We start from the raw sequence: 144,179 nt of genomic DNA, 5'->3' as shown, positions 1-144,179 counted from the left end.
ATATTTAATAACATTTAGTGAATATTAATACGTACATACAACGTGAATGATAAATAAAAATCAAACTAAAAATAATCTCTTACAATAACAATGGTAAACAAAATAACGTCATTTAGGATATTTGGATGTTGAAATGCACGTTTTTGTACTTAGTTTTTATCTGATCAATAATATTCTTCATGTCGCACATACGCACATACGCACATACGAGTAAGAAGCATTCTGCAATCGTCTAGTAAGTTAAGCACGCTCCTGTTACTTAGTTGTTAATTTATTTACACAGAGAAAACAAGGCTAACCTATAATGTATTTATTTACATATTAAGTTATGTGAGAAAATTCTTCTTTACCTATATTAACACTGGCTTAAGCTTTTTCCTGCATATCTACATAAATATAATAACGCACGCTAGGTAAAGTACTTACGTTTTACTTGGAGTGATATGCATTTGAAGTGTAAATAATGAATTAAATAGAACATTCAACGTTTTTTAGCCCATATATAGAATAAAGCATATTTTTTACGAAGAAGTTCAGTGTTTTTTATTATATTTTTTGATTTGTAAATACACTATCACAATAACCCGATTTTTTTTTTAATGTTTATTTATTCGAAGAAATAATAATAAATAATACAAATAATGTGCCAAGGACACTTAACGATATACTTTTTATAATATTGATGTTTTTTGTTGATATTTCTTGATAAAATTCCATAGTTAATGATTATGATAAAATTATAAATAAACTTATCAATGAAACTTCTAGGTTTAGTTTTACTTTTTATTATTTTGACCAATGAGCGCTTTCGTCTAAGTAGGCATCTTCAAGACTGGTGAATTGTTTTGTTTGGTGAGCCAATGACAGGTCATAAGCCCTGTAAATGCCTAGAATCTATATTCCCTTCTTTAAGGTATTCTCCATCCCTGTTGTAATTTGTCAATCTTAATGACTCCCGAGGGGGTGAAATCTAGTCTTTTGTCTACAAACATTTGGACAAACTCAAAAATTGTAAGAAAACCTCATATGTGGATTTTTCTCTAGATTCATATATTTCATGTAATAAATTTTCAGTCGGTGTAAAATATTGATATTTTTACGTACAATTACAGAAAAATAAACAAATATATCCATTTTACATTTTAAAACAAAACTCCTTTTTTGGATATACAAAAACTCCTTTCTTGGATATACAAAAACTCCTTTCTTGGATATACAAAAACTTCTTTCTTGGATATCCAAAAACTCCTTTCTTGGATATACAAAAACTCCTTTCTTGGATATACAAAAACTTCTTTCTTGGATATACAAAAACTCCTTTCTTGGATATCCAAAAACTCCTTTCTTGGATATACAAAAACTCCTTTCTTGGATATACAAAAACTTCTTTCTTGGATATCCAAAAACTCCTTTCTTGGATATACAAAAACTCCTTTCTTGGATATACAAAAACTCCTTTCTTGGATATACAAAAACTCCTTTCTTGGATATCCAAAAACTCCTTTCTTGGATATACAAAAACGATCTCGTTACAGCAATCGTAGCGTTTCGACTTTGTTTTTCCCAGCCGTGACCCCTCATTTTAGGTGCAGAAAGGGAATGATGATGAAATAAATAATGGATTTTTTTGTGTTGATTAATCGAAAGTTTCGCACGTCATTTATTACCACTCATTGAAGACAATTTGGAATACTGATTGCTACTATCGTAATTAATGTCACGATCGAATTTTGTCGCCCATAAAATATTCAAAACGCATATCGACGAGTAACATGTTTTGATTCTGGCCGTGAACAATCGAAAGTTCTAGCATTTTATGGAACTTTTTTTGTGAATGGGTTACGTAGGTCCATTGCAAAACTGCGTAGTTCTCCTTAGAATAAATTTTCTAGTAAGCAGGACTCTTAAATAAATTTTGTAAAAAAAATATTTTATATGGTACGAAAAAAAAATGTTAACAAAGAATAGTAATGTATGTTTTCAAATCGTGTACATAGGAATAACGTTAATTTCATATGAGTGGATTTTAAAATAAATCTGTCAAAAATATTAGTACACCTCACACCCGAGATTCTTTTCAATTTCAATTTCAATTTTCAATTTCAATTTCAATTTCAATTTTATTTATTTATACATATATACATTAAAAAATGGAACACCCTTATTCATACATATAGAAATAATCAAAATAATCAAAATAATCAGGAAAAATTAGGTATTTATAAAAAAACACATAAGTATACATAATATCCAGATAATAATATGTTTAAAAAAGTAAGAGAATCTTGTAACGAAAAACTCCCTCAGAGGCATGAAAAATGTCAATGTCCAAAGTTATATTGTTCAACATAGAGATAGCCCTTCCAACAGGCATAACCATTGGCAGGTTGGTCCTGTATATTGGAATGAGAAAAAGTCTAAGCTGACGCTGTCTAAGGTAGTTATCTGGAACATAAAAGCTAATGCTCCGCATAATTTCCGGGTTGTCAATAATACCATGCAACAATCGAAAGAAGTGCGTAGTTAAATACACATTCCTTCTGGTCTTCAAACTGCTGTAACCAAGCATACCCTGGAGGAACTCAGTGGGATAAAGCCATGGATAATATCCGAAGACACCTATTCTCAAAACTCAGTATTTTACTATTTTGGACCCTAAAGAGGTGCCACGATTTGCCTCCTTAGAGGAGAATGGGTAATATGGAGTTTTTTTAGTATCCTATCTCCAGACAGTCTTTATTCGGTTGAATGTGGTGCTTGCTACTCCTAGCCGCACTCCTAGTTATTTTTAAAAGCTGCCGTTTTCTGTAACATATACTCATTTTATGTAGGAGATATTAAGCCGAAGATAATTTTATATTGCAGATATTTTTATATTGTAGATATTTTTCTATTTTATTTATTCATCTGTAGATAATTAAATATTATGGATACTCTTTTCTTTTTGTGTATAAGATAATTTTATTACAGAATAAACAAACAAAGCCACTCTTGTGGTTGGATGCTTAATAAATGCAGTATGGAGAAACATTTCGTAATCATTTCGGCGAATTGATCATGTCCAATCAATTTAATCCCAGTAAATGAAGAATTCACTTCCCTCTCTTCTCAATCCAATGAAGTACATATCATGTACTTCTGGATTGCTTTCTTTCAGCACAAAGATGCTAAGGCTACCAGATTTTAGAGAGCTCCTTCGGGCAGCTTTTCTCGTTTGACAACGAGCAAATTTTCCGTGTATGTGGGCACCGCCAGGGAGACTTATGTCCTCAGATGCGGTGTGCGGTATGTGGCGGGCAAGCTGTATGGAGAAACAAACATATGCCGAAGGAGAGCGAAGTACGAGTTTATAAAACCTGCATTAGACGTATAATGACATACAAGGGCCGCACCACTAGAACAAAAAGATTCCTAGGAACGAGTGAAATGAAAACTCTCGAAATGCTCTTTCTGAAGAGAGCCGATTCAGAAAGAGTGCTGACGATAGCGGCAGGTACACAGTGGCGGTATTTCCATAGAAGCCCATAAGCCGGGCTTGCCTATTAATTTTATTTCAAAATTACCAAATCTGGACCAAACGCTTAAAAATAATTCATTTCGTTGTTTAAATTTCGCGCCAAATGAGAATTAGAGATCTGTTCGACGCGTCGTTGGTACTGTACGCATCCCGAGATCCGAACCGTATGAAATCCGTGTGCGCGAACGACACTATGTCTTCTTATCTCGCTCTCGCACGTGGGGTTCTTATGGGGCTTATTTCACGGTGCAATTCGCATGTAAACAAACAGTAAACTCATAAAATGTTTGTCTGTATATGTTGAGTTTTATATGGGAATCTGAAGCCAGCTTCTTTAAGGTAAAGTTGGCAGAGAGCGTATTTTGTATTTCGTATCGAACAAACTTTACGATTGTTTATTATGCTCTTTTTTGCGGAATTTGATAATTTTAAACGGTTGTGTTTATCTTTATTGATTAAAGACCCGTACTGGTTAAGATTTATGATAATTTACTTCATTTTGTGCAAACGTCATATATGAAAAAAATTCGGAGATGGCCGACGTTTCTTTTTTATTTGCCTATCCACTATCCTTTTCCTTTTCCAATATTTTATATCAATTATAATTTATCTTTATTATATTTATGCATCTATGGGTTCCGATGACTATTATTCAACTCTACGCATGCTATATTTTATTAATGTTACTTATTGGTAATGGTTGATATCTGAGGAATTACTTTATATAAAATAATATTGTGTTTTCTTTATTTCGTTTATTTAAACGAACACAGAAAGAATATCCTATCCCACATGTGGATTTAAAAATATATATATGGGCTTGCCTTACTCGTAAACCCTAGGCACGCTACTGCAGGTACAATACCAGTTGGCAGCAAACCCCCGGAAGACCACCAAAAAGATGGCGGGACAGTTGGACGTCCGCATCCCGGGAACAGGCTCCGAGCAATAATAGGACGCAGTCCTATAGAAAACAGAAGAAAAAGATAATTTTATACATCACTGTTTACGGACGCCGCAGACAATGCAGTCGGAGCTTCTCTTCAGCAACGCGCCAAAGGTCAGTGGGAACCACTCGCTTTCTTTTCAAAAAAGTTGAGCACAGCAGAGAGCAAATACGGTGCGTACGATCGTCCTTCCTCGTGTCGCCACACATTTGATATTCGTTCATCTGTAAGTAATTTTATATTTTAGGTATTCGTCTGGCAGTCTAATTCTCACGTGTTTTTCGAATGATAATTTTTCGAATGAATTTAGATTAATAAGCGATGCTGAATAAGGAGTTTTACATACACACATACACAGCAAGTAGGTTTGTCTAATAACCGCATGTTGACGTCTTCTCTAACGTAATACGATCAGGTTCCGTGGCTCGATAGAACTTCCTATCAGAAAATGATTATAAGCAAGAACTAGGTAACCTCAATACCATGTAAATATAACGCGATCTTCAAAACAGTAGCTGATTAAGTATCACATAATATACAATACCGAATGGCTTTATTAAAATGTAAGTTTTGTGAAATTTAAAATCGCTGCACCTCAAATATTCATTATTGTATGTTAGATATCTAAAGGCTGACGAATAAATATGGGGAATTTTTTTAGAAATCATTTTTTAACAAGGCAGTAAAAATATGAGACGGGAGAAAGCATATATTATGAAGAAATAATAAATTAAAACATAAAGTTGGAGTATAATGTTTAATAAATTATAAAAAATAATATTACTATTATTATTTTACACTTTATATAAGAGCGGGCATATTGCCTTAAGGCAATTTCTTCGTACCTACCCAAACCGTTCAGTTTGAGAAAATTACAAGTACATGGACACATGTTAACAATTTGTATCCCGGAGCCGTGTAAACACTTGATTATATAACCATGCGTTCCGCCCCGGTCCCGTGTTTTCACCATGAGTCATCCATGTACAAATATATGTATGAGCGCATACATATACACACATGCATATGCACATCTACATGCATATATAAAACATATACTAACATGCGGTACAAATACACATTTTAAACCACTCAAGAAGCACATTCAGTGAATATCCCAAATAATCAACTCCATGAAGAAGTTTTCTGTATAAATGCAACGTGCGGTTAAAAATGTCTACATTAATACCGAGTCCATTCGAACCATTATTTAAGGATTCCGGGTTTGATATTTTGTCCCAATACAACTCTTTAAACATTTTGTAATTTGTTGTATTAGTGTACTAGTGTAGTGTATTAATGTACTTATAAAAAAAAAATTGAAAAAAAAAATTCAAAGTAGTTTGTTTTTATTAAAATCATTTTCACGATTTTTTTACTCCATTTTCAAAACTTCGGCGCACAATAAAATGCTTTAGTTTTTGCAGCGTGTAAGAATACATTGATTTCATCCAATTTCCCGTAGCGTTGAACTTCCTCATTCTCAATGAGCCCGTCTTTGCCGTGTAAGCCTAATTATTTCCATTACATTTTTATCAATTGGAATTCTCCATAATCAAGAAAAACACCCACATTCTACTTTGAATCTACTCTTTCGCAATCTAATTTAGGAACTTTGATCGTTGTCCCAAATAATTTCGCTTTTATGTTTGGAATGTCTGACTCATATAACACGGATGTCGGAGTGAGTGAACAAACTATTACGAGATGTTTTCGAAGTCCGGATTACCCCGTATTTCGCAACTAAACTTCTTTGCGTCAGTTTTGTTTTATATTTTTCCACACTTTACTCAATATTACCTACCATACTTGTGATAATTTGAACAGCGACATAGTCAATCAAAATTGTGCACATAAGTAATAAACTTTGAATCAATTAACAAATGTTAATAAAAACATACACAAGATGTAAGTAAAAAAGGGAATAAACTTTACCCTATAAAAAAAAGAAAAATGTACTAATTTACGACTTTATAACATAAAAACATCTTTCCCTTTTCAGCATCCATTGGTGCAAAGAGCACTGCTTTTGTAAACCAGATTTCGTATATTATTTCACTAGATTATTTTATTTTTCTATCAGTTTATAATGATGCAATAACTGATATTTACACATAAGTTACTAATTAAAAATACTTGGTACACTTCACTTACCAATTACCGCTTTCACCCTCTAATGGGCATCTTCTGCATATTTTTCATAGTTTTTTGGGAGTATTTTTAATTACTAACTAATAATAATAATCATGGTTTATTTACAAAAATAACAATTACGTTATCTACTACATACGCACTTACGTAATAGATTTCTTTAGATCATGTCTAGTCTGCCTAACTAGGTAAAACCTGTTTTAAGGTAGACATTTTCATGCAAAATAAACAATAACATTACTACCTACTAGTTAATTTACTTTACAGTTATACAATATTAATTTATACCGTTTATTATTTTTAAATGTATTAAAATTATATCTAAATATAAATTATTACACAATAACAATAGAATTCGATCAAGAATTGTCAATAAATAATTTAAATCCAATATCAGTTTATACTTTTTTTGAGTTTTTTTCTCTCCTTTTATTGTTTTTTTTTTTTTTCAGTTTCATACACATTACCAATTTTGATATTCAGAGTTGCATCGTTTTTGTATGATTTTCATATTTTTAAATATTACTGAATTTTTTAAAAGATTTCTTTATTTTATTTATTTATTTTATTTTATTTATTTGGATAACCAACAGCTATAATTATCTCATATTTATATAACAAAACAAATAACAAATAAGCCAATTACAGGTTTTCACAAGTAGCATCACAGTAAGTTAAAATAGATTCTCGAACATAAAATGAATAGTAATTAAATGTAAATTTAAAAGAAAAGAAAAAATACTACGAGTTATTTCGAAAGCAAACGCCGTACGTCATAAAGATTATTTGCAAATAAATATATGTTAATTGATTTATTTATTACAATATTAAAAGTTCGCCATAAATATGACTTTTGCCTATAATTAGATGAAACAAGAGGTATGTGAAGAAGAGGGTTATTTCTTAAAACTTTGGAAGGAACATTGATAGAAAGTTTGTAAAGTAGTTCAGGACAGTCAATTGAACCAGAGGCAATTTTAAGTAAATAAATTATATCCGCTATTTCACGACGTTTTTGCAGAGGCAATAGGTGATGTTATTTCAATCATCTCTAGATGTTGCCAAGACTAAATATGATGTATCATATAAAAATAAATAAATGCTGCCTAACCTAGAATAGAATCCCTACTGAGGATAGACAGCGTCTTATGTGTATGTTTGTTTATGGTTTAATTTTACTTAATTGTATTAGATACCTCTTTCACTGTTTTATAAACAGAACATTTTGTATAATTTACTAATATATTTTATAATAAACACCGATTTTGAGTACTGATCTGAGTTGAACTGAGCGTATTTTGATCCTCTATTAGACCGACGGCATCTAAGCTCTCCGGTGCTCATATATATTTATGTGTTAACCGTAGAAAAATAATGAGTGGCGAAATGTTTACAAGGAAGAAAGGTGATCAGTTGTCAGTCCAGGGACAATGTTGCACGTCCACCTTGCCAGGAATCAAACCCAGGAATTCTAGGTGAATGAGACAACCACTGCATTACGAGGCAGACTTATCTCTACTCAATTACCTTATTCAGGACTTTTACCTGAGAGCAGCATCGAATCGAAAATACTCATCCAAGGTTCTGGTTTCATTTTACGTGCAGAGTACTCTTCAACCATCTGGACAAACAGAGAAAAATATTGTACACGAAATTTATTTAAAAGTCACTGTTTCAATAATGTTTTGAGTATGTCCAAATTTTTAATTTTTTTTGAAAAAAGAAATATTTTCGTTCTTATGATTTACCCGAGTATTTAATTTTGAGGGCCATTTTCAACGCTGTAAATAACTCACTATTAGAAAATGGAATCAAGTTGGGGTAGAGTGGGATTCGAACCACAGACCCTCGGTCCCTGAGTCCGAGACACTAGCCACAGGACCACAACCCGATTAAATTTAAAAAATGAATAAAATTATTAAATTAAATGTTTGTAGACCGGCTGGATTTCATCCCTACGGAGTTATTTAGATCGATTTTTTGTAACAGAGATAGAAAGCATTTCACACGACAGGTCATAAGTCCTGTAAATTCCTAGACTTCCACACTCTTTTCTCAAAAATGTTTTTCACCTCGGATGCCACAAATTTAGATCATTGTTTCACCCGTTTTAAAGACTTTTTACTATCTATCGATTATGTTTACAACAAAAGGACTGCGGAATTAAAATGATTTCTAATCGATTTATTAAATTTCCATTGAGTATTATAAGAAAATTGATTTAAAGTTCATGAACTTGAATCGTGAATAAAACGTGAAACACGAGGTTATTGTGAGAATCTGAATGGCGATTTTCTTTGGCTTCTCGTCGATTTATCAAATTGTCTTATTTTAGTGTATTTATGAATCATAAACCTAAATTAAAAATTTTCATTTTCTTTTATTTCTCACCATAAAACATTTATGTAAAAAGAAATGAAAAAAATCACGATAAGCCTTAAGTACCAACATAAAAAATAACAGAAAAGGTAGATCTCACGTATAACTCACCGAAGACGACTTTCCATAGATTCAATTAAAAGTATTTTAACTTCCAATAACTAAATATGCCTAAAAAATACGCTATCACTATAATTACAAACATTTGAATGAATGTTCTTGTAAACAGTATTTTTGTATAATACTAAATGTGCTTCTCCTCACTGATTCATAAAACAAATTACGTATTTGTCTGAATTGCAACTGCGCCGAGCAATAAATTAAGAGCCATGCAACGCAGACCTTTTGTCCTTCTCGAATGCAGGACCAATTTACTGTGTGACGTCTCGAGTTCTCTTCCGCTTTTTTTCACTCAGTTCTGCCCATTGGTCCGTTGACATACCGTAAACTGTAAATCTTTCTTGTGAGACTTGTGTCTCTTATTTATTTATTTTATTTATTTATTAACGGACATTGTCCATGTATACAATTTATAAGGTTTAAATATTACAATAAAAGAATAGTTTAAAACATAAAAAAAAGAAAAGAAGCACTGACAAACATAAGGGACTTCGAGACAAGATCTGGACTATTTATTTAGTGCTCGTTTAAATCGTTGTAAACTTAAACCAAAAAAGTCCAGATCTTGTCTTGAGTTAACTCTTATCATTTGTTGATTCATGTGAACTAGTGACGTCGGTCAAAGTAGTTCGTTTTTTTATTTATGTATTTTTTATATCTACGTTTCTAAGAAACTTTACCGAATAATTTAAGACTCTTATATTTTTTCATTTCGAATTTACCGTAGGGCTGAACTTCGTCATTCGTAAAAAAAGAATTAAAAAATAGGAAGGCTAACAAATATGATAGATATAATCTCGAGTATTCTTATCTACAAAACAATAATATACCTACGAATTATTGGTCTTCGTTTTATGCAACAAAAGAGAAATCAAAAACATTTAAATTCCACGGAACAAGGCAAAGAAGACAATTCTTAAAAAAATACAAATTAAAAAAAATACATAAGGGCTCCCTGTTTGTTCCCCGAATTACAAATTACTTCGGAGAGCGAACATTAAATTGCGTTGTTCCAAGATTGTTCGATGATCTCCCACAAACCACCATTAACATGAAAGATCTTCAAATGAAAAAAAAAGAACTGAAGAAATATCTTCTAGATATTTTACAGTGCCTGTTTATGAATAAATTTGTAAAATATAAATAAAATAAATGTAATATAAACCTGTCATAAAAAAATGTGTCCCACCGAAAAGTCTTTGTACTTAGTGGGTAACAAATTCTGGTATGTATTTTTTAATTATGAAATAAACGCTGCTCTGCAGCACTGAAACTGAAACGTAGAAATAATTCATTAACAATTTTTCTTTTAATAAAGCTGCAATTTTAATTCGAAAAACAATTGAGGAGTTAAATCAAATAATAAAAAATAAAAAATGACAATGACTTTCCTATAAAACCAGATAAAAAGGGTAAGGTTGCCAATAAGGAGAAAAGTGGAGTCTCAAAATTCATTGTACAGGAGTTTAAATCCGCACAATGCGTTTCCTGAAGAAATCAAAAAAATGAGAAGCCTTGTAATATTTAAAATCAATTTGAAAAAACATGTTCTTTGGATACGAAATATACTGTTGTCGAAATATATTGTTGTACTGTTCTTGATTGTTACAAACTAACTTAATACAGCATAAATAAATTAAAAAAACTAAGGTTTTTGTAACAATAAAAACCAAAATATGAATTACACATAACACTAACAATACGTAAAAATATTAAAATAATCTTACTTTTTAACCTGTGACGTAATTATCAAGATTACCAACAAGCTTTAATTAAGGATATTGTCCAAATGTGCGTGTAGTAAAAACATGATGACACAACATAGTGTAACGATACTTGAGACGGATGTCAGGTGTTCTACACCATTTTTATTTTATACATATCACGTAAAAATAAATATTTTTTACTTTAGGAATATCATAAGAGATAGAGTGGCCAACTTATTTGTAACTAATTATTTAGTGGCTTGGATCTAAATAGGTTTATGTAGGCATCTAGGATCCCCAAGGAAGCATATTTTTTGATAATTTTTTTCTTAATAAAATATTAATTTTATTTTATTCGTAATCCATCCCTACTACAAGAATGTATCAAAATTATTAAATGATTTTCCGTGAAATTATATCAATAATAAAACATATTAACCTTTGCTTTCCCTTCGAGGACACAGCAAACATTACAATTCATCGCTTTACTGTTTAATACTGTTTGATATATAAGTCGGTTTGCATGCGTGCTTTTTGTTTTTTTCGTTAATCTAGCCATAACTTCAACAAAGCGGATTTTGTGTTTCACATTTTACATGCATTTTTCCTCCCAACTCCCCGCTGTAGAGCCTCGTTAATACGTAGGGGGAATTTAAATCAGTGCTGTTCAACATGTTGCAATGACATGCTATCATGCGTCCGTCCATAGATAGAATGGAACCAATGCTTCCCTAAAAATTTGACTAAACAATCAGTACCTATTTTTTATGTGATAAAATCAGCTGTTTGTTAAAATATCTTTTTATTAACTTCATCAAGTGTTTTTTATTAATTTGTTGTTAATCGTAGCGATCCGAGCTAAATTCGATGCTCATGCATTAATAACTTCTAAAAAATTGCGGCAAACGCACACACAACCTTTCGCCTACGCATTAATGCACTAACTGAAGTAAAATTTATAGCTCACTGTCAAATTCTGGAATAAGGAACTGAGTAAGTCGGTTGGTTTATATGAAGCGGTTGTTCAGTACTGAATTCACAAGTCCGCGCACGCACAAATTGAGATTTTACAAGCTCTGTGGAAGCATTTCTAACAAACCAATCCCTGTTCATTTTTCAAATATACTGACTTTTAATAGTAAATTTAGCACATAAATCGGTTAATACGATTAAAATATAGCTGTTTTATGCTAAAATTATGACACATAATTGCTTTTTAGTTTATTTCTCATTACTTAGCTTGAATGATTGTTTTGGTTGTAGGTACATAATTATAATCACTGCACGCCCCTGCATGCTTTGTTATATATGTGGCATCATAAAATATATTAATTTAGCAGAAAAAAAAACTGAAATATTATGAAACAGTTTTATAAACACTGCTGTGAAAATCTTTTTGACTTAAGTTTCGGTAAAATATTTTGGTAAATTATAAAAACCCGCATATAAAAAAAAAAATCTTTATCTCTGCTGCGTGGATCATCATAATTAGCTCTGCTTTATGTAGAGTCAAAAACAGGCATTTGATTTATTTGAAGAAATTGAAAGAATAACAAATTGTTTATTTCCCAATAATAAAATTAAACAGTTTGATAATAAAAAAACATAACTGTTTTTTCTATAGAATATTAATTAACTTTATTTCATAAGTTTATTAATATTGTTGTTTGTAATATTTTACTTAATTTAACTTTTTATACACACATATTTGTGATTATTTCTTTCAACCATCCAACAAAATAAAAGATTTAATTTATTTATTTTAAAAAAAGCGAGAAAAAAAATTACACAAAAAATACAAAAATCGAAGTTGTAATATTAAATGAATTAATATCAATACGAGTCTGATGGAAAAATGCGAGTAAAGAAAGAAAAAAAGAGGAGATTTAGGAAGAGAAAGGAGATATGTCTTCGAGCGTATTATATTTTATAAAGTAATTAAATTAGGTTTAATATAGGCATGGAAAAAAAAATAACCGAAGTTCAATAAGCTATAGCCCTTAAAATATAGCTTGATTAAAATTACAGCTGCCAAACTAATGTGGCTAGTGATGGGAAAGTACTGATCACTGATCATGTACCGATCAAATTGATGGCGTAAGTATAGCCTGTAAGCTCGCCAATACATGACAGATGACAGTAAACATAACCATAGAAAAACATAGCAGTTGAGCTCTCAGAAGTAAAGCAACGTGAATGCAGCAATGCTTGAACTACATGTCAATAATATTCTAATAATAAATAATATTATTTGGCCATACGGAACTTTAAAGCACACCTTGGTTTAATTACTAATAGTATTTTATCGGTTAGGTAGGTGTATTTAAAAAAAAATGTTGCGTACCTGAAAAAAGCACAAATAATTATGTTTTTGTAAATGATGTCAGTAGCGACACTCAGAGAGTGGCTTTGTGACGTTTTGACATTTTTTATAAAAAATTCATGGCGTAGCCAAAATACTGTTATAAAAACGAGGATGTTTTTGTTGATTGACGTTAGCAGGCGCTACCCAGGGGCGACTTTGTGACGTAAGAAATTATTTAAAAAAAGAGATTCATTGCGTAGCCAAAATATTGTAACTAAAACGAGGATGTTTTTGTTGATTGACGTTAGCAGGCGCTACCCAGGGGCGACTTTGTGACGTGAGAAATTATTTAAAAAAAGAGATTCATGGCGTAGCCGAAATATTGTAACTAAAACGAGGATGTTTTCGTTGATTGACGTTAGCAGGCGCTACCCAGGGGCGACTTTGTGACGTGAGAAATTATTTTAAAAAAGAGATTCATGGCGTAGCCGAAATATTGTAATTAAAACGAAGATGTTTTTGTTGATTGACGTTAGCAGGCGCTACCCAGGGGCGACTTTGTGACGTAAGAAATTATTTAAAAAAAGAGATTCATTGCGTAGCCAAAATATTGTAACTAAAACGAGGATGTTTTTGTTGATTGACGTTAGGAGGCGCTACCCAGGGGCGACTTTGTGACGTGAGAAATTATTTAAAAAAAGAGATTCATGGCGTAGCCGAAATATTGTAACTAAAACGAGGATGTTTTCGTTGATTGACGTTAGCAGGCGCTACCCAGGGGCGACTTTGTGACGTGAGAAATTATTTAAAAAAAGAGATTCATGGCGTAGCCGAAATATTGTAATTAAAACGAAGATGTTTTTGTTGATTGACGTTAGCAGGCGCTACCCAGGGGCGACTTCATGACGTGATGAAATTATTAATTTAAATATTTTTTTTCATTTTAGTAGCCGAGATAAGAAATTGCGTGGTGTTTCGAAATTTAACCGTGTAGGTAGCCGCCTAGTTACAATATTATTTTTGTATTTGTATAACTCCTGTTTTACAATGTTTATGTATTTATCGCTATAAGAATTAAACTAAAGATAGTTTTTACTTTTAATCGCTATCCGTTTTTAAATTATGTTTGTAACACTCAATAATATTTATTTTTCAAGTATTCAATGTTATTTTTGCATTTTAATTAATATTGTTAATATAAAGCGTATTTTTATTTATTCGAATTTACTAGACTGTTTTTATTACAAAAAATAAAAATGCATATTTTTCTATGTATTTTTCTGTTATAAACAATTTATTAAAATAATACACATCAAATTTCCATTGTCTTTTGATTTGATTTGCAATCTTCTTTTTTTTTCGATGGTTAAAACTCTAGGAAATTCAAAGACAATAAAATTTTTACTGTCATATATTGGCGAGCTCACACGCTATACATAGCCCAAATTGATTCTATCAGTTTTTTTTTGCAAACATGAAACTTTGTTTCCAAAAATTGATATTAAAACGCAAAAACAAGCCTATTATAGTGTGTTTAAGACAATTATTCATTAAAAAATAAGACATTGTTTACTTTTTTTCATAAACAGAAACAAATGAATATTTTTTTTATTCGATTGATTTACATTGATCAATTTGTCCCATTTTTAACATTTTTTCAAAATGATGTAACCTTGTAAGAACGTCGTTAATCAATAGGTTTATTTTAGATGATTGTATATAATTATGTTGATTTATACGTCAAGCATTGTATTAAAAAAATAAAATAACATGCCAAATACGTTTTTTTTATTTTACTTTAAATTTCATTGATAAACCCTTACGGTTACATAAGTTTGACAAAATATGTTAACTTTTAAAATTGACTGATTTCAGTCCATGTTTTTTTAGTCTCGAATGTCCTTGTCTCGTTTTAGAAGGTTATTTTTCTGATATTCTCGTATTGTGTCCATGTTTACTACAATATTTTAAATTGATTAATTAAGTAATTTTGTTAATAATTTTTCGTGTAAATCACTCCTTAGACGTTACTACAAAGTTATGTCTTCACTTTTGCTGACAACTGTCATTCTAATCAAGTTATATTTTAAGGACTATAGTATCGCCGGGGCACCTTCATGTGTGATGGTTCCAAGTTCGATTCCCGGTGAAAGTTGAAAAATTGATGTTAAAACCAAACCAGCCTGATGATGCCGCGAGAGCCATGAGACCAGTTACTGGTGAATATAAACTAAAGCAATTGACGTATCAATTTGGAATTTATAAAAAATATTGTTTTATAAAATGTTGTCTATTGCTGAGACACGGGATCACTTATAACAAATAATTCACATCCTATTGAACGTGGAAAAAGAAAGTTGCGCCACGCTCGAAGTTCGAATCTACCAGGAAGCCATGGCAGGTCTGGGGGACAGTATTTTGTGTAGTAATAAAATGATACAAAGAGAAGATGTAGGCGCCTATTAACGCCCAATCCATTGGTAAACTATAGCAAAAAGTAACAAAAAATATCCAATGCTACACGAAATTGGATATAAAAAATGTTTTCTTATCCGCCGTAAAAATTCGAGAATTAAATTTGACGGCGAAGTTTCTCTAAAATGCATTAAAAAAAATTTGGGAATCAACAAATTACAGCGTTGTTACGTGTTGTGATAGATATCTGGTTTCCGGGTGGCCATTTTTTTCAACGTTTAGTGTATTTTGACAGCCACGGGTTTTCACATGTCAGCACAACTCACTGACGACAACTCATGTAAATGAAGTGATTTAAAAATTATAAAACTTTAAAAACCGTAGTCATAATGATGCGATACATAAAAATATGTTTTAAAAATTGCGCTTAGTTTGACAGTCATTTAATTAAATAATAAAAAAAATTGTGGTAGTTAACATTTTTGAGAAACTTTACCGAACAAATAAATGCACCTATTTTTATAGCAGGTAAGAAATATTTTTTCATATCCTATTTTCCGTAGCATTGAACTTCCTTATTTAAAAGCCAAACAAAACAAAATACGGTATTAGGCTTTGCTACCTTATTGTACAATGGTTGGGGACGGTAGCCGGATCTGCTTGGTACGTGGGAGGAGGGGTGGGGGATATGAATGAACCCCCCCCCCCAGACGTATTTTCTTTAGTCTTAAACATTTTAGTCGAGTTATGAACTCTCGATGCTCAGAAAATACCAGGGGTTACCAATAAAGGATGAATATTTTATCACCAGTATTAGATTAAACAATTTGTAAAACTAAGTCAAATGAAAAATTGTCACACTTATCTATCAATATATTTATCGCACCTCCAGAAGTAACATACACCAGCTAAATCAGACATTTTTCAGTAGAGCAAAATAATAATAAAAAAAAAACTAAATCATAATGTATATTGGTATTATAATGCCCGGTATTTTTTGAGGTATTTGTTTACTTTTTTTATTATTTGAAATGTATTTTTAAACGCTTGCGGAGTATTAAATTCATTTTACAAAAAAAAAACATTTTTTACTTAATGTTATTGAATATTTGTATATAACCATTTACAGACTTTTCTATGTCTACCGGTTTCGAGACGTACCCGTCTATTCGTTAGGACACCAATTAAACCAACCTGCAAACCAACATGCAGTTTGGTACTAGATCTCTACAATACATAGGTTTCAAGGAATTTAATAAATTGCCACAAAAATTTAAAGTACCTATTTCAAAATATAGAAACAGGACGTGCGAATTGAAGAATTATTTTTTCCAGAAGTACTTTGAATAAATAATGTTAGTTTATAGAGAATGCGCATCTTGAACATATACCTTTTAATATTTCACCGTTTTTGCTTGTATATGTAATTTTTAATACTATTTAAATGTTATTAGTGTTTTTTTCTTTTTATATACTTTTTTTGGCTTGTATACATAATTTCAATTTTTTCAACGTTTTTGATAAAAAAAATTAACCTGTATTGGGTGTGCGCATATTTTGTTAATTAAAAAAATGATTTTATTTTGTACTAGTTCAGTATGTATATATACATCCATGTAATTTTTAAACTTTTTAAATTTTCTTTCCCAGATTGCATAATGTAAACATTATTTTGAATTTATTTCCATGCCTAGTATTCTGTTTATTCTGTTATTTTCAAGTATTTTTCATACCCTTTTTAATTTGTAGTATATCATAATTTTAATTTTTCTGCTTTTGTTAAATAATATTATAGTTTAAAATTTAAAAACGTCTCTAAAAAAATTATTATCTGTATGTCCCTAAATGAGTTTTTTTTAAAAAACTCCTTGGGAATATTGTATATAATTATGTATAATATGTTTTCAATATAATAAAAAAATAAATAAAAAAAAACATGCAAAACCCTCTATACACTTTCACCATAGTTGTTGCACAAAACTATAAAACCAACACGACATGCATTTTAATAAGCGCATGCACTGATTAGGACAAACATGCACTGATTAAATTATGAAAATATTATTTTGTTTGAGAATTAATGAAAAAAGTAGAGGGGATGGAGGGAGGGGATAAGCTAAGTAAGTAACTAACTAACTAACTAACTAACCATCACGCCATTTCTCCGGAGGGGTAGGCAGAGAGGATAGAACGCCACAGCACTCTGTCCTGGCACACTTCCTTTGCTTCCTTCACATTCATACATCTTCTCATGCACGCACGTCGATTATTCCGACTTTTCACATGACCACTTTCAAGAATTTGTTGTACTTGATCATGCCATGTCTTTCTCGGCCTTCCTCGACTTCTACAACCAGACACATTCGCATCATAAATCTTTTTAGCCGTTCTTTCATCATTCATTCGCTCCACATGACCGAACCATCGCAAAAGACCTTTCTTAATTTTGTCGATAATGCTTAACTCAGCCTTGCATTCTGCTCTAATTTCGACATTAGGGCACCTATCATACATTGTTTTTCCGCACATTCGCCTGAGGGATCGCATTTCAACAGCATTCAGTCTACTTTCGTCCCTTTTTTTCCAACTCCATGCTTCGCTTCCATACATTAGGGTTGGTACCAGAACTCCATTATGAACTGCAGTAATGTAAGGTAAGTGGTTAAATACAAATATTTTATAACATTTAGTAAAATTATTGACCACAAAGTTAATGCTTTAAATATTAATAAAATATTAATTTTTTTTTTTCATATTCTTTTGTTGATAATTATATTTTTAACGTCTTTTGAAAAGTTTGTTAGAATATTGTGTTGAGTTTTGTCTGGTAGTTTATTGTATAATTTCAGTCCCTGATTTATTAGTCTCGATTGTCCTTGTCCTGTTTTGGAATGTTGCATGTGGTATTGTTCTGATATTCTTTTATTGTGTCCAATTATATTTTTCCAGTTTTAGTTTTTGCCTCCAATAATATCAGTGGATAACTTATAAATAAATTTTAAAGATCTAGTAGAAAAATTTCATTCACATTTAATTGTTTAGTTTAAAAAAAAAGTTATTTAGTTGGTGTTAGATAAGGGAGGTCATATACTAGTTTAAATATTTTATTTTGCTGTCGTTGTAGTCTGTTTATGTCATTTTGGTTTCCTGTTCCCCATAGTTGTTGCATATAACATATTTAGATTTGACATAGGCTGCATACATAAGAATTTTTTTCCGCTTTCCGAACAAAATTTTCGATTTAAAAAAAAAAACGCGATTATGTTGCTATTTTGCTAATCAAATTATTGATGTGAGCTGTCCATGGCAATTGTCTGTCCTAAATATTTAACAAATTCAATTTCAATTAGTCTTTTTTTGTTTATGCAAGCATCTTTTTTATGCCATTGTTTTCTAGATTCAACATTTGTAATATTACTTTTTTTTTCATGAAGTGTAGGATTGTATTTTATTTATTTATTTACATGTTTTTCAAATACAATTTTACGTTCACTTTGCCCAGCTAACAAGGGTACATATCCTGTTCCAAGCTAGGCAATTACATTCTAATAAATGATAATAGTTAACAAATTAATAGAGAGCACAGATAAATAAAATATAAACTTATTCGTATACACATTTTGATACATATACATACGCACATACACATATATACACATATATATACACACACATATATACACACACACCTACCCACGCGCATACACATACATACATTCATAAAAACATAGACTATTTATTTATGCGAAACTTCATAGTTGCCATCTATAAATATATTTTTTAAATTATTCCTAATTTTTAATTTTATTTTCAACATCTAGTAAGAATCTCCAATCCGTGGCATGCATCAACTTTTCTGACTCCCTACGACCATTGTCATGAAAGAGCGAGGTCCCGTCTTTCCACGATGCTGGCAAAAGGTTATGGACCTTTTTGCCTACGTAATAGTGTTGTCTCGATGCCAGAACAGTGTTGACCCCTTCACTTAGTATCAGATCCCTATTTGAGTATCTCGTATTATGGTTGTGGTTGACGCTTGGGTAAATGTCTCAATTTATGTGTGTAACCACTACCGTTCTCAATATATACTGTTGAATAATATTCAGTACTCTGAATTCTTTGAAGAGTAAGTCACTTGGATAAGGAAATGTTTTTTTTAAAATTACTCGATTTAAAAATTTCTGTGCAATTGCTACAGGTTCAAGGACTTAACTAACTGACAAGGATTTGACTGTTTAAATAAGAGAAAAACACCGTGGCATCATTATTACTGCGGTGTACTACTGTGGTTTATGGTAAGCGTCGCTCAAAAAAGGAAAGATACGTAAGTGTGCAGTTACCTCTTGTGTGGCTATGATGTAACACGAGTCTATATAGGATCATCATCATGACTCCCTTTCAACATCTAATGGTGCACAGGGAACTGCATTGGTACACCAATTGCAGGTACCAGTCCACGGACTATTAATTATTCAAGTGTAAAAACACCCTTATAAATAATTATTTCAAATCAACCATGTCGAAAATCGAGCCCGAGATCTTTTACATGGTAGGCAAATGCGCCGACCATTACACCACGAGGCCGAGTGATACAAGACATGTATTTAAATGAAGAAATCGTATTTTTTGTAATTTTCAAATAGACATTTATGCATCGGATTTGGAAAGTAGAATTTGTATAAATATGCTGAATTTAAATTAAAATTAATTTATCCTTACCATGGGAAGAATAATTATACGAATGAAAGTGATGCAAATACCAGAATAAATCAATTTTACTGTACAATAAAATGCACGAGAATAGAACTTATAACAAGGAGGACAGAGACGTTGTTCTGTGGCCGGTGTTTGTGTGAAAGAGACAAAAACAAATGAAGAAATTCGTTCAATCAGTCGGTTATTGGCAGTAAGAGGGAGTGAACGCTAGTTATATGACTGGCGTATTTATGATTGTTTATTTATTTTGCTATAATAAGCCTAACTTCAGAATATTGTACATTTTGCAATAGGTAACACGGTGTTACAAAACACCCACATTTACGGACTGACGAAAATGTGAGATATATTAAATATTGTCAAATTAAAAAAAAAAAAACATTAATATCTTTGTGAAAATTCTAACGAATTGATTAATATTTACAATTTATTTATTTTATTAAAGTAATAACGCTTAAGTTAATATATAATCTGTCCGCCTCGTAATAAAATGGCCAGCGCGTTTGCCGACCATGCTAGAGGTCATGGGTTCAATTACCGACATTGCTAACGTTAGATATTTATTTGAAAAAAAACGTTTTTTCACACTAGAATATTTCATATTCCTAGTCTTAGTTGTCTGATTTTTTGTTTTTATTTTTAGCATATAGGACCATTAATTCAGTGTTGTTTTAAAAAGCATAATTGTTTTCTATCAGGTGGCTTGCAAATACAGATAACTAATTATTATTTAGGCACCTTAAGTGTTCTTTTACTCTAATATTAAAGTTTATTTGAGTTTTTCCAATGTATATTAAATCGCAATCATTACAACTTATTTGGTATATGCCAGATTTATTATTATTAGATATTATCTGGCGTAGCTTTGAAACCGGTCGGTAGAAAACATACAAAATGAGTGATAAAAACAAAGCTGTTTTTATCAACGATGTTTTGAGTTTGTCCAAATTTTTTTAGACACGGACTGGATTCAACCCCCTAGAGAGCTGTTAGTATTATTAACATATTACAATAGAGATGAAGAACATTTTTGAGAAGATAATATAGAAGTCTAGGTATTTACAGGGCTTATGACTTGTCATTTGCTGGTTTAAGTGGCCACTTCACACACTGTGTAACATTCACCATTATGCCCATACTGCCCGCATAAATAAAGTTTTCAGCTCTTTAACTGCACAAACATCAACAGATGAAAGCATTGAAGTAATATATCAAATATTGGCAGAGTGGTGAATGTTACACAGTGTGTAAAGTGACTTTAAAATCATCCAATGATAGATCATAAGCCCTGTAGATGCCTAGACTTCTATATCACCTTCTCTCAAATGTTTTTCATCTGTGTTGCAATATGTTAAAGTTCTTTTAAATTTATTATATTATTTAATATGGTTTTTAGCAACAAAAACAAAATATTAAACATATTTCTTTAATATATATTTAAAATATTAGAAAAAAATTACCAAAGTTACTTTTGCTTCATTCACTTATTTGCCTTGTAGCCTAAAAGTTGGCGTATTTGAAACCCGGGAGAGAGGTTTTGGGTTCGATTCTGACGTGGTTGACAGAAAATATTGATTTAAAAGACTGTTTTAACACAAAAATATTGCATAGGCTCTGGACTAGCACCTGGGTCGCGATACAAAACGCTATCTTAATCGATACATATTTATATACGAAAATGTATATACTTATTAAAAAAAAATTATCTTCTTCGGTAATTTGTAAAAAATGTATACATATTAAATTTTTCAAACAGAAAATTCAATTTTCCTTTGTAGATAAAATTTAAGACACATGTTAACTTCCCATTGTAATTCGGGCCTTGGAATATGAATCTTTTCGCAGGGCTAGAGAAGAAAGATATTATTATTTTTTTATTTTTTACATACGACTACACTTTCCTTCATACGTGGCTAACCGGATAATTAAACGTCAAATGAATACGAACCGTGAAACCAATATGATGATTTTTAATCATTATTGCGACCTTAAGCATTATCCAAAACACAAGATTTTTTACCATTTTTGAAATAGTTTTGTAATTTAGAACTATAAAATGTTGATTTATAATGCCATTAAATTATCAATGTGGCACCTTATAAAGCAAAGTGTAGTCGTTTGCAAAAAATAAATAGATATAATAGCACCCCTAAAGACTGATCATCATACCTTCAGGTAACAAAAAAATAGCCGAAGTACGCTGGATGCACAAATGCAGTGCCCTTTGCACAATTATGCGCAAGATGTGGAATTTTGACGATGGTGATGATTTATTAATTATTATTTTTTCACATTTGCTTCGAATGGATGAACCTACTTTTGCTTAAATTTTTTATGATTTCAAATCCAAAAATCATCATCAGGTCCTTTTTACTGACCGTAAACGCTCAGTTCGATCATCGGTTTCATGAAGGTAACGTAATTAGCCTTAAACTTTGAGTCCCAGTTCAAAAACGCTGAAATATTGCTGTTAAAAAACCTTTTAAATATATATTTACCAGGAATAGAACCCAAGACTTCAAACAAAGTGGTTGAAGTTGTCGCCTACCATTTTCTTATCCAGGAATTTTATCTGTGAGTAGCCATTGAGTTGAAAGCACTCGCTCTAGGTTCTGGACTTATATCTGCCACATAACAGTATTCATTGTCCGCTTATATATGAAAGACAGCAAAATGATAGGATTGGGAACTGTTTATCTGCCAGTATCGATGTTACATCAGGTGTACCCTAGGGTGCCCTTCTGGCACCCCTTCTTTTTAATTAGTTTATTAACGATGTAGCAAATGTATTTTTATTTACTCGTTTTTGGCTCTTTGCGGACGACAGAAAAGTTCTTAAAATGATTAAAAATACAAATGAATGTTAGCTGCTTCAGTCAGATATTGATTATTTTTATATGTGGTGCAAAGTCAGCTACCTAGAATTAAATATTAAAAAATGTAAAATAATCTCTTTTTATAGAATAAAAAAACCCATCTCCTTTAATTACAAAATAGAAAATATTATTTAAAATGTAGTCAATTCTATGAAGGACCTCGGAGTTATCATGGACTGTAAATTTACCTTTAATTAACATATTGATACTATGATTAACAATTCACTAAAACTCTTGGGTTTTGTTAGTAGGACATCTAGTGACTTTACTAATATGTTCACGGCTAAAACACTATATGGCTCACCTATTCGTCCTCTTTTAGAATATGCATCCGTGATCTGGTCTTCCTTCTATGTAGGCCGGATAAATCATATCGAATCGGTGCAACATCGTTTGCCAAGAAAAGTAGCATGGATGATTGGCCTCGAGAGGGGAAACTACACTTACGGAGAAATGGAATCAATGTTGAAAATCTCAAGTCTACAAAAACGTAGAAATAAAATTGACTCCATATTTATGTTTAATTTTCTGAATGGCTAAATTGACGTACCATCGTTTCTGGAACAAGTGGCATTCAATGTTCCGATCCGCCGGTTGCGAAATAATAATGTGCTGTTCCAAGATCAACACAGCACAAACTATGGCTTGCATGCACCAATGTCCTGATTGTGTCGTATTGTAAGCTCGAGATAAGATCTGGACTTTTTTGGTGTGAGTCTTTATAGATTTAAAAATTTACTAAGATAGACCGGATCTTGTCTTCAGGTAGTAATTTTTTTTTTGTCCTGGCTTTAATTTTATTAATCGCATTTTATTTTATTAGTGATTGTATTTATCATAAGAAATTGTATCAACCATTGTTAGAATAGACTGCATAAGTCCGTCAAATAAATAAATAAATATACATAGAGTCAAAAATACATCTTGAAGACGATAACAAATGGTTCACGCTTAAAAGAACAGCTTCCGATTTTGAGTTTCTTCTTAGTTTTGCCAAAAGAAAAATTGGAACCAGGACTCAGAAACTCTGGAAGGAACGTTTTTTGAAAAAAAAACAAAATACACAGGACATTTAACTTAAATGTTCTTTTTTTCTATTTTCGATGCCTCTGATTTCAGGAAAAAGCAAGGTATGAGCTTTGAACTCACAAAAATTATCACCGTCCATGGTGGGTTTATAAGCTTATTTATTAGCTTATAAGCTACCTGTAAGGTTTAAATCTTTCCAAAATCAACAGCTGTCAATGTGATGAAATCCCTCAAGATGTTCCCAGATACATTGCTCCCTTTTCAGCGTCAAAAGATATAACCTGAAGTCGCGATGCAGATGTTGGTACGGATCTAGGGCACATCCATCAAATAAAAAAAGAAAAAAATCCATTCCATAATAAGTCACAATGACTTGTCACAAGAAGTGGTATCTTTTAAAGTTAGAACAGTACATGTAATAAGTACAATAAATGATTACAGGACACAAAATACCGGGATTTCTTCAAATGAAACGAAAAGCCTTCTGATGTCTATCAATAGCCTAATTTTCTGTGTTTTTTTTTAAATTAAGCAAATGCAGAGTAGTTTCTATAACGGTCCACAATTGAAATTGCTTCCCTTTCCCAACATTTCTTTTATATAGAAATTCAGGAAACAAAATTCACTTCTAAAATATAAACCTTGTACATTATAAACAAGGTCAAATATACTGCAACTCTCATTTAAAAAAAGATTACAAATAGTTGTCCTGCTGATAGCAGTTGCAAATATTATTGTAAATATTCCCCGAGATGTTTGACTTCTGCATTTCATCAGAAGACGCGGGCGGGAGAAAGGGGCGAGTGACTAACTTTCACATCTATATAAGCCACCGGCTATTGTGCCTCTCAACCCAGTAACATAGAGCAAGAGCTGCGCCGCCGCCATTAGACTGTCACTTTTACCGCGTATCCCTGTGCGCAGACCGCGTGCGCAGACAGCGAACGAAGAAATCAGAAAACTCCATTTGTTACACTTTTTTAATTGGCTCGTATTGTGCGCGTGTGGTTTGTGTATTGCCTGAAACAGAAAGAACAGTGTTGAGTAGCCGACCGTGTTACTTCTGCTAGTTCCGTTGGATTACTGCCGAGCGATTTTATCAAGAAACAGGTGAATATCTTACCATTCTTATTCATGTATGAATGATCATTGTTTTTAGAACGCACCCATATAAAATGGCCCTTGATTACTATGAGAAGACGAGAGATATAATTCGATTACCTCTTGATGTTTGTGGAAATTTCAACGAAAATTGAAGTAGAGTTGTGTTTTTTTTACTTTTCTCCCTTGATTATATTGTATCACTCATGTTACGGAAAATTTAATGAAAAAAATATTTTACAGCTGGAAAATTCGATTCTATTATGGAAAAATTTCGGGATTTTTTTGCCTTCTCTTGTTATACAAATTCTATTGTTGTTCGCAAAGGTTTACTTTCGATCTAATGAAACTTAAACGAAATCAAATGAGGGTTATCACTAAAGCCCTTACAGGGTACTGTAGATTTAATAAATACCTTGCTAGAATGAACCTTTTTGAATTTTTTTGAGATCAGTTTACTTACTTACCGCGATATGTACGTCTTTAGAAAAAACAATAAGTAATGTATATATTTAGTAAATTTACACAGCAACGCGTCATATTTACGATATAAAGAGTAAAATTAAAATTTGCATTCTAATTACAAAATATTTCAATTAGATATTTTAACTATAGAAACGCGACAGATAGCTTTTAATTTTCAGTTGTTTTTGTACAAACTCAAAAATATAATGCTTTTATTAACTTAATGTCTGAAAATATAACGGCAACCCTGTTTTGTCGGAAGTATTTATTAGACGGGGTCTACATTCAAGGTGCACGGAAGAGATGCGGTTGTGTGTTGTGACGCTGTCCGGTTGAGGTTAGATAAAAATTTGCCGGTCGATATTCACGAATATATTGTGTTCTTGAATATAGAGGTGCCAATCTTAATCGAAAACCAACCAGACAGCGTCACAACCTAACCTAACCTAACCAACCAGACAGCGTCACAACACACTACCGCATTCCTTCAGTGCGCCTTGAATGTAGATCCCGGCTTTACCTACATGTATAGGTATTAGATCAAGTATGTAGAAACTAGTAGGTTGCGAGCGCGCACATGATCTGATCATAAGAGGCAGACGGTCATATGTACAATTTTGACTATTTTACAAAAAATATAAAACTCTGATTATATCAGGCTTTTTATTCCTACATACCTGTAAAACATACTCCTAGATACGTACATATGTATAATGCTAATATTACTTTTAGGTGTTTATAAACATAATTTAAATAAATATAAATTATCACCATCGTTTCCTTTTCGTATCTTATCATTTTTCTTACATGAAGGTTAGATAATCTGTCTTACGCTTCAGGTACCAGTCCAGAGGCTATTAAATACTCGAGTGTAAAAACACCTTTTTAAATAAAGAACGAGACTTTATGCATAGTACGCAAACGCACTGACAATTAGACAATGAAATAAATTATAATAAATGTAAAAATAAGACGGACGTTTAGAAATTACCAAGTTCAACATTCAAGATAAAAATAAGGACATGAGTACATACATACATGCTATCGCATGTTAGCTCCCTAATTAGAGCATATGGCGTTTACCAATAATAGCCTGGAGGCTTCTTTGTCAAAATTAAAATAAATGCATTAAACACTAATAAGTATTACATGATCAAATTAAAATTTTATAAATACCAAACTATAATTCAACAACAAACGAAACTCAAAAAATCTTCATGTATCCAAATTTTGCTTTACAAAGTTCGGCAAAAAATCTCTTGAACATTTTGGCCGTTCCCAACTTAATAAAACCCGCGTTGAACTAAAAAACAAAAAGTAGAATAGTAAATCTAAAAATGTAGCAATTAAAAATATTTGTTGAATCTTTTTGACAGGATAGTTATCAATATAATTCATAAAAACAGTGTATAATACTGTGTTTTATATTTCTAATTTTATGTTTTCTAACTATTCTGGAATGTATTAACTGATATTATGTATTGTCACAAAAATGATCTATTTTTATAAACTGTCTCAAATGAGTTTTTTTTATAACACTTAAGAGTACCAAATCTTGTTAAGTGTTTTATTTATAATAAAATAAAGTTAAAACAAAATAAAAAACATAAATACATAACAAAATAATTCTCGTTTTACAAAATACGTTCGTAAAATTACTAACCCAAATAAAACGCATATGATATGAAATTTATGTAGCTAGTAAATTAGTAATATTTTTCAAAATATGTAGTTATCAACTTGTAAAGTAATGTTTTGTAATCATTTCGGCGAACTGATCTTGTCCAATCAATTCAATCTCAATCAGTGAAGAATTCACTTCCCTCTTTTCTCGATCCAATGATGTACATATTATGTACTTCTGGATTACTTTCTTTCAGCACAAAGATGCTAAGGCTACCAGATTACAGAGAGCTCCTTAGGGCAGCTTTTCTCGTTTGACATCGAGCAAATTTTCCGTGTACGTGGGCACCGCCAAGGTGACTTATGTCCTCAGATGCGGTGTGCGGTATGTGGTGGGTGAGCTGTATTATTAGTTAGTGCCAGAAACCCGACAAAATGTGAATAAAATATTTTTTATGATCCTAGTCAATTTTATGTTTGTTTATTCAGAAAAAAATGTAAGTACATAATATTAAAACAAAATTCAATTTTTTTGTAGATTCAATATAAACATTTATTTTTCCCATTAAGAAAAAATAATTCTCGTATTCAAAGTTAACATTTAAATGTTTCTTGCGTGAGGAAATAAAAGGCGTAAAAACTCTCTTCCAAAGTTTCTTTAATAATAATAATAAATTAACATTACATTACAATAGAGATGAAGAACATTTAAGAAAAGGTAATATAGAAGTCTAGGCATCTACAGGGCTTATGACCTGTCATTGGCTGGTTTAAGTGGCCACTTTACACACTGTGTAACATTCACCATTCTGCCTATATCTGAACATCTATATTCCTTCAATTCTTTCATCTGTTGATGTTTGTGAAGTTAAAGAGCTGAAACCTTTATTTATGCAGGTAGATTCATCTAATTGAATTATTTCAGCTACATACTAGGCAACGCCTGAAAATGTTATTTTTTCAATTTCTATACTTCTTCATGGACCAGGTAATTTATCAACAATATTTTGAGTTTGTCCAAATTTTTCAAGAACATTTATAAATGTTCTTCTTCTCTGTTGTAATATGTTAATATAAACAGCTCCCCAGGGAGTTGAATCCAGTTCTTGTCTACAAAAATTTGGACAAACTCAAAAAAATGATAATAATAAATTTCGACAATTTTATGAGTAATCACTCTAAGGGCTTTATGAAAGGTATCAAAATAAACATATTACTGTATACCTTTGAGGTAAGGGTATACAGACAACAAAAAAAAACAGTTGTGGGAAAGTTCAATCAATAACCGTTTACCGCATTCTGCGGACTATTGTTTAAAAATAAAGAAAAAATTCAAGACATCAAACAAGTTTACATAAACATTTCTTCTTGATTGATATATATATATATTTATATTGTCGGGGTCTTCGTTCAAGGCGCACAGATGGAATGCAGCTGTGTTTTGTGACGCTGTCTAGTTGAGCTTAGATAAATATCAGCTGGTCGATATTCACGAATATATTATATTCTTCCGTACCGAGGCCCCAACTTTTGTCGAAAATCAACCGGGCAGCGTCAAAATCTCAGAATAATAATTTTCTAGAGAAGCCCATAAGCTCTATTGCATAGAACAAAAGCGTTCCAAACGTTTAGTTTGGTTTTAGTTTGATTTTTAGTTTGACAACTAACTTTGTATTGCTGTAATCTGTAGCTAATTTCGTGGTTAATAATCAAAGAATGGTTATTCTTCATATGAGCGACTTTTTTAGGTTATTACTCTTAGGTCAAAACACATTACCGTATTCCTTCCATGCGCCTTGAACGTATGCCCCGATTATATGTCAGAAGAGATTGAAAACTTAAAAATGAAAATAAGGAACATTTAGCATTTATAGGGCTTTTCCCTGTCATTGGCTGCTGATTTTAAAATAAGTTTCCACACTCAAACATTTAATATTCTGCTCATGTTTAAACATCTATCGTCATAATAATTAAATCTTTATCTGTAAAGAGCTGAATTGTCAAATCATATGCAGCGTACATCGATCATCTGTTCCAGAAAGGTACGGTGATCAGTTTTACGCTTCATAGCCAGTCGACCTTACCGTCGACAGTATAGGGACCTCGGCGAATAAACCAAAAACTACACGAGGCCGACCAATCCCCACTCGATATCCTTTATTAGGATTTTTACCTGAGAGTAGCCATCGAGTCCAAAACACTCGTCCAGGGTTTTGGTTCTATTTCACACACATAAGTGTATACTTCGCTCGCCTGGTCATAGACTGAGCGTCCGTATTTATTGACTTCTTTATTTTTTTACATGGTTGATGATAAAGTCGAAGACCCACCAACATTGAACCTGATTAATTACAACATCGTTTTTTTTTAAGGTGATAAAGTTTCCAATTTCCCTAATATCAAATAGGTATATTTTAATTTGCTTAAATAATTGTGGGATTTCCAGATTTAATTGATTGTGTGAAAGTAGGTTTAAAATAATTGGTGGCTTAATAATCTAGATGTTAGAATATTAAACTATGACACTGTCAGAGTCAAATTGGATTTTTTAAAAACTTAATGCAATCTTGTTTACAACTATATAGATAGATATTTCTGACCCATTTTCGTTTGTTTATTTCACATTGAGTTGCAAAAAAAAGTATTTATACAATACGAGCTGAACCCGGAAATGCTTTGCTTATGCTAGATTTGAGTATTATTTCTGCATAGAAAGTTAAGTTTTTCGGTTAAACTAACGTTAAACTTTACTTTTATGTAAACTGATTAATATGTTTCGTTCGGATAAACGCAAAAAAGATGGTAAGTAGGTGCTTAGATACTTTTTTAATTTTTTTTTTATACACCTCCACTGTTTATGGTTAAATTCTAAAACTTGAAATAATTAATTTTCAAATGTGGGATTCATTTTGCAAATGTCAAACTCTGCTCATCTTACTAACAGGGGTTCATTTTATGTAGGAATGCGATTTTTGAAAATGTATTAAATGACAAATAATTATTTGGGCATTACCAAAAATCCAATAAAATGAAATAATTGGGTAGACTTTATAATAAATTTGAGGAAATTATCTGATCAATGGCCATTAAAAACGAATCTTGTTTGTAAACATTTTTTTTTTAAATACAAAAAAACAACATCCCTCAATTTTTTCGTACGTGCATTCGGGCCGAATGGTGATCGACGAATAAAATATTTATGCTCCTAACTTTTTTCTTCTTAACAAATTGAAGATTTTAAGAGCTATAAACATGCCCAGGCCAAAACTTGTCATTTCCCAAAAACAGCGATAAAATTGGTCTATCCAGGACACACATACAATCATTGCCTTAAACATATATATATTTATATAGATAAAGCTACGTTAGTCTGTGTTTTTGTTTATTTTATTTAAGACAAATAAATATTATTTTTATTATGTCTGTTCGGGCGAGGAATCAGTTCGCTCTGTAAAATGGAACCAGAATCCTGGACGAGTGTCTTTGACTCGATGGCTGTTTTTAGGTTAAAATCCTGAAAAACGAAATCAGTGGAAAAACGTCCACCTCATCGTGTAGTGGTTGGGGCGTTCGCCTACTGCTTGACGTCCCGGATTCGATTCCCGGAAAACTGACATGAAATACTTGTTTTCAATGGCGGTTTTCTAACTAATCACCATGCCTTCCTGTAACTGATGATCAAGATACGTTGCATTTTATTAATCAATGCAGTGCTCATTGCAACCCCGGGTGCAGAAAATGGTTTGACGATGAAAATTTTAGAGATTAATCTATGAGCCTAGTTCCCGTAAAATTTTACCGGTTTTGACCTAATTATGTTTCAACTGCGCATCCATTTTAGCCGGCCAATTATTCTAAGCTAGGGTGAGTCGCTTTATAGTTATTGGTTGAACAGCAATACCCTTTTATTCCCTTTCTAGCTGAACCTTTTATTGTCAAATGGATCATAAAATTACGCTAAATAAGAAAAAAAAAAAACGAGGGCAGGTAATATTATACAGCGCTGTTCTGGACGATTGAGACGATTAAGTAACATTTTACCTACTTTTGTACGATCGATGTTATAAAATATAGCTACCTATAACTGTGACTTGTTTTCATTAAATATAGTCGATAAAAAATAACGTTTAATTTTAATGAACATATTTAGGAAGGTAAGAACACAAGATCTAAATATTTCGAAAACCATGGCAATTTCAGAATTTATTGTCCCTTCAAAGTGGTATCGGATTTCAGTCAAAATAATAAAAAAAAATGAACACGAAGAATCGTATAGCATAACTCCTATTAATAATAATTATTCGAGAGCAATCTGTTAATCTATCTTCATTGGTGAAACGTATATCTGAGATTGGACCTAACATGCATTTTCAAAATACTCAATTCTATATGTAACATCTCTGTTGCAAAAACAATATTTTCATGTTCCCAACCGTGCCAGCAGAAGTAAACATCTGCTATGTATCAAATCTTCGAAGAGCAACTTTTGATTTTACGCCCCAGTGCCCAAAATGTTTGGATTGGTCAATTCGTCACACAACTAAGAATTCTTTGGGATAGATCTTCCGGCTTTTTGTAGATCTCTTTGCCACTCAAACAATACGGGATGAAGACGGATTGGCATGGTTGGATGATTCCGACTTTGAATTTAGATTGGTCAATTCGTCATATAACTAAAAATTCTTTGGGATAGATCTTCCGGCTTTTTGTAGATCTCTTCGCCACTCAAACAATACTGGATGAAGACGGATTGGCATGGTTGGATGATTCCGACTTTTAACAGGTCGATCTTCAAGTTTTTGTTGGATTTGGTCATGCCATGTCTTTCTCGGTCTTCCTCTGTTTCTGCATTCGACAACATTCGCATTGTGAATATTTTTAGCCGCTATTTCGCTGCCGCCCGCTCTACATGTCCAAACCAATGCAGAGCTCCTGTGTTGATTTTGTCTATAGTGCTTATCTCAGCCTTACATAATGTACGGATCTCAACATTTGTTCTTTTATCGTACATAGTTACCCGGTATAGGTGTGGCTAATGTGTTTTTGGTTACCAGGCAGACCCCTCGGACATCGGTAGTTGCTTTTATCTTGCGAAAAATAATATTATAATATGTGAAAACAGTGCTTTATTAATTTAGTTCTTTTTTGTTTACTTTTTATTATGAACACTAGACTAACTCATAATGTATGTTTTTTTTTTAATCATTGTCATAAACTATTAAATCATTTCCAACTTAAAATTCATAAATAGGGTTTAAAATTTCAACCCCCATGAAGTGCAAATGTCTTGGATAGTGCAATTTGTTAATTTCAATATACTTGACAGTCTCAACAAAATAGTGAAAATAAACCAAAAAATGATACATTAGTAAAAATCTTTATCTGTAGAGTTTTATCAAAAAATTCGCACATCATATAAAATTAAATCATGACTTAAAAAAAAAAACAAAATTTACAGGAGAGTCTGTATACCGCCTTGCCTTCAGCTTCAATGCTGCAGAACAGCATTTATTTAGTATATTTAAACACATGTTACAATAGTTACCCACTTAGTTTCTACTTTTCGGTGGGACGCATTTTTTTAAAAGACGGGTTTATTTAGCATGTATTATACATATTTAATGTGTTTTCTTTATTAAGGTCGTTGCTTTTATATTCCCCTTTTAAAATTAAAATTAAAAAATATATTTTTAGAAATGTCGAATAAATATCCAAAAAATGCATATTTTACATTAAAAGCAAACCTCGATTGTCGTGCAGAAAATAGTTAAATATGTCACTATTTGAGAATATGTAATGTCATGAAAATATTATGTAGTCAAATCGTAACGATAGGATTATGCCTATTTTTTTAGCACTGACGGAGTTTTTATCGTTATTTATTCTGTATATTAAACTCAAATCTGATTTTATTGAATTATGACTCCAAAAACCGACGATATTAATTAGGTATTAAAAAATTACACAAAATCAGTACCTGTTGCGATTTAGATGTAATTACAGTAATCGCTTCATCGGATTAAAATTCGCAAAATCATTGGCCATTAAATATGTGTCAGTTTGGATTGGTACTTGAAAGTTTTGAAGGTCAACTTTCGTTCGAATAAATATATTGAGAGAAAAAGTAAACCTCTTAAGTCACGAGTCCAATAACCCAATATGAATTCAAGTTTGTACCATTCTCGTCTACACGATATGGTGTTAAGCTGGTTATAAATTTAATAAATATCTTCTTCGTCGTTTTACTCAGTGTTGAGCGCGAGGTCTGTTAGGATGTCAGGCACTGGGTATATGATAAGCCTCCATTCCTCCCGGTTGAGGGTAGCGCTTAATTTTATCTTATAGCAAACAGCTACTAATGTTTAATAAATAAAGAAAAGGACTATTTGCGTTTTTATGATTTACCCAAACATTTTGATATAGGGTTATTTTCAGTACGCCTATTTTTGTTATTTTTCTTGCAAATTGGGGTCAGTGTCAAATAAACTTCCGATGTTACTGCGACCTGTGTAGATCTATCGCGATGGGTCCACGTGAGTCAATTCTCGTCCTATAAGCCCAAAGGGCCGTTTACATGTAAATGATGCAAAAGATATAACAATATTGTCTTGTCCCAGCTCCAAGAACAGCCTCGACCGCGCAGGACGATACGAAAATTCGACCGCAGTTCATACGCGAGCGCTGCAAAAATGAATACACGACGTTAGTTACGAACTAAATGATAAAAAAAAAATTTCGACATCAATATTTTTTTTGGGGGCGACACGTTCACGCCAAGCAAATCGCTATTGTCACAAGGTCCTGTTCGTACGTGTTTACACGAGGGCAATGCGGCCGCGCGCGGTGGTGAGGGTAATCCTTTTCCGCCGAGATAGCCTTTCTTTCTCGGTGGCTATGTCTCGGACAATATTTTGTCCTACAAATCGCTGTTTACATGTGGATTATGGTCGGGTCCTGGCACAAAACAATATTGTATTGTCTACGCATAAACGGCCTTTGAGTATTTAAAAAGCGGGACCACTAAATAGTGGGTGAGTGGTCTCATATATATTTCTAAATCTTCTCTCAATACCTAAGTCGTAAATACCCGTGTTAGAAAATGATACATATGTTCAGGTTGTGGTACAGTGGGACTCGAATCTCGGACCTTTGATCCGGAATCCGCGACACAACAACCCATTCACAACTCACATCATATTGTGGGGTAATTACTATACATAGGTAGCTTTAAAATCAACATTTTTGAGTTAACCATTAAAATCAATTTTCTGTATCCTCCTTTATGAATGCTTTAGTCAAAAAGTTGTGCATTCATCATAAAATCATCACAAAATTATCATAAAATTATTTGAATGTATCACTTTTCTATTTGTAGCATTTATGGAGGAAGACACAATGATATAGTGTTTTAGTGGTTTAATAATAGATTTTCAAGTTCCTAAGTTGTAGTAATAATCCCACAATATAAAAAACTTTTTTTTTTAATTGATTTATTTCTAATACGCAATTCATTGTATTGCTATAAATATGCAAAAAAAATGCTTTTGAAATTATAAACTCTAAGTTATTTTGATAAGATCTATTAATGTATGTACTTAACATTGCTTAATTGGTCTCTTTTCGACCGCGAAGCCTCTTAAATAAAAATACACGATTTTTGTATTAGAAAAGTATTTCATATTTTTTTTTATTTGATAATATACTATTAAACTAAGCCAGATTTTTATTTTCAATTTTTAAATATCGTATTATCAGATTTATGATTATTTAAAGTTTTATATTTCCGAAACGACTTCGCGTGTGACGTCAGAAGTTCTCTTTCGCTTATTCTCGATCAGTCTATTGACGGCAAGCAGACCGGAAATCATCCATAAATCTGTTATCATCTATTGATTCATATGAACTTGTGACGTTGTTCAAAGTAGCTCGTTTTTATTAAAATATATTTTATTATTTTTTTGGTACATTTTGAGAAAATTTTGCTTAACAATTTAATGCTCCAATTTTAGGGCCGACGTTCCTCATTAGGCATGTTTAAAAACATACGGTTTTCCATAAATTTCTAAATATAATTTGTACTGATTTAACATTTTTTTCGTACACACATTGAATATATTATATTGTGCAAATATACTTGAATTGTATAAAAAATATAATTGAATCATGATCGTGTTTTTGAGGCAATTAGAAATTTGAAATAATTTTCAATAAAATCCATGAGATTTGCATTTAACTCAGCGTATCTGTTGTTACTAGCGATACTCTTACTTTGAAGACGTCATTGAAGAGTACATAAAAAACGTAGAAACCGCATTGGAATCAACATATGAACAAATAAAGATCACTCTGATTTCTTTAAAAAAATCCACTTTCTCCGGTGGTGAATAGTCGCTAATTTGTTATCATTAAACAACAGACATTTATACAAATTTAAAGCAGTTAAATCAGAAATGCATGACAGTAAGCGAAAGTAAAATGGCAGGATATAATCATATTGTTCTTTAACTACATCATAATGGAGGCTCTTTGGGAAGCGAAATAAATGGGAAATTGCACTTTCTTAGACTGATTTTATCATCCATTGAAAGTTATTATTAAAAACTTGGTTTCCATTAATTTTTTTTCGTAACTTCGGTTAGAAACAGATGTGCCAATTTTAATCAATTGGGATATTACCTGCATAAAATTTTTTTATTTGATATTAACAACAAATTGTATACAACTTTTTAAAAATATTAAATTTGTTTTTAACCTTGGTTAACCTGTCCCTTATTTTAATAAATTTTATAGCAGAATTATTGCAAAAGTATTTTCTGTAGTAGTTTGAAAATTGTGTATTTAACCGTTATTATATATTTTTTCCACTCTCAATGGTGAATAGGGCATGCATTGGAGGGCACACCAAATGCAGGGTATTAGATCATTTGTTACGCAAAGCTAAGGTGATCTGTCTTACGCTTTAACTCACACAGAAAAAAAGACGTTTTGAAAATTCTTAATATTTATATGTGAAATAAGTAACATTATGTTATGTTTTATTTGAGAAATAAATTTAAAAAATCACCAAACTCAGGACGTAATTATGAATATTATGTATGCAGAAAATATTTGGTAAGGTAAAACATTTGATCTGATGTTAGCAAATATTAGTGTATAGCTACGTTTTAATGTCTACCAGTTTCAACACGTACCCGTCTCTTCACCAGGACCTCACTATTTTAATTTCCTGAAATATAAAAACCACCATCATCATTCACCATCATCATACTATTCACAATAAATTTAAGGAATGAGACAACCACCCCTCCTAATAATTGCATTTATTTATTACTCAGTGGTCGTTGATTTTTTAATTTTTAATTTTATTTATCAAATATACGGCCTTAGCCAATAACAACACTTATAATGAAGAAACATACGCACAAGAAACTGAAACAAAGAGAACATAAAACTATGTAGCAAAGACAAACAAAGGCAAAAAATAATGTTGGGCGCCATTAATTTATTGGGATAGTATATGGTTGTTACGTTACATATATTTATTTATCTTATTTTATTAATTAATTTTATTTTTGTTTATTTATTTCGGCGGCTTACGATTTTGAAAAAGTGTAATATAATATTGAAAAACAATTATAATAAATCAAAACACCTGAATACAGTATAAAAAATATAGATACATGAAATAAAATCAGCAGAAAATAATAAAAAAAAAATATATAAGAAATTGTAACATAGGTATGCAGCAAATCAACAATAAACCAAGGGTTTAAATATAAAAAAGTATTAAAGTAACAGAGGCGATGTATCATCACAATCAGTAAAACACTTAGTACATTTTTATAATTTAGAAAATAAGTGATTAAAAAGTAATGATTTTAATTAGCATAAAGATAAATGAAATAATTCTAAGTTTCCGTGTTTGTTTGCTAACATGTGGAATGGGTGAGTATTTGGCATATTTTGAACTATGCAAATCAACTGCAAAATACGTATTTTGTCTCGTTCCAAGCTGTCTCACATAAAAATTCACAAAATTCAAAAGTTCGGGACTGTCAAGAACATTATTTAATAACTTGAAAAACAGCACTAGATCTGAAATGTCCCTTCTATCACTAATACATAATAATTTAAACTGCTTCATTAAACATTTACAGTTAAGCTCTTCAATTGGAATGTTTCATTTGAAATTCACAAATCTTAAAAACTTGTGTTGGACCTTCTCCATACTGTTTTTATGGGTGACATAATGAGGAGACCAAACTGAGGACCCACATTCTAACTGGCTTCTGACTAGGGTCATGTATAATATTTTTAATGCATCAACAGACTTAAACTCTCTTGTTGTTCTGATAACAAAGCCTAAAGTTTTTGTGGCTCGATTTACTATCTTATTCATATGGGGAACAAAAGTTCATTTATCGTCAAAGATGATACCTAGTTTCATTTATTTTCTTTACAAGAGTTAAAGTCGTATTACTGATGCTATATTAAAAAACCAATGGATTTTTGATTTGAAAACCGCATTACATGACACTTATCCACGTTAAGAAAACGAGAATTTCTGGTGCACCAGGCCTCAAGATTATTCAAATTTCTTTGAACAATCGAACAGTCGAGAGAAAATTGAATAAGTCTGAAGATCTTGAGATCATCAGCAAATAGGAGTATTTTGACATCGTAAAATATATAAACAATATTGTTAATGAATAAAATGAATGAAATAGGGCCCAAATGAGATCCCTGTGGAACACCGCTCTTGGGAATAAATAAAGAAAAAACTTAACCTTTAATTTTAACACAAAAAACTCGATCAGATAGGTAGCTGTCTATCCAATTTAAAAAAATACCAGCAATCCCCATAGCCTTTAGCTTCTCAAAAAGAATTTGATGAGAAACTCTGTCAAAAGCCTTACTGAAGTCAGTGTAGATGGAATCGATCTAGAATCCACTTGCCATACCTTCGACAATAAAGTTTTGGCAAATAAATAAATTGGATATTGTAGACCTACCTTGAACAAACCCATGTTGGTTAGCTGATAACTCTTTAGGATAATTCAAGATGGATAACTTTCAACACAAGTGACTCAAAAAGTTTTGGTAATGCCGATGAAATAGATATTGTAAATATATTCAAAAACACGATCAACATATAAGACTTCGAGCTAATCCATGCCAATCCATATTTATCCCATACCGTGTTAATAATATCTATATAATGTAGTTAGAAAAATTGTTTAAAGGAATATCGTTTAGGTAGGGATAGGTCATTTATGAGCCACGTAACTATCCCATTATTAAAGTGCAATAAATTAATTTTGTAAATGAAATATTTTTAATTAAAAATAATGTTTTATACTCTTCAGAAAATAATGCGAGTCTCCTGGGTAGTTCGAAAACGAAAGCCAGATTAGAAAAGTGTAATAGAGAATATGCATAAATTTAATAATGTGGATAAAAATGATTTGGATTTTTCAATCACGACTTTGAATCGAAATAATAGATGTTCAGTATCAACTGAGATGACCTAGATGAAGTCAAGTGTGGCAACGTGTGTAGTGGGTACCCAAATCTATCTATACAAACATCAATATTGAATTAGTTGCTCATTCTTTTAATTTCATTTTTTCCCTTGGTAAAAAAAATATGGAATACTCAAAATAGCAAGAATATAAAATTTATATTTGAAGCACTAACTTTTTGGTTCTTCATTTAATCAATATAACATTTTTTATAGCTCGATTGGGCGGGTAATAGAATACCCTACGTGTCAAGTAATGTTTACAGTTATATAAAGAAAATATGAAAACAATGTTTGTGTAAAAATAAAAGATAAATTAATACATTTAAACGGAAATGAACGCGTTTTAAATACACTTCAGCGTCCTATTCCAATGTTGCCACTAATTAGATTTATGACTATCGTGGTCGGTACATATCGAGACGGTATAAAGTAACATCGATATTTATGTACGAAAATGTCCATAATTGTATCAAAATTCAAAGTATCCTCATCGGTTACCTGTAATTGATTATTTGTTTATTTTTCCGTATATTTATTTACATAGAAATATAATTACAAAAACACACTTTAGAAAAATACCACTTTAAATTAAGCTGTAGCATAAATTGGAAAAAATGCTCACAAAGACTTCAGCGTCTGAGCGTGGGCATGTTTAGAAAAAAAAGTAAACATATTATATTTTTCATACTGAAAACCTTATTTTACTTTGTAGATAAATTTGAAGATAAATTTTAACTTCCCATTAGGATACGGGCCGAGAGGGTTGATTATAAGGATTGGGCTTCAAATTTCCAGGCCTTAAGTGAGATCTGTACTTGACAATTATAAATGCTCACCAAACATTCGCCATTTGTGTTACAATTTTTTTTTATCTGTCGATTTTCATTAGGTCTGTAGTCTGGTAAAACGAACGCAAAATGAGGAAATCATACGATTTAACCATTTTAAAACGATTTTTTTTAAATCGCGCAATAACAAAAAAACATAAATTAGAAATAAACAATATGCTTAAAAGATATTTCTGTTAAAAATATACTTAAAAGTTTTATGTAACTAAAATATAATTACTTTTAGACCGGCAGATTACCCCATTTCAAATTTAGACTAAACTTAGGTATCTAAGATCTCAATGAAGACTAAGCATTGAACTATTTTTTTTTGTTATAATTTAAAGATAATAAATTAAACATGAAAGTGGATAAAGTCAAATTAATTTTTCTCATTTTGAAAAGAAATACAAGCATTTTAAATCACAAACATTTTTGTGACATTTTCCTTTATTTCTACTTAAAATTATGCCTTCGGTAATTCTTAAGAAAAAAAAAATTGAACTACTTAAGTTAAAACCTTTTATTATAGAATCGTTTTCTTTTTCTTTTAAAAGAAGATAGTTCTCGTTGTAATATTTAATTTAAAACAACATCTCATTTATGTTTTTATGACATTCATACTTGCCCTTACTGAAAACGATAGTTACATAAAACTTTTAAGTATATTTTTCAACAGAAATACATATAAAAAATATTGTTTTTATCTAATTAATGTTTTTTTATTTAAAAAAAAAAATATTCGTTTTAAAATGGCAAAATTGTATGATTTCCTAATTTTGCTTTCGTTTTACCAGACTACAGCCTTAAGTTAAATAAATTAAATTTACATTGGGTAGTTAATTTGACAAATTATTTCAACTACTAAGAAACTGTAGGCGGTAAAACGAAGGATGTATAGTTTTAAATACAAATTATCATAATGTTCCGATACTCCACTTTAAAGTTTGTTTTTCATATGTTTTCGTATTTTCTACCACGGATTGAGTGCTATTTTGAGAACTCCGTTCGCATAAAATAATACAGAAGACAACTTTTCTTCTTCATCGTGACCCGAATATTTTTTAGTTTTTATTCGTTTGGCATATTTTTTATTCATAATTTCTGTCATATACGAATACCAATCACATGTAAGTCTATTCATTCGGCTTTTGACATACATAAACAGCATCATGTGCTATAAATGATTGTTTATTTAACACGGATTGCCTTAAAATTTAGTTGAAAAAATAATGATTATTATTTCCTTGTTCTGATGTGGTTTTAATGCTACACGACAAAACAGTTTTCAAACACGCATGTGTACAAACGTTAATTAAATTATCAGAACGCATTATAATCCTTCATATTATTCAATAAAAGTAGATTACTAGCATGAGAATTTTATTTTACTGAGAGTATATTATATTATTCTAGAATAAATAAAATGTTTTGACAATATACGTTTTGTACGGCGCACGATTATTTGAATGGCTTCAAAAAGAATCAGATTTGTAAGTTTATTTTTCTTCTAATATTTTCTTATTTTCATATGCTATTTAGTAAGTAAATTAATGATTGTTTTAGAAAAATTATTCCCCTGGATCGTAGGGTTTATTTTATCGTAAGTACATTGTTTAGTATCAATATTAAAGTACGATAGGTAAAAAATATTCTAGGTTAGTAGAAAATACGATTTTGTGAGAAAAATATTCATGATATTCATGGTAAATATATGTTTTAGTCAAATTGTTAATAAGTACCATGTGACAGTAAGCTTGGTAGGTTGTATGGTGGTCAAAAGACGGCGTAATCAAATTAACGGTGGTAATAGAAAAAAAAATCAAAGGATTTCTCAATAAAATTAAGCCAATATGTGTGTAGAGAGAATTGCGTATTTTTTGGAAGGTCCAGTGCCTCGGAAAATGATTTGATTGTCTTTAATCCCAAGTAGCCACTTTCACGTGTGTACTTTCTCTGTTCCGCCAATTAAATATAGCCACTGGCAATTAAAAATACGTTGGTTAACGGTTATCTTTAAAATAATTTCGCGAGCCGCACAAAATTAATTAGAATTAAATATAGAAATTGGGACGAAAGTTTACTCTTTATGCGGAACAGAATCAGAATGATTTGCCGATTCCACCTTAGCAAATAATAACAAGTCATACTAATCTCGCTTGCCTTATGGTATATGTAATGTTACTCAGGTATTCAGGTAGTAAATGAATCGATAACTGCATAGGGAAGTATTTACGGGATTCATTTATTAATTATATTTAATAAAGAACCAACGTTAGGAAAGAAAATTCTGTAATTTAGATTCGATTCCATAGAATTAAGAATAGTCCAGAAACCACATACGCGCATCAAATAGAAGGCGACTAAACTACTCTTAAAAGAGTAGTTTTATGTTTTGACCCATTAGTTTCTTTGTAGACGTTGCTCAGTACGCAACTCCCGATTTGAATTAAACTATCCCTAGTTGTGTCGTTTTAAATTGTATAAATACTGCTGGGATTTAAAGAAACAGAATGGTATCACATTTCATATGTAAGTTTCAAATGAATGTGTGAGTAGTAAATGCATAACTTAAAAATTGAATTAATTTTTCATCTATCAGATTGTCAAAAAAAACTAAATGGACCTTTCGTTAGTGTTGCCAGGGTAGTCAATTTTTTTACGTTACTTTGTTCATCATATATTATTTTTAAAAACAATACTTACTTGTTTATTTTTATTACCTTATACTTGTTTTTTTATTTTTTACTATTATATCAAATTGCACTAATTGTGATAATATATGCTTGCTTGTTTATTAATTTAACTTAAAAATGTCTTTCTTGCTTACCGTAACACTTTATTTATTGTTTGCCTTACAGAATTTATTTCATAAGTTTATATCTTTGCGTTTTTTTGTTTATATGCTTACTGTTTTTTCTTGTATACCTTTGTTATTATTGCTTTTTTTTTTTTACTTTGTAAAACTTTTTATCATATCCTTTTTAACTAATTTCACAAATTTTTTCTGTGTATTCTGTTTATTATTTAGTATGTTAGCGTGTATTTCATTTTTATTTTTTGTAAATGCCTTTTGGGCGTTAATGAACAAAATAAATAAATAAAAGGACATAAAAATATCCGTTTTATGTAAAAAAAAAATTGTTCAAAGTTCATAATCCAATTACTCTTATTAAATTACCCTTTCCTTATCTACTCTGTTGTGTTTTGTGTCAATCAATTTTGCCGCGTGTACAATAAAATTTTAGAGAACTTTAAGGAAAATTGTTTTAAAAATTCTTTATTAATATTCCAGTCCTTCCTTACACTCGGTGGACCTTTTTTTCGTTTGTCTAGGCGATATTTTCCGTGATCGATATTACCAATTTTTCTAGTTCTTTTTCCAGACATTTTTGCATTAATGGCGTCAGATTTCAACAGAATGCGATTAAATCTGAAGAAAGTATACATCGTATGGTTTACATACGTTTCGAATGCTTGCACGCATTTTGAATAGCAGATGTTAGAAAATGTTTCACTACGACGCGAACTTTTTTTTCATCTTGTTCTCTCCACATCGCTGATGATGGAAGAGAGAGTAGGATGGATGATGCACCTTAGCAATATTTCCGGAGAAATGTTATAGAAACAACTGTAAGAGGATTATGGCTTACGATTGCTTTTTATGGAAGTAAGTCAAACAGGAAACATGTTGACTATCTCTTCGGCAGATTAATCAGGTTTCTCAAATATATGATATTTTATCGGAAACAGTACACGCTTTATTTATTTTCATGTCAAATAAGCTTTAATTTTTTTCAAATAACCCTTTTATTTTGTCCGAAGGAACGGAACTTTGTGTCTTTTACATGTAGGGAGAAAAATATATGATGAATTACGCATTCAAGTAAATAGAGATTTAAACACAAATAAATACTAGCCGAAATTCGACTACATAACTGAATCTCGCACGCAAATACACTGACATAGAAGAAACATTCACATTTTATCACTTCTTCACAATATTTTAAATAATTCCACTTCGCTGTATATCTGAGAAAGCTCTTCCAACCTCTGATAGAGGCATGGGCTATTTCTTCGTTCTAGTAAAGAGAACCCTTTCAATACCCACTCGGCGATCTAATTTGTTTCTCTCCTCTTTCGCAGTAGTGGCTGCTTGATTATGGAATAATCTACCCACTAATGTCAGAGACCCTTTCTTTATTCAAATGTTACTTCCTGAATATTCGAGTTTTTCAATTTTTCTCCCTCTTTCCTTTCCTTTAAATCCCCTTCATACTTCATAGTTTAGTGTAGGTATTTAAGCATTTTAAAAAAAAAAAAGCATTTATATCAACGTTTTGTTTTATAGTTAAATTATTATAATATACAATATGTTCATGTACCACTTATTTTCTCGAATTTAACGGTTTGGGGGTAGAAAGAAAAAAATTTCCTTAGGGAAACATGCCCACCCTTATGCATATGTATGTAAGCCGTATATGTATATAAAGTGTTTAAATAAATAAATAACAGTTTATTATTTACAAATATTCATAAAGTTTAAAAATTTGTTAATGAAATGCAAAGAGTAACAGTTGAATAAATAATTTAGAAACAACTAATTAAAAAGTGTAAAAAAAACACACAAAAATTAAATTTTATGAAGTATATTATAAAAATATTGTATAGTATGCGACATATCGTCGATGAAACTGCAACACCGCGTAACCTGTTTTTTTATACGTTTTTTCTTTACTGCGGTAAATACATTAGACTAAGAACAGTTAGTTTTAAAATATTGCCATTTTATTTTTGGCTGACTAAAATTTTAAGTAATATATTAACATACCATTTTATATGTTATGCTGCCGAAAGTTAAAAAAAAGAAAATTTAATCGGAAAAAACATGTCAATAAAGGACGTTAACAATTCAAATATTTTTTTAAAAATATGTACCTTCATTAAAAAAGTATTATTATTTGGGAACTATTTAACAATGGAGTGAATATTAGAATATTTGTTTTATTTGAGTGGAAAACTCTTTGATGATTTTCCAAATGTTTGAGTTTACTGTTTGCCATATTGATGTGCCGTATATTTTGTTTTCTTTTAATTATTGTTATGTTTCTGACCCTTTATAATATTTGTGATGCTCGTCCCAACTTAACACAAGACTTTTAGTCCCATGGAGTTTGGACTTATGCCTCAAGTAATGTGTAATGAACATCCTATGTGTAAGTAAATAAACAAATAAAATTAAGTTAATACAATTTTGAATATTCTAAATTTCTCAGCCCCCTAAAATGCAAATAACACTTTTAACAATGATATGTAAGTACAATACGTGCAAACAAATAAACAAAATTTTCTTTTACAATTTTTATAGAAAAACTTTGCTAAAACAGGGCTGAATTAATTTTTAATCAAAACGTAAACGTAAAATTTAACAGTTTATCCGTATGTTTTTTTTCAATGTCTTAACTTCAGAATATTTCGTCTTTTGCTTAAGGTAACACGATGTTATATCACCACGCGTAAAGGAACTTTTTGCCACAGCCTTTTAAGAGTTCAATGCATGATATTAGAGTGCAGGCTTGCATATGCGTTGATACCATATCTGATGCGTTTGCAGATATTACTTCCTACTTTGGGAATGAGCAACTGCGACGATCACGCGTTTGTTGTTAGGGATTTTCACAACATTAGACTGCCATAGTATTCAACTTTGACAGAACAAGTGAAGCTATTTTGATGATTGAAGGATTGCTTTGATAAATGCTCCACTGTTGGGAGCTTTCGACGTGTTGCATGTACATACAAATCTCAATGAACTGAGTAATACGTTGTATGGAATGATAAAATCAATTACGTGTTTTTTTTCTCTTCTGGTTGCACCCGATGCGATGTACCGAGCTACCGTTCGATATATACCAAAGACATGCAACTTTTCTCTTGCAAAATATGAGGCGAAGAACAGGTAGTTGATGTATAGGAAGATATCTAGTGCACTCCACTCGTTAGCCGATTGCATTATACATTATACGCTATATGTGTATATGACACACACTCACAGCTGACGTGCGTGTATGTGTCTGGCCTCATTCACGTTCATACATACATTTTTACAGCCGAGATAATGTTAATTGATTGTCGAAAATGTATGCATCGTTATAATTACTATCTTCTACTCTCTTTCCGCAATGGCAGTTATGACTTAAGCCATTGTATATTATATATGTACAACCAGTGGAAAAGTAGGTAAGACAAGATCTGTATTAAACTCACGGCAAGGCATTTTTATAAGCAGTTAAGTCCGTAAGTAACTCACTGAAGATGTTCCAAACGTAAAACTATTGTTGATTTTGTATGACGAAGGAATAAGAATTTTTTATTGATTTAAAAAAATTGTAGTAACAACACAGTAATAGGATGCGTAGTAAATAAATTACAGAATAACACGATATGGATTTCAGATTATTATTATTATTTCATTTTTTTTATGTTTATTTTCCATACGCATAGAAATACTTGCTGACCCGACAGACGTTGTCCTGCCCGAACGTTGGCTTGCCTTGGAAAAAGACTCTTTATTGATGAGTAGGTACCTAGGTACTTGTATGTGATTTAATTCCAAAACGAAAAATTTTTAATATTCAAATTCTATATTTAAGTAGGTACTTGTTTATGGTTGAATTACAAAACATTAAATAAATATTTTTTTTAAAATTGGCATTCTTTTTGCAAACGTCAAACTCCGGTCTTTTCACCAACAAAGGAGTGTACTTATGCGAGAATACGATTTTTAAAAATGTATTGAATTTAATATTATTTTAGTATTACCAAAAAACCAGTAAAGAGAAATAAATGGATAGATATTATAAGGAATTTAAAAAAAGAATCAGATTGAGACCCAGAAAAACAAATACTGTTTGTAAACATTCAAAAACAAACTTTTTTATACCCAAAAAAACAAAATCTTTCCATGTTTTGTCAAAACATTCTCCTCAAATGCAACCCTGGTAGATCGATGAATAAAACATTTATGCTCTTTACTTATTTTTTACACATCCGATCGAAGATTTTAATATCTACAAACACGCACAGCGCAAAGATCTATACTTCTTTGAAAACCGCATGTAAATCGGTTAAGCCGTTTAGAAGGGGTTCAGTGATATCACACGTACAGGGGAATTATATATAAAAAGATAATTACAAAAATACACTTAAAAAAAATACATCTTAAAATTAAGCTAAAGCTCATGTTAAAACATGAATTTAAAAAAATGCCCACAAACACTACAGCGTCTGAGCGTGGGCCATTACTTTTTTAATTATTAAAAAGTTTATAGCACATAATATATGTATGGTATGACATGACCATGAAAAGAAAAGAAAAGAAAAATAAAAGAAAAGAAAAGTGAATAAAAATAATAGAATAACCAAACTTACATATGCTGAAATTACAAAAATATGATTAACAGCTTATAATGACGAATGCGATACGGCACAAGTTCTAAGTACACGTTACACGAATATCTAAACAAATTACACCAAACCTGGGCCCCGATTACAGTGGGAAGTTAACAGAGTTATCTTTGATTTTCTGTAAAGAAAAGCCGAAAATTGTGTACGAAATTGAGTATATTTCAAATAAACAAACCATCACGCCGTTTCTCCGTAGGGGTAGGCAGAGCTAATAGAACGCCATATCACTCTATCTTTGCATACAAACCTCGCTTCCTCTATATTCATACATCTTCTTATGCACGCACGCGGATTATTCCTACTTTTGACATGTCCATCTTCAAGTATTTGATGGACTGATCGTGCCATGTTTTTCTCGGTCTTCCTCGTTTTCTGCATCAATTAACATTCGCATCATAGATGCTTTTAGCCGTTCTTCCGTTGTCCATTCGATGTACATGTCCAAACCAAAGCAGCACCTCTTTCTTGATTCTGTCGATAATGCATGTCTCAGTCATACACAGTTCACGGATCTCGATATTTGTGCTATCTATCATGCATTGGTTTATCGCACATTTGGGTGAAGGATCGCATTTCGACAGCATTTAACCTAATTTCATAATTATTTTTCCAATTCCATACTTCGCTCCCATACATTAGAGTTGGCACTAGAACTCCATTGTGAACTGCTAGTTTAGCCTCCTGCGATAAACATTTGTTTGCCAAAGTAGATTTTAGTGCACCGTTCACCCTGTTCCCGGTACTCTCCTTTCAATATCTTTCTCAGTATTTCCATCCCTAGTAAACATACTTCCCAGATACACAAATTCTTCTACCTGATTTAGAATATCTCCGTTCACACTGATCTCACATTTAGTTATATTTTCATCCCTTTCAAAAACCATCACTTTCGATTTATCAACATTCATAAGCAAATCACTTTTCTTGCATGCATCGTAGACTTATGTTACCAAAAATTGCAGGAGTTCTTTGCTGCTAGCAAGAAGCACGGCATCATCAGCATACAAAAGACAGTTAACAGTTATACCACTCATTTTTGCTCCCATTCTTAAATCTTTCAGTTCTTTCATACAGTTATCGATGTATATGTTGAACAACCATGGTGACATTACACATCCCCGTTTGACTCCTTTAGGAATGCTGGTATATTTGCATGAACATTTTAAATTTGCCGGTAACCTCTAATTGAACATGAACATGTTTAAAAGAAAAAATTATGCATATTCTGCTTTTCATACAGAAAAATTAATTTTTCTTTGAAGATAAAATTGACGATAAATTAAAACTTCCCCCTGTAATAGGGGCCCTAATGACGTTGGTCCTTGTCATACGGTGCGAAACATCGGCAAAGAGTACGAACGAATACAAATTATTCTTTAAAATATCCTAAATTGTGTTTTGTGTTATTGTGGTCGTAAGGAGTCAGAAAGGTTGATGGATGCCGCGGATTGAAGATGCTTACGGGATGTTAAAAGTAATATATGAAAATGAAGAATAATTGTTAATATATATATAAATAAATGGCAATTATGAAGTTTCGCATACTATTAAAAAAATTTATTTATTCATTTGTTTATTATTTAACAAGCCCTACGGGCTTTTACATTTATTAGAAATACATTTAAATGCAGCAGTGAAACATAAGTATGTACATTTAGTTCAAATTAAAGATAACATAAGAAAAACTAAAAGATACAATAATAAGTAAAAATAAGTAAATGTACCAACATAGGTATATAGGTATAAAGCAAGATATTTAATATATTTACATATAAAAACATACACATCCATATGCATACATACACACACACATATACAAACATGCATTGTCTATGTTTTATAAATGTATGTAAGTGTATGCGCATGGGTGTATGTACATGTGTGTGTATGTATATATGTGCGTTTATATATGTATATATATATGTGTATGTATGTGTATGTGTATGTGTGTATGTATATGTATCAAAATTTCTATACGAGTAAGTTTATATTTCATTAGTCTGTGCTTTCTATTAACTTGTAAACTATTATCATGTATTAAATTGTAATTGCCTAGCTTGGAACGGGGTATGTATGTACCTTTGTAAGCTTGGCAAAGTGAAGATAAAATTGTATTTACGATAAAATGTAAAAATGAATGAATAAAATATTTTTAACAAAATTCGAAAAAATATGTAAGTCTCAATGCGTCTTTTGGTACTTTGAAATTAATGAAATTATCGATTCTAAATCTATATTTATTGCATAATGTTGTGAAATTATTTTGGTGAAAAAGTAATTAATACAGAAGAAATCGAACATAGCGGAAATGGTTTATGGAGTTCCATTAGGGGAATAAGCTATTCGGATATTTAGTTTTTATTTAATGTGGTCATTTTGAAGAGGTCAGTGGAACAAAATCTACGGTATACCATACTAAATATATACCGGCAGATTGGTTTCATAACCTACCATATATTAAATACCCACAAAATATACATCTAAAAAAGAGTCAGCCATTTTGTCTCATCGTCATCAGTTCTCTAATCACAACCATTGATCCATAGTTCACTGTATTGGTAATACAATTGCATCATATTTAGATTAATATATCACAACAGAGATGAATATGAACAAGTCAAACAAGTTATGTTGATAAATCCACCTGGTGATATTGATAAATCCACCTTGTCCATGAAGAAGTATAAAGATTAAAAAATAAAAATTTCAGGCATTGCCTAGTTTGTAGGTGATATAATTCAATCAGATGAATTTCACCCGCAAAAATAAAGATTTTAGCTCTTTAACTTCAAAAACGTCAACAGATGAAAGAATTGAAGGAATATAGATGTTCAATGAGCCCTGTAGATGCCTAGACATATATATTACCTTATCTAAAATGTTCTTCATCTCTGTCGTAATATGTTAATATTACCAGCTTCCTAGGGAGTTGAATCCAGTCCTGTCTACAAAAATTTGGACAAACTCAAAATATTGTTTATATCTATATCATTTTTGTTGCGTGAAAGGTATCGTAATCAGTTTTACGTAACTCGCTAAGCCTTAAAATAGAGGCTTAGCGGGTTATTAAAAAAAAAAAGTGCCAATCTACGATCATTGAAACATTGCAGTGTAGAAGCACCTTTTAAACCAATATTTTACATCCACTCTGTTAGAAATCGAATCCGGGGTCTCGAGAATGGTAGGCGGATGCCTTAAACACTACTTCATGAGGCAGACTTATCTCTACTCGATTTTCCGTTTTGTGATTTTTACTCGAGTATACATCGAGTCAAAAGCGCTTGTTCAGAGTTTTAGTTCATTTTGACATCCTGAACTGTATTCTTTATCCATCCGGACACAGAATAAAAAAATATACAATCAGAAATCTTGCTGAAATTTTTTTCTTGTATTTATGTAAAATAAATTCCTTGATACACGCTTACCTATTGAGACAGGTTATTGCAGGGCAAAAAAATTCAGTTATTAAAAATGATTTTAAAATTAAAATGAAAATCGATCCTGGATATATTAAGTTCCTACCTGAAAAAAATACCATTACCTTAATTTTGCTCCAATAAGATAAGTCAGCTTTATGAAAATTGTATTTGAGAAGAGTGATGAAAATTTAGGTTAATTTCACAATGCACCGGTGAGAAAATCTTGTACTGAAGCAGTGGGTTTTAAGACACTCATCGCCTCGTAAAGCCAGCATTAAAAAGCAACAATAGGTCGTTGATGATTATTTTTATAAACAAAATAAGATTAAATTTAGCAAAGATTACATTAGGACCTGTTGCATCAAAAAACGTCAAGCTTAAAAAGTGTGAAGTTAAGTCACTGTTACGTTTTTGTCAAAATGGACAAAATGGGTATTATTGATGTTTTTTGAAGACATTTCTTGATAAAACTCCGTAGCTAATGATTCCCATAGTTAATGTTTAATGTCATCTTTTTCATGCAACTCATTTAGTTCATTTTCGCGAAATTGTAACGATCGCTAACCTTTAATACAATTTTTTTTTGGTGCACTGGCCCAAGTCAAAAAGTCTGTTCAAGTTATTGAAAAATTAAAAAAATAAAATTTATAATGGAAGCCATAAGCTTAATAGCCAAAAAATTCTCCATTACATAAAATGCCAATATCACATACAGTATCCGGCAGTAAATAAAATACACTGGGCTTGAGAATGAGACTGCCGACTTTGCAGAGCGTCGTCTGTGTCTCACGAGTTCTGTATCTTTTTGCATGTATGTATGACAAAGACGGCGCTCTACAATGCCGCAGTTTGCCGGTTACGCCGGCAGTCGCTTTCTTAAGCCCGATGTATTTTATTTGATGCTGTATGCTGTACACTTTAGTCGTCCTCGTGGTGTAATGGTCAGCGCGTTTGTCTACCATTCAAGAGGTCTCATATCTAGTGTGAAATATCACATTATTTTTTTTTTTAAATGCGTGATTTTGTGACAGATGTTTAGACGTAAACTGCCGACGTAGTCAGCCATAGACGTCCATCAAAGCTTTATTATTTTTAAAATAATCATCAAAAAACATTCGATTACTTTATCTTGCTTCTAATATAATAATGGTTTAAATAAAAAAATCACTTTGCACTATAATAGCGACGACAACGCATTCATACAAATAAACTTATTATTGTAGTAAAAACGGAGTTTTTTTGGTGAAATTAATGATTGAAGCTGACACAGTCAAAAACTTTTACGAATTATTAATTAAAATAATATCTTAGATTTCCAGGTTCGACACCTTAGTTGTAACAAATGAATATCTATGGCTTGTGTTTTTTGAATGCCCCTACAAGACAGATACGGTTACACTCACATACAGATACATATACTCGTAGGTACTAGTGTAGGAAGAATGTCTACATGTAGATGTGGACGTATTAGCTCACATAGTTAATGACCGCGATAGTATGGCCATGCATATTCATACACTCTCACAACTACGTAAGTGTATTGGCGCGAAGAAATTGTAAATAAGCGTCTTATGAACAAGATGTGCTACAGTATAATTATAAAAAACATTTCACCTTCAAAAAAAAAAAAAAAATACTAGAAAATCAATGTATTGTTAGTGAATATGTACAACATCCGCTTCATCCCGGGAGCGTGAGCAATATGTTATAGTTAGTGAACTACAACAACCGGCTAGTGGGACTATCCTACAGTGACAGGAAGATGAACCGTGCATTCATTGTGTCCCGACACTTAATGTACATCATCAGGAATACTACACCAATTTACACTATCCAAATATTTACATAGGATATCGCGGTTACGGTCGCTCACTACATAGTAATGACGGTATCACAATTAAGACACGAGTCGTCGCCAAATATATAGCGCAAAATAAACATTACTTCGAGGAACTTAGTTCCGTGATAGAATGTGCCAAACAAAAAAAAAACACCGAGAGTTCTCTTTACTAAACCTACAAACTAGTATCTTAACAATTATCAACGTTAAAGGAATATATATTTTCTAATTTAGCTGTATCTAATAGTTGAGGATAGATTTTAATTGGTACGTTTTTAAATATCACACACAATAATACGTGGATGCTTCGCGGTCGTCTAGTCTACGCGTTTTACAAGATTGACATATATCTCCATTTTAAAACAAATTGATCCTTGCTAGGTGAAGACTGACTTAACCAGAACACAATGCATACTAGTGTTCAAATACTTCACCTTAGTTGTAACAAATGAATAAATCTACACTGGCATCTAAACCTTAAGACTGCTCACCTACCTTCACGTGACAAAAAAATTATCGAGACAGGCTGCGATTGGTGTTTCAATTTGGTGCCCTATGCGCCGTTAGGTGCGACTAAAGGAATAATTGTGATGAGGAATAATTATACGTGCTGTTTATAATACGCGTTATCACAGTTTTTCATCATTCGTTGGATGATTATTTACAAAAATGAGAATCATTAGCTTCGAGTAGTGTCACTTGGATTCATTTTAAGATATATTTCAAAATTCTAATATAGTCTATAAATCAAAAATATTTCTAACATATTGTTTTTTAAAAGACAAATAGTTTATCATGTTCATTATTGTCATTCCTAAAATAATTAGATTTTAAAAATGTTTTGAGCACGTCCAAATATTTGTTGACAGACTGAATTTCACCCCTTACGGAGTTAATACCTAGACTTCCATAATTCAGTTCTCAACAATATTTTTCCTCTCTGTTGGAATATTATCAAGACTTTGTTAAGTTTTACTATTGTTACGAGTATAAGGTTCGAATTGTCACCACAACATACTAATCTAATAATTGACACGAATGGATGTAGCAAATTTTGAGAAATGTGCTTTTTAATAATATTTAAACATTTATGTAAAGCCCTCTCACTTAATATCAACTACACCATGAAAAAGTAGCAGATAAACGATTTTGGCAATTAAAAGTATTATATTATTAATAACTGTACTATTGTTTGAAATTCAAACCCCAGATATCTCTACTTTTTGTTTTGGTCACATAGCGCATTTATCCGCTCATATCTTTAATTGTAAAAAACAGCGTACTTTGGTTTTAATCGTAAAATAAAAATGCTAATTACACGCAGGTAAAATATTTTTGAAAGAAAGCTTTTTTTATTCAATTGAGCATAATAAAGTAATGAATATTTTGTCATCACACATTTTTTTAGGAAATATTGACATGACAACAATGTTATGACCACCCTGTATAATAGTAATATAAGGCTATGTTGAGCATTGTGCATTGAACAAGAAGCGGATGGAAAGCAAGTCAGTGTGTCACTTAGAACATTTTCAGGGCTACCAAAACTTTTCACTTATATTTTTTTTATAATAATATTGAAAATATGTAAACAGTTTCATTCCACTTTTATTTATAAATTTTACTAGTGACCGGGTTTCGCCGTTATCGCTATCGTCAGACTGGAAAAAATATAAAACAAAAATGGAATGAAACTGTATACGTATTTTTATTATTATTAGAATTAAAATGCACTTCCCCCAAGAAATGTCATAGAAAAACTAAATTGATATTTTTTTATATTAGTATTTTTTAAAAGTAATTTTGTCCTTGTAGCGTCTATGCATTATACTATGTTATTGTATGAGCACTAACATAGTTAAATGCACATGTAAAAATAAAGCGGGAGCGGCGCGGCCGAGCTTTCGTGTCATTCGGGTTTTGTCTTCCTAGTCGGTCACTCGTCCTTGCTGCTATAATTGTTTTTAATTTTATTATACCTAAAGTATTTTTTGAATTGTGATCATTTGCGCATGGACGCATGGAGTATTTAAGGATCCGGGCCTAGGATTTCACAATCCTTATTGACGGTTGAATTATGAATTAATTTATAGTATCGATGCTATCTTCATTCATCATCATCATCATTCCATTTCTGCACCTAATGGTGTATATAATAATCATTTTTGTTACACGAAGGTAAGATGATCACTCTTACGCTTCAGGTACCAGTCCAGGGACTATGAAATATTCTAGTGTTTGACACCTTTTTAAATAAATATTTCATGTCGAACATTCCGGGAATCGAATACGAGACCTCTTGTACCTCTTGCATGGTAGGCAAACGTGTTGACCACTACAACACAAGGCCGACATTTCATTACAATATTGCCCTTATATGTGTAACTCTTATGTATATATACCTTTTAATAAACTTAAATGTGATGCATAACAATTTGTAAATATTTATTTTAACTGTTGCTAATTCAAAAGTAATATTATTTATTAATATGTTGTGTAGTACCATATAAATGTACATTTATTATTGTTTTATTGAATTAAAATGAACTATATGCATATAAATATTATTTTGAGTTGGTTCAAATTTTTAAAGACAATGATTGGATTCAACCTCCTAAGGAGATGTTAAAATTAGTTACTAAATTGAATCATGATATTATAAAATAATTCAAATAAAATTTTAGATACATGATCTTAGCTTTACTACACCCAGTATTAATAAATAAAAACTCATGTTTATTGCATTTTTTTATATATATATATATATTTTTTTTTTTTTTATTATGTATTTTGTATATTAATGCTTTATAAGAGTAAAAATGTATTAATTTTAGTAAAGAAGACTCTTGACTTAACACGGAATTTTATTAATTAATAACTGTGCGCTACTAAAATTGTGTATAAAAAAAAGTTCAGAGTCATAAATAAATAAAAAAACGAGTTCCACGACAGGATAAATATTTTTGTGAGAATAAAAAAACTAATGAAAACAGTTTTATCAATTATTAAAATTCGTAATATTGTCCTGTGTCTGCGCAGATTAAAGAATAATATTATGCATGTGTAATAGAACCACCACAACCTTGGATAAGTGTTATTGACAGGTGAAAATCCCAAAAAAAAACTCAAATAGAGATTAGGCCTTAATAAAAGAAAATAACCATGTAAATATATTTTTTTTAAATCTTTGTTGTAATATGTTACTCTTAAACAGATTTATTGTATTTATTTTAGAATTATGAATTGGGTGTTAACATTCGTTGTGTACATTTTGTTATCATATCATATTTATTATCCTCACCGCACACTGCGTAAATATCGCGAGTAGCTTTGGCAACTTTAATCCATCGATTGAATGCGAAAATAAAAGGTGTCGAAAATGCTCACTTTCGTCTACTTAACATTCAATTTTAAAGGCTTGTAATCAAATAAAATATTAAATGTAAGTGAAATGAAACACAATATCATATAGAGCAGAAATTTTTCTTTCGAATAACGTATGAACAACCTTTCCCTTTTTGTTTTACTTTTGGTGTTAATTTTTAAATATGGATATAACATCTAATACTCAATCCCCATGTGTACTCGTATAATAGAGTATTTTCACGAATCGGGAATAACGTAAAAAATATATTTAATTTTATTTAAATATGGAGGATTTTTATAATTCTAATAAATATTTATAACTAGAATCAATGCATAAAAAGCTACCTTTCATTTATAATTTTAGGGTTAAAAATGAGTACGTACAAAACGGCACACGTCATATTTGCCGAATGCGCTTCTAACACAAGTTGAGTAAAAGTATGACTCGGTAACGTAATACGTGCCGTTTGTCCGATAGGGCGTGAAACGTCTCGTTTTCTCGTTATTTAAAATGCGTGTTTTAAACCATGTAGAAAATTTTCGTCTGACGAAAAAATAATAATACACATATTTTTTTGCCTATTCCCAAAAAGTAATAGAAAAAAACGCCCAAAGATCCTATTGTACATAACTGTTGTCCTATTTAAGGTAATTCCTAACGAAAATATGGAACTAATTATTCATAGATGGCGTTTTTATATTCTTTTAATTAAAAACTGCAATTTTTACGTTTATTTTCAATGGAAATCTTACAAAACTTGGTTTGCGGAAACTTTATTTATTGTAACAAATACTATAACAATATTACCATACAAATACCATACAAATACCATAACAAAATATAATTTAGGTCATTTTCACAAAATTGTGTACAAAACAAAAAATAACATAATTTGTTGTAAAATTTATTTACTCCCATACCTACCGAAATTTTTAAAAAAACATTATTTTTAATTACTGGTTATCAAAGTACGTCTCTGTTTTTTCTGCATATGCTGGCACTCGGCATTGGTTACACAGGAGAAATTCGTTTACGTCAAATTTTACTTTAACGGCTGGCTTTTAGCTGATTGGTTTGTTTTGGATCGGATTTCTGTCGTCTTTCTGAATAATATTAAATGCAAGTTTTTAATATATTTTACTAAAACTAAACTAATTTGTTTCGTGTTTTATGAAATTTGCCAATTTATTATCAGTTTGATAACCAGAGATCATTAAAATTTAACGTCGAGCGATTTTTCGAAATATTGGAAATGTTTTAGTAATTCCTTTAGTGACACATATTTAGTAACACAATATATTGTTTATATCTACAGGAATTAATTCAGATGTGAAAAAGAGTTCAACTAGTTTGAAAAGATCTGAGAACTAATAAAGATTTAGTTGACACCGTATTTATTAACAAAATTTATCACTATTTATCATTATTTTATTACCTCGGGTAACATTGTACAACGAGTTTTAAGACTGTTATTCTTATCGTTTTGGTTGTCTTATTTTTTTCAATAAGTTCGACATTATAAAGTTTAAAAAAATGATTTACTTTTTTTTATGTAGGTGTAAATAAATAATATTTTCTACGTGGTACACTTAACGTTTCTACCTTTCTTATAAAGTAAGATGCTCGTTTAGACAGGAGTTTAAAAAAAATATATATCAAAGGTTTTGGTTATGGTTTTAAAAAAAAGTATTTCATTAAAAAATCTATAAACACGGCATGAACATTAGAATAGAGGGGGTTCCATATAATTTTTTTATTAAATTAATTTACATTTTCAACACTTTTTATTCTAGAAGAAAATTTATTAAAACGCATTTGTTTTCAGATTCGTTCGCTTTTTTATTTGATTTCCCTAATAACTGATACTTTATAATAACGCATGTTTATTTTATTTTTTATATTATTATATGATATGGCGAAAATCGCAATGATAACCGCAACTTCTTCGCATAAGTCTAATGCGTACTTTTATTTGAAGTGTAAAAATGTAAATATAGCAATTTAAGAATTAACTCAATAGGCGATAAATATTTTGATGGGGGTTAGAAGTTAATGTAAATCACTAAAAAAACGAATCACGAAAATTGATTGAATAAGTTTCTTTATGACCACAAGAAGAGCACATTTGAGGTTTGAAGAAAGTGTTTTAAATTGAAATACGATTTTCCTCTTAGTTTGAATACGGCCGAAACATTAACTGGAAGGAGATCGTTACGATAAGCTTCGTCATGAGCATTTAAGAAAGTCGACCATCGGGTTTGATACAACCAGTAACTAAAATGAAGGCCAACGGGCCGATCCACTAGGCGGAGCTGAGTAATTTTACATTTATTGCCATATTTAGGTGAAAGTAGAATACTTAATTTACGTTATGCATCATATTTGGGTACATCGCGATGTATTCAAACATTTATAACAGCACCCAATCTAAAAAATCGATTCACATTAAAACTTTCATTGATCGAGTTTTTCGTTGAGCTAAAATTGTTTCTACAATCACCCATTTGAAGTGATACCAATTAAGTATATAACGATAAATACAGCGAGATGCACATTGAAGTTACTTTATTACATTTTTAATATACCGAAACAACAAAAGAAAAACCTAAGTCTTGATTTTATTCTATCGTGTAACAAATTAAAAAAAAAATACAAAACGGTTATTTCTTTATGCAATTCCTTGAAAGCAATCGCCTGTTTGGAAAATTTATTTTCTGAATCTTTCAGTTCTCTCTCCAGGTTACGGATTTGAATATGGAAATTTCTACGTCTATTTCAGTTTCCTTTCCAGCACCATCACCGGGATGGATATCTGATTCACCTCTTTTAGAGATATCATTTGTCACTTGGGTATCCTAGGCACAGAACTTTGAGTGTCTCTATTACAATATAGGCAAATAATCGATATTGCAAAAAATAAACTGGAAATTTAAAAATACATAAAATAACAGAAAACATTACAATATTTTTCAGAAAGTATTGAGGTAACAGAGGCAATGTAGGTACATACGAGTATCTTGTTATGTGATGGTTTGTGTATCTAATGTAACGTTCGTTTTTTTATTTGTTTATTTACAGAAATAACCCACTAAGCCTTTATTTTAGAGGCTAGTCAGCAGGTGGCGGGCGTGTTAAAATTATAGTACCAAAATATTTTAGGTCATTTTTGCGAATTTCTAGGCTTCTTTTTTAAATACTGGTGTAAGTATGATGGTAAAAATTAAAATTGATGTTAAATTTACATAAAACCTCATAACAGAAATGGCTTTTATAAGTGAATTAACACAGTTTGAGTTACCGCTCATGCTCACGAGGAAGAATGACAATATCCGACATTAGGCTTTCGCATAATTTACCAAACTCATGGCAAAAGGAGCAATGAAAAAGCAGCAGAGTTCAATTGAATTGAAATTGTGGTTGTTGATATTTTTTTTGAAAATAAAGTGAGTAACTCGATTATTGTCAAAACAATGCTTTTGACACAGGCGAAACCTATCCTTAAGGAAGACTGTCGATCTTTAAAACGGTTTTCAGGTATGCAGAGGGAGTGCTTTCATTAACAGAATGTATGTCTCAGTTGTTATATAATCTTCTTCTTCTTATCGTTTCTCTCTTCAGCGGAGGTAGGACACCATCGCAGCAATTTAGACATTGCAGACGTCCGGAAGCTGCAATGGAGCCGGTCTCGCAAGTTCTTTAGCCAAAAGACGCGGCTTCTCCTGCTCTGCTTTTTCCTTTAATCCTTCCTTGTAGAATGACTTGTAATATAATGCTGTGTTTTTCGCCTTTCATCACATGCCCAAAGTACTAAAGTTTTCTTTGCTTATTAGTATTTAATACCTCTCCATATTTTTTATTCAATATTTTTATATGTGAATATAATCATTTGACGTTATCGACAAACCGCCAGTTTGTTGCAAATTGTGTGGTCCTCCACTTCAGAGAGGATTAGTTTTCTTTTTTTTTCAATCCATCAGCGATAAAAATCTTCCTGAATTATCCCCGATCACTGGACTACGCAGTTTTTATCAGGTCACGGTAAATTTAAAGACAAATTATTTTTCTTCAATATTGTTGATTCCTCTTCGTGCTGCTGCGGATATCCTAATCAGTCTTCTGAACGCATCCTGTGGTCTCCCATGTGTCCCATTCCTCCTCTCTATGATAACTGAATGGAGTTTCTCGCAACTATCCGTGACCCTGTCATTGTCCTGTCAGATATACAGAACAAAAATAATTTCAACGCTTATAAAAAGCTTTGTGATCATTTCAGCGAATTGATCATGTCCGATCAGTTTAATCCCAGTCAGTGAAGAATTCACTTCCCCTTTTTCTCAATATAATGAAGTGCATATCATGTACATCTGGATTACCTGCTTTAAACACTAAGTTTCTAAGGTTACCAGATTACAGAGAGCTTTTTCGGGCAGTTTTTCTCGTTCGGCAACGAGTTTTTTTGTGTATGTGGGCACCGGCAAAGACACTTATGTGCTTGGAGATGTGGTGTGCTGTATGTGGTGTGCTGTATGTGGTGTGCTGTATGTGGTGTGCTGTATGTGGTGTGCTGTATGTGGTGTGCTGTATGTAGTGGGCAAGCTGCAAGTTGTGCGGTAAACTTTAATCGACTTGAAATAAACTAATTTTAGTTAATATGTCAAGTTTAAGAACTATCACTAATAATGTTAAAATGGTGACGCATTGTATTATAATTCAAAAATGCAATTTTGCAACTATAAATATACGAGCGATTTCTCCACCAAGTGAAACTTACAATTTCAATTATTTAATCATCTCTGTGTCTTCCTCGAATTGTGTTGTACAATGGACAATTGTTTGGCACTACCTGAGTCTGGTTATTGTGAAAAAGGCGCGCATTGTCATTGGACACAAAGGTGGCTGACGTTTTACAAGAAATCCGAAGCGTATCGAAACGCGTAATAATCAAGACATCTGTGGCATAATCAAGTTAGGGCTTATCTACATAACAATGTGATGTTACGAACATCATTTTCATGATGCATTTGAAGACCCCAAGGTAAAATTGGGTTAAATAACATTATTGACAATAATAAAATTATTGCAAAAATACTTTTTAACCCCTTATTATATAAATTATTCTACTTCTACTCGTCAAATCGCGACAATTGAATAAGACGCTCGATGTTAAAAAGAGGAAATATGTTTTTTAATGTATGACTTTTTATTATTTAAGACTACCGAAGAGGACTCTTAAATCACTTTATTGGTTAAAAAAATACGTAATTGAAAGATTTTTGATTTTTGAAAGATTGAAAGATTTTTCTACTTCAACTATAGCAATTTGATTGCAATTATGTATAATATAACATTTTAATGAATGTCGGTAGATATACCGACTTTTTATGTCTACCGGTTTCAAGACATATCCGTCTCTTCGTCAGGACACTCACTACAATAACATGCTAATACTATAATACGCTTTAACCTTTACCATCACCGTAGTATACATAGATAGTATTTATTAAAAAATACATAAATTATTACATGCAAAGTTAAAGGGGATGCAAACACCACAATGGCTTAATATGTACTAAAATTAGGTTAGTAATATTAAAAGATATGTTACAGAATCTATGGTGGTGGGGGTTGGGAAGGGGAGGGGCTAAGGGTACGTCTTCAAACCGGTGAACATAAAAATTCAGTAAGTGGTTTAATGCGAATATTTACTAACATAAATTAAAATGTTTGACCACAAAGTAAATGTTTTGAACATAAATAATAAAGTATATTTTGTGTACTATTTCTTTTAATTATTTAATTTATTTTTTTAACTTTTTGTACATTATATTATTTGTACATTGGCGGGCTTATTGCCAAATGGCAATTTCTTCCAACCAACCAATAAAATAAAAGTTTTATTTTTATAATTCAAGTTACAGAACATATTCAATAAAAAAAAAGATTAAAAAGCCAAAAATATATAAAAATAGAAATAAACGTATTTGTTTATAAATTACCTTAAATCAAAACTATTACTCAATGGGAAAAAGAAAAAATGAGGAAAGAGGAAAAGGACCGGATCCAGTCGCAACATTTTTATTAAACGAACCTGCAAATTTATGACCGAGAATCTAACGCACCTTGTGGCTTTCCGCAATCATTAAATAGTATGAAAACATGGTTCAATCAAAAATATTGCCTTGAGATGTTCGCTTGGTTACCCCACTAAAGCAGCAGTAGTATATTACATATCAAATTATTATTGGATGTTATAAATAAATATTGCAATGAATGCCTCGACACGGGTTGTGCCCAGTGAGGTGTAAAAGGAAAAAACGATATTACGTAAAATAAAAAAATACGCGGTTAAACAGTAAAAAAATGTATTTTAAAAACACCTGCTAATAAAATACATATTTTATTTTGAGTAGTTTATGAGACGTAATATGCGATTTAAAACAAGTATGAGTTATAAATATTTACTGATATTCACAACCTATATTCCATTACCAAGAGCATGTACCTCTGCCAACATTTTGGAATAAATTTTTATTTATTTATTTATTTGACAATTGTAGTCTGCATTGTTTAACCCATCACGTAATGCAGACTGTATACATAAATTATAAATTAATAAATAGAAAACAGATAGCTGCTAAACTGCCGATATGTACAGAAAAATAAATCCATTCTATCCGCAGTAGCAGTATTCAGCAATCGAATTCCCCTATTAATGGGTGAATTCTGACTTACATTTGTACGGCTTCTGGATGTGTAAAACACTGCTTGAGATCTCGCTCTAGTACAATTATTGGGAACATACAAACTGATCCAAATTTTTAAATTTTATTTAGGAGCTGGGACGAATCAGCTAGACTGTTAATAATTTTATAGAGGAATATGAGGTCTATTAATGTTCTCCTTTTTTCAAGGTTAATCAGTTTGTGAAAACGTGCAGATAAGTCATGATTTGGAAATATAAGAGAGCATCGGAAATTCAAATGTTTGAAAATTTGTTTTGTACTTTCTCCAGCCTATCTAACTGATTGTTACATGTCTACTGGACGTACCCGTCTCACACTTACATGCAAATACCATTATTTAAATTTCTTACTTTATTTATATTAATGTACGAAAAAGTAAATATAAAATTCCGTGTGTAAACAAATGGTGACGTTTTTTTCAAAAAAGAACTCTCCCCTTAACTCGGATGTAAAGTAAAATGTATCAGTGTTAGCTGATTAGAAACCCAGCCACCAGAATCGTATGGAGGAGAGAAATCTGGAACATACAGTTTCACAATGCGGTCGTTAGTTTGTGACACCGAACCATACTATAGATCATAGATCAGTATGGTGTGCAAAGCGATATCACGGCAAATTCACATATTTTTCTGGACCTTTAAATGCGCCATAATATTGGTTATTGTTTAAAAATATGCCTTTGTCCTAAGTAATTCAAAACCAGTCCCACTCAATGCGGTTCAACCGCATGTTACCATGGTTTTTCATTTATTTTTTTATTATCTTATTTAGTATAGAATTTCGCCTTTGCAATTTGCGCTAGAAACCTCTTACGGAGAATGTTTTATTATTTTATTTGATTTTTGCCATAGAAATACGGTTAAATGTGTCGAAACTCGAAACTCGAAACCCACATCTATCGGTATGAAGTTTCGCTTTCCGTTATTTTAAATGTTCGCGATTTTCACCGCAGATCTGCAACATTGACAAGTGTAATCAGACATTCATTCTTAGCATATGGCTTTCTCTTTCACATTGATAACGATTTCCATTTGTATAATTGCTAACCGTTATTTAGATAATATCTACTACCCATGCGCAGTCCGTCCATAGACTGGATGGAACCACTGCTTCCTTACAAATTTGACATCTTAACAATGAGAAGGTACTTAATTTTTTAAATAATATAATCAGCTATGAGTTAATTAATCTTTTTAGTAACAACAATAAATAATTTTTATTGAAGTAAAATTCACTGCGCTCCATCTAATACTGAAATATGGAACTGGAAATTTTAACGAGCAGTCCATCAATTATTTGTTTAACAGATCAGTAACTGCCAATATGAATCAACCTTAGCTTAATTTCATGAACTATTATTAATTTACTAAAGTTGAAGAAGATTTCTTCACAATTATGTTTATGCTTATTATCATCATACCCTTGTCCACACCTGGTGGCGCATGAGGTGCTGTTTTGGCACGCGACATACATCTCAAACATCTGTTGAATAAAGTGATCAGTCTTACGCTTCAGGTGCTAGTCCAAAAACAATAAAAAATTCCTTGACTTTTATATTCTCTTCAATAAAATGTTCTTCATCTCCATTGTAGTATCTTAATAAGAATAATGTTTATTTGGTACAAGAAAATGTTTACAATTTAGTATTTTTTTCTTATTTCAACACATTTCTGGTAATGATTTTATTTCAATGTAGCGGATCTATCTGTACTAACAATTTAAAACCTGTTTTAAGGCACTGAGGTAAAATTGTTGGCCTTGTGGTGTAATGGTCAGCGCATTTGCCTACCATGGAAGGGGTCTCTGGTTCGATTCCCGACATGGTTGTTACGAAATATTATTAAAAAGGGTGTTTTTACATTATATTGGGACCTGGAATGTAAGACCTTACTTAGAATAATGATGATGATATTGAGGCAAAATTAAATTTTCTGGCGGACAATTTTAATGCAGCAATAAATAATTTACTAAACACGACCAATATACGAGGAAGTACAAACCAATAACTTATTAATTTTCTTAAGAGTGACGAGTCCTTTAAATTGATACCTGCGCAATCCAAAAAGCCATTAGTAAACAAATTAAGGCAAATATTTTGGGTTTAAAAATTTAAAGCTTCTTTGGTCAAATGACGAACTTGTCAAATCCTCCGCCGTTTCTTTTGATACTTTGTAGTATTGCCAAACATCTCTATCGCCGTGTTTTTTCTTCCCCCTACCATCTCCTAAACCACATACCATATAAGGGCGGACAGCCTAGAGAGACGTACTTTCTTTCTTGACATACTTCATTAGCTTTTCAATCATCATACTGCACAAACTCACCGTTCTTGGCATAAACTATTATGCTCACTAGTTAAGTACTCTGCGAATGTACAAACGAAATTTAAAAGTTAAAATTTTATTATTTTGCCCACAATACGTCCAGCATTTCTTTCATTACGTCAAAAAATGTTACTGAGAGTCTCAATCAAAACTCGAGGCGGTACCCGCAATGCGGTATTTAATTAACTCTTGTGTGGCTGTGATGTCACACTAGTCTACATACGAAACAAGACTTGATGCATCTTTCTTATTTAAAAAAAAATAGTGGTGTATTTTTTGTAATCTTGAAATGCACATTTTCACACCGAATTTGGAAAGTATTTTTTTTTATAATAACGCTAGATTTTAATACAAACAATATTCCACCAATCCAGTCATCCCATCCACCGGGATGTAATGTGAAATATTGCTTATAATATAAGAAATCAAACACTGATTTGAGTCTACTGGACACTTTATTTTATTTTTACACATATAAAAAATATAAAGACAAAAAATAAAAAAATTCGTCACAATTGTTTCGCCTTGTTAGGGCCTTTTCAAACGAATGTGAAGATTAGATGGACTGAATGTCCTTATAAAGTTATATAATTCAAGGTACTTAAGTAGAAAATAAAAATTATCTTATGAACTATAGCATGTACATTAATCATAATTGAGGGAAAAACCAATGGTTGTGATAAGAAATTCTTAAAAAATAGAAATATTGTAAAATAATACATTTAAGTTTATATAAATTTCTTCTTAATATTTCAATAATGTTTTAAAATTAAAATGAACAGTAACCTATTATAATATGTTTGATATTTTTTCGACAGCAATTATCTAAAGTTATAAAACTACAAAGCTTCATTAAGTATCTCACAATACATACTTGTATGTCGATAAAAAATTACTTTGTTATATTTTTCCCGAAATTCAAATATATATACCTAAATTCCCCATTACCTTTTAAACACTTAGCCTCGCCCTTTACCATTGGTTTTTCCCTCAATTATGATTAATGTACATGCTATAGTTCATAAGATAATTTTTATTTTCTACTTAAGTACCTTGAATTATATTATTTTATAAGGACATTCAATCCATCTTATCTTCACATTCGTTTGAAAATGCCCTGACAAGGCGAAACAATTGTCCCGAATTTTTTTATTTTTTGTTTTTATATTTTTTATATGTGTGAAAATAAAATCAAGTGTTCAGTAGACTCAAATTAGTGTTTGATTTCTAATATTATAAGTTTAAATATGGAGTTCTACAAAATAAATACCAAATCAATCAATGAAATATTGCTTTTAAAGTGCGTTCTATCCTGAAATAGTTCGTTCTCCTGAAACGTAAAACCTCTTATATTCCATGTAACGAAAATCAGTTGGATACATTGTAATAATAGTGGTAATGCAGTGCCCAATGCACCACTGGGTGTTGATAGGACAATGATAATGACGATAAATCAACATACGTATTCGTGTCCGGACGGATGAAGAATTCAGTTCTGTGTATATGAATAGAAGCAGTATACTGGACGAGTGTTTTTAACTAGATGGCTATTTTCTGGTAATAATCCCGAAAAAGAAAGTCAAGTGAAGATATATCCATCTTGTAGTGAAGTAGATAGCGCGTTCGTCTACCACGCTTGAGGTCTTGGCAAGAACATTTGTTTTAAAGGTGGTTTTTCATTGCAATATTTCATTACTTCTACTGGGAACCGAAGCACAAGACTGATCACATTATTTTCACGTTACTGTGAACCAATGCACCATCCGGTGTGGATTAGAGGATAGTGAAGATACATTTAAGTTTCGTTTAGTCAAGTATATTATTCACATAGGATTCATTGTATCACTTTTAAACGTCAATAAATTACAACTTTATAATACGATTCAACAATTAGTAAGTTAAACTCAACTCAACAATAGCTCTTTCCAAAGAGCCTGTGCCTGGCAAAAACTTTTTTGGCAAACCTACATTTCAAGAGGTATTTTATTGTAGAATCGTTTGCAGTTTGAGGCAAAATAATTATGAATTTTTCGAATGGTCATAAAAAAATCACAATCTTTTGTCTAGTATCTTTATTTCTTGTGTTGAACCTATGAAAATCTCTGTTCCCTTTAAAACAATCAATATTTTTGTGTACACACCTGCCCATATACCATGATAACATGCCAGAGGTCTCAGTTTCGATTCCAGACATGGTTTACATAAAAAAAACGTGATGTTATATTACAATATTTCGTATTGCCTGAATGGCTTTTGAAGCATAAGACTGATCATCTTACATTCGTATTACAAAAACGATTGAGATACTCAGTGCCGTACGAAATAATAAATATTAACGTATTACAACAGAGATGAAGAACATTTTAGAGAAGGGAAAAAAGAAGTCTAGCCATCCACAGGGCTTATGACCTGTCATTGGCTGGTTTAAGTAGCCACTTTACACATTGTGTAACATTCGCCATTCGGCCTATATTTGAACATCTTTATTTCTTCAATTCTTCAATCCGTTGACGTTTGTGTAGTTACCCATTAGGCCACTTAAACCAGATAATGACAGGTCATAAGCCCTGTGGATGTCTACACTTCTTTATTCCCTTCTCTAAAATGCTCTTCGTCTCTGTTGCAATATGTTAATATTCACAGCTTAAGGGGTTGAATTCAGTCCTTGTCTACAAAAACTTGGAGAAACTTAAAAAATGGTTGGAATGGTGAATGCTACTTTCTTCTTCTTTGGTGATCAATGTGGCGAATATTTCAATGTCTTGTGCTCTTCGAAACAGTTATTCTACAAATATTATTCTGGTCCAATCTCTTATATTGCGACGCCAGGAAGTTTGTCTCTTACCAAGTTTCGGTGACCATCTATTTTGCTTGTTAAAATAGTTTAAATAAGGCTTTACGGCGAATGTTACGTGGCTTACAAATAGATCAACTAAATCAAGCTATAACAGATCATAAACCCTGTTAATGCAGATTTCCAGTTTGCTTAAACAAAAAAAATTGTATTTATTTTGTAATATGAGTCAAACCGGTTGTTGATTATTTGTCATCAACAGAATTTATGTATTTAGTTGTAAAGTTTGTTAACTAATGTTTCGTATTGATATAATGTAATACATGCCCAAGATTGGACATGTGTATCACTTTTAAATGAAGAGAGTTTTTGAAATTATTTATACTAACCGTCCTTTGACCGAACATACATACATGTTTATTCATTCAAATATACACGAAATGGAAGTTTTTTACAACAGATTTGAAAAAGTGGCCAATTAATTTTTTTATTGAAAAGAGCTATCGTCAAGCAACAACAAATATGTTTGATTTGTTTGTTTTGAAGGGACTTAAAAATATATTTCAGGGAAGTTTGGAAAAAAATGTTTCGTGAACTTTGTCGATTTATTATTAGTTTAAGACCCATTGATCATCTAAAATGAATTTAAATGTAACATATATAAAATTTAAAAATAGTAAGAACAGGGCTGTTTCAAATAATTATTTTAGTAAGTTCATGTACACAGGTATACGAATATTACAAAATATAGTGTGCAACTACAAGAATTAATTCAGGTCTAAAAGGGTTATGCGCTCGTGTACTTAAATAATGTGTATTTTCGTATTTCAATTTATACGGTAATTAGTAAAGCAAGCTTAAATAATACTAACAAATCCGGCTCAGATATTTATGCATATATTAATATGTAGGTATACATAAACGTTACATTTACCCACTTAAAAAACTGCTACTGCTGCTTCTGTTAGAAATTAAAAGATTTTGACTTAATTCAGAGTCAAACTTTCTTTATTGAGATTCTAAGCTCTCCATATAACATATGCCTATAATTGTAACATTACAAGTGAAAATTGTGTCTAATCATTACAATTTAAATAAATCATCATCATCATTTCCTTTTCGCACCTAATGGTGCATAGGGTACTGCATTGGCACACCAAACGCAGCGTGTCTCGATTATTTTTGTTACATGAAGGTAAGATGATCAGTCTAACGCTTCAGGCACCAGTCTAGGTACCATGAAATATTCTAGTAAATATTTTTTTTTAAAGGAGAAAAGAAATATTTGAGCTCTTGTGATATACCTAAATATTTATTTTTTTGCGGGCCATTTTCAATGTGTTGTAAATAACTCATTATTAGAAAATGGGAATCGAGTTGGGGTAGAGTGGGATTCGAACCTCGGACCTTTGTTCCGTGAGTCGGAGACACTAGCCACAGGACCACAACCCGATTTCATATCATACCAACCATGTCGGGAATTGGTAGGCAAACTCGCTGACCATTACACCACGAGGCCAATAAATAAATACATTACTCAAACTTAGTTAATCGAACTACATCAAACAAAAGCACCTACCAGAGATAAAATCAAACTGTCTATATAAGTATTTGATATTAGATAATACAGCCATTTGTTTTATTACTGTGCACAACTGAAACGACTTAAAATTAGACAGCGGACAGACTATCTCCCCCCTCACCTCTCACCCCTGTTCACCGCGTTTCATAGTCTTGTCATTCGATTGTGTTTCGTGAAGAAGAGCTAACCGATTTAATAATTTTGATGATCCCACATACATAAATGATTAATTTCATCAGGTTGATCGTATCAATTAAAAATATTGAGGATGGATTTTATAAAAGTTCATAGAAATTATATTGTTCAAAATTGAACAAATTTACAAAAATTAATACAAAAAACTTCGTTGAATTTCTTTTTGTAGAAATGAGACTATAAACAAAACATGAGATATGTATTTCTAGATACTTAAATACTGCTTTAAAGGTAAAAACACATTTATCAAAACAAAATTCAGTGTATCTATTATCTTTAGAAAAGATTGTCTATTTTTACTATGTAGAGCTGAAACGGAAAACATTAAAGTTATAATTATCTATTGAAATACGTTACAAATGTACGACTTCAGTCGCAAACGCATTTTAATGAACCTATAATCAGTCTTAATAATAAATGAAGCTACAAAGGGCCGTGTGTGAAGATATGAATAGACCCAGAAACAATTAAAACGAGTCCACCTCACTAACCGAAAGGGGAACTTTGTACACATACAATGTGTAAAAAAACGATCTTAATGTACATACATTTTTACAACATATATTTTCTAACTCACGCAACAGCTTTTTGTACCTGTAAAAAAGGCATTGATAAAAACATACGCCAGCACGATGCGCGAGTAAATAAATGTGTGTTTTTTGTTCGGTGCGTTCATTTAAGCAGTTTTACGTCGCGACTGTGCTTGTTTTGAATGTGTATTGGACAGGTTCTTAAGAATTAGTTTCTGTGAGGCTTTTCGCCCAAACAACATAATGAGCGGAAGTGTAAGTACAGAGTACGGCTACAACATACAAGAGTAGTATATTATGTCGGAATTTACAACAAACTCGAGTGAAAGTTACCCCGACCTTGCCCGAGTACTCAAATTCTAGCCGTAATAATACGTACTTACAACTGCAATCTGTGTTATACAGATCAGAAAACTGACCCGTATTGCAATGGGTTGTTGTAGATTTTTACATCTTTTTCGAACGTGTTCTGATATTTTCATATGGCAAATTTCATATTACCTTATTTACAATTCAAGAACTCTTAATTTTCAATTGTAATTGGTTTTTGCCCTGGTCAGAAAACTAATCAGATTTTGACTTTGAAAATGTTGTGTCTCATAATATTTGAATTGGTTAAAATCTTTTATGCGAATGCCTAATTTAAGATTATTCCTTAATTAATTTTAATCACTTTACAATGTAAACATCGGAATAAAGGCCGTTGTTATATTTTTAACTGATTCAAGATTTTTCAGTTTTTTTTTATTCAGAATCTGCGCGCGCGTACGCCCAGCATTTTTTTCCTAACACAACGCGCATATTTAATGTGTTTGGCTTATTGTGCATGCTCGCAAACTGAATTTGAGTCAGAACATGAAGTCAAAGTTTGGAAAATAAGCTACGAAATTTATTCCTCAGAATTCTGTTCAGATTTCTGACCAATTTCTTATCCGTGTATTACGGCCTTTACCGTAGAAAAAAAGTAACTACAGGGCACGACCGCTGTCATAATACGAAGAAAAGTAGTAACTCATATTTATTTGAATTTATTTTTTAGTCGATAAATGAAAATTGTTTGGAAACTTTACATTATTACCTAAGCAGTATTTTGGAAAAACAGTGAAAAACCGTATTTTCTTACATTCAACATACGACTCGTAACTTCCACCATAATTTTATAATATCGACCACTTTTTTGCTTGATTGTGCTTAAACTATAAAAAAATCATTTTGAGAATTGACCGTATTTATTGGTTATTAACGCCCATATAAATTGTACCTACTTACATAATTCTACACATTTGATCGTTTAATATTATTGAATAGGCCTTCAATTACAACGGAAAAAATGAAATGTCCATGTCATTCAAAAAATGTATCTCAAAAAATAAATATAAAAAGTCATGTATCGATTTGGTACACACTAATTTATAAACTAACATTTTTGGATGGGAAATTTTACTCTTCAGAAGAGCGCCGAAAAATGTTTTTAAATAATTTATAGATTGTCACCACATAGGCAATCAATAAAGAGATTGACAAATCCTAAAAACAGCATAACTTTTTCTGAATCAGAGAATAGCTGCGATTTATTTTCGCTGTGAACCTTGATCGTCAATCAAATTAAACAGGCGATTAGTGTTACGAAAGATAATCGATCGTATGATTTGTTACAGAAAACGAGCGTGTTGATGCGACAAAATTTACGTCATGTTAATGTTCCGATCCGGATTGAATTAATTACCTTGTGAGATTACATATTGCAATATGTGATTACATCGCTGTAGGTACTAGACCGTGCAAAGTAGCTGCAGATTACAGAAGAACTAGGAAGTTTTCATCGTTCTGCGGCAGATTAAATGCCATCTTATAAATCGAATTTACCTTACGATGAAATATATAATTTTTTCAGTTCTTAAGGCGAAAATTTAACGGATCAACTGTAATTATGGCGGTATACTCGTAAATCCTGCATAATGACAAAATGCTCTTTACTTCCTCAGAAATCGACCCCTTATCGCTCCGTATCTAAGTAGCGATAGTTTCCGCGCTGAACACTTCATCGAGTCGGTACTCGGCACGGGCTACTGACCTCTATCTTAAGTTCAAGGTCTAACTTGGCACGTGTCGAGTCATCTACATTACCTACGTAATATCCTACCATAGTTTAAAAGCTCCGAACGACGCTTCACTGGAGCCGCCTTCTTAGAAATTTCTCACTCAATACTATTTGCCCTTTACTTTAGAAAATTGCCGAATACTGTCGACGTGGTCTACGGTTTTACGTAATTACGTTTTGTACTTTATATTATAGAGACGCCCGTGTGCACAGATTTATGCGTCAAGGCGGTACGTTGATTCGAACAAATTAGATATGCCCTTTAGTCAAACACTGAAGAATGCGAGTCAACCCGCTTAGAGAACGAGTCGACGAAGCGCCTTGCAATTCACGCATACGAGGTGTACTAGATTGAGATTGGAGCTCTCGCACGGGGAATAATTAGTATTGTCGGAAGAAACAATAACCTCCGCAACAATGGAAAGTATCACGTACAGCGCCAGCGCAGCGGTGTGGGATGTGGCCAGGTTGCCCAGCTGGCGGCTGATTGTGCCGGAGTAGGGCACCCGCGCCGCGAGGAGCGTTTGATCAGGTGCTCAGGAAGAAGAACAAATCGATTAGACATTTATTTCAGCGTATTGCGCAATACGAGCCGCAGGATCGACTCGTTTCCAATGTTTCACACTTTACAACCGAACAAATCTAACTTACGAAACTGGATAACTGTAAACTTTTATTTGGTTAGATTAATTTTAATTATGATTTCTTACCGCATTTTTGCCGTCGTAGTATTTTATACACATATATAATGGCACTTATTCAAATAAGTAAATATCTATTTTAGCTGTTTGAGGATATGTACCTAGTTATGCAGGTCACCGTGCGCACTGTTTACACTTGTCAAGTAAGAAAATGTAATCAATTCACGGCATTTACCTGCGACATTTACGTGTTATTAATTTCCTACATGCAGGTATCTTATCAAACTTTTGATTGACAGAATTTGGATACATAAGTCGAACGATTTGATTACTGCCTATCGAAAAGTTGTAACTAGACAACGAGCATTTAACAATATGCAACTTTATATTGAGTTATATTTAACGATATCTCTGACTAATGCATTGGCGAAGAAAATGGATCAGGATGTATTGAGGGCGATTTCATTTATGTCTCGAGCCTCAACCTAGAGACGTGTACAAGAACGGGAGTGTATTGAAAAGTAATCCGAAGCCTCGAGCAACGCATGATGAGTTTCCGAACGTCTCTACGACTGGTTTGCGCCGAGAACTGCACCACTATTGGAAGAGAGACTCGATCTCCCTACTTGTTTCACTCCGATTTCTGGTCGCATCAAGTACCTCGCACTTATTATGTACAATATGTGTATCAACTGCATATCGTATAGCGCTCTGTAATTTTGTTCATCTTTCATTCTGTCACTCTGTATCAATGGTAATCACGAATCTCTTACGCTAAGCTTCAAATGTCACCGAGCAAGATCAATTATTTCAACTTGCTGGTTGATTTATATACATTTCGCGAAAGTGTATTCCCACTTAAATGAATATGCTAGCGCACATACAAAGTTTGTCGGAAAACAACAATGATAAGTTATATTTTAAAAGATACTTAAATAAAAATTATTTCAAACTTATAAATAACATCATAAGTTATATTACAGGAGAATCTACATTGAAAAACAAAAGAATAAATGTTTGTGCATAGTATATATATGCCTTTGCAAATTCAAAATAAAAATGAAAAAAAATGTTTTTCTCTTACCTATCATAACTTCCATACAACAATAATGTCTGTATGCTGTCGCTAATTTCCTGTTTGAATGAAATAATATTCAAGTTGAATATATCACTCGCATTAGCTCCAATAATGTTATTGTACAAATTGAAAATTCTATATAAGCATAAATTTTTGATGAAAACTATTTGGTGTAACGGGTATATTTAAATGTACATGAAAATGAATTATCCAAAGTAAATTAAGGCAGTCAGAAATGCCATTTAAAAGCTCGAATAAAAACATTGAATCAACTATCAGCCATCTATTATCCAAGGAGTTTATCTACAACTGGATTGGTAATTGTTTCTGTACGATAAAAATTTTAATAATTTATTTTATAAATTTTCTATTTTATATTTGTGGCTTTCAGAGTAATCATAGTTTTGTGGATACAAATTATTGAACACGAACATGTATCATATTTTCATGATTTATATTTGAGCTTTATTTCCATACTGATAGACGCGTTTAATTATTCAATGAAAAATAAAATTAAATGTGCGGTTGACATGATCTTTCTTGAGAGGTCAACTCTACATAAAGCTTAATAATTATTGTATACATCAAATCAACAAAAAAACGTTACTACCCAGGCATTTATAACGCTTTAACAAAATTATGATAACAACAGCAATCAAATTGCAACAAGTTTTTTTTTAAACAAAAAAGCATACTCGAGCGAATGAATGATAAAAGAACAACTAAAAAGATTTATGATGCGAATGTGTCTGGTTGTAGAAGTCGAGGAAGGCCGAGAAAGACATGGCATGATCAAGTACAACAAATTCTTGAAAGTGGTCATGTGAAAAGTCGAAATAATCGACGTGCGTGCATGAGAAGATGTATGAATGTGAAGGAAGCAAAGGAAGTGTGCCAGGACAGAGTGGTGTGGCGTTCTATCCTCTCTGCCTACCCCTCCGGGGAAATGGCGTGATGGTTAGTTAGTTAGTTAGTTAGTAAATAAAAAATGTTTTTAAAGAAAGTTTAAACCATTAAAAAAAATACGGTCAAAAAGTAAATAACTTATATCCCATAAATGAACTATGAACATAGGTATGGATAAAAATAATGAACCTTTGTTTTAAGATTTAATATTAAGACTATAAATTTGTGTAAGTAAAATTTGTGATTATTGAGATAATTAGGAAAGTTCCTCTTCAAATCAATTTGTCAAACAAAATCATAAAAAAGTTTAAGTCCCAATGGTCATTTTATCAAACGAAACAATGTTACGAGTATGATGGTTGAGCTTTAAATTTTCTAAGTAATATCGGATCAAATAATTGAAGTTATTATAAAAATATCCACTCTGAATGCCATTCTATCGATTATGCTGTATTTTCTAATATAACGCACAATTGATAAAAAATAAGTGACTACAAATTGAAATTGGCAGTACGCATGTGAGCACGGCGTGTCAGAGGCGTGCTCAATTATTTTATGATTACTAAACACCAAAACTTATTTGTTACATACTATAAACAAAATTTAATATCATTGTATTAAAGCACAACAATAAATATAAATAAAAAAAAAAAACTCCATAAATGTTTAGACTTTTATATTCACTTCTATAAAATGTTATTCGACTATCTTTTAATACATTAATTTTAATAAATATCCAAGGGGTTGAATCCAGTCCTTGTCTTCAAAAATTTGGACGAAATCCAAATGTTGTTTTTTTATATTTTGTTTTATGAAAACTCACAGCACGCCAATGTCTAATACTCGATCACTCGTACTTTACAAAATGTGCTACTTTCTAAACACGATTACAAGACGCTGTTATATCTAGATTAGTTCAGGAGAAGCTGTCCAATAAAGTCTCTCCCTCCTGCAATGTGACTGATAATGTGACAGCTTAATAAACCCGCCTCTCGGTCTAGTGATTATCGCATTTGACTATCGATCAAGAGGTCCCGGGTTCGGTTCATTGATTTTTCTTACAAAAAAAATCCAAAACATTTTTTTTCATCGTCTTTTTCTTATCTGCACACGATCAGGGGTGCTTTTTTAAATTTTCTCACGGGGTTAGAGAATATTTCGACAGTATAAGATGGGATTTTTTATTTATTGCACGCGACTGCACTTTACTTCATATATGGCCACTCCGATGATTTAATGGCAAACGTTTGTTTTGTCGGATACAATAGTTAACGTTGCAGCGGTCTCCGTTCAAAATCGAAATCGTACGAAAATATAGGGCTTCTCTAGAATGAGAAATAATGTTTCGTAAGTAGCTTTTACCCCCGGCTTCGCTCGAGTGCTATTAGGGAGAAATGAATTAGTTTTACTGTTTAACAATAAGGATTTCTCTATGGAATGATATATCTATGATTCTATATATATATATATATATTTATGGATTAAACGTAGCCTGTATCAATTGCCGGTCCTCCAACTATATATATGCAAAGAAACGACGATCCGTTAGTCTAAAGCGATCTAGCATCGTTCTTTTGTTTCAATATAAATTTATATTTCCATTAAAAATTTTCCCGAGGAAGTTTCATTTTTTTGGAATAAAAAGTAGCTTGCGATATTTGGCAGTTCTTTGGCAATGCCAATTTAAAAAGCCGTGTCAATCGGTTGTTCTGTTGCAAAGTAAAAGAAGAATGCATTTTCCGCTTAGAATTTCATTGAGAGAGTAATTTTTTTTTCACTATAAAAAGTCACGTATTTTACTTTTCAGCTCTCCAGCCATTTCCATGCAAAAAATCAAGTCGATCGGTTGCTCCGTTGCGACGTGAAATCACAAACAAATAGGCTGATACAGTTTCGCATTTATAATATCGGTATGAATTCAATGAAAAGTCAAGAACCTACTCACATATACTCGTATGTACATGCATAGGGACCATCTAAATCTTATATATATTTTTGAGAAATCCGATAACAATGTATTTGTGAACACAAATAAGTGTTAAAATTATAGACCTATTTATTATGGAAGCAAAATGATTCTTCATATTTTGAACGAACGATTGAAAGCATTCTTTTCAGAATAGATAGCTGAAGAGTAAGCAGGATTTGTGAGAGGAAAAGGCACTCTTGAGCAAATTTATATATTAAGACAGCTTATCGAAAAATCAAGGGAATTCAATTCACCACTACAAATATGTTATGTTGACTTCAAGAAGGCTTTTGATTCCGTGAAATGGGAAAAAATATGGACCATTTTAGATGACATGGGAGTACCTAATCATCTTGTTTTCTTATTAAGAAGTCAATATGATAACGCTGCTACGGTGAGACTGGATGGACTGGTGAGCGGTGACTCAGGTGTAGTTGAAACTCGTGCTGGAGTTCGTCAGGGATGTATTTTGTCGCCCTACTATTCGATATTTATACAGAATATGTTATGATAATAGTATTGGAGAACTGGGACAAGGGCATCTCTATTGATGGAAGACGAATGTCGAATTTGCGATACGCTGATGACAAGGTAAGGTACGCTGTAATCTGTAAGGTTTTTGCCAATAATAAAGATCACATAAACGAACTTCTCTCTTTACAAGAAAATACTGGCGATTATTTTGGCCTTGAAATCAACGGCGAAAATACCAAAATGATGATAATAGACCGGAAACAACTCAAATTTGAAATTGCGAGGTCGTTAATGGATATATTTAACTAGAATATCAACGACGGTAAATAAAGGAGGGTGAGCTTCTGAAAACGAGAGAAAAAATGCTATGGTTCTTTTTTGAATTTCTCCATTGCATCTCATGGAGAAATCGAAAAAAGTTTGGTAACAACGTAGTAACCTGAGAGTAAGAGAACGAAGAAAGATAGACACTTTCTAAATGTGATGCTGGCGTAGAATGTTGCGGATACCATAGACAGCCCATAGGACTAACTTCTCTTTAATCCGAGAACTGGGTAGTGAACAGCGTCTTTCTTCCAAAGTAAAAATTCGTGTTCTGAGGCCACGTTACAAAACGAAGGTACAAGGACGAGTAGAGATAACTCGATCTCAAAGAAGAAGTCCCACCAGACGGACGGACTTGGTGACAGAACCTTTTCAAGGGGCCTCCAGAAGCGCTGAATTTACAAGCAGATGGAGGGGATTGTAACGAGACGTGCTTCCCTACTGCCAATGTGATCGCGACTGTTCTGTCAAAAGCAACGACTAAAAAAAGGAAGATCAATGTCTTGTGAGTTTTAATAGTAACGTAGGAGCAGCCGATGTTACTATTGTACTAAATTATTAATTGATGCAGGGGTCTTAAACGAGAGTTGATCGGAGAGAGTTGCCGGGCAGACATATTATCAACAATGTTTTGAGTAGGTATGTCCAAATGCTTGCAGGCTGGAATTTCCTCCCAGGGAGGTTTTAGCTCTTTTACTTCACAAAAGAAACGGATGGAAAAGTTGAGAAAATGTGTTAAAAAATTATAAGGAATTAAAGGAAAGAATCTGAAAACTTTTTTTAAATTTAAAAAACGTTATTTGTATACGTATTCTCGCCAAATGCAACCCTGGTAGGTCAATGAAAAAAAGATTTATGCTCCTAACTTTTTTTTACAGATTACGCGCGGTAAAAAATAGATCATTAAATTATGCTGTAAAGTTTCTTAAAAATGTACGAATAAAATATTAAAATTAAAACGAACAACTTTGAACGACGTTACTAGTTCCAATTAATCAACCAATGATTAGTTTAATAGTCTTTTAACAAATAGAAAAAAATAAAAAAAACCACTGAAGTTCCTCATTTTTGATGATTATGATAAAATTATAAATAAACTTTTCAATGAAACTTCTTGGTTTGGTTTTACTTTTTATTATTTTGACCAACTTTTTTTATTATAATTTATTGATAATTTTATCATAATCATTAACTATGGAGTTTTATCAAGAAACATAAACAAAAAACATCAATGTTCCTCATTTTGTATTATTTGCAGGTTTTAAAACCGTCGGCCTCGTGGTGTAATGGTCAGCGCGTTTGCCTATCATGCAAGAGGTCTCGGGTTCGATTCCCGACATGGTTGAAATATTTATTTAAAAGGGTGCTTTCACACTAGAATATTTTACAGTCCCTGGATTGGTACTTGAAGCGTAAGACTGATCACCTTACCTTTTTGTAACAGAATTTATCAATATATGCTGCAATTGGTGTACCAATCCAGTGCCCTATGCACCATTAGGTGCGAAAGGGAATGATGACGATGATTTTAACACAAAATCTAACTTCTCTTATATGGACACACAAACACGCGCATTTTCGTGCGCACACATTTATGCTTAAGCACTATTCTGGCGTTATACGTAAAAAGCAGATATTTTCAAAAGTCATATTTTGAGGGAGGATGCTTTTACTTGTTTATCAACGTTATGCAGATTTTGAAAAACTTTAAAGATTTATAAGTAAAAACACAGTATGTCAATAGTTTTAAAGCAAAAAACCTGTGTGTGTAATATCGGCCTCATGGCGTAATGGACCATGCTACCATGCAAGAGGTCTCGAGTTCGATTCCCGATATGGTTGATTTGAAATATTTGTTTTAAAAAGTCTGAGCGTAAGACTGATCATACCTTCATGTAACAGAAAAAATATCAAGATACGCTGCGAGTGGTTTACCAATGCAGTGCCCTATGCACTATTAGGTGCAGAAAGGAAATGATGATGTGTCATATCTATATAGATGGCTTATGGAAATAATTTTTTTTACTTAGATTTACATCAAATGGTTCGAATTTTTTTGTAAAACATCACCTAATATTTTGCCTGCCTTTTTGCTAATGATGACAATATTATACATCACACGCTTAGATATATTAGCAGATACATATCTGTATAAATACTAAGCCATAACTACTATTTGTCTACTGTATACCAAACAACGAAATAATCGATAAAAAAATTCCAAAAATAAATTTGAATCTGGTTAAGGAATATAAATATGTCGTAGATAATCTTCGACATTTTGTATAAATCGTGCTCCATATTCAACCGTTGGTGTTGGCTTCATCTAGACAGACAAATAATAATCAAAGGGTTTTACATCAGATATTTTACCAACGCTAATAAATACATACCAACTTCTTCTTATTTGCTGATCAAAGTATTGTGATTGTAAAAAACAATAATTTTAAAAATATACAGTGTATTTTTTTAGACACGGTTTAATGTAGGTGTATATAAAGTATGGGAAATGCAAAAGGAACTTGATAATTTAATAATAATTATGTAAATTTTTGCATATATGTTTAAAAAAATACATTATAATATTTGAGTATTATCTGTCTCGTCGGATTAGATTCTTATTTATTAAACAGCATTTACTGACACAATCGGGATATTGATGCATACAAGCCATAGTTTGCTCTGTGCTGATCAAGGAACAGCACATTATTATTTCGCAACCAGCGGATCGCAACATTGAAGGTCACCTGTTCTAGTAACAATGGTACTTAAGTAAATTATACATAAATATGGAGTCAATGTTGTTTCAACATTTTTGTAGACTTGAGATTTTTAACATTTACTCCATTTTTGGTAGGTGTGGTATCCATGTTATTTTCTCAGCAGACGATGGTAGAGGATGAAACATTTATGAAAAAAAATCAAACGGTTACGACATACCCGTATGTGCTAAAAAAATTATAAATAAAATATCTACTCGTATACACTGTTAGAGCACACATAAGAATATATTTATGTGTGGCCTACTTTAAGATTTAAAAATATATATATGTATGGGTGCATTATATATAAAAATTACCAACTGATTAAAAAAAAGAGAGTTACGAAATAATTAAAAATAGGAAGTCGAATTGTAATTTTCTAAAAAAAATGTATAAAAAAATGAATAAGTTGACATCATCCATAAAACGAACTAATTAACGTATATTTCTTTCGGCCGTATTAATTATTGGTATTTGTATCGTGCGAGCGGGATAGATGGAGAAAGTGGGCCACTCTGATACTAACGACTGAACGTTTTATCTTCTTCTCTCTCTCGCGAGATAGAAAACATGGTCTTTATCATTTAACACACTTCAAGAATAAAAAAGGCCACAAACCTCAAAATGGATGCCAACGCCATGAAATCAAAAGTTATTTTTCAGCTTCTTCGTATCACACACAGATTCGTAGAATATTTGTAGACGCATGTTTTTCCATCTGTATTTTTAATGTTTTAACCATGTCGTTATTGTACAATGAAATAATTTTGTTTTTGTTAATTGTATTAATTACATTAGCATGTTGTTTTTTATTAGCTTTTTTATAGTGCGATTCTAATTTGGTTTATGAATTTCAAATACGATTTAAACTATACAGTTATTATAACTATGGCAATCACATCGTCGGATCCTTCAATTTTTCGGATTATCCAGGACGATTTTTTCATTTTCAGTTTTACATGACAGATTTTTATGAGTTATTTGTAACTTTGAGAAAGTAAGTTTTTCTTAAGATCTTTGCAGAATTTTCAGTCCTTTCTTTAAATAGTAGGTACGACAGATGAATGTTCTTGGGTATTTCCATCATCATCAAACCTTATCCGCATCCGTGCAATTGATCCGCATCCTTGATCATTTGTCACCGGAAGGTAAGGATCGAGTCCAGGCACAATGACATATTGCATTGATGGAATCCTAAAGCCCACCATCCACCCACGGTAGTTATTGAGTCCTGGGGACTCTCTGTCAGCTCCGCGTGGAAACAAGTTATTTCCGAGGATTGCAAACTCTATGCGATTAACGAAGGAAAAGGAGGATGTATGGACAAAGGCCATACCGTCGCCCCCACCCCTCAGAATCCCCTAAATGCCTCTTTTTTTAATTGAAAATTAAGTATGTACAAAATATACAAACAATTAACGAATAAAAAAGAAAACAAAAATTATAAATTAAGACATACTTACACAGAACACAGTAAAAATATTTTATTTTTAAATACACAAAAAAAAATGAGCAAAATATACTGTACTGTTGCGTGAACTAAAATAAAACATACCTATTTAAGATTTACAAAGAAGCAAGATGAATAAAGACAGTGAAACCCCAATTGACAAACAAATGTTTTATGCCGATCCTCCCAGGAATGGAACCCAAGACCTTAAGCATGAAATACTGATATATGATATACTCACTACGAGGTGGATTTTTCTCCAATCGATTCGCTTTTTTAAGATTTTTATCATATAGGAGTTAAAAACACTCGTCTAAGATTCTGGTTCTATTTCACCCACACATAACTGTATTTTTCTTCCGCTTGGACACAGATTTGTCATGGTATAATTAAATTAAGATTTCATAAGAATACTAACAAAAAATAGCATCTAAGTTTTCTTAGCAGTTGCTGTTAATATTATGAATGCATGATATTGAGAATTCACAGTGCTAATTCTTGTAATATCGTCACTAATATAAAGTATGCGATCTATAATATATTATGCGCATCCATTTTGTTATTCGATTGTTGTAAAATCAGGTACACAATACGGCAGGTTACAATAGGCTATGAAGTAGTTTTTACAATAGGCATTTACCGTTGATTGACACAATATCTTATAATTATCATGGCAAGATATCTTTAAGGTACGCAATTTTTTTCACTAAAGAAATATTTGCGTTCTTATAATTAATCAAATTTCCCAATTTCACGAGAAGTTTTCAACAAGTTGTAAATAACTCACTATCAGAAAATGGGAATCAAGTTTCGGTAGAGTGGGGTTCGAACCAGGGACCTCTGATCCGTGAGTCCGAAACACTAGCCGTGGGACCACAACCCGGTTCATAAAAAGAAAATTCGTCTTTTTTTTATCACTAACATTTATTTGATATATTATTATTTATGCCCATTTTACTCGTACATGGAAGGTATATCATTAAAATTTAAGCGTTTCGTGGTTTAGCAAGTATGTGGGTTTTATAAATATGCATATAATAAACAGGCATTAATATTATTTTGATTTTTTTTAAGAATCGAATTACGTTATTTTCAATAATAATAGATATATTTGTATATATATAACTCTTTAGTACGTGTGATGTCACTGAACTCCTTCTAAACGGCTTAATTGATTTACGTGCGGTTTTCAGAGAAATATAGATCTTTGCGCTGTGCGTGTTCGTAGATATTAAAATCTCTTTATAATTTCTACCCATTTATTTATTTTTACTGGATTTTTGGTAATCCTAAAAAAATATTAAATTCAATACATTCTCAAAAATCGTATTCCTACATAAATACACCCTTCTGTTGGCGAGAAGACCAGAGTTTGACGCTTGCAAAAAGAATGCCATATTTGAAATAATATTTATTTTATGTTTTGGAATTCAACCATAAACAAGTACCTAGGTACCTACTTAAATTCAATATTTGAATATTAACAATTTTTAGTTTTGGAATTTAATCACAAACAAATACCTAGGTACCTACTTATCAAGGAAAAGTCTTTTTTCAAGGTAATAAATAGCAGGCAAGCCAACGTTTGGGCAGGATATATTATTAGGATATATTATTATTATTATATACAACTGTCGAGTCCGCTAGTTGTATATATAAATAAAATAGGTAGGTACATAATTAAGTTCTTTTTTAATCTTAATGACAGGCATTCACGTTCAAAAAATGTTTTTCAGAAACAGGTACCTTAGATATCAATGTCCACCTTATTCTATTATATTAAACTATATTGCCTTTATCTGTGTTTTATCTTAAACAAAATTCCTACATATTTCCTAAACTCATTCTTTCGATTTGAAGTGGAAGATGTAATGAGAGTAATTATCTAAATAAAGTAGAACAGCCCGTTTGGTATGAAATTATCATTGCAAGAAATGGCATAAAGATGCGTAATATGCTTCAATGCCAGACTTCAAATTCATGAAGTTCAGTGGTTTTTTTTATTTTTTTTATTAGTTAACCTGTCCGGGAGTATGGCCGTACATGGTCGTCCACACAAAATTTTCATCAATGGAGTATGGGCGTACATGTACGTCCGATTATTTTCAGAAATATTATTTGGGCTTGTAAAACCGATGGTTGACAACCCATGAAATAAAACATCGATAATTTTGATATAAATCATATTTACTGGTATAATTTATTATTTTTATTCAAGAAAATATGTTGCTTATAGCATTGACAATGATATAAAATTATAAAAAGTAAAAAAAAAACATGAAAAAAAAACTCACTCCCCAGATACAGTTTTGTCGGCAGAAACTCACTCCCGGACAGGTTAATATACTATTTATCATATAATTAGGAATAATCCAGAAGGAGCGTAGAATCTTGAATACATCGGACTGTGTCAAAAAATCTCCCCAATTTACCCCATTTCTACCACGCGCATTCGTAAATTCGCCGCGTAATGTTGCCAGTTGGGGAAAAAAATAAAATCATAACACAAATGTGAGGTAAAAAAAATGAAATTTGTCAAATTTTCTAAAATTTTATTGTGCACGCGGAAACATTGATTGACACAACAGAGTAGATGAGTAAAGGGTCATTTAATAAAAGTAATTGAATTAATGAACTTTGAACTTAAAATATTAAATAAATTTTGTTTTGCAAAAAACGGATATTTTTATATAATTTTAAATAATATTTGACGTTTTAAAGATAATGTCGGTTGAATGTCCACCGCGGCGTTGTTTATTACGAGATCCAATTTTCATTAGTTCTCTCATTAGATGAGCAAAGTAGGGTAAAAAAATACTACCCTGGCAACACTAACGAAATGTTCATTTTGTTTTCTTTGACAATCGAACAGATGGAAAAATAATTCAATTTTTAAGTAATGCATTTGCTACTTACACGTGCATTTATTAATTACACATGAAATATGATCCCATCATGTTCCTAAGGATCCCAGCAGTATTTTCACATTTTTAAATGACACAACACGGCATAGTTAAATTCAAATCGGGAGTTGTGTACTGTGCGTAATAAACGTAAAACTACTCATTTAAGAGTAATTTAATCGCCTTCTGTTTGATGCGCGTATACGGTTTCTGGACTATTCTTAATTCTATGCTATTTATCTAAAATATATATTTAAAAAAAAATTATATATCGTATTAGCAGCGCTTTGATTTTTTTAAGTTTTGTATTTCTAAAAAAAATCCGTGTGTGACGTCAGAGGTTCTCTTCCACTTATTTTCAATCAGTTCTCTCCATTGGTCCAATCGCGGCAAGCAAACCGCTAATTTTCCATAACTTTCTTATAATAGGTTGATTCATATGAACCAGTGAAGTCGTCCAAAGTGGTTCGTCTTTAGTGTAAGAAAAAATATAATTTTTTCGTACATTTTCAGAAAACTTTGAAGTTCAATTTGATACTCCAATTTTTACCGAGCGCAACAAAACATTTATTGTATCCTATTTCCCGTAGGGCTGAAGTTCCTCATTGTATTACTTTTATGAAAATAACGACATATTTTGACATAGGTACTCCAAGCACCAATATTGAAATTTTGAACAAGAATAATCAAATGGAACTATTTGAAATTTAAACTTTTAAAATTTATTCTTAAATTTAGAAATGTCACCAGCATTAGTAAAACTTTAATTGGGGGCTAAATATTTAATTTTAATACATTTTATTACACTTAAACATTTTTTTGGGAGATAAAACGTTGTTGATTGGAGTGAGCGATATATTTTAATAGTATTTATTTATTTATTCATATTTTTCTCTTACAAACTATAATTAATAATCAAAATCATGTGACCTCTCTGGGGTTGCCCGTGCCGAGGACATTTAACAATATACTATTTTGAAATGTTTTTACATTAACATTAACATTAACTTAATAAATAGAGACAATTAACAAAATATTATTCAAATATATTTATATTGAAATATATATGTACATCTCCATTATTTACATTACAAAGCGCACAATGAAAATAACAAAACCTAACATAAGCTATACACTTGTGGAGCAGTTGATTCAATATTTGTTTGGGAGAATGAGACAATACATTTTACTTCTACCTAGCTCCACTATCTATTTTTTTATAGGCTTTTTACTAATTGTTTTAATAGATAGTGAAAGTAGGTTATAGATTTTAATTGAATAATATTCGAAATCCCCTTGTCAGAAAGTGGTATTACTTTTTATTTGTTTAAGTTGTCTTGTTTGTACGTAATGTATTGTAGGGGTTATACTCGTATATGTATTTACATTGCAAAATATGCCAAATACTCACCTATTCTACGGTTCCACGTGTTAGCAAACACACATGGAAACATAGATTTATTTAATTTATCTTCATACTAATTAAAATCATTATTTTTTAACCACTTCTTTTCTAAATTATAAAAATACTAAGTGTTTTACTGTTTATGCTATAATACATCGCCTCTGTTACTTCAATACTTTTTATATTTTAACCCTTTATTTATTGTAAATTTGCTGCATACCTATGTTTTAATTTCTTATTTAATTTTTCTTTATTATTTCTTCATTTTCTGCTGATTTTATTTCATATTTCTATATTTTTTCATCTGTGTTCAGGTGTTTTGTTTTATTACGAGTATAATTGTTTTTCAATATTATTATATTTTATAATTTGTTAAAGGCGTAAGCCATCGAAATAAATAATTAAATTATTCTATGTGTTGATCTTATATTCCATCTATTCAAAAAGATCAACAAAGGTTGTGGTCCTGTTGCTAGTGTCTCGGTGTCACAGATCATAGGTCCTCGGTTCGATCCTTACTCTACTGAAGCCTAATTCACATTTTACCTATGTTTGAACATCTTTATTCATATAATTTTTCCATCTGTTGATTTTTTTAAACAAATGGAATATAAGATCAACAGATGGAAGAACTTAAGAAATATAAATGTTTACACATAGGCACTTAAACCAGCCAACGACAGGTTATAACCCTTGTAAATGCCTAGACTTCTATATTCCTTTCTATTTTATTTTAATTTTATTTATTTATTTTATTTTATTTATTTATTCATTCAAAATTACAAAATTAAATATTTATGAACTTATTTAGGCTTTTTAGGCTATGCCCGTGTCAAGCCACAATAAATATCAATAAAAATACATTGTAAAATTAATTCGATCAAATTATAATGACATAGAATCACAATCTAGAAAAAAAGGTAAATGTAATAAATAATCGAATTCCAAAGAATACAATGCAAAAAAGATATTCAGAAATAGTTTTTAAAATATAAATTATACAAATTAAGAATCACACATAATCAAATATACAAAATAGTGGTATCATTTAAATCAACAAAATAATAGTAAAATATAGTAGCATTAAAAAAAAAAGAACACAAAATAAAAGCATGTTTTAAATCAACAGAAAAAGAATATATATACATATATAAAAGCATAATTGAAATGATAATTGAGTTATGTTTTCTAGAAATTCACTCAATTATAGTAAGAAATATAAGGAATAGGAGTAATAAATCATATGCCAAATAACAGTACGTACTATTATATTCTATAAAATGTTCTTTACCTCTGTTGTTATATATTAATATCGATAGCTCGATTGGGTTGAATCCTAGATAGCGTTAAATCGAATTTTTGTTTACAGAAATTTGGATAGATTTAAAATGTTGTTTAAAGAAAATAGTTATAAAAAACATTATCTGGTTTTGTAGTAATTTATTTACTTATTTATTATATATACGGCTTAAGCAAATTATAACCGTTATATGAAGAAACATAATATGTACCAAAAACTGTCAAAAATAAAATAAAACTTTGTAGCGAAAACAAACAAAGGCAATAAAATAATTATATATAGTATATTCAAGAACACGAACATCATCTAAGACTTCGAGCTAACTCATGCCAATCCATCTTCATCCGACACAGTGTTAATGGTGAAAAGATCTACGAAAGTTTACCCCGAAAAATTCTAAGTCATGTGGCGAATTGACTAATCTGCACATTCTGGACATCGGGGCATAAAAAATAAACTTGCTCTTAGAACTTTAAAAAAACAGTAGATTTTTATTCATCTGTTTTTTGTTGTGAACTGTTTTGTAAGTGAATGAATAAATAAATGAATACATTTATTTATTCGAACGTAAGTACTTAAAATATCGTTGACTGAAATAATATTTTATTTTAGAATGATGGGCTAGAAAAAGTTCACGCCCTTCAAACAAATCTGTTTGTATCAGAATGTATCTGTAATTATTTAAGTACCTAACAAATTACTCTTTGCATGTATGTACAACGACCGTGATCATATCAGCAGTTAATAGCCGAATTCTTAATGAACATTGCCGTGTATTTATAAATTAATATGTTTTTAATTTTCTTTTGCTCGTTAAGAGAAAGTATATTATTTGATTTGCTCCAGTTTTTAATGATCGGCGCAAGAAGGTTGTTTATTTGACTTAATACTTTTAAAATGAGTAATTATTGTAGTTGGTAGGCTGAACTATTCGTATTGATCCCGTTGACTGAAAGAAAGCACAAAGTGGAGGACATTTGACCTAAGAAAGAAAGAAAAAATGTTACTAAATGTTACTAAATTAAAATAGTTAACGTATAATTAATACATGAACAGCACGTTATCCATTATACACACTTAAATGTTAAGTGCCTTTAAATCCTAATCTATGTTCCCACTATTCACTCGTATTCGGAACAGAAGTGAGCGTCTAGGCATTTACATGGCTTAAGACTTATCATTTTAAGACTATTACACTTTACACCGTGTGTAAAAACGTTGATTTTCTTTAAACCCTAATGAAGGTTTCTACTAACCACTTGTATTTAGAACAGAATTGAGCATCTAGGTATTTACATGGCTTAAGACTTATCATTTTAAGACTATTACACTTTACACCGTGTGTAAAAACGTTGATTTACGTTAAATCCTAATCTAGATTCTCACTAACCACTCGTATTTGGAACAGAATTGAGCGTCTAGGCATTTTCATGGATTAAGACTTATCATTTTAAGACCTTTACACATAACACCGTGTGTAAAAATGTTAACTGTCTTTAAATCCTAATCTAGGTTCCCACTAACCACTCGTATTTGGAACAAAATTGAAGGTCTAGGCATTTACATGGCTTAATACTTATCATTTTAAGACCATTATACTTTACACCGTGTGTAAAAATGTTAATTGTCTTTAAATCCTAATCTAGGTTCCCACTAACCACTCGTATTTGGAACAGAATTGAGCGTCTAGGCATTGAATGGCTTAATACTTCTCATTTTAGAACCTTTACACTTTACACCATGTGTAAAAATAATAAAATAATATTCTTTAGTATCTTTTCAACGTTCAAACATGCATTCATAAGTTCTTTTTTTAATCAGTTTTTTATGGTATTTTTCGTATATAAATAATTCCTTATATTCCGGAATGAGTAAATATCGCATGGACATATAAAATGCATATATATGGGATTATGGGCCCGTGGTTAATGTTGCGGACTCACGGTTCAGAGGTTTGAGGTTCGAACCTTACTCTACTCTAACTTGGTTATTACTTTCTAACAGTAAGTTATTTTAAATAGTAAGAAATTCCCCCAAAATTAAAATATATCTAAAAATCATAAGAACGCAAATATTTCAATTTTTCAAAAAAATGAAATGAAATAAGTACATGTTTTAATAAATTATATTTCCGGCATTTCTATTACAGGCATATCTCTTATTAATATTCAAAGCATTAACTTTGTCGTCATAAATGTTATTGAATATTTGTATTTGTTCGTAAATGGTATATTTTGATTTTTTTTTTTAAATAGATAGTGAATAATCTGTACCTTGAAGGATGAACCACATTGAACGAAATCTTCAGGAAACAAGATTTTGTGATCGCGCAATGTTCATGACATCATTACTTTCAAACCAAATGAGATAATTTCAACTTATAAAAGACTTTTAATGTAAAATATATATATTATTGATATTATTAGTAACACAGTGACTGTTCCATAACAACGAAAAAAAAAATCAAAGTTACTTATTAAATTAGTGCCTTTTATTTCATTTTATTTAACATTTGTTTTAATGAACTCGTTTTGAAGTGAATTTTAAATCATTGAAATGTTTCGGTTTTGGCCGAAACTTAAACAGAAATCGATATTTGGTTTCGGCTTAGAATCTTGTTTCGGTTGGTTACTGATTCAAATAGCTTAAAAGAAGAGAGGGAACAAAATCAGACTTGGTGGAAATGGCAGAGGGAGAGGTGTGGTTAATGTTAAATTTGATTCAGTGATCGCATAAAAGAAGACAACTTGTTTTAAAAGAAATTAAGACTGGGATATTATTGGCAGAAATATGAATCCTAGGCAAAGAGGAATGAAAACCTTGATTAAAACAATATACTTTTTACAAATATGTATATATGCACATACTTATTCAAAAACATGCACATACGTACATTCACACATACTAGGAGTTCATATTAAAATACTGACGTTTTTTGTATTAAAACGAAGTGGTCTTCATATTTTATTTCTACTTAAAAAGCATGTTTACATACAACGGATATTGGCTTGGGTATTTTTTAAGGTATAAAATACCTTATTGCCTAATTTCTGCATTTTTAACTTTAAAACGGCAAAAAGTGGACTCCCGTATTTGAAAGTATATATGCTGAAATATGTAAACTAATTCAGTACCATTTCTACTTTACAACTAAGGAGTGAATCAGGAAATATTTAAAAAAAAAATTAATAAACGTGATAATAAATCGTTTTAAATTGAAATAGAATGAAATTTATATCCAGTTTCATAAAATAGTTAAATGGCTTTTGCGTTCTCGTTAAAATGAAAATAAGTACATGACAACCTAATCTTTAAACTTCTTTGTGGCGCTTTAATAACCGTATTTTGCGAAAGGTAAGATGCATCGGATCAAAAGATTCACCCCAAAATTTATCAATCAATTTTTCGATTTTTTTTAATGTTTCGGACGATAAGACGCGCCCCAATTTTCGGTTAAATTTTTATAGAAAAAAAAGTGCGTCTTATGGTCCGAAAATACGGTAATTACTATCTTAATTATGAATAATGTTCTAAGTAAAGACTTTTAATTAATTGAACAATAGATTAAACGCTTTCAGTAAGAAAGGTATACGGGCGAAATAGTCAGCCATGGCTGTAATATAGTACTAGAAAGTAGGCCTACAGTGGGCCCGCAGGTGTTAGTGCATATATTTATTTATTTATTTTATCAGAACTACACACTTTACGTGCTGATTACAGTCTGTAGTTATGCTACTACTTACTGTAGGCTTCATGAAACTATCCCCGTTGATAAGTAATCGATAGTAGAAAACACGATAGTTAACAAATAGTTTCAATTTGATTAATTTAAATAGTAAAATTACGAGCGTTAATTACTTTCTTTTAGCACACTATTGGCATTATTGAGAACACATTCATTTTATACTTCTCATATGTTTAATCATAATAATAAGATATGTTTTTTAGTAAGTCTGGTCTATTTAACTCATTATTCTCTTAATTGAAATGCACTTCTACTAAGAGTGCCTGTAGAGAAACATTGTATTTTAGTTGCAAAGTTTTTACAATTTATTAAGTCGAGTCATTTTATTATTGTGTTTTTTTAATTATTTTTGATTAACTTTTTAAATCATTCTTATATTGTTGAAATTTCATTAGTCGATGCGTTTTGTAGCTGCAAGACTTTTTGTGATGTTAGCTATCATATTATTTTTATCATATTATGTACATGTTATCAACTATCAAATATCTAAATTTAGTAAATGGGGTCTAAAATTTCAACCGTCCATGCGCTCAGTAGCTGCAAGACTTTTTGACTTAGAAACGTGGTAAAAATCCCAAATGAGTTTTTGGTTTTTGTAAATAATTCAGTCAAGGCCGCGCAAATTAAAACTACTGACACGTTAGGTTATGTATAATAATTCATCATCATCCTCTTTCTGCACCTGATGGTGTATAGGGCACTGCATTGGTACACCAATCGCAGTGTATATTGATCATTTTTGTTACATGAAGGTAAGATGATCAGTCTTATGCTTCAGGTACCAGTCTAGGGACACTGAAATATACTAGTGTAAAAACACCTTTACAATATATATAATTTGTATGCACTTATTATAATAAATAATGTTTATTGTTTAAATGTAAATACGCCATTGCGCAATACGTCATACACCCTTATAAATTTTGTTTGTTTTTAAATTATAAAAATTAAAAATATGCGTTGGATATTGATTTCGAATACCTACATATGTAAACGCAATGACTTTCCGTAAAAAAATAAATGATGTGTGCTTCGATGATAAAATGGGTCCATTCGTAAGATAATTAATTTGACGTATGCACGAGAGTCTGTTGAGGTATTTGGCAGCTATCGAGCAGTAGAATGAACGATTTCATTGAATATCGCTCATTTCGAATGTACATAGGTACAAAGCCGATTGATAAAAAGTTGAATATTACACATTCTTCCGCAAATTTTCTCTATTTTCCATTACGAGCGAGAGGTTCGTGCGCGATCTTTCCATTCGGCCTTTTCCGGTTCTCTTCGCTTCCATCCGGCCGGTGCGCGCCCGTGGCGGGGCGCAGGCGCAGTGTGTCAGTAGGTCAGTTCCTATTGGCCGCGCGCGCATCGTTCAGTCCGACGCGGTACTACGCATGCGCCGCGCGCGCACACCACCAACCATGCTATAAACGGGGACTGGTGCAATCGACTTTTTGAATTTCGAACTTCGACCGGGAAATCTCGAAAATAGAAACGTGATATATTTTTTCATCATTTGACGCTTTTTAATGGTGTGAAGTGGTTTTTTGTGCGTTTTTTAAAAGTGAAGTTAATTGAGACTCGTAATTGTTTCAGAAATCAGGAAGATAACGTGACACAAAAATAAAGGATGAAGAGGACGAGGTATCTTATCGCAGCCTTTGCGATTTTACTGTTACAGGTAAGCCATTTTCCCAAATAAAACTAATACTCATAAACGATACTTTCATATTTCCTTCTTAAAACTAATTTCATCCCTGTTGAAATATCTAGGTCCCTATTACCCATGTATGTTTTCTTTTTAAAATACGAAATTTAAAAAGAAAACAAATACACTTTTGATTTAAGTAGTCTGCTTTTCTTTGGGTTTGTAACTGACCCATTCGTTAAAATATTGCATTAGTTCAACATTCAGACTTGGTATCGAATTTTTTTATTTTTAACTTTTTTTTCTTGTTATTAACTCGTCCATTTATTTATCCTTTATTGATCATACATATTATTATGGTGAATAATATTTTTTTTAAATATTGAATTAGAAAAATCACATTTTATCATTCTGATCTTATCGGATATGGAACCGGAACCGGAACCCCGAGCATGAGGCAAGAGTCTTTGACATTACAACATGAAAGTTTCCAACGTATAGCATGTAAATCTTTTTCAACATAAGATTTCCTTAAATGAACATCCAAATCTCTTTTACTAAACAACAACAGATATGAAGAACATTTTACAAAAGGAAATATAAAAATCTAGGTATTTACAGAGCTTATGACCTGTCATACTGGTTTTAGTTACTACTTTAAACACTGTGAAACATTCACAACTCTGTCTATGTTTGAACATATTCCTTCAATACTTCCATCGGTTGATCTTTGTAAAGTTAATGATATCTTAGAAATGCTTAGATAAATGCCAAGACTTCTCTATTCTCTTCAATACAATGTTCTTGACGCTGTAATAATATATTAATATTGATAGCTCCGAGGGGAGTTGAATCCATTTCTTGTCTACAAAAATTTGGACCAAGTCAATATATTTTCGATACCCAAATATCTATTAGCAAATATCAGATACAAATAAAATATACTTTTTTGCGTAAGTTCCGAAGTTAATTTTGATACCTTTAATTTTGAAATGAAAAATTAATCTTAATTAATATTAAAATAAAACTTTGTTATTAGTGTTACACAATTTATTATTTTACAAGAACATAACTATAGTTTCGGGAGAGCACTCCTCCCATCGACGGGTGATATAAAACTAATATAGTAAATACAGAATATTGTTCACAATGTCATAGAATAAAAACAAAAAATATAAACAAATTAATCAGTGAAACTTAGAGTAGGGGTTTTTTCCCCCTTTATCTAAGATGTTAGCATATAAATGGATGGTTATCTAAAGTAAAGATATGAAGACATGATCAATGAGGGACAGGACATTAAGTAGAATTTATTTCTTAAAATTTAGCACATTAGTGGAAGTTGCAATAATTAAAACTAAGATTTAATATGTGGGAAGACATCGCTCGGCTAAGAGAGTGTTAACAGACGCGGGTGAGTGAGGTGAGGGGGGTCGCAAAGGGAACATAGTCAATAAAGGCGAGGGGTGGTTAAATGTGTGATTGTTAATTAAGTTGTTCTCAGAATTTAAATTTTTGTGAATTTCTATCATTTCTAGATTATTCATATTACTGCCTTTGTTATTTACTTGGTGCAGGAGTTGAAGGGTGTGATTATAGAATGAGTGGTTATTATCTATTATATGATTCGCGAATTCCGAGAAATTATTATTGGTCAGACAACGGCGGTGTTCGTTCAGCCTAGTTTTAAGATTTCGCGCTGTTTGTCCAATATAGACTTATAGAATAATAAAATTAGAAATATTAATCGTTCTGCCTATGTTATGAAAATATTGATGTTATAACAGTGAATTCTACACAGCGTGTAAAGCAATCTCTTGAACCAGCTAATGATAGGTTGTGGTACCGAGAGTAATGTCGCAGACTTCGGATTAAGAAGTCTAAGATTTAAACGCCACAATACATTTTTTTTCCATTTTCTAAAACAGCTAGATATTATCGACTTAGAAAGTCCTTAAAAAATTAAATGATTCGGCTAGTTAATCATAAAATCGTTAATATTTTTATTTGAAAAACACAGACCATAAGCCTAGTGAATGTCAAGACTTTTCATTTATTATGTCTGTTAGTATTTAGTTCATTTATATGCATAGCTACGACATAGGAACCTTTATCGAGACCTTAATAAGTAATGTATTATTATATATTATATGTATTGATAAGTAATGTTTTAATAAGTAATGTGTAACCACTATTTTGTATATTTGATTATGTGTGATTCTTAATTTGTATAATTTATATTTCAAAAATTATTTCTGAATATCTTTTTTGCATTGTATTCTTTGGAATTTGATTATTTATTACATTTACCTTTTTTTCTAGATTGTGATTCTATGTCATTATAATTTGATCTAATTAATTTTACTATGTATTTTTATTGATATTTATTGTGGCTTGACACGGGCATAGCCTAAAAAGCCGTAATAAGTTCATAAATAATTAATTTTGTAATTTTGAATGAAAAAATAAATAAAAATAAAATAAATGTTTAATTAGTTAGTTGGATCTAACTCCCAAAATTCTATGAAAATTCTGTTAAGACGCAATTACCCCAAAAACTCCATATTTCCTTTGTTTACGTAACTTTTGAATAAAATTATATGCCAAAACAGTTTTAAGGTGACATGCCATCAAAATTATAAAAATAACGAAAAAAAAAAATTTTCCGTCTAAAAAATTAGCATGGATACGATTATGGAATTAGGTCATTATAAAATTAATATAAGAATCATTATGTCATAGAAGATTCGTTGATAAAGATTCATGCAAAAATTACTAACATAATTATCAAACCACATATCAATGTGGCGGCATACTATTTTTAACAAACTAAGAAAATTAAAAAAAACTAACTGTGTGACAAATCAAAGCCTTAAAAATTATTTTAAAAAAAAACCGATACACTAGTGTGAATTTGATGTTAAATAAATTAAAAGTACTCGCATACAAGCAAATAATACAATAATACGATGATATTTGTGTATTTTATTATTATTATTAAAAAAAAAACACATATTTTTTTAGTAAAAATGATTAAAACCAACATGACCATGATCACAATACCAGAAAAAAGATTAAAATCAGACCCCCATTAAAAAAAATGCTAATTCGTAATATTCAGTTTTAAAAAAGCCATTCATGCCAATGCCAAAAAAAAAAATTGAACAGAAGGTTAAGAAATATGTGTTAAACAACTTATAAATTGATATTGTTATTATACGAGGTAGAATATGTTTACGTGTGCCTTACTTTAAAACTCAAAATAAATAAATTAAAAAATCAGTGAGCACACATTAAATAAAAAAATAACAACAAGAATGGAGAATATTCTAGAGAAGGTAATATATAAGTCGAGGCATTTACAGGGCTTATGACCAGTCATTTGCTGGTTTAAGTGGCCACTTAACGTACTATAAAATTCACCATTTTGCTTATATTAGAACATTTTGCATGTGTTTTACATAATTTGTTACACAGTGTGTAAAGTGGCAACATAAACTAGCCAATGACAGGTGATAAACCCTGTAAATGCACAGACTTCCATATTCCCTTCTCTAAAATATTATCCATCCCTGTTGTAATTAGTTAATCTTAATGACTCCCTAAGGGGTGAGATCTAGTATTTTGTCTACAAACATTTAGACGATCACAAAATATTGGAGCACGTTAAATAGTTTTAAAAAATTGATTCTTCTTTTTCTTCTCGTACCATTGAAGTTTGGTGACCATCTCTGAAACTCCTCTCGATTCTGGGCCATTGTAATGAGCATTTTTACAACTGGTATTCCAAACCACAGCTAAAGATTCCTAAGTCATGATGCTTCTTTACGTCCATTTCTCATCTACCCTTAATTTTATTTATTTATTTAAACATTTTATACATGTACTGTTTACATTCATTTACATAAAGGCGGGCATATTGCTTTAATGCAATTTCTTCATGCCTTCCCAAAACGTTCAATTTGAGAAAATCGGTGGTGTATGAAAACATTGTTGACATATTAGAATATTTTTATTATAAAACAAAATATTGATAACTTTACCAATTTTTTAAGAAATAAAAATTGAATAATTATCTACACTACTATAAAGAGAGGAGGGAGTAAAGAAGGAAGGAAAAGAGACGAGATAGAAAAGCTTAAATACTCAGGAAGTTCATTTCATACGTGAATTTATTGTAAATACAGAAGGGGAATCTATCCTTCCACTAAAAGCGAAAGTATGCAGCCTTGCGTCTTTTGACAGTAGTTAAAAGTTCCGGCTATTGATAAACAAAGCTAGCAAAACTGTACTATATTGATTGTCAAATAACGTATGTGTCCGGTTGGATGAAGAATACAGTTATGTTATATTTTTGGTTTTTTACTGATTTAATTTTTTAAGATCCTCATGACTTTTTAATTTGTTTTTACTCTGTATTTTTTTTTATACCTGTTTTTTCTCTCTTTCTACTCGGTATTTTGCTGTTTTTTTAAATATGCTTTTTGCTATACACGTACATTTTTTTTTTACCATACTATATTACTATACTATATTTTTACTATATGACTTTAAATGTGTTTCTTACTATGTATTATTTTTTTTCGCATTTTACCGAGTTATAAAATATTTTTATTTACATATTTATATATTTTTAATGTTTTTTTCTATGTTTTCACTACATTGTTTACTTTGTTTTCACTATGTTTTAACTTCGTTTTTTTACTTCATTTTTACTTTGTTTTTACTAAATTTTTACCACGTTTTTACTCCATTTTTCAATTTGTTTTGACTTTGTCTTTTTAACTGATTTTGTTGTGTTTGTTTTTTATATATATTTTTGACTGTCTTAGAACGGGGTAAATAACCCTAGTTAGGCAGTCAAAGCAACTTTGTATAAATTATAATTTTGTGGAAGAAATATAATATGATAATAAATAAAAAATAAATGTGTGTGAATAGAATAAGAACTCTGAATGACTGCTTTCAACTCGATGGCTACTAAACGGTGAAAATCCAGAAAAAGATATCCAAGTGGAGATGAGTGTGCTTAGTAATGTAGTCCCCAGTGAGGAAGTTCAGTGGTTTTTTTCAATTTTTTTATTTGTTAATAGACTGTTAAACTAAGTCAAAATTTTTTTTTTTTAATTTTTATATATCGTATTATCGGTGCTACGGTTTTTTAAAGTTTTGTATTTCTGAAATAACTCCGCGTGTGACGTCAGAGGTTCATTTCCGCTTATTCTCATTCAGTTCTTCCCATTGGTCCAGAAGCGACAAGCAGACCGGAAATCTTCCATAGCTCTCAGATCATAGGTTGATTCACATGAACCAGTGACGTCATTTAAAGTAGTGCGTTTTTATCAAAATATTTTTTATTATTTTTTCTGTACATTTTCAAGAAACTTTGCAGTACAATTTAATGCTCTAATTTTTACCCCGCGTAAGAAAACATTTTTCGTATCCAGTTTCCCGTAGGCCTGAAGTTCCTCATTGAAGCATTTGCCTACCTTGCTTGGGGTCTAACTCTAGCAGGGTGGACGTGATATATTGCTTTCAAAGCGGGATCAACACTGTTTTATTTTATTAATCGATATACCGAGAATTTTTTCTAATTATCCTATGCATCATCGGGCGTGGATTCTTTTACTTATATTATGACATCTCTTCTAAAAAAAAGGACTATATTACTAAAATAAACAAATAAAATAATTAAATCTCTCATAATCATCATTCCCTTTCCGCACATAATGATGCACAGAGCACTACGTTGGAACACCGATCGCAGCGTATCTTGATTATTTTTGTCAAATGAAGTTAAGATAATCAGTACTGCGCTTCTGATGCCAGTTCAGGGCTTGAAATATTCTGGTGCAAAAATGCCATTTTAAAAAAACATTTTATGGCTACCATATCGAGAAAAAAATAAAATCTTCATAGATTAAATTAGAGACAACCCTAGGAGTTTAAATTTGGTAAGTGATTAAATAATGAAATCTCTTATCTGCAATGCTAATCTCAATTTGAAAATAAGGCAAAGATCGGTAAAATGTTATGTGTGGTCTGTATTGTTGTATGGCTGTGAGACTTGGACTCTGAAAGTGAACACTGTGAATAGGCCGGAAGCTTTTGAGATGTGGTTGCATCGCAGAATGCTTAAGATATCTTGGACAGACCTAATAGCGAACTCAGAAGTCTTAAGTCGAGCTAGAACGAACAGAGAACTCTTAACCACCATAAAAGTTTGTGAAATTTCATATCTGGGGCATATAATGCGTGGAAAAAAGTACCACTTGCTTCATTTAATTTTGAAAGGCAAGATTGAGGGTCACAGAGGGGCTAGAAGAAGACAGATGTCCTGGCTGCGAGATATACGAGACTGGACTGGCTTCAGGACTGTGGAGCACATTTTCCGGGCAGCACAGGACAGGGAGACTTTTGCCAGAGTGATTGCCAACGTTGGGGATTCCTGACAGGGCACTAAGAGAAGAAGAAGAAGTGATTAAAATTATTTAAACGTGACTAAAATGGTGTTGAGTTCGCAATTCGACGTGTGTTTAAGTATATGTAAATATATTATTTATTGGAGTTTAGTAAAAAAAGTTTTAAGAAATAAAGAAAACACTATAATTTTTTAGAGTTTGTCCAATTTTTTTGCTAAATAGTACTGGATTTAGCCCCCAAGAGGGTTATTAAGATTGGCATATTATGAGATGGAGAACAGTTTAGAGGAAAGAATAAATGAGCTAATGATCTAACTTTGGCTTGTTAAAGAGACCACTTTATACCACGTGTAAAATTATTTTTTCTGCCTATGTTTAAACATACATATTACTTCAATTCTTTCAACACATGTTCATTTTTGGTTAGAATGTTTCTAATGGTCTTAACCTCTAGTGGCCCTGTGTACACATATCGTCATGATCGTTTTTTGTAAGGATTTTTCTAGTGGTCTTATCCTCTAGTGGCCTTGGGTAGACATATCGTTGGGATCGTAAAACAACGACATTAACGTAAGAGCAGTTTATTTCTTTCTTGACCCTCATGTCACAAGTTGTAAGTAGAAAAGTATATAATTTGATACTGGAATTAGTTTTGTATTTCGTTTTTTTAAACCTGGAAATTAAAGCCTTTATAATACCTTTTCAAGATCAAAAGTCAATTCACGTATTTGGCCTTATGTGGATCGACGTATTTTTTTGTATAGATACAAATAGTCGGAGAGCTGACAAATGTCGTAAGCTGATTTTCATCGTGCGAAAAATAACACTCATACGGGAAAATTCTGATTGCAAAAACGAATAATTTGTAGAAAAAGGAATTTGTCTAAACAGAATAATGATGATACGTCGCTATTTGCCTATGTGATGGCAAAACGATGCATCTAAATATTCTACTCTCTGAGATCTATCATAATATGGTATTTAAATGCTTCCTAGCCACAGGAAAGTACTGATGAAAATGCCATAAATCATTTTAAAGGCGATTATCTCAGTTCGAGCTTTTTCGAGATGCATATTTTTTTCAATTTACGGGCGCATTGACTAGCGCGATTTTGGTGGTCTTATTTTCAGTAACAGATTCTTCATTATTATATCTATTGCTCTAAACAACAAAAAATAAATGGTGAGGCCCAAAAGGGTGATAATTCTAGGTGTCTGAGAACCTAATCATCCGAGGCCTGAAAGTCCGAAGAAACAAGTCCCGTAGTGCCAATGAAACCAGGCTTTATTACTATAATGTGATTTTTCCAAGCCAGGGTATGCTCCAATGCCGTAATTTTCCACTGTAATTGGGCCTCCTGGCCCGTTGTGGTGCAAATAAAAAAAAATAAAAACATAATCGACCGACTGTTTTCTGCTAGTTGTATATAATTCGTAGAATATTTTTTTCTTTTACCGAATGGAACGTCGTTCTTTTGTTACGATTCGATATGAGAGTTCAGTGGGTCTACAAATTTGTCACGGACCAAGTGAAAACGAAATGAAAAGTCCGCTTCATTGTTGCCATAATGGTCCCATTTTATCTTTTTTTAATACTTTCCCTCTCGAGACGGTTTCCAAATCATTTGAGCTGTATTTAAAGCTCTTAAGTTTAAAAGACCTGTTTTTTTCCAAGTCCCCATTTTGCAAACGGTTTCGTGAGAACTATGCAATTGGTACTCGAGAGAGAATAAGAACACTTTACAACGAAGTTATCTACTTAGAGAGAAGAGCCTAATTAATAAATAGACTTAAATGTTCATCTATAAAAGTGTTTTTCATGAAATTTTCGAACCAAAAAGAAGTGCGCAATTAAAATGTAATTTTTATTTATTTAATTTTATTTTGTACTTAAACGCCTTGACTGTTTTTTTTGTCTGGTCTATATTATTGACAAATACATTTAAAGAAAAATAAGATAGAAAAACACAAAAAAATGGAAATATTTACAGAAAGATTTTGAGCAAGAATATTGACGTTTTGGCAATTACAGGTCTGTTGAAAATTGTCATTGCCTAGTTTGAGTGATCGCTTTACAATTATAAATATATTACAACAGATATGAAGAACTCCTTATGGAAGGGAATAACAGGGATTTACCATTATGCTGTCATTTGCTGGTTTAAGTGGCCGCTGTGACACTGTGTAACATTCAGTATTCTGCCTATTTTTGAAAATCTATATTCCTCCAATTCTTGATTGATGAGGGTGAGATTATAACCGAATTATTTCACCTACAAACTAAGCATAAAAATTGAAAAGTATTTTGAGGCGTTGCCTAGCCAAGTCATGGCATCAACATATTTAATCAATGGATAGAGTGTTGTGATAGATTTCTGGTTTACGGTAAATCAATTCACTAATCCGCAAAACTCACCAAAGATGACGTAACGCGCTGAGTAATTTAAAAATTAGAAAACTTTTAAAAATCGTAGCGCTGATAACATGGTAAACAAAAATATCGAAACTTTTTTTTTTTTATTAAAACTGAAAGTTAATTAACTAATATAAAAAAATTGAAAAAGAGACGGAACTTCCTTATCGTGGTTCGTTAAAATTACGATTCTTAAAAGATTTCTCTATACTGCGTGTAGTCTGTCTAACTAGGTTTTAAGGCAGACATTTTTATATGCAGTTCAAAACTGTAATAAAATACCTTCATGTTTCATTCAAAATAATGCTAGAAAAACCACAGAAAATTAAAAGACATATTAAATATTTAAATTTATTTTAACAGAGAGGGAAAACATTTTTGAGAAGGGAATATGGAAGTCTAGGTATTTACAGGGCTTATGACATGTCATTGGCTGGTTTAGGTGGCCAATTTAAACACTGTGTAACATTCACAATTTTGCCCATGTTTGAACATCCACATTTCCTCAACTCTTCCATCTGTTGACTTTTGTGAAGTAAAAGAGCTGAAACCTTTATCACGTGGGTATGATTCATCCGGCTTAAATTCCGGTGCGCGATATAGAGGAAAGACGCAATCAATCAATTCTAGAGTATTATACATATCAAATACGGTCATTTAGAGTAGAAAATTAGGTAATAAATATGTACCTAATATAAAAAACGGACATTTACTTACCATATTTGCATCAAAATTGTACATTCTTTACATTACGAGTATAAGCTCTTAAGTGTCATGGCAGTCGTAATTTCATCATCTTTTGTCGTAATTTCAAAATCAACCGCCTAAGTGACTGTCTTTGTCGTATTTAGAGTTAAAAGAGAGCGTTACTAGTAAAAACTAATATGTAGTAAAATGTATTTGCATACACGGAATATAAACCCCCTTTAACTACTATTTTATAAATCTTGACCGTAGTAAACATCCTTTAAAAACGGACAATTGCAGTTCCATGGGTTTCTAAAACGGACAATAGCATGTTTTGATTTCAAAGACGGAAAAAGACATTTTCAAATTGTGTTTTTTCAGTTTAAATTATGTTTATTTTAGATATTTGATGTGCACAAAATGAATCTTTACCCATGTATTTGATAAAGATATAAAAATATATTTGATATTGATTTCTTGTAAATTTGAAACAGAAAATCATCTCTACTGAAAAATTATGAGATTGACTATTGTCCCATTTTCAAAACTAAGGTCCTCATAGTATTATTTCTTTCCAAAATTCATATTATCTACTATATTATCTGCTATGAAAAATTATGAAAATGGCTATTGTCCCACTTTGATACTAAGGCTTGTGATCTTTCCGAAATTCATATTATCTAATAGTATCTGCTATAAAAAAATATATATTTGTACATCGAAATTATGTACAAGATAGAAAATTAAAAGCAAACTTGTTTGGAAGGGTTTTTTTGAGTCATTAATGTAGCTGTGGAAAGTAAAACGAGTTGCTTCTCCGCTGAGATTTTTGGGGCCATTTTTAACGAGTTGTAAATTTTAGAAAATGGGAATCAAGTTTCGGTGCAGTGGGGTTCGAACCACGGAACTCTGATCCGTCAGTCCGAAACACTAGCCACGGGACCAAAACCCAATTCGGTAGTGACCGACCGAAGTTTCGGTTTTGGCCAGTTTCGGCCATTAATTTGAGTTTCCACTATTATGGCTCGTGACTCTAAGTTCTCTTGAATTCTAAGATCTTTCATATTTATATTTTTGTAATTTCTTTACAGTTAATAAGTTAAAGTCTCAATAGTTGTTTTTATAGTCTCTCTATATTGAAGAACTGACCATATAAGTTATATGTTTAACCAAAAATCGCTAAATATCTTTTAAAAAATACTCATTCAAATTATGCCTTTAATTTCATTTTGTATTTTATTTGACACTTATTTTAATAAACTCGTAAGGTTTTACAATAAAAACGCATAATTTTTAGAATTTTGAAGTGACTTTTATCTTATTTAAATAAGTAGCAATATTTTGTGTATGTCCAAATATTTGTATGCACGCTACATTTATTTCTTAGGGATCAACATTAAAAGCCCCATCCACTTACTTGGATCCGCTTTAAAGATAATGTGGTCTATTTTCAGATTCGCACATTGCAAAAACATTTTTTTTAGCTGTAATGAACGGTAAATTTTTTTACTTTTCAAAAATTCCAGTTGTGCAAATTGGGTAATTTACAATGCAAAATCCACGGGAGTCTTTTCGTTATTGAAAAATATAACTGATTTAAATCTAATTTTTGCAATAAAATAAAAATATCGGAGTCTTTTATTTATCGTCCTTTTGAGTTTAAGCAGCGATATGTATTTTTTTCCCATCTCCTTCTGTATCAATAATAAATGTAAATGTGCAATCTGTAAATGGTGTTACTTTTTGAAATTGTTTTCTAATAACCTTAATTTCATTAAAAGTCTGAAGGTATCTATCTACATAAAACTAATAAATAATCAGTTGTTTCAATACACTGAAATCCACCCACAGAGGAACACTAAATTTAAACATCGTTCAAATAAAAAAATGAAATCAAATACAAAACACTCAATATAGAAAATCACATTCCAAAAGCAAGATCCTTAGCATTCACGTCTCTCTCGCCAGAAATATATTTTTAAATTCATTATTTCAATGGAAGTAGGTATGTTATAAATTTTAGATATAACTGAAAAAATATACAATACCTACCTAATTAATTCCGGGAAGAAAACTTTCTATTCGGACACGCCAATGTAAACATTCCCACGAGTCGTACCTACGTTGTGCGTACGTAATATATTACGAGAGGCAACACGAGTCCACCCGGCTACAGCTGCCTCACCTCCAGCGACATGCTGACCAGGATACGGCCGTAGAAAGTGAAATGATATCCGGATGCTCCCATGTAGGTCATCGTACGCCAACCGTGACCGGCGGAGGCGATAATAAGGAAAGTAAAGACAGTCTCATATTTGTTTCACCTTCACTCCCGCGTGGCACTCGCCAGGGTGAAAGAGACGAATTTATACACACATAACCCACTCGCTCGAGTATTTCATACATTCTTGCGGTGGGGTCCAATTATTTAAAACCATCGTATTGGAACAAAATATTTTTTTTCTTCGTGGTTTTCAGGTAATTTAAATTAAAATTAGCGAAATTGCTTTTATACCTTAAAAATAAAATTAACAGCGGACGAGCCCGCCCCTTCAAGACGAGTGTGTTTCTGTTTTATTGTATTCTTTAAATATTTTTTACAAACAAAATGCAAAAACAAAAACAGAACGCACACGTTTGGATTGTGTTTTATTTATTGACAATTATTTTTGATGGAATTCCATTGTTATTATAAAATAACTTAAATTTATCCTATAACTTGTCCCTTTTTGCACAAACATAAATGTATCTTTTTCAAATTGTTTTCTCTTTTTTTATTCATTAATACGTAAGACGATATTAAGTTGTGTCAACACTGTCTGATATTTACCGCTAAGCGCTGATCGGTCCAATAAATAAGTGGGAGAGTACCGAGTATTTAAAATTTTTAAAATTAATCCCTATTCAAATACAAGCAATTTTACAGTTTAAACTTACAAGCTTTCATTGTACCCCTCACTGAACTATTTGTTTATTTGATGGAAATGTACAGTTAACAATATCATCATCATCATTTTCCTTTCCACATCTAATGGTGCATAGGGCACTGCGTTGGTACACCAATTGCAGCGTATGTTGATATTTTTTATTACATGAAGGTAAAATGATCGGTCTTACGCTTCAGGTAACAGTCCAGGGACTATGAAATATTCTAGAGTTCAAACACCTTCTTAAATCAATTTTTCATATCAACCATGCCGGGAATCGAACTCGAGACCTCTTGGATGGTAGGCATACGCGCTGACAATGATAAATTACATATTTAAGATATGGCTGAAAGGCAAAAATACCCGTGAACTGATTTTGATACCTTTTAGTTAATTGGTGTTCAGTCAAATACATCGTCAGTTCATTTTCCTTATTCTACCCAGTTTAAGTTAACTAATTATAATTATTTTTTTTTGTACCGCTAGCTATTGCTAAGATAGCTCCGAGTAGGCAGCGAAATTTAAGGCAATTTTTAGAAAAGATAAAAATTAATTTGAGAATATATTTTTAAAATAAATTAATTTGGAAAAAAAAAATAAAAAACTTTTTTTAATTTTATTTTTTATTCATAAATTTCATAAAAAGCATATATTTTTGTAAAATTCTAAACAAATCTACTTTTACACATCTGGTAAATGTTATCACTGTAACTCTCCAAAAAAGAGACTAACTCTTGTGCTTGGAGAGTGACTTACACTGTTTTAGTTGTTTAAATATAGGAGTTTATATATTTTTAAATACGAGTACATGAGAAAAAAAAAAAAACACAGGATATATAAAGAAAAAACATAAAACAAAATAACATTCATACTAATTAAAATTTGATGTTGTTTTTACACGTGTTCAAAAAAAATCTTAAGGTTAACTTTAAATTGATTTATTGATATATTATTTTTAATAGTTTTAAGTTCATTGCGAAGATTAATCTAATTTTTTACACCTTTGAAGACAAAGCTATTTTGACCATGACTTGTGTGGAATTTAGGAATTTTAATATTATGTTGGTATCTGAGTGACTTATTCATCTCAAATTCTTATTTTATAAAGAGTGTCTACTGTATGAACCTTAAATATTTTATATAGACTTTACGTATTGAATGTTGAGGGTTTCTTTAAAACTAATTTGAAAATTAATCTTTGTACTATTTTAAGAGGGTTTAATATATTGGCATATGCACCACCCCAACCTATAATACCATATTGTAACAAATATTGTACAATTGAGTAATAAGCTATTTTTAAATGATTGATTTTTAAAATACTCCTTAATCTAATAAATATGCATGTACATTTTCTAATGTTTTTAAAACATATCTTTCAAAATTTGTATGTTTACTTGGTTCACCGATTAGCACTAACGCATTAACATGGACTTCGAGCATTCAAACGGACTGTACCTAAATGAATAAACAAAAAATAAAAAATGCGCTTTGGCATATAAATAATAATGTTTTGTTTTCATTTAATTTAATTTGATTTATTTGAGTTAATTTAAATAAATGCACTCACATTAAAAAAAAAAAATTATACAAAACTAGCGGACCTGACAGACGTTGTCCTGCCCAATTTTCGAAAATCTATATTTAACGTTGAATTTGACATTTCAATCTTTTCGTTTCGTCATTAAGTGATTTGCTGATTCCCTAAGCAAAAAAGAAAAAATGTGCATTATCACCAGCCGTATACATATTTTTTCTATACGTTTGATAAACTATTAATATTCAAATATTGAATTCAAGTAGGTACCTAGGTACATGTTTATAGTTGAACTCCAAAACAAAAAATAAATATTTTTCAAACATGAAATTCTATTTGCCAATGTCAAACTCCGCTCTTCTCACCAACAGGGGTACACTTATGTAGGAATACAATTTTGTTAAATGTATTGAATGTCAGTTAATATTTTTTTTAGTATTATTGAATTTAAGGAAGGAATCTAATTAAGATCCACAAAAAACGAATGCTGTTTGTGAACATTCAAAAACGATTTTTTTTACACAAAAAAACAATTTCCTCCCATTTTTTACCCTGGTAGATCGACGAATAAAATATTTATGCTTCTAACTTATTTTTTACACATTACATTGAAGATTTTAATATCTACAAACACGCGCAGCGCAAAGATATACGTTTCTCTAAAAACCGCACGTAAATCAGTTAAGCCATTTAGGAGGAATTCAGTGACATCATACGTACTGAAGAATTATACGAGTATATATAAAGATATACGACACTTTTCTTTATACAAACATATTTCCGTACTTTCTCCTTGAGTTCTAGGTACCCAAGCAGTGATTTTATGGGAGTTAGGACGGTCAATAGGATAGTCCATAAACTCTTTTATCTGCCGTCTTCGGACGCACGGTATTCAAATAGGATACCTTATTTTAGAAAATCAGACAGACACACAGAAAATTTTATCTTATAACCTTTAGTGAAAAAACAAGTAAATCATTTCAGTTATGGGTGGGGAAAACAAGGCAGCAAAACGTGGATTTTGTCGGCAGACGTACATCAAGCGAAGCTTGCGTTGAATAAAAATCAAAGATTTTCGACGCCTCTTCGTCAAAGTCTTCGGATTGCATCGCCGAAGTCTGCCTTTTACTAAAGGCCATTGTGGAACGTCGAGCTGGTCCGCTTCCATGTTGGACTCCAGGACAGGCTGATTGGCACTTAATTCTGGAGGTGGCTGCAGTCACTTCCTCCATAGTTTATTTTTCTTCTTCTTCTTTGAAGGCACTGCTCAAAGGGCTCCATATTACACAATGATCCCCTAAGGTATTTATGGGTCACATGATACCCATCTGCAAATGAACGTTTTCTAACTGCTGGGCGTGATGCTGCGTTACTGCCGGCGCTTGTCCCATGTTAAGCAGCTGGCTATTATGCTGCACTCCTGGTAACCCAAATTCATCCTCCAGTGGCTGGATCCTATGCTGCATTTCCGGCAGCCAATATTCCATATCCAGCGACTGGTCCTTATGCTGAGCTTCGAACCGCACACATTCTTTGCCTAGCTGCTGTTTCTGATGCTGCATTACCAGTGGCAAGCACTCTGATGCCAGCACATGGTCTTTGACTGCTTCATATTTGTTTTATTATATATTATACATTATACTATATTATTTATGTTTAAGTAACATGTATTCTTGGCATATATATATACTTTATATTTGTATAATAAAGATTTTAATTTTCTTACTTTTGACTAGCTAAGCATTTATAATTAAGTAGTTTTAGTTTTTCTTTTTTATGTTATTGTTCTATTAGGACTACTTAGGCTCTAAAGATAGAAAATCTTCATCTTAGAACAGGCTGTGCCATGTTAGATAGAGACTATCATAAACAGAGAACACTCCGTTTTCATTTTACGTTAATTGGTTTTATATAGATTCCCTGTTATTAAGTAAGTTAATTATTTTTTTGCAATAAATTTTATAAATAAAAATAAATAAATAAATATTAATTGATAGAAATTATTCGACTGTTAACAATCAAGTCTCACAAACAGTTGGCCCGCTGTACGGGGATACATTTATAGATTTATCGTATTTTTTGTATGTGCATATACATATATACATAAATATATATATTTACACATAAATATATATATATATATTTATATAAACAAATATATATATACATATATATATATAAATATATATATATTGAATTTTATTTATGTATTGACGTAAACTGTACACTTTCCTTTTTCTTTTGGGCTATAGCTGTTTTTCTATTTCTTCAATATTATTTTTATTTATGGGAAACATATTCGATAACCATATTTGCCGGAACAAATCGGTTTCTTAGAACAGGCATTTGCATATATAGGAATCAATCGCAAAATGTTGCGATACTAATATTTCTGGCTTGCCAACCTTTCATATACTGAGCTTACTCCTAGTACAAGCAGAATTTGTCATGGTGTTTTTTGTGCCATTTTGTAAAAAATGAAATGTATGTATAAATTAATAAATAAACATAATTGTGTTGGAAGATTTTCTCACTATAAAGCTTATATTTATTCAGGGATAGAGAGGAACGGAGAGGAGAATGCGGACAAATATAATTTATTACTATTTATTAGTTTTATTAGCTTATTAGTTTTGATAAATTTAATATTTTTTGTAAATATATCTATGTCGTTAAATATCTTTTTATAAGTATCCATAATACGGTAAATCGTAGCTCTTTTTTCTTCTGCATTTAGGTATGTGGAGAAGTTGTGTATAACGCGTTTGTCTCTGTGGTACATTAAGATGAACGTGAGTAGCCAATTCAGGGGAATCTATTTTATCAGATATTATGTTGGTAACACTTTATCAGCCGTGGTTCGTCTATCAGCGAGAGTTTGAATATCATGAAAAATGCATGCTTGGCGATAATCTGTGAAATTGAGATGTAGTCCATGGTTCAAGTTTTTTATAAACATTTTTTAATTCTTTCGATTTTGCAGGAATTAATTTTAGAAAAAGGAGACCGGGGTAGAAAATTCAAGTAAACTCCGAACATAAGAATAATTTATATTTTTATATTGGTATTTTGAAATAGTTTGCCTGTGCGTAATATAAAACCTAGTGTTTTAAAAGATTTTTCAGTGATACCATCGATGTGACTTTTAAAAATTAATTTTTCGTCTAGGAGGATACCTTAATCACGTACCATGTCGACAGATTTAATATTCGTATAATTTGTTATTGAAACTGATAGCACTGGTCTTTCTTTTGAATGTAATATTTAGGCAATTAATGGTTAAGTGATAGTTTAGTATTTTAACAATACACTGACAGTCTTGTGAGGTCCTCCCGCATTTTATGATAGTCATTGGTATTTTTAATATTTAAGTATACCTTTATGTCGTCTGCGTACATAATGCGTTTAGAGTTATTAAAACAATCGCCTATATCATGGACATAGACATTGACTTAAAGAGGTCCTAGATGGCTACCTTGAGGGACGCCAGATGGAAGCAAGGAAACGTGAGAAGAGTGCCCGCCAACGACGACTGCCTGACTCATTTTACTGATGTAAGAACCAAGCCAACATAGAAGATCTCTATTCATTCCGAGAGAATTAAATGATCAACGCGATCGAACGCCTTAATTAATAAAGAGGAATATAATATAATATAAGTATGGAATGCGCGATGAAATAAAATTATTATTCCGGTATAATAATGTTAAAATTCTTATAAAAGAAATGTTATGCTTCGAAAGCGAAAAAAGAGTTTTTTGCTAAATTCTCCTAATTTAAAGAATGTCGCTGTAGGCGAATAGATACCAGTGGCGAGCGGTGAGTTTTTAAATTGGTAAGCTATGAAAATTCTGATAAAATGTCCACAGCGGTAGTATGGCATATAAAAAACAAGTCTATTTTATATTTAATAAATAATTCCTTACAAATGGCTCCAGCGGCTAATAGTTTCAGTAAAAATATTTTCTAATGTAGCACAAACATTTGATTTAAAAAAATACAATTTAAAAAAACATACTTGCAAAAAAAAAATGGAACACCTGTGGACTCGAACCCCCGCCTTCATCATCAAAAAGCAATGACCCAACCGCGCAGCTATTTCGCGTTTTGGGCAAAATGTCGAAAACATAATTAATGAACTGATTAATTCATTAGCGCACCAGTTCATCTTTGGTTAAGTCAAACTATTATAACTTGTCTTGAAATAAAACACTATTTCTTAATAAATGATAATAATTAAATAATTTTAAAGTATTCCTTACCGAGTACGATAGTTCACCAAACAAAACATAAATTACGTTTTGAGAATCATTGTTTCATCGACATTTATATCACATTATTATTCACAAAACGACATAAGTTATGCATATTATAATTCTTTATATATATTTATTCTTAACACTATACACTAGTAACGTTTTTATCATAACTCTAACTAAATTATAAAGGTTTAAATGGATACTGAAGAATAACCTACAATATTCAACTGTCATCGTTTGCACAAAAACGAATTACAATCAAAAAACAATTAGCGAATCTTTGTTTTTTTAAAACCCACTAAAGGATTTATACTATATTATGGATTAAAATATCAATTCTTTTCGATTAAAATATCAATATATTAATTTATTTTAAAGCAAATTTACTTTCAAATCACCGAAACATAAGTATGATCAATTACTGTCAACTACTTACTTATTATTGTAACTTTCGTGTTAAAACATACAAAATATATTCGTTATCTCTTTTTCACACATAACGAGTGCGTATATTGTCACCTCCCTTAGACTGTCATAAGTCAAATTGATGTATTTTAAAGAATACTAGCCCTTATGAAAAAGTATTGAAAGACTAAATTGCATTAATGAAAGCTGCAAGATTTTACTGTAATCGCAAGTGTAATTTTTCGAACGAGATTCTAAAGTTTTAGGTTAAAGGCGTATTTGAATTAGTGGTTTTAAAGTGAGTAATCTCGTGTAATCCAGTAGTAATAATTTTGGCCAATAGAGGCGCAACTGGTCGCTGCATGGAATAAAGGAATATATAAATTTACTTACCCAAGAAAAGTAATATATTTTTTTGGTGAAGTGTAAGTGTAATAAAACATTACTTACGATGTCAAAAAAATATGGTACGCTGCATGTAATCGATTATAAGGAGCATTTGCCCCTGATAGATACGGTAGCATTTATATACACTACGTATACGCGTAGGTACTGAAATTGTAATACGTATAGTTTTCTAACTGAATTAGGAAATTGATGTTATCATATTTTCATTTCATATTTTCATTCATATTTAATAGGTATTGTGATTAGAAATCTACAAATACGTTTGTGCAATTTTAGATTCACAATAATTAGGTTGTAAACAGACATTTTGTTTATTGCTCGTAAATACTAAAGAAAGTGCAAGTTTTTGGGTTTGTTTAGTAAATCCCAAAAGAAGCATGTTTTATTTTGCTTTTAGAATATCGTTCTGGACATCGAAGCTTCGGCTAGGTGCACCGCACCTACTTCGGTTTCGGTATAGCCATAAATCAATATGAAAAGGACACAGAATTCTGAACCTAAGTCTGCACACGTGTTTTAATCTCCAGAATGTTGCACTATAAAAGGAATTGAAAAACAAAAGGGAAAAATATTGTTTACGGCATTTGCATCATTGAGACATGATCCTGTAAATACAGCAGATAGTTTGTGTAAGTGAGTTGTTGATGCCAAAATACAGCAATAGGTAAATTGGGCAGGTCACAGAGGATTAAAAATTGATTTCCATTCCAAATGAATATTATCGCAGAAGAAATTAGTACAGCTATTCGAAGGTATTTTAGAAGAACGTGTCTTGCTCGTTTTATGGATCGGTGTCCGGGACATTGTTTGAAGACCATAAATCTTCTTGACCATGCTCTCCGGTAGCTAGGATTGAAATAGTCTAAAGTCGGGATGTACTGGGAAGATATAGCTGGCTCTTTCTTTCGTACGTTTATACGTGGAGATATCCTTTTATGTGAGCAGACAACACCTACGTTTTCATATGTGATCTTTGGCGGGAATTAGGTTAAACGTGATTGGACAAAGCAGACCAATCACAGAACAGCATTCCTGTTTCGGGCAAAGTGTACTGTTTTGATAGGATTTTTTTGTTGCCGATACGAAGAAAGATGTCATAATATTCCATAAAACACTAATATACTAATTTGACCCAATAAGACAATGTCTTCCCTGAATGTTTCAGAGTATTTGTAATTATGTTTTGATGTTAGATTTTCCCATACTTTATATTTTAAGCACTGGAGTCCGGTGGACTTGTGAATTTTAGTAACATTTTGAATGTGTAACACTATTAGAAAATGGGAATCGAGTTGGGGTAGAATGGGATTCGAACCACGGACCTTTGGTCCGTGAGTCCGAGACACTAGCCACAGGACACAGGACCACAACCCAAAGCTTTATTTTTATAATTTATTTTCAACATCCAGTAAGAATCTCCATGCGTCTTTCTCTCTGACTCCCTACGACTTGGTTTTATATAACTTATCATATTTAATATAATTTGTTTTTTTTTTTTAAATACCGTTTTGTGTACCAATGCCGTTAGTCGTGTAAAATAAAAATAATACATACGAGTTTTATTATTAAAATAATAAAAAATATCTCTCATTGAATACATTTTTGTTATTTTTTTAGGTTAACCTTTGTTATATTTCTTTTTTATTTTATTTACATTTTTTATACCACAATTTTAATAGGTACTTTTAATTTTCTTGCTATTTTTATTTTTCTGTAGATATGAATTGAAATTTTCGATTTACTTTGTTTTATTTTTTATCTTATTTTATTTAATTTTTTATTTTGATTTTATTTTATTTCATAAGAAAGCCAACAGACATTTATACATTTATAAGAATCAATTATTCCATAAATACATATCATAAAGTCCAATTAGAGGCTTCCACATAATATTGTTATTGTAAATGTTGTCACAAAATTATTCATAACATAAAATAACTAATCATACAAAACTTATAATATTACTAGAAATGTAAATGAATATTGGTCACACAGTTGCACATTATAATAAATAATACAACTATAGTTGACCATACAGTGTTCATTTATTATGTGCCTACATACAGAACTGCACATAACCTGCATAATATAGGCTGCGGATTCAAGGCGCAACAGCATCACTTGAATTATTTTTGGAAATTTCACTTTTGAAGGAAGTTAAAGATATTTTATTAATATCAATACAATTTAATTTCTGATTACACATATGGCAAGTTCTATTTACAAATGAATTTTGAAAAGATTTAGTTGAGCATTTAGAAATTTTAAAAAGAGATTGGTTTCTGGTCTGCGTTACTGGGACTCTAAAATTAATAAATGACAGAATCTTAGGGCAATCTATCATGTTATTCAAAGTTTTATACATAAAAATGGCATCACCCATGTTCCTTCGAGTTTGGAGAGTTTGGAGTTTAGGTAAGTTTATAACTAGACTAGACGAGACATAAAATGACTAGACAATATTAAATTTCTAATGTAACCCTAACGGGTTTTTTAAAATTGTAAATAAATAAAAAAAAAATAAAAAAATAGTTCATCTGGACCTGTATTCTGAGTCAACCGTCTAAAATTGCAATACGATAAAAATTTTCATTGTATAGATTCAATTCGAAGATGCGAATTCTAATTGACTTCGAACAAATGTAAAGTAAAGAGTTCTAAGAGTGCGCGCATGATTGAATTCTCTCCCTATACGGAAGAGGAAACCTAACATTTGGTATGATTTTTTCACAATTGAGTTGACATGTGCCTCAAACCTTAACTTACTGTCAAGTAGAACCCCGAGATCCCGCATCTCATTAACTTTAGTAAGTATTTGATAGTCAAGGCAATAATTATGGATGATTTTAAAGTTGTTCCTTGAAAATGTGAGCACAGAGCATTTTTTAATATTCAATTTTAGTAAGTTTTGTTTAGAATATAAATTTAATCTATCGAGATCTTCTTGGAGTTTGACACAGTCTAAATTAGATTTTATTTTTAAATACATTTTCATGTCATCAGCAAAAAGTAAAATATTTGCAAATTTAAAGCACTTACTAATGTCATTGATAAAAATTATAAATAGTAATGGCCCCAAATGCGATCCTTGTGGAACGCCTGAGGGTACATTTACAACATCGGAACTAAACCCGTTTACGACTACTGATTGTAGTCTATTATTAAGGTAAGACGTCAGCCACCTGTGTAGATTACCGTGGATACCCAAATTCCATAAATTATTGAGTAATATACTATGCGTAACAGTGTCAAAAGCCTTTGAATAATCAGTATACACTACGTCTACCTGAGTTGTTTCGTCCATTGCTTTTAAAACAGATTCCAAAAATACAACAAGATTAGAAGTGACGGATCTAAATTTTACAAAACCATGTTGGTTCTCGAAGATAATGTTTTTGACAGCATTATAAAGTTGACTGTGGACTATTTTTTCAAAAAGTTTGCTGATAATTGTTAATTTTGAGATTGGACGATAATTTTTTATATCATTTTTGGAACCAGATTTATATATAGGTGTTATAAGGGCGCTTTTCCACATATCAGGAAATATGCCTTCACTTAATGATAATTGAAATAGTGGAAATAATGGTTTGGCGATTTCATAACAACACATTTTAATGAAATATGAAGATATGTTATCACTACCCCCGCTTGTACTATTTGACAAACTTTTAATATGACCAATAATCATCCTTTTTGAAATTGAAATAGAAGATATGTTGACATGATCATCAGATTGTTTGTTTGTATAAGGTAATTGTGTGTTGGGGGTGCAATGATTGAAAGAAGTAACAAAATGCTTTGAAAATAACTCACAAATATCACTGGGATTGTCCGCTGTAATATCATCAAGAATCATGAATTGCGGCAAACCATGATTTTTGTTTTTACTCTTAACAAAATTCCAGAATTGCTTTGGATCTTTACTAATTTTAATCTCAGAGTCATTTACAAAACTGTTTAGGCAATCTTTGGCCATTTGTTTTTGTCTTGCGCGCAGAATATTAAACTCAATCTTATCAAGGGGGTTATTGAATTTCTTCCATTTTTTGAAAATTTTGTATTTTTCTTTAGTGAGTTTAATTAATGCTGGACTGGAATTAATACAGGATACGAGTTATTTGCTTTGTATTCTTTCGTGGGAATATTTACAGATATAATTTCCCTTAAGATGTAATAGAATCTATCCACAGCAGTGTTACAAGAAAGATTAAAAAAATCGCTATCCCAGTTGACATTCTGAAGGGAGTTATTAATTGTATTATAATTTGCCTTTTTAAATAATGTTATAGTACGGGAGTGATTAGGCATCGGTGTAAAAATGGATAATTCAAGTTTAATACATATAGCGATATGGTGCCGACAGTCAGGGATGAGAGGCTGGCTAATCTTTGAGACTTCCAAATTATGAGAACTTACGACTAGATCGAGATATTTGTTGTTATTAAAACTGCAATACTGTGATAGACTAGTAAACGATAACACATCTGAAAATTTAGCTGTAGTAACAGTTTGATTACTATTTGCCATATACATGGTCCCATCGATACTCTTATGGCAAGAGGCTTGGGGCAGAATAAAATCACCTATTATAATACATTCATCATTGGGATGTTCAGTTCTAATATCACATAATTTGTCGAGAAAGATTAGAGAATGAGATAAATGGTGGAATAGAGACACAGCATAAGTTAATTTTTAAATTATTATTAATAGTTAATGTTACCCATATGTCTTCAACTGATGATTCCCATACAAGTTGATGAAAATCTTTGTATTCTTTTTTCAATCCAATCATTACACCACCACCACGTTTGTCACCTTCTCTATCATGCCTGTAAACCTGATAACGGTCGTCAAATAGTTCAGAATTATGAATATTAGGGAGTAGCCACGTTTCTGTTATAAATATAGCATCATAGTCGTTATTAGTCACATTAAGATAAAAGTCATTCGTCTTTGAACGCAAACCAGTTACATTCTGATAATATATACTTATTTGAGCTTTGGCCCTGAATTTTTATCTATAGAAAACCAACCTAGGCAGAAATTGCATGAAAGATAGTTAATAATTAAAGTATGGAAAAAGCAGTTACAAAACAAAGTAAAGAATAATATATAAAAAAAATATTATAAAAAAATATCTTGCAGCACAAATTCAGAAGTCACTTGAAGTACCGAGCTGGCTTCACTCTTTCGGACAAATATTTGGCCATATTTTATCCAAACAAACTTGAAGTTCCTTTCCTTACACATTGTGCGGGCTCGGCTAAAAAGGGATCAGGTTGCTGTTGTTAAGTGTTCATTTATAAAAAAAATATTATTCCCCGGAAGGTTAAGACCATCGGTAGTTAAGTCTTTATTTTTCTTCGCAGCTGCCAACATTTGATCCCTGACTTTAGTTGATGCAAATTTAACAATGATCGGTCTCGTAAAATGCGGACGGTTTTTTGGGAGTTCTTTAACTCGCACTCTGGTAACGACATTAACATCTGATTGTGCAAGTTGGACTCCTAGTAAATCTCCAAGGGATTTGATTACGTGTGGTACCTGTTCGCTTTTCTTTTCAGGTATGCCTATAATTTCTTTAAAAATATTTAAAAAAAGTTATTACATAAGTTTTGCTGTTCACTTCTATTAAGTTTACTTTGAATGTTCACTACAGTTTTTTCAAGTAAATTTACTCTTTCTTTGACATTTTCAATGCTCTTACATTTTTTGTCCAAGGTTGAGATTTTATTAGAGAGATCTTCAATTTTTGAACGACAAAATTCTATACTGCTTTTGATATCTTTAACTTCTTCATAAATTTTATTCATTTCTCCTAAGAGGACTTTTTTCATATCATTAAGTGCTTCATTAAAGTTATGTTGGTTTGTCTCCGAGCCTTCGGGACGGCGGGTACTGCGTGTGGAACTCAAATTGCAACAATAATAATAATGGCAGTAGAATTTAGTGTTGATGTTTTCGTGTGAAATTTTATTTGATAGATTTAAATCAGTAACTTACTGCGACAATCGAAGATAATAATTGTACACAGAACACTGATAAAAATGAGTCTATTTAACTTGTGCAGTCGAGATGACAAGGCGAAATAACACTTTTTAATAGATTTGTTAAATGACAAGTGAGTTATCTTGTTTTGATTACATTTATGAGCACACACTATTTGTAAATGCGTTTAATTTTTTTTCTTATATTAAAAATCTATTCCAGTAAATTGCCATTCTTTAATTTTAATTGTATTATTAAACTCTATTTTTTTTACTTAAAAAAAATAAATTTCTTTAAACTATTTTTTATGTCTATTATTTCATACGTATATTATGTCAGTACTCTTTTAATTTGATTATTAATTAAGCACCTGATGACAAACTATTATTTAATGAATATAATTGAACTTTGTTTTCTTTATCATTATAAATACATTTATGAAAATTGTATAAATGTGTATATTTTATTGAATAAAGACTCTATGAAAAAAAAAAAACATCATATATTATAATAGCGTTATCTTGTATAATACAAGCTCAGTCACTCACTCAGTCACTCAGTCATATACTTATAACCCTTATTGTTATTTAAGTAATGCCATAATACTACAAGGGTCAGTCAAGTGAAAGTGCATTCCTCCACATACCTGAAACCGTTTTAACGACTGTGAGCCTTCGTATCGGTTTCACTCATACAAAAAGCAATGTTTTTTTGTCAATAAACGAGTTACGCTTTCAAAACTTTCAATTTCACATATCGCAATTTTACTTAAATTTGACTCTACTTCTTTCATTTCCCCTTTTTTTCATATATATATATATTTAATACTGCGTCATATTCGGCCGAATACTGTATACCAAATGATGAAAAAAAAACGCAACGTAGGTTTTAGTCAAAAATGTATATTAAAAAAATATTATTGTAGATAAAATTAATACTTATAATCTATCGGTGGTAAGTTGTGATGAATGAAATATTTTTAATATATTAAAATACAATCACTTTGTTTTTATGAACCACTTTTATTATTATGATTTGACAACCAACTAGTTTCGGCAATACTATACCTTCTTCTGGGTTAATTACAAACTAACATAACATATACAATTTTCACAGTGATCACTATTTGTGTTGGTTTTCAAATTATAAAAATATAAGTGGTACATAAAAACAAATTGTTTTTTTTTTATATACTGAATAATAATGTTCCACAAAATAAATGCTTCAAACATCACAAATATTTTTGTTCAGTATTTATTGGTAGCAAACGATTGCGACTTTCCTCATAAATAATAACTCGCGAGATCATATAGTTACACAGCACACAGCACACAGCACACAGCACACAGCACACAGCACACAGCACACAGCAAACACACAGCCACTGTTTTATCTTCACTACAAATTTCGTTATATTCCTAAATAGCCGATTTTTTATCAAATGGTGCCATGATGTACAATGAACAAATAAATACTAATTACTAATTAATTTTACTAATAAGGACTATTCATAACACAACGTGATTTAATAATGACGACATGTTCAATTTGCAAATAAAATAAATACGCCCGCCCCGTCACCACCACACGCACCACGAAAGCGTGGCCGTATATTCGGTACTCAGCCAAATCACAATTCGTGGCATCTCTAGTACTTATGTCCTCACGCATTTTGAATGTTGTACATGGTAATTTCCAAATGTCTCTCTATCGTCTTATGGTTTCTTTTAGCATAATTTGTATAAATATCTAATAGTCTATGCGTTTGCCTACCATGGAAGAGATGTCGGGTTTAATTCCCGACATGGTTGACGGGAAAAAAATATTTTAAACGTTTTATAACACTAGAATATTTCATAGTCCCTAGACTGACATCTGAAGCGTAACACTGATCATCTTGAATGGAACTTGAAATTCAATTGACACCAATTATGAAATGTTGCGATAAAAATGCTATTTTATGAATGATTATTTACGTTGAGATAAAAACATTGGGTATTAATATTTCATTAATGCCCTCTAATGTAAACAAGAGGTAATTTTGTTCGCTCGAGTTTATTAGATTATATATTTTTCTGTTCAGAATAAATATTAACAGAAACAATTAAATTAATTTATTCATTTACTAATTCATTCATTCATTCATCAAAACATTAATATTCACTAACCTGATAATGGCTTTTTAGGCTGTGCCTGTGTTAAACCATAATAATTAACATTAAAAACACATACGAAAGTAACTTAAAATAAAGAGTGATTAAAATATATATGTTTCAGAATAACAGGCCAATCGGAATATATAAGATTAAAAAATAATTAAAAATGAAACAATGTACAAAAATAACAACCTATTTGTGGAATAAATTATCAGGTCTGTTATCAATTTTGTGGTAGAGGCCGATTATTGTTTTTTTTTGTAATTATATTTTTTCATTTGCTTTAGTTTATTTTAAAATATATTGTATAACTGCACACGTTATAAATATAAAAACTCTTTTCTTTTTATGTAAACCCCTTAAGGGAGTTGAAAGTTTTTATAATTTTATACAGGAAAAAAAAATTAATTGTAAAAGCATATAAAATATAAATAAACCTAGCATGAAACATAACTTTCTATCTATAATATGACGTTTTATTTTGTAAATAAAATATTTTATCTGTTTTCTACAGGTTTGTGATTTTATAATATCTAAGAACAGTACTATCAAATCAATAAAGAAAATCATGCTGACAAACCAGCCAAAGGTTTAGAATTATTTGTTTCATTCACAGCTCGTACGCATTTGGCTCGAGCGAACGAAAGAACGAAACTAACTAGAGACATGAAAGACACGAAAGATATGGAGACGCAAATGATACGATGATGCGAAAGATGCGGAGATATGATGACCTAAATGAGCCGAATGAGCAAAAGATACATTCGTTCTCAATTGAACTACTTAAAAGATTCGGTCACTTTGGTGATGCAGATCAAGTGACACGCATCTTCTCGGTGACAGGGTTTTGCCGCCCCTCGTAGCCATTGTAGCCCCGCTTATTTAAAGATTATTAACAACATCAATTCAATTAAATCACAGTAAAAATATTGTTAGTAGGTAGGAAGGTACTACGTAAGACCAGTTAAGTATTATTACCATAAAAAATATTCTTAGGTACATAAATAAATCAACTGTGGTATAAAAAGTTAATTTTGTAGAATAATCATTCAAACCAGCCAGAGGCAGTTCTTAACGCTTAAAAGACTGAGGTAAATAATTCATTTGCGCGCGGTGATGTAACATTGTGTTACCACAAGCAAAAGACGGAATTTTCTAAAGTTCAGACACTATATACTGGAAAATAATTTATTTTCCAAAATTTACAAAAAAGCTCATATAATTTAGCCCAGTTATAGCAAAATTAATTGAAAACCATAAATACGCAGGTCATCTTACTTGCGTGCGTGCATCCCCCATCACTGTCAGTAACCGATTGAATCTCCTTTCTTACAAACACCGGCCACTAAACATCGTCTCTGAATTTTTATTATGAGTTCTATCTTCGTGCTCTCTCTTATACATATTTATTGCGGTGTTCTTCGCGTAGCAAGGATAAATATTTTTTTGTATTAAAATCTAGCATAGTTATACAAATTCTACATTCCCAATCTCATGTGAAAATGTATATTTAAAGATTACAAAAATTACGACTACCCCGTTTGAAAAAACAAGACATATATTCTTCCAGTAGCCTTTATTTAAATTAAAAATAAAATGTGTAACCACATACAGGCCATGCCTTTGTGGGAATTTTTTTGTGTTTATGTAGTAGTTTTTTTGTATTTGTTACTAATGTATACCTATTGTAAAATGCAAAAAAGAAATTATGATAAATAAAAAAAACATTTACATTTAGGCACGTTGGTATTTGAGGGTACTACAGTAGAACTCCGTTAATCCGAATTCCAGTCACCCGGATTGTCAAATATCTGGATAGTTATCAGAAAATAAAAAATAAAGGAGACGTTATAATAACAAACAAAAAATGACGCTGGCCGTCGGCACGTTTTCGCGTCAAAGCAATAACTTTGCTGGACATGTTTAGGTTTGTTTTTATGTGATAATGTCTATCACGCATTAATCCGCATAATTGGAGATTTTCTGTGTACGCAAACCGGGCAAAATATTTTTTTCTTTATTTTGAGCAAATCACAATCACTGCACAAAGAGGCCGATAAGCAACAACATAGAAAGAATTAATTAAATTTCTAAGATTGCCAACTTTGTAATACTAAAGTAGAGGTTGCCATGGTTGGCACCAAACCCTATAATTTGAAATTAAGATTCTCAAAAATAAAACCATATTTTGAACTGACAATGTTATAATTGTTGCAAGCAATTCCATTCTGATTCATATCACACTTTTTTAAGATTTTAAATTTTGCGAGTAATACCTTCACTTGTATGTTTTTATTTTAAAGTAAAAACGATGATCACAAATACTTGATTCTTGTAATGCAACATACGTACTTGATACTATATATTTAAAGAATATTTTATGTGTTCAAATATTTATTAATAAAAGTATTTATTGTTATTGGTACATTCTGTCATTTATATTTCTGGTTCGATTATTATTATTATTGATTTAAAATGTTTATTTTTTTTGAATTAAAAAAATAAATACTATTAAATAAAAATAATAATAATATTATTAAATAATTAATAATTTATCCAAAAATATATTTTTTTTTTACCATTTTAACGAGTTGTAAATAACTCACTATTAGAAAATGGAAACCACGTTGAAGTGAACTAGGGTTCAAACCTCGGACCACACCCCGATCCACATTTGTATTTATGTTAATTTTTTAATTTTATTATTATTGATTTGAATAGTCTAAGCATCATTTAATGAAAAAACTTAAGTAACAAAAAACGGTTCTGCCTAAATACAGGAAATTCCTAGCTAGTCGAGACCTGAAGCAAATAATCTGTAGATTATAAAACTGTAATGAATTACTAAATGTTATTAAATATTTAAACATAATCACTTACCGACTTTTTTTTATCTATTAATAACATTTAGTCAAATGTTTGACCACAAAGTTAATGCTTAAAATATTAATAATACTGTAATTTATTATTAAAAAATAAATTTCTCAAATAATATCAAAGAAATTTATCAAACCCAAAATTTTACTTTTCATACAATTAAAAATATATTTATTCTGTTTCCAGGAAGCAAGATGTGACGCTCCTCTGGTGGACTCGTCCGCTCTCCCACTCGAGCACCGGTCCGGGGGGGCCTTCCCTGTGGGGCCCCCAGCAGCCCCCGGAGGGGCGCTGCAGACCTCCCGCTCTGACGAGGCTTGGCCGCTCGCCTCTCCCGACAGCCCTCAGATTAAACACCTCCAAGTGCAATGTGAGAAAACGCACATGCGAGTCAATATCGAATTCGACCGACCATTCTACGGAATGATCTTTTCCAAGGGATTCTACAGTGATCCCCACTGCGTACACCTAAAACCAGGAACGGGTCATCTCAGTGCGACGTTTGAGATCTTCCTTAATAGTTGCGGAATGTCAAGTTCTGCTAATCACAATGCTGCGGCCTATGGCAGTCCCGCCCCTAGCGGCAGCTACGTAGAGAATACTATCATCATCCAATACGACCCGTATGTGCAGGAAGTGTGGGACCAAGCTCGCAAGCTCAGGTGCACGTGGTACGATTTCTACGAAAAGGCGGTCACCTTCCGGCCATTTCAAGTCGACATGCTCCACGCGGTCACTGCGAACTTTCTCGGAGACAACTTGCAATGCTGGATGCAAATTCAGGTTGGAAAAGGACCATGGGCCTCAGAAGTGTCTGGCATAGTGAAAATCGGACAGACCATGACGATGGTACTGGCAATCAAGGATGATGAAAACAAATTTGACATGTTGGTGCGTAACTGTGTTGCTCATGATGGAAAGAGAGCTCCTATACAGCTCGTAGATCAGTATGGATGTGTAGTAAGACCGAAAATTATGAGTAGATTCCAAAAAATTAAGAACTTTGGTCCTTCCGCATCGGTAGTGTCATTTGCGTACTTCCAAGCATTCAAGTTCCCAGATTCTATGAATGTTCACTTCCAGTGCGTTATTCAGGTATGTAGATACAACTGCCCCGAGCCAAAGTGTGCCGGTCAAGGTCATGGACTATCTTCGGAGTATGGAGTGCCTTTACTAGGAGGCAACAGTTTAGGAGGAGGCGAGTATGGACCACCGCACTCGGAATACGGCCCTCCGCCATCACTACCTCATTCCGATTATGGGGTGCCTCCAGCATTCCCTGACCCTCGCCATCCAGCCGATGCATCTGGAGCGTTTTCAGAAAACCGCGAAGATTCTGTTCCACCACCTCAAGCCCAGGTTTCAACGTCAACGTCCAATGCACCTAACCTCTCATCACCTAAACCACAGTCTAAGAACGAAGATGACGTAAACATTCTGTCGCCACCTCCGTCCGGAAGGTATCATTACAACACTGTCAAGAGGAAGAGCGGAATCGTCGATGATTCGGAAATAAATTTGGCATCGCTAGGCGGACGGCCAAGATCAGCCGATGACTTGCCCGATCAACTACGGGGGGCTCGCAAAAGAAGGAACCCGGACATCGCCGAATTCGTTGTTTCAAGAATATACAAACGAGAAGCGCAAGAGATGACGGATGTCAACACCAGCAGAATTATACAAGTAGTAGCTCCCGGAGACGTAAACTTCGCCTTGAACAATGCAGCCGCCAATGAGACTGTGATAGTCCAGTCAGCGAGAGAGGCTGATCCCGAGACGATATGTATGTCTTTACCTAGTTTCGTAGGTGGTTTGGTGATGCTGCTATTGGTGCTGGTTGTAGCCTCTCTTGTTGCGGCATTCCTGTTGGTGCGCGTGCGCGCTGTTGACCGGAAAAACGCGAGTGCCGCTTTCGTAGGAGCATCGTACGACAATGCTGAATTCGTCAAAGTAGCCAACTAGATATGCCATCGGTGGTCCGAAAATTCGTTTAGAGACTGTAAACAATGTAAAAATAATTAATGTAAGAGTTCGCGAAAAGGTGAAGAAGACTTTAAGGATCCAAAGATGGTCGAGTGTATGATTAATACGAAATATTCGTGTCGGATATCCAACTCCTTCCCTGGTCCTCAGAATTCCGACAGAAAGGCTAAACCTCCCCTACTCATCCCGTTCCCCTACCTTTTCCCAATGACCCTAACCGTGCGACTTCTACCGTGACTCTAAAGCGATTTTGTATTCAATTTCGCTTTTTTGCCACAGCCGAAGTTAAAAAACTAACAAACTTTATTTATTTATTAGATATTTAAATATTTTAAGTATTTATTTCTAAAAAACAACGAACTTGAAAAAACGAGTTGACAATTGACTTCCTTAATAAAAAATATGGTAAAAATTAATATTTGATACAGATTCCAATATTTCCTTAAAAATTTACTAAAACGACGGTAAATTTGTAAATATGTATAAATTCACAATATTTATATAAAAATACCATGAAGTACTTAAATGTGTGTATTTTATTTGTGTTAACCCGAAATGATTTGTTTGAATAAATACAATTTTATTTTGTAAACTGTTGACTATTTATTTTTATTCACCCTTATGAGATACTACTTTCACCAAGTCGTTTCTACCCGAAGGTAGGTAGATAGGATGAAATGCCTTCTATTTTGACATACGAATTTAGTTTCTTTCGCTTTTATAATATTGTCATACCTTTTTAAAGACTTCTGACAAAAATAGAAATAAATTTTAATATAATAAATAAATCTTACTGGATATACATGTTGGCCGGAAAAGTGACGTCCAAAGAAAAAATGTAGGTGCCTCGTGTTGAGGGGTATTCGAATCACCCCCATGTATGTTCCGCGATATTGCATGGTTTTTGAGTTATGGTGCACCTACATTTTTCCTTTGGACATCCCTTCTCTGGCCACCCTGTATGAACCTACCGATTTTTCGCTTTAGTCCAGAAACAGTCAAATACTGCAGTGTAAAACTACCATTGAGACTCATATTTTACGTCTACCCTGCCAGAAATCGAGCCCTGGACCTCGGGAATGGTTTGTTTTTTTTTTTTAATAAAAACCTTTATTGGCATAAAAAAAGATACATAAAATAAAATAAATGGGACAAAAAGAGTCTGGCTCTTGTGTTTGCCAAGTTTACAAAATAATTTTAAAAAGAAACAAAAATGCAAAACAAAATAATAATTGAAAAAACGAAAATGCAACACTTTAAAAAAAATAAATATAAACACAAAATGAATTACGTGCATTTTTATTTTCAAAATACAGTTAATGTTTATTATGTAGGAAGCTTATCTATAATTTATCCATAAATTTTCCGTAATTAATTTCTTGCCGTAGATTTTGTGGTAAATTATTGAAAAGCCTCCATCCTATAGAGGTATAATGATGTTTGGGTCCTCTTAGACAAACATCACTACACAACTTCTTCCTTTTAGATATTTTTTATCATAGAGTAGCCATCCAGTCGAAAACACTTGACCTGGATCTGGATCTGTTCTGATCTTCTTCTGGATCTATTTCACACGCTATGCCTGGGCTGCCATTCTGAACGCTTTTATAGCGCGTATTTAGTACTTTAATACAAGGTATACCGCGCCAAAAGTGTTCAGAGAAGCTGCTCTGGAAGCGAAATTTTGTTTATTTAATAGTTACCCGTATTAAATTAAACATTAAAATCGGTTGCCTAGTTTTTATATTTCTATATAGGAAATGTGTTCAAATAAATATCAGCGTAGTCACAAATGAACTGAAGTACTCTTTTACGATAGAGAAAATCCATAAGCACTTTCTGAGATATCTCTACATGAGAGGGTGCGGGTATTATCCTCGGCTCTACCCGACCGAGTTTCTCCAGGGTATGCTTGGCTACAACAGCTTAGAAACTAGAAGGAATAAGTATTTGAATACACATTTTTATCGATTGTTGTGCGGTATGGTCGATAATCTTGAGATTATGAATGGTTTGGATGTTCCTGATTACCTAAGACAACCTGCCGATGGTTATGCCTGTTGGAAGGGCTACAGCTATGCTGAACGACTTCGATCTGGATGTTGATTTGTTCCATGTATCCGAAGGGGTTTTTTCTCTTCTTAGGAGTCTCTGAAGAGTCTCTTCCATGTATTTTTTTACATTTTTTATAATATGTTCGTTTTTAATTTTAGTTTGTTATGAATGTGTTATTCTTAAATAAACGAATTGAATTGAATTGAATGATTTTTTTTATTTTTTTTTATTTATTTATTTCTTAAGTTAGCTTATATTAAAACAAATATAAACTATTATGTACATTTACATCATCTATATATATTTACATTTCCTTACAGTAACTTATACATTTATTTTTAAATTCTTTCAGACACTTTTCATTCTTCATACATTCAGGCATCTCATCATACATTTTTAAACCCTTATAAATCAAACAATTTTGCGACTCAGCTCTTTTCAATAATGGTAGTCTTATTTTATCTTTTTGTATTGATACAGAATTAATCTACGTTTCATTTATAATGTAATGAAACACAATTATAATAAAAGTTTAGTGTAAAATTGGAAAAAACCTTTTGAGAATTTATAATTAAATACACAATAAGATAGTTTTAGTTTTTTGGTCTCATACCTCTTTGTTTTCATCAATTACTTATAAAAATAAATCATATGAAGGGAAACCATTAACATAAAATTCATATTTGAAGCACTAACTTTGTGATTATTCATTATAATAAACCAACCACAATACAAGATTGTATAGGGATCTGAGACTAAGTGAAGGGGTCAACACTGTTCTGGCATCGAGACAACACTATTACGTAGGCAAAAAGGTCTATAACCATTTGCCAGAACCATGGAAAGACGGGAATGTTGTCAAGTTGCGGAAGGTGTTGACCTCGCTCTTTCATGACATTGGTCGTAGGGAGTCTGAAAAGTTGATGCATGCCACGGATTGGAGATTCTTACTGGATGTCAAAAATTAAATATGAAAATAAAGAATAAATTTAAGATATATAAATACAGATGGTAACCAAGAATGTTCGCATTATAAATAAATTGTCTATGTTTTATGAATGTATGTATGTGTATGCGCATGGGTGTATGTACATGTGTATATATGTGTGTTTATATATATGTGTGTATATATGTGTATGTGTGTGTATGTGTGAATTTATATGTATCAAAATGTGTATACGAGGAAGTTTTTATTTTATTTGTCTGTGCTCTCTATTAATTTGTTAACTATTATCATTTATTAGAATGTAATTGCCTTGCTTGTTAGCTGGGCAAAGTGAACGTAAAATTGTATTTTTGCTAAAAGTTGTAAATAAATAAAAACAGCTATGTTTTTAAATTATACTGAAAATAAAACTTTGTTATTGGTGTTACACAATTTTATTATTTTACAAGAACACATAACAATAACAAAGTTTTAATTTGATAATAATTTAAAATGAAGTGTTACGAAGTGAATGCCGATTCAATTATAAATATTAGCTTTGTTTTTGAATACATATTTTTTTCTTTTACAGTTTACAATTTTATTATTTCACAAGAACACTACTATAGATTTCGGGAGAGCACTCCTCCTATCGACGGGTTTTATATCACCCGTCGATTGGAGGAGTGCTCTTCCGAAACTATAGTAGTGTTCTTGTAAAATAATAAAATTGTGTAACACTAATAACAAAGTTTTAATTTCATAATAATTTATGATGAAGTGTTACGAAGTGAATGTCGATTCAATTAAAAATATCAGCTTTGTTTTTGACAACGTATTTTTTTTTACCGACCGGTTTCAAAGGTTTACAAGCTTCCTCATCAAGGAATACTTGAGTAATTAATTCTATCCTTTTTTATTGTATCAATGTTTCTAAATGCTACACATGTAGCAAATAAATCAGGTATTTTTGTCTTGCATGCATGGGAAGGTCAGAGTTGGCTCCGGAAGAATATTTTGTCGCGGACGTTTTACAGCGCGTCACTAATTAGTCAATCCGCATATGACGTCAATGTCTATTCCTTTAGAAATGTTTTCTCCGATTTTTTTGCGTTATCGTCTACCGTCTTCAATAATTCATAGAACTTTTCTTCCGACATCTCGATGCAGGTAAATATGAAACCTCTCGGGATATATTTGCGGATGTGGTTTTGTCTGTATCCAGGGAGATAAAGATTACAGCTCTGTGTTTGAAATAGAACATGAACCCTTTTTTATTTATTTGAATTTAAAAGCGCTCTTTGTACATTTTAAAGGTAACTTAAATTTACTTACTAATACAATGTTAGAGTAACAACCTTATGGAGTCGCTCATGCTCCATAAAACCCTGGGCGAGTGTTTTTAACAGGAAGTTATACTCTTAAGGCCGTTTTACATTGGGCATAAAATGGTACAAGATCTTGTGCACGTTCTTGCGCAGTTTTTTGAACAATAATTATTGTACCAAATCTTGGACCATTTTATTAGCTGTTTTACATTGGGCAGTTTCTTGCACGTAAGCATGCGCAGTACGTAGTATTTGACGCCATTTGCTGTTTGACATTTGACAGTTCGCAAATCGAGCTATTTAGTGACGACGCCGCACAGGGGTCCGGATTTGGAAAACAGTGGACTTAGGAACCAAAGTCATTATTTCGATTTAAAAAAAATTGATTGATGTAGAAAATTTAATTTGCAACAGTATTTGTAATGTTAAATTTTTCGTTATTTTGAGTCTAACATGGTTTAAAAAAATATACACGAAAAAAATGTATGGAGTAAAATTGAATATATTTTTTTTCTCGATGCATTTTAAAGTGTTAGCAACAAAACCTTTTGTTTATTTACGCTTGCAACCTTGGCGTTAAATCACAGTTGAACTTTCATTTTATTTTATTTATTACACAACACAATAAATGTTTCTGCCAGAAGATTTGGTTTGTTGGTTATGATGCACAATTATTTTTTTATTACATGAAAATATTATATGAAAACCAAAATTGCCTATTACCTCCAGTTTTCGAAATATTCTCCAAAAACTGCATTTTAAAGTATGAAAACCCATGCATACAAATATAATGTTACTATAATGGAGTGCTATATAATAATTTATCTTTTGAATGAGTCGTTACTGCAGTTTTAAAGAATTATACGAAACAAAAAATTTATTATTACCACCTTCTTTATGGTAATAATTCACCTTTAAGACTTATTTGATGAATCATTAAAGAAATTTCCTGCAGTTTCTGATAATTATATGAAACAAATAATATGCAAAAAATACTATGTTTCATGGTAATGGTACTCTATTGGCTTATTTGATGCATTATTATGGCAATTCCCTGGGAGGTGATAGGCAATTTTGATTTTCACATTTGTAATAAAAAAAATATTATGCATCATAACCACCAAGCCAAATCTTCTGGCAGAAACATTTGTTGTATTGGGTAATATTTTTTTTTGTTTAAGTTCAACTGCGATTTAACGCCAAGGTTGCAAGGAGAAAAATATGAGCATAAAGTACTAACTACAAACGTTAATAAACAAAAAGTTTTGTTGCTAACACTTTAAAACGCACCGAGAAAAAAAAAATATTCAATTTTACTCCATACATTTTTTTTCGTTTATATTTTTTTAAACCATGTTAGACTCAAAATAACGAAAAATTGAACATCACAAATATTGTAACAAATAAAATTTTCTACATTAATCAATTTTTTTAAAATCGAAATAATGACTTTGGTTCCTAAGTCCACTGTTTTCCAAATCCGGACCACTGTGCGCCGTTACTGACAACTAACAATATATTATTATTTTTGCGATCAACAACCAACCCAAGGCTTCTAAATCAACATGGATTGTGAACATTTGCTCTAGCAGCTTTTGCAACATTTACAGTCTGCAGTTTACCTTAAATGTTCTTCCTAAAAAATTACTCAATTCCAAAAAAAAGATTTGATCTCAACTATTTTAACTGTTTTCTTCGATTATTGAAGACATAATTTAAGAAAAATGCAAAAAAATTTTTTAAAATAATTTTCCTCTTCAATTCATTATCTTCAAAATCTTTGTTTTAGTATATTTTATTTAAATTTGAGTACCAATGTAGATTTTAATCGAAATTTCAAGAGGCGTAATCTGCCGGTCAAAAATAAATTATATTTTAGTTATATACCACTTATAACTGAATTTTTATCAGAAATATCTTTAAAAAATACACAATTATCTAATTTTTATTTATGTTTTTTTCATATTGCAAAATTTGAAAAGATCCGCGTTTTAAAATAGCAAAGTCGTCTTAGAGTATATGTATATACTCTAAGAAAGTCGTATTATATTCTTACTTTTCATCAGACTACAGACGTAACATTTGTATTGTTGGGTGCGCGGCAGATATTGGTTGAAAAATACGCGTTCTATGTTCTTCAGAATTCGACCACAGATTAATTTTATTTTACATAGATACTGGAAAAACATACAATTTGTAGATATTGAATTTTACGATATAATTATCTTCTCTGTGTTTCTCTTTGCTTTTGTAATAAATGTATATTTTAAAAAATATATAAAATGGCTTTGTATATTCAATTTAATGCTTTTGCCAGTAATTTGTTTTTTTTTACGAATAAAAAAATGAAAACAAAGCATCACTTTTTGTTAATGATCTCTTCAATTCTCTTAAATAAAACGCACTCAAAGAAAAATGCCGTGAACTTTTACTTATATAAATATAAATAAATGGATTTTCATCTGAATTAATAAAATTAATTAAGTTCAGCAATTCAAGTCAGAACTACGGGACCCGAACCTTATTCGGGAGGATGCGCAGGAACTGGCAGCTGACAGAGAGAGGCTTTTTGTGGACACCATATGATTCAACAAGGGAGCGGTAGAATGATGATGAATAACATTATTTAGCACAGCGTTCTTAAATCACGGTTTTAAAATTTGAAAAGAAGTGCGTATATAAAATTAATCTTTTCAAAAAATGTCACTAATTAATCTCATTAGTTTTGGTTATATCTCTAAAAAATAATAAAATTTTAGAAAATACAAAAACTTTATGTACTTATATCTCTCTACTCATTTATTAAGTTTTTTCATAAATAAATCGTTGGTTTGTTCTTTGTTAGTTTTTTCTCAATTTATGCATTGAATAAAAACATAACACAAGCAACAACAAATAATTTAATGGGCCTTAAAAATTGAAGTTGACAGGTGACAAAATGTTTCTTTTTTGGGTGATACCGTGTGTGTTGGATTTGTTCCGACGTTTCAGCTACCATTGCAGGAGCCATCTTCAGGGTAAACACGGTATCACCCAAAAAAGAAACATATTGATAACAGTGACCGTAAAAACCTTCGCACCTATTTGACAGATGACGGTTAAAAATATAACAGTGGGATGCGCGCGCAGATATTGGCTCAAATATTGTATGAAAAATAGGACGTGTTCTAATTTGACCACATATGTCATCCAATTTGTGTATATACGGCACAGTATTTATTGGTATGATTTCTTCTTCAACTGCTTTTGAAATAAAACGCATTCAAACATAAATGCCGTGTGCTTTTATTTGTATTTTAAGGAATAGATTTATATCTGAATTAATAACATCAATTCAGTTCGGCAGTTCAAATGAGAATGGGACGCGAACCTAATTTGGGAGCTGACAAAAATGCCCGGAGGCTCTTTATGGACACCATATGATCCAACTAGGGATCAAATATGGAAAGATGATGAATAGTATTATTTGGCACAGCGTTTTTAGATTAAGGTTTAAAAAAATCAAAAGAAATGCTCCGGTATTAATCCCCTTTTAAAATTTTCGCTAATTGTTATCTCACTAGCATTGATTTATATTCATATCTAGAAAACAATACAATTCAAGAAAACATAAAAAAACATAATGTAGGTACTCGTAAATATCTATATACTTATTTTGTTTTTTCAATAAATTAATTGTTGATTTTATAATAATCTTTCTTAGTTTCCATTCAAATTAAATAAATAAATTTACACAAGCAACAAGAAATAATTTAATACGCCTTGCAAATTAAAGTTGACATATGACAGTTAACAATATTATAGTGGGATGCGCGCGCAAATATTGTTTGAAAAATAGGACGTGTTTTACGTTTTTGGAATTTGACCACAGATTTGATCCAATGTGTGTATTTTTAGACACAATATTAATAAGACCAAATTCTGCACAAGATCTTGTACCGTTTACTGACCAATATAAAACGGGCTTTACTTATTATAAATTCTAAAAAGAAGATCAAGGAATCGAAATATATATAGTGGGATTATGATAATGAATAGTGTGTAATATTCTCGTTAAACTGTAAAAAGAATAGATATATGAAATAGTGTGGCGCGTAGTAGTAGTAGTAATAACGGTGTTAATTTTAATAAATATTTTTATTATTTTCACAGTTGTAAAGTGACATCTGTGAAAAGACTTCTTAACGTTTTAAAACTTTGTGCGGAATAAAATATGAGGAGTAGTGACATCTGTGTTAAAAGTACCCAACAATTATAATAAGTTTCTCTCCCCTAAGGCCTTTTACTAAGATATGATAACATACATGAAATGCTTTTATGAATTCTTTTAATTTGGGTAAAAAAGAGGATTCAGTGATTAGTAAATTCCACGGGGCGAAGCACCCACCTAAATTTTCTCATCCACCGACCAAATGAGACGATCAAAGCATGATACCATAGAATTAAGAATAGTCCAGAAACCGCATCGCACATCAAACAGAAGGCGACTCAACTACTCATAAATGAGTAGGTTTACGTTTTGACCCATTAGTTTATTTGTAGACGTCGCTCAGTACGCAACTCCTGATTCGAATTTAACCATGCCGTGTTGTGTCTTTTTAAAGTGTAGACATAATACTAGAATCTTAAAGAAACATGATGCAATCACATTTAATGTGTAATTATCAAATGAATTTGTTTGTCATAGATGCATTACTTAAAAGTTGAATTATTTTTTCATCTGTCAGATTGTCGATAAAACAAAATGGAAATTTCGTTAGTGTTGCCAGGGTAGTAAAATTTTTTACCCTACTTTGCTCATATAATAAGAGAAATAATGAAAATTGAACCTCGGATTAAACAACGCCGTGGTGGACATTTGGCCGACATTATCTTTAATACAAAAAATATTATTTAACATGAAATAAAATTTGTTTTATATTTTAAGTTCAAAGTTCATTAATTCAATTACTCTTATTAAATGACCCTTTACTTATTTACTCTGTTGTGTCAATCAATGTTTCCGAGTGCACAATAAAATTAAAAAAAAAATAACTTTTTTTTTTTTAACCTTACATTTGTGTTATGGTTATATTCTTCGCGATCTGGCAATACTACTAGGTGACTTCAAGTATGCGCGCAGCGAAAGTGTGTCTAAGTGGGGGAATTATTGGTCACAGTCCGATGTATTCAAATATGATTCTACGCTCCTTCTGGACTATTCTTAATTCTATGCATGAGACCATCAAAACCTTTTACCAAAGCAAATCTCCTCCATCCTACTTGCCCTATGCACCACACAAATCCTCGAGTAAAACACAATTTCTAATTCAACATTTGTTTATTATAATATTCTTAAAATATAAACTCTGATTGTGAAAAAAATTGTTTATAAATATATGCTTCCTAATAAGGCGTTACTATGTAGGAACGACATATAAAGCTTATTGGTTACGCCACATGTGCACACATTAATTTTTATTATATATCTAGCATATTTGCTAGGATGAGGCGTTTGGATTTGTTTACTACCTACTTATTTGTTGCACCTTTCCTACCGTGGGTACCTATATTGTTCCGGCGCCAGAATAACGACTGAACCGACCGTGTGCACATGTGATTTCTCATACTCTCACCGTGATCGCAAAAAGATATTTTGACATCAATAAGTATAAAATCTACTGTTTGTATAATTTGTCAAGTGCCCCTCCTTCCTGACAGCAAGGTTGGTTCTGATCCTGACTGCCGCGACAGAAATACCATCAATAGAGGCGCCAGAACCCAGAAAAAGGTAGGAATTGCAATCATTGTATTTAGGGTTCTGTAGCAAAGTGAACAAAGGATAACGCATCCCGCGAATCAGCAATTTTCGAGCGTGCAACTGCTAATTGGCAAGTGGCGCGATCACTTATTGCTTTTTGAATTTTAAAAGTACATAAATATTATCTCAGCATGAAATGAAACAGAGCCAGTATGTTATAAATATTAAAAGTACAAAAGGCATTATTTTAATATGAAAATAATCAGACTCAGTATGTTATGAATAACTAAACTGATAGCATAAAGTTTGTTAGAATCTATTCTTATTATGTTTGCACATTTAAACAAAAATGCAAGAAAACTCAAATTGCAATGAACAATAAATCCAAGTCTGAATTTATTAATGGTAGTGTGGAATACCTTTTGATTAAGTAATTATAGAACCAACTTATCATCTAGTAACGAGCCAAAGGAGATTTAAGTGAACTAGAAAGTTCTGCTGTCTTTTTACTAGCTTTATAAACACATTGATTTCACACATGATATATATGACTCCGGAAGCAAAACCTTTTTTGATTGCAAATTGAATCACTTTAATAAAGTTAACACTTACATATTTGAATAATATAGACTAAATTGTACATATAACGGATTAAACAAAAAATATTTCTTAAATAAATTTACAAAACCATCAGGAACAATTCTGTTTAAAAACACAAGTAAACAGTACTACAAAACGATTTCTTAAATCAATCTACAAACCCGTTAGAAACAATTCTGTATTTTTAAAATACAAGTGAAAAGATACTACTATACTTCATCCAATTTTGCACTGACAATGGGCCACTATCTAGTAAGAAAACCTGCATCTTGATTTATAAAGATGAAACTGGATTCCTGCTTTAGCATTGCTAAGTTTTCACGATTATTTTAGTGAATAAAAATGCAATAATAAATCAATCATTACCTTTACTTGAAGAATTCATCACTAAAGAATACTTGAAGTTAAAAAAACACAATTATATAAGCCCAAAGTTAACGTTCACGGTCACCCCATTACCGGCTGAAGGAAACATTTAAGGGTATATCCATTAATATAATTGAATTAAAAGGAATTAATAGGAAAATCAATATTTAAACATTTCAATTCAGGACTTTCGTCTCTCTAGATTAGTCAAATCGTATGCTGTGCGCTGTGGAGAATTTCATGAACCCTTAAAAGACTGTGCTAAAAACTACTTTATAGACGATGATGTAACGCAGTGTTACCGCATGCGTAAGTCGAGATATTTTAATTTACAGGATGTTCAATAAGCCTTGTCACATCCGAAACCACGATTATCAGTATGTGCAAAAAGACATATAGGCACAATGAAATATTTTTTTTTTTAAAATAAAATTTAAAAAAATAAAATATCTAAGTTGCTAACTTCTGCAGGGGAAAAACGAGGAGGGGGAGGGGGGAATCTGATACTCCCCTCACTTCTCCCCTGCAGAAGTAAGTTTGTTTTTTTAAATATTTTATTTAAAAAAATATATTTGTTCTAAATATATGTCTTTTTATATATGCTAATATGTCTTCTTGCCTATACTGATCATTGTGGTTTCGGATGAGCCAGGGTTTTAAGAACACCTTGTATAAGCTAAAAAACCAAATTATTTTATTAAATTAAATAAAAATTTAATTCGTTCCATTTCAAATTCTGCCAGTATGCACTCCCGCTCGTGATTCGTCGTCAACTAAAAGTAGGTAACTGGGAGACTAGAAAGTATGCTTTGCTTAATATTAACTCATATTTGAATGCAAAAAAATATATCGAATTTTATATACAAATACAAAATAAACAAATAAAACACTGAATTTTATTAAAACAAGTAAAAATATTGATATAACGCACCTATTCTTAGAATAATATTGAAATAAATCTTGAAAAAATAGCGGAAAAAACGAATAAATAAAATAATAGTAGGGAAAGGGTGTACAAAATGACATAGATTTTTTGTAAAATGAAAAAAAAATTCATTGCTAACATATTTAGTAAAAAATCTATTTGGTTCTAAATGTACACTATTTTTTAACGTCTTAGCACTGTTGTTGTAGGAAAAAATACAAATCTATCAAATGAAAATACAAAAATAAAAACATACTGCAAAAAACCGTTTTGCCCCACCGGGTGTACAAAATGACATACGACATAAACTTAGATGGGATGATTATTCAAAACTTTTTAAAAACAGAATTGATAAGTTTTTATGAATATTAAATAATTAAAATATTAAATGCACACTTCACAAACCAAAATCTTGTTTTTTTTAATTTAAACCAGCACATTCTGCATGAACCCAGTTTCCACACTTTATGCATTTTATCCATGTTTCACTTGGCTTTGATCTCGCATATAACTCATTACAATAAATGCATGAGCAGTCATCTTCATCGTCTGTAAGTAGAAAGTCTTCAGTGTCTGAATCAATAATCAATTTTTTACATATACCTTGTTTATACTTTTCCAGGATATGTTTTTTGGAACCTTTAGCTTTAGCCTCTGATATATTTGGAGTTGTATTCAAATGTCATGTTTTACGCACATAATTGCGAAGCATTATTATTCTTCTAAAGAAATAAAAGTATTAAGTGGGGAAAAATGACATAGTATGTCATTTTACCCTACCGGTACATATGTCGTTTTGCCCCACTGCATGAGTTTTAAAAAACATTAAAAAATATCACATTGCACTTAGTAAATTTTAACAAAATTAAAGCTTTTCATGAAGATTAACAATCACACATCATATCCTTTTAGTTTGTGTTGTAGAATAAAACAAATAAAATAATAATAATACCTTCGGTGTCCGCGCAACAAATATATTGATTTACTTCACAAAGTAACCCGCAACACGTCCTTCTCGGGCGGTCGCCATAAGCGTCCTAAATATTGGTGAGTATTTATGTGTCGTACCAGTGCTCATTCTTGTGTAGGTTCAAACATGACCAAGAGTTTGGTTTCTGAGATATGATTACTCTGCTATTTTACTCGCCTATGTCATTTTGTACACCCTTTCCCTACGTAATTAGTAAAATAATTAAATCATAATTCCACACACACAAAAATGATAACATAATCATATTTTGTAAAACTAGTTACGGACAAAAATGTTATACATTTTAAGTGAAAAACTTCTAGAACCGACTTTGGTTCTACCACAAGGTTAAGCATGTTGCCTGCTAGTTTGTTTAATTAGTCTATTTTACAAGACTCCAGATTTTCTAGTCCAGGATGTAGATCGCTGATAGGTTTTCGGAGGTTCATGTCTGAATTACGGGATGGGACGCAGAAAACACAGGCTTTGGCAACCGCTAGACAAGGCAGGCGGCAGTTTGTGGGCACCAGATGATATTATACGAGTAAATGTGCGTATGTACGTTAATTATAATTTAACGTATTGAGTTAACCAAAACCCTGTACCAGTGATTTCGTCTCAAAACTCTAAATAAGGAAATCGAGTTGTAATAAGTCCGCCTCGTAGTGTAGTGGTTGGCGCGATCGCCTACCTACCTCAAGCATGAGGTTTCTGGGAAAGTCAATATAAAATACTGTTTTTTTTTAAAGTCTATTGTGATAAAAAATATACACAATTACAATTAAACACATTTTTTACATACATTCAATGCATATATGTATTTACATTAACGTTTCCCGTTACATAAAAGAAAAAAACAATTCTTAGGTACATAATGGGGAGTGAGTTGAAGTGAATTTAATATATTTTTTAAATAATTAGTTAGCTTTTAAAAAGTAATCGTATTTGGGTTGGCATTAAAGAAGTTTTTGTTGGGTTTTTCAAAATTAGGAGTTAATGATTTTTTGAACGAATATCATTTTATTGAAGGGTTTTCTTTGTTTACAATGTGTAAGTACTTTAATTCAGTTATTTGGCATCTGTATCTGTTTTCTTTCTTCTCGGAATTAGTCTTGGAGCTTTGTTTTGTAATATATTGAGTTTGTTTCAAATTTGTCGTGGTTTGATAGGATAATGTGCTGCTGCGGTGGTTGGTGAGTGGTTCGGTGATTGTGTTGTTGTAGGTGATTTTGCATGAACCCTTTTTTTTTAAAAAGATTTTCTCAAAATTAAAAACGTTTTGTTCTCTGCCATCTTTTTAATTATAACTTTCCAATGTACACACGAGTATATATAGTTCAGAAATGTTAATAATTAGTATAAAGTTCAATGATAATTAGAACTAAGTTAATATTAGGACATTCATGTATAATGTGTGTACCATTTAAGAATAAATAATAAAAGAAATGTAATTCTACACTCTAATACTTCATGTTCCTGGACTGGTGCCTTACCTTCGTGTAACAGATGATCGATAAACGCTGCATTTAATGTACTGATACAGTGCTCTATGCACCATCGGGTGCAGACAGCAATACAGTAATGATGATTACGGATTTTTTTTATTCAATTTTTAGCATTACCGATTTTGTTAATGTACTATTTATGACTGGCATTTGTTTACAATATTGACCATCAATCGATGATATGCGTTTTGCAACTTTATTTTGAACCATGCCTAAAACACGCGTTAGTGAGAACTCTCCTTTTTCACTTTCAAGAATATCACAAAAATCCTGAAAAAACCAAGATCCAAATTGTGAATCTACATGCGCTTGAGCTCCTGGATATGTACTGTGGAAAACAAGATAGTCTTCTTCTTCTAAAAGAGGAGCGTTTTTGTCTCGGTTCATCGCGCTAGCATCTGCATCTCTCGTAAGAGAATTTTCATTCAAAATCGGTAAAGCTGCTGCAGCGGGCAGATTCGTTCCGACAACTTCTGATGTTTGGTTTCCCCGACAGACCTACAAAACGTTAAACTATTAAATTTCTTCATTTAGTTATATGGATGACTAAACTATTGTGTACAAAAATAAAAAGAACCTTTCGTATTTTGACAATTACATTTGTTTTACTTATACTTGTTGGAAATTAGTATCCGGCATTATATTTCCTTGTTGCAATTACTCATCTCATACACTACAGGCGGGAATTAAAATAAAAAAATTGCTTCAGTTCCTCTCTGTGTTGTAGATATTTTTTCGACTGCTGGTTTTTGGTTTGTCGGTTAGGCTATAAACTGCAAAAATCTCCTGAGAACCTTTACTTTTACAAGGCATCAAGTTCTCGACGTTCTGGGTGTCCACTACTGACTGTTCGTCGGCAGTCAATTTCAGAACTAAGTGACGCAAACCTGAGTTAAAAGGGGGCATACAAGCAGTCAGCAGAGAGGCCTAGAGGCACTTTGTAAATACCTTATGGACATGAACCTACTTGGTAGCGGAAATGGAATGATATTGAAATTAATTATTAATGACTAAATACATCAACAATGATTTGAGTATGTCCAAGGTAGGCTGGATCTCCTCCCTAGAGAGTTATTAAGATCTTAATTGAATTAAGTGAATCGATTCAGCTGGACATTCATTCCATGATAAAGATGCTAAAGGTTTCAGCTATTTTATTTCACAAAAGCCTACAAATGAAAGAGTTGTAGAAACGTGTATGTTTAAACCTAGGCAAAATGGTGAATGTTACACAGTGTGTAAAGTGGCCTCTTAAACCAGCCAATAGCAGATCATAAGCCCTGTAAATGCCTAAACTTCCATATTCCCTTCTCAAAATATTTCCCGTCTCTTGCAATAAATTTAGATTTAATACATGCTGTGGTTTAAAATTTGAATGATTTGTGAGCTTCATATATTTACCGAAACCTGTACCTATCTTCATTTTGAGTTTTTAATTAGTTAAAAAAAATAATTAGATAACACTGAAATCTCTGGATATAAAAAAATAAGCGGAAATTATTCAGTTGAATAAGTGACATCCTATGGAAGCCTTTTGAAAGACTTAACCACGATTACCTTCTTATCGGTTTTCCTATTCTTTGACGTCTACTGTTGACGGCAGTTACTGCCTGAACCATAGAGTATTCAATCTGTGGACTGTTTTTTTGTATTATACGATAACTAATCGTCAATCGGTGATCATTTCGTAATCTACATGGTTCTAAGTGAAGTCGTGTTACACGTAAATAAAAAAATAATCACCTGAAAAAAGAATAGCTTGGGTTTCCCAATAAGGTCTGGTCGTTCAGTTTCAGAGAACTTTGAAAATAGTTCCGCTTCTGAAATAGGCGAGTCAACTGTTCCTAGATTACCTTTAATGCCATGAGTCAGTACTGCAATTACCACACACGCATAATTGTTATAAAAACCCTTTTCTGAAAACATAAAAATTTAAATACTCTCGATTATGTGGAAAATATTTTTTTTTTTTTTTACATGGAATTGAGATATTTCTTTTGGAGATATTTTTAGGAGAGTTTTTAAATTTCTTAAAACTTTATATTTAGGAGAGTAATAGTTGTAATTTAGTCTTCGTACCTTCATTGATGATTTTAAATATGTCTTTTCTTGATCTGTCATCATAAATTTTTACTGAAAACCCAATTTTCTCAAATCTTTCTTTTATTTTTGTTACATCCACTTGACTACCATCTCTTGGAAGAAAATCTGTAGATCATAAACTAATTTAAGAAAAATATATTTGAAAGATTAAATAAATGTCGTTCTTATGATTTACCCAAATACTCCTAGTTTGGGGGCATTTTCTGTAAGTCATAAATAATATTAGGATATAATAATATTGGTAAAAATGTTAGGTACTAAAAGGTAAATTCATAAAAATCTATCGGATTTTATTAAAATAACATGCTAAACCTGGCAAAGTTTGTTTTTTTGTAAAGTAAAGTCACTAGATGTTTCGCTAATAAAACCTAGAAGTTTTAGGGATTTATTAATTATATTATCAATATGTTCATTGAAAGTAAGTATTCAGTCCATTACTCCGAGATACTTGACTTATCTAGCTGATGTGCTGAAATAAATGTAGATAGCTATAAAATATAAGATAAGAATCAAAATAATATCCATTGTGTTTCATATTTATCTATCAAAAAACATAAAGCATTTTTTTATACCAATATTGTTAAAACTGTTAGGTACAAAAAGGAATTTTTATCTATCTATTGAATTTTATTAAAATAATGAGCTGTGATGTAGACGTAATAATACTGATATGTTTTAACTAATTTCGATGTACAAAGATAAGCAGAATGGTAAATGCTATGGTGTGTAAAGTGAATACTTAAACCAGCCGATGAAAAGTAACAATCCCAAACGAAGAACGGCCCATATTTTTATTAATCATTTTCAAAAAACTTCTTCTTTTTATTAAAAAATCAGCCTGAATCTTGATAAAACCACTACTAGCTAAATCCGTATTTATTCACAATGATTTGGATGTAATCAAAATATTATTTAAACTAACTTTGTATTGTTTCATCCCAAACGGTTGAGTAATTGAAAACATACATTTTCCCAATTTCTTTATACTTCGCATAGTAGTTAATTTGAAAATCATCATTTGTTTGGTGTATGTTCTTCAAAAAAACAGGTTCAATCAAAGTACTCGTAACTTCAGGTAGCTTTTTGTTTTGTCCTCGCAATGGATCGGTTCTATCGCATTTTATTTCGTGGATCAGACTCGGTAGGAATTCCATCAACTCTACAGTGCCGTTTAGTTGTTCAAGCTTCTCTGCGAGTCTTTGTATCACCCAAGATCCATTTTCTTTTGGTCTGTGATCAGGTCCTTGTTCGTAGGTACTTCGAAATACTAGAATGTTTGTTTCAGCTGGTAATGTGAATGGAGGCACGAAAGCTGAGGCGTCGGTTCGGAGAGATGACCGTGCTTTATTTGCAATCTCGATAGCCGCAGACACCTGAGAAAAAACGAGTTATTTCTAAAACTCCTAAAAAACATTTTAAATAAAAAATGGGACTTGCATCATTATTCACCCAGCTTTAAAGGTACAAGGTTGATATTTACTTCAAAGAGATGGAATGCTAGTAAATAATTGCATATAACCACTTGCCTAATTACTCTTCAAAAAGTTTACTGATTTTTCTATATCTACCGGTTTTAAGACCTACCAGCCTCTTCGTCAGGACACTAATTACATTCACCGGCAAATACAGACACATTTACCATAAAATCTAGTTGCACATACATATAAAACCTACGCGTTCGTAAAACACATGCAATTATTGTCTAACAATTACCAAGAAAACAATTCTCGTAATCAACTAGGTATAAGGTGATGGCGTGTATTGTAACGTATATATGTATTTCATCTTGCCCCGTTTTTAAGCACCGCGCAAATACTTACATTTCCTACAATATATTTTGTAGTGTCGGTAAACATCGACCCGTAATCTGGCAACAAAGCTGTTGGAATCGGATCATTTGTTAAAAATATTTTGGATAAGGCACTTTGATATCCCATTTTGAAAATTTTTGTCTGTGATCGCTCATCCAGAAAAATGTAATCGTCAAGAATGGAAACGTCGATGTAGACGTGAGAACAATTAATTCAAATCTATTACACTTGCTTATCGCTTTAAGATGGTCAGAAAACTAAATCTAATCTTGTATTTTTTCAAAACAGGCTTCCTACTCTTTCTTATTTTTATTATAAATGGGATAAAATCATCTCAACAATTGATTATCGATTACATCTGCTTAAATCTTGGTAATCTATATCGATTTGATACTTGTTCAACCTAATGTGGTGTTTAACGTCCACAATTTATTTGTTGAAACGTGTATTTTGCGCGCTTTATCAACACAAAATGGCCGAAATACAAGAATAAAAATTCACCTGGACTCGGACAACACAATGTCGCTGTATTTATTCTGAAGTCTGATGATAAAATCCGAGGAGCGAAATTGAGTTTATATAGTAAAATAGGATGTGAATTAGTTTATTGTTAATTGTAATATTTTAATTTAGTTTTTATAATTCTTAAAATTTAATTTCTAAGTAAAGGAAAAATATAGCTAGGTGGATTTGGAAAACGGTACCTCAATTGTATGTAAATATTTATGAAAATTCACAGATATAACTTTTTTATAATTAAATTTGTATTTTGTTATTTTTCAATACCTGTTTCTCATATCTTAATCAGCGATGCACAGTAAATAAAAATGCTACGAGTTCATTTACAAATTGAATTTTCTTTTTTTCACTGATTTATCACAAAATGTGTTTTAATGAATAACATTAATATATCTACTTTTTGGAGAAATTCTCATGCTTTCTACTCTGCAAAACTGGTGGTTATGTATATTTTTCGATTGATTTTTTTTGGGTTTATTTGTTTATTTTATTTTTTTGCATTATCTAAATACAATGCAGAAAGCAAAGATATAAATAAATTTCTGCGTAAAGTCATTATTTGTTTTTTTTTCTATAGAGTGATGTCCATCTTTTGT

At 31.5% G+C, this 144,179-nt stretch overlaps 2 protein-coding genes, 1 long non-coding RNA gene and 1 other non-coding gene across 6 annotated transcripts in view; 2 read left to right on the top strand and 2 right to left on the bottom strand.

Annotated features, from left to right (window-relative positions):
* The first annotated feature begins 25,011 nt into the window (after positions 1–25,011).
* dyl (transmembrane protein dusky-like) lies at positions 25,012–125,328 on the top strand. 2 transcript variants are annotated; one of them, XM_088242036.1, is made up of 3 exons: positions 25,012–25,271; positions 92,617–92,701; positions 122,940–125,328. In XM_088242036.1, the coding sequence occupies exons 2-3, from the start codon at positions 92,651–92,653 to the stop codon at positions 124,713–124,715; spliced, it is 1,827 nt and encodes a 608-aa protein (XP_088098162.1). In that variant the 5' UTR covers positions 25,012–25,271; positions 92,617–92,650; the 3' UTR covers positions 124,716–125,328. The 2 variants fall into 2 exon arrangements, with proteins under 2 accessions (XP_088098162.1, XP_088098106.1); XM_088241980.1 differs by lacking the exon at positions 25,012–25,271 and having other exon boundaries at positions 92,351–92,701.
* Positions 50,434–52,221, bottom strand: LOC148285678 (uncharacterized). The gene is made up of 2 exons (XR_015824913.1): positions 51,658–52,221; positions 50,434–51,558 (listed from the first exon to the last, which is right to left on the bottom strand). It is a non-coding gene; the product is annotated as an uncharacterized LOC148285678 (long non-coding RNA).
* On the top strand, positions 78,728–78,800 carry TRNAD-AUC (transfer RNA aspartic acid (anticodon AUC)). The gene has a single exon. It is a non-coding gene; the product is annotated as a tRNA-Asp (tRNA).
* Positions 125,329–138,375: 13,047 nt separating the features above from the next.
* The window catches only part of LOC148285675 (caspase-7-like), a 13,957-nt gene continuing 8,153 nt past the window's right edge, over positions 138,376–144,179 (bottom strand). The window contains exons 5-8 of one of the 2 annotated variants that reach the window (XM_088241881.1): positions 142,176–142,626; positions 141,230–141,358; positions 140,894–141,066; positions 138,376–139,648 (exon numbers count right to left, since the gene is read on the bottom strand). In XM_088241881.1, the coding sequence (XP_088098007.1) occupies positions 139,247–139,648; positions 140,894–141,066; positions 141,230–141,358; positions 142,176–142,626 (1,155 nt within the window). In that variant the 3' untranslated portion in view covers positions 138,376–139,246. The remainder of the gene's footprint in view (positions 139,649–140,893; positions 141,067–141,229; positions 141,359–142,175; positions 142,627–144,179) is intronic. The other variant, XM_088241810.1, reaches the window with a different exon arrangement.

This window comes from Micrasema longulum, unplaced genomic scaffold, assembly GCF_059751315.1.
Source record: "Micrasema longulum isolate JH-2025_06_02 unplaced genomic scaffold, ASM5975131v1 h1tg000015l, whole genome shotgun sequence".
NCBI classification, from domain to species: Eukaryota; Metazoa; Arthropoda; class Insecta; order Trichoptera; family Brachycentridae; genus Micrasema; species Micrasema longulum.
This window is presented reverse-complemented; position numbering and strand designations above follow the sequence as displayed.

Coding starts and splice junctions, on each gene's coding strand:
- dyl (XM_088242036.1), top strand. CDS start 92,651: ATGAAGAGGACGAGGTATCTTATCGCAGCCTTTGCGATTTTACTGTTA. Junction 92,702..122,939: donor TTGCGATTTTACTGTTACAG/GTAAGCCATTTT, acceptor TTCTGTTTCCAG/GAAGCAAGATGTGACGCTCC.